This window comes from Mastigoproctus giganteus, chromosome 2, assembly GCF_048544385.1.
Source record: "Mastigoproctus giganteus isolate SK-2022 chromosome 2, ASM4854438v1, whole genome shotgun sequence".
Taxonomy (NCBI): Eukaryota; Metazoa; Arthropoda; class Arachnida; order Uropygi; family Thelyphonidae; genus Mastigoproctus; species Mastigoproctus giganteus.
Window position 1 is genome coordinate 246954104 of NC_143576.1, and position 144179 is coordinate 247098282.

At 36.8% G+C, this 144179-nt stretch overlaps 1 protein-coding gene across 1 annotated transcript; it reads right to left on the reverse strand.

Annotated features, from left to right (window-relative positions):
* Positions 1–20446: 20446 nt before the first annotated feature.
* On the reverse strand, positions 20447–104723 carry LOC150090349 (calcium-independent phospholipase A2-gamma-like). Its single transcript, XM_090389825.1, has 9 exons — positions 104622–104723; positions 75787–76327; positions 73104–73235; positions 59833–59987; positions 39751–40017; positions 34803–34860; positions 30190–30381; positions 26224–26419; positions 20447–20734 (listed from the first exon to the last, which is right to left on the reverse strand). The coding sequence occupies exons 1-9, from the start codon at positions 104720–104722 to the stop codon at positions 20484–20486; spliced, it is 1893 nt and encodes a 630-aa protein (XP_090245951.1). The 5' UTR covers position 104723; the 3' UTR covers positions 20447–20483.
* Between the last annotated feature and the right edge of the window lie 39456 nt (positions 104724–144179).

Here is a 144179-nt window from a genome sequence, read left to right on the forward strand (position 1 = left end):
TTGCAGATCGTCTGCACTGCTCAGAGAACTTCATATCTGCCTGCACAACCACCCCCAAGTCCCTTTCATTCTCTACCACTGTCAGTGTAGTACCACAGAGTTGATACGTTGCTCTGGGGTTGCTGTTTCCCATTTGTAGTACTTTACATTTGTCAATGTTAAACTTCATTTGCCGCCTCTCAGCCCATCTGCTCAACCTTTCCAGATCCTGTTGCAGCAGCATAGTGTCAGTAGTGTCCTTGACAACCCTGCCAACCTTTGTATCGTCTGCAAACGTGGACATTAAGCTTGATATACCATCATCAATATCATTTATAAATACAGAAAACAATAATGGACTCAACACAGAGCCCTGAGGGACTCCACTAATAACATTAGTCCACGATGAGCAGTGTCCATTGATTACCACTCTCTGTCTTCTCCCCCTCAACCACCCCTTTATCCATAGCAGCAATTTGCCTCCAATGTCACACTGCTCCAATTTGTGTAGCAGTCATCCATGTGCAACAGTATCAAAAGCCTTTCTAAGATCCAAGTATATTATATCAAAGCTATTCCCTGCATCAAGTTCTTTTGAGACTGCATCATAATATCCAATCAAATTGGTCAGGCAAGACTTCCCATTAAGAAAACCATGCTGTGTCCGAGCTATAACTGAAGTCTTGTCTAAATGATCCTGCAGTGCTTCTTTAACCAGTGCCTCCATTAATTTTCCTGGAACAGAAGTTAAGCTCACAGGTTTATAATTACTTGTATCAGCCTTCGATCCTCCTTTGTGAATTGGGGTCACATTTGCACATTTCCAGTCTATGGGTACCTCCCCTGAGTCAAAGGGAGCTCTCATAATTATGGCTAAGGGTTTGCTTACTTCCTTTGCTGCCTCCTTTAATATAACTGGATAGATCCCATCCACCCCGGGTGCCTTTCTTGTGTTTATCTTCAACAGTTTCTCCTCCACTTTACTCCCAGTTATTTCAAGATTCTGTAGCTTACTGCTAGAGTTGAATACACCTCTGGCATTCCCCTCGCTGAATAACTCCTCATGTGTGAATGTCGATGCAAAATATTCATTTAGTTTGTTAGCTACCTGAGCAGGGTCATCAACAGTTGACCAATCAATATCAAGTGGACCAATCTGATTCATCCCCTTCCTTCTAGAGTTTACATAAGTAAAGAACTCTTTGCTGTTTTACTTTGCATCCCTTGCCAAGGATTTCTCGTAATCTGCCTTCGCCTGCCTAACCTCCTTTGTAACTTGGTTGCATATCAACTTGTATCTATCATAGGCTTCTGTGTCATGTGTTAATTTGTAATTAATTTGTGTGTTAATTTGTTAATTTGTATGTTGTCGTGTTGCTAATTTGTGATCGACCTTCCTCACTACTTGCATCATTTCCTCTTTATATAATTCTTTATAGTAGTCTTCTGCTATATGAATTATGCCTTCTCTGATGTTTCTAAGTACACCTGCAGTATTCTTCAGTTTCAGTATTATTTGTCTTTCTCTACAGGTGCGTTGCGCCCGGGTGCCAATTGAAATTTTCCGCACCCCTATAAAACGTTCTTCATATATGGATGTAAGTTTCAGGTTCCCAGGCGCCCCATTTGCAGTGCACCCCTGCACCCTCGGGAAGGCCCCCCTTTTTCTGTATTCTTGCTCATGACTGCTGATTTTTTAAGTCCTTTGTTTCCCTTAATGCTTGTTTTACTTTTCTTGTGTTAAATTTTCTTATGTTCTGTCTTTCTAATGGCTTTGCATAACTAAGTATACTCAATCTTGTCGTTGTCAGTGTTTATCTTGCTCTTCATTCGGTTCATCTTGACAAGTGTTTCTTGACTAATATTTTCTGCTTTGAATTTCTTTTTACCTGTAGGTTTCCAGGACTTTATCACTTTCAGAAAATTGTATTCCTTGTCGATATCTTTGTCCTGAAAGGTCTTCAGAAGCTCAAATTTGTTCTTAAGTTGCAATACATACTGCTGCTCCTCATCTTCTGTTATCTCAAAAATTTTTGTATTATTTATTCAAGTCAGTTTTTTTTTTTTCTTTTCTAATATCTATATCAAGTGTGCGTATTACCATTCTGTGATCACTTCCAACATTTAACTTGTTCGGGACGGTAACGTCATTCACGACATATCTTCTGTTCGTGAGGATGAAGGCGATTTCATCAGTTGTTAATCCATTTGGGCTTTTCCATGTCCACTTTCTGTTCACCTTTTACTTGAATAAAGTGTTCATTACTTACATCCCTCGTGATTCTGCAAATTCTGTCTTTCACCAATTCCAAAATTGGTCAACCCCCAAGAGACAACCCCCAAGGCAGAATGCGCTGGTCCCGAAGGAACTAGTAGTTGTTGGTGACTCTATTGTCAGGGAAACGGGGAACATGCTTTGTAAAAAAGATAGGTGGAACAAGACCAGGGTATGTCTGCCAGGGGCAAAAGTTGATGACGTTGTAGAGCGAATATCATCCGTTAAGGGGACAAAAGGTGATATAGTTGTACACGTTGGCACTAATAATATTAAGAGTAGGAGACCGGCAGAATTACTTAACAAGTACAGGTCACTGTTGAACAAAAGCCGAGAATTAGGGTTGAATTTGAAAGTGTCTGCAATTCTGCCCAGACACGATAGGAGGGAGTACATGATGAGAGCCTTGTCGATCAATTCGGCCCTGGAAAGATTGTGCAAGGCTCAAGGGGTAGAATTTTTTTCTGCCTGGACTGTACTTGTTAACAGGAGAGATTGCTTCTACAGGGATGGGATACACTTAAATAGAAAGGGTGCAAGAATATTTGCTGATGCTATCGAGGCAGTGTTAGGTGGGTCGGAAAACTGCTAGCTTGGGGGGAGACAAAGACCAATAGATTGACAGTAGCCACTGGCAGAGGTGAAAGAGATTTTTGCACTGCTTCTATTAGAATGAGCAGAAGCCTGAAAAACAAGATGCATGGTATTTCAGAGACTGCTGGGAGCCATTGCGGTACAAGTAAACACATGGGTTGTGTTAGGGAGCTAAGAATAGAAACAGGTGCAGGTATACTTGCGTGTACACCAATGCTAGGAGTTTAGTAAATAAATTTGATGAATTTGAGGTATTGCTCAAAACATCAAAAGCAGATATTGTTGGGATATCAGAGACGTGGTGGCACACAGATATAAGGGATGCAGAACTGCAATTTGGGAAGTACAACGTCTACAGAACGGATAGACAGGATAGGAAGGGGGGAGGGGTTATGCTATTAGTTAAGAAACACATAAAAACCAAGGAAGTGAAGCCAGTCGACATCGCTGGACAGTGCAGTGTTGAGTCAGTTTGGTGTGACATAAGCATTGGGAGATCAAAATTGAGAGTAGGAGTGTGCTATAGGCCTAATGATTCTGATGAGTATAATAAGGAACTGTACAGGGAAATAGGGTGGGCCAGTAAATCAGAGAGTCTTATAATGGGAGATTTTAAATTCCCAGATATTGACTGGAATTTGGGGGCTGGTTACTCACACACTAGCAGGGCTTTTGGGGATTTATTGGATGATTGTTTTCTACACCAGCATGTTCGGGAGGCAACTAGAGGGAGTAATACTCTTGATTTGATTATCAGCAGTGATTCTTCATGCATTAAGAATCTGCAGATAAATGAACCACTAGGTGGCAGTGATCACAGTGTGCTGAAGTGGGATTTACTGAAAGAGGTAACTACCATTAGGGGTAAAGGGAAGGGTTATTGCTTCCGTAAAGGCGACTACGATGGACTGAGACAGTATTTAAATTCTATACAGTGGGACCAACTGATGATGTTACCAACAGCAAATTCAAAATGGGAAGCATTCAAAGAACTTATCTTGGAAGCTACTAGGCTTTACATACCAACTAAGAAATATTGTTCAAGATTTAGGCCAAAATGGATGTCAGATGAACTAATGAGGCATATGGCAGAGAAGAAAAATGCATGGGATACTTACAAATTAACACATGACACAGAAGCCTATGATAGATACAAGTTGATATGCAACCAAGTTACAAAGGAGGTTAGGCAGGCGAAGGCAGATTACGAGAAATCCTTGGCAAGGGATGCAAAGAAAAACAGCAAAGAGTTCTTTACTTATGTAAACTCTAGAAGGAAGGGGATGAATCAGATTGGTCCACTTGATATTGATGGGTCAACTGTTGATGATCCTGCTCAGGTAGCTAACAAACTAAATGAATATTTTGCATCGACATTCACACATGAGGAGTTATTCAGCAAGGGGAATGCCAGAGATGTATTCAACTCTAGCAGTAAGCTACAGAATCTTGAAATAACTGGGAGTAAAGTGGAGGAGAAACTGTTGAAGATAAACACAAGAAAGGCACCCGGGGTGGATGGGATCTATCCAGTTATATTAAAGGAGGCAGCAAAGGAAGTAAGCAAACCCTTAGCCATAATTATGAGAGCTTCCTTGGACTCAGGGGAGGTACCCATAGACTGGAAATGTGCAAATGTGACCCCAATTCACAAAGGAGGATCAAAGGCTGACACAAGTAATTATAGACCTGTGAGCTTAACTTCTGTTCCGGGAAAATTAATGGAGGCACTGGTTAAAGAAGCACTGCAGGATCATTTAGACAAGACTTCAGTTATAGCTCAGACACAGCATGGTTTTGTTAAGGGGAAGTCTTGCCTGACCAACTTGATTGGATACTATGATGCAGTCACAAAAGAACTGGATGCAGGGAATAACTTTGATATTATATACTTGGATCTTAGAAAGGCTTTTGATACTGTTGCACATGGAAGACTGCTACACAAATTGGAGCAGTGTGACATTGGAGGCAAATTGCTGCTATGGATAAAGGGGTGGTTGAGGGGGAGAAGACAGAGAGTAGTAATCAATGGACACTGCTCAACGTGGACTAATGTTATTAGTGGAGTCCCTCAGGGCTCAGTGTTGGGTCCATTATTGTTTTCTGTATTTATAAATGATATTGATGATGGTATATCAAGCTTAATGTCCAAGTTTGCAGATGATACAAAGGTTGGCAGGGTTGTCAAGGACACTACTGACACTATGCTGCTGCAACAGGATCTGGAAAGGTTGAGCAGATGGGCTGAGAGGTGGCAAATGAAGTTTAACATTGACAAATGTAAAGTTCTACACATGGGAAACAGCAACCCCAGAGCAACGTATCAACTCTGTGGTACTACACTGACAGTGGTAGAGAATGAAAGGGACTTGGGGGTGATTGTACAGGCAGATATGAAGTTCTCTGAGCAGTGCAGACGGGCTGCAAGAGTAGCTCATGGAGTATTGTCAATGATATACAGGAATGTTTCCAGCAGGGATAAGGAGGTGATTATTCCCTTGTATAAGGCAATGGTCAGGCCACACCTAGAGTACTGTATACAGGTGTGGAGGCCTCATTTCAAGAAGGACGTAGAGCTGCTGGAACGAGTACAGAGAAGGGCAACAAGATTAGTGAATGGAACAAAGGGGTGCTCTTACGAAGAAAGGCTTAAGTTTTGCAAATTACAGTGTCTGGAGACTAGGCACCAGCGAGGTGATCTGATAGAGGTGTATAAAGCCTTGAATGGTTTAAGCATGCTCAATGCTGATGGGATTCTTCCTCTAGCTCAGAAAAATCACCTGAGAGGGCATAAATTCAAATTGAGGAAAGACAGATGTAGGATAGACGTGTGGAAATTTGCCTTTAGCCAGCGGGTGGTTGGTTGGTGGAACAGACTGCCATCCCTTGTGGTGGAGATTGATAGCCTAAATAAGTTTAAGTCTCAGCTGGACAGGTATTTTGAACGAACAGAGGGGTGAAGTGGAAGTGGGTTTTTTTTTTTTTTTTGGCTGATGCTGCATACGCCTGCTTTCTTGCATCAAATGCCTCTACTAATGCTAATGCTAACGCTAAATGCAATATGTTACAGGATGAGAATTTCTGACAACCTTTGCTGCTGTTGAATGGAAAACCATCTACATTTTCAAGACTTAAAAACAATATTCAGGGCACACAGAAGTAGACCGATTAGCACTTTTACCTTCTAAAAACAGACCAAATGAAAATTGCAGGATAGGATGAGCTACAATTGTCACAAGAATAACCAAGAAAATGGGCACAAAAATGAAAGTTCTAAAACTTTCATTTTTGTGAACTTAAGTGTAACATTTATTTAGCATGCATAGTGGGAACAGAGGAGTGTGGTGATGCAATAAAATTGCATCACCACACTCCTCTGTTCCCACTATGCTTGCCTTGAATCCTTGAATGGTTTGAGCATGCTCAATGTTGATGGGATTTTTCCTCTAGCTCAGAATAATCACCTGAGAGGGCATAAATTCAAATTGAGGAAAGACAGATGTAGGATAGACGTGCGGAAATTTGCCTTTAGCCAGCGGGTGGTTGGTTGGTGGAACAGACTCCCATCCCTTGTAGTGGAGGTTGATAGCCTAAATAAGTTTAAGGCTCAGCTGGACAGGTATTTTGAACGAACAGAGGGGTGAAGTGGTTGTGGGTTTTTTTTTTTTTTTTTTGGCTGATGCTGCATAAGCTTGCTTTCTTGCATCAAATGCCTCTACTAACGCTAATGCTAATGCTAAAATTTCCTATAGTTTCCTTTTCTGTGCTATTTGACTCTTTCCAACCTTAACATTGAAGTCCCCCATAATAATGGGCTAGTGAGTTTTCTGTTCTAGAATTCTATCAATTTCAGTGTACATTTCTTCAACCTCTTTATCATCATGGCTCGATGTTGGTGTTTATATCATTATAATCTTTAGTTTGTACCTCTTAGAAATCCTGATTAATAGTCGTGAGACTCTTGGTGATGTACTTTTTAAATCCAAAACGTTGTTTTTTATATCTTTATGGACCAGAAAGCCAACTCCACCTTCACTATTTCCATTGGTGCACAGCAGATTTCCACTTGATAAACTTATGTGATTCATTTCTTCTTGTTTCAACCAAGCCGATGATATTCCAATTCACATTTTCCCTAATTCCTTTTACAGTTCTAATATCCTATCTTCACCGATGGGCGATCTTACGTTGTAACAGGCCAAGTTCGGTTTCTGTGCATGGCAGTCTGGTCGTACCCAAAGATTCTTAGCACCCTCTCGTTGCCGTAAGAGGGGAAATGAAAGCCGGTGGGGACTGAGGGCCATTTCAGTGGCATAGCTACCATGTAGGCAAGCAGCCTGCCTTTGGCTGTCTCCTCTTTTTGCAATTTTCATTTATTAAGTAGGGGCCCGAACATGTTCTTTGCCTCTGGGCCCGGAAAAGGGCAGCTATGCTACTGGGCCATTTGTGTCGTCATGTACTTGAAAATTTCGTCTTTTCCTCTTCACGCTGACCAGGCGTCTTGAAGAAAACCACGCTACACGTTCGTTGCCATCAATGTGACGTAACACGGCTTGCCATTGAGGTGTGCGTGAGTAGATTTTAGGGAGGCAAGCCAACCGGACTTCTAAACTTTCTAAAATAGAAAGATATTGATTCCATCACTGTTTTAGACCGAGTGTCTGATGACACACAGAATGCATGTTCCCCTCTGTCTCTAAAGTACATAGACATACTGTTTCTGCTGCATGCCTCTTCTACAGATACTTCCATGGGCACTTCTTCTGAATTGGCTTCTATAATTCCCACCCTCTCTTTCAAAACAGTCAAAAAACATGCCGCCACCAGCCAATATCCATTTACTGTACTGTCCAACTTCAAACTCACAGAACCAACTTTTCATCTTCGTTTATTCATTCAACTGAAGTTTTGTCGAACAACCTTCCTTCATACGTATTTCCTGAAAATTACAGTCTACAAAAGCTCAAGTTTAAAGTCTACAAAAGTTAACAAGTATCTTCTTTTGTATTCTCAACCTCCAACCCAAGTTCGGTACTAAGTACTATAGGTTCTAATACCTCTCGAGTTTGGGGTTTACATAAAAAAACCCAAAAAAAAAAAAAAAAAAAAACCAACAAAATGCTTTTTCATGAATATTTCATTGTAAACAGTGTCGCTGAAGACGAATACTTGATATAATAAGCATTACGACATGCAAATTCTGAGTGTCCAATAAGAATCGATCTATCACCTTACAGAGTCAGACATTGTGCAAATTATTCATGACTATAAAAACATGAAATTCCCGTTTTTTGGCTTGCTCAGTTGGATAGCCACATCAATACTCAGGATGGCAAGTCATTGTCGTTTATATGATAGTTTGAGAATAGGGGCCGTCCTGAAGATTTTAAGCCAAGCAATCACAGCTGCAGTTGGCATATTGGCTTAATGTGTCATGTACTATCATCTCGGCACTATGGAAGCAGTTTCAGGAGACAGGAACCATTACAAGAAGAGCTGGACAAGGTCGCCAGAGTGCTAAGTCAAGCAGAAAAGACCGAAATCCTGCTCTAACAGCAAAGCAGAATCTTGTGTTCTATCATCAACTATCTCTTGAGGTGGCTACGGCCACAGTTGAAAAAATTTATAGTGGGACTGTGTTAAGAAGGCTCAATTGAAGTGGTCTCTACACAAGGAAACCAGTGATTTGTATCCCATTAACCTCAAGCCACCGCAGAGCTTGTCAAAATTGGTGCCACAAACATATGACTTGTTGCACTGACAAATGGCATACAGTTCTGCTCTGCGATGTCCTTTATCCCACAAATTTTATACCTTATTTCATCTGAAGACGAGAAATGCAGTACCATTCCCCCCCCATCAGAGAAAGGGACCTTTACGGTGGAAGTGTTCTCGTGTGGGGTGGAATCATGATGAACTGTTGCACCCCTCTTGTTTTCAATAGAGGCACTAACTGTGCAGAGGTACAAGAAGAGATCCTTGAACCCTATGTGCAACTTTTTGTGGATATGGTTGGCCCAGATTTTCATTTGATGTACGACAATGCCACTGCATGTAGAGCTCAAGTGGCGGAGGAATATCTTGAAACTGAAGGTATCCAATGACTGCTATGGCTATCACCAAATCGAACATGTGTGGGACATTCAAAGATGTCCCACACGTTCGATGATCAACTGACAGCGGTTCACCGCTGTCAGGGGATCATGGCAGTGGGAAACCACTGGTGGCGACTGACCCTAACACTGTCACAGAATCATAAAGCATACTGATGTCATGTGACCTTTTTGGTAATTCTTATACAACCCCTACAAATGTACCAAAATTTATTGCTCTCTTCATTTTATCATTATTTTATGATATACCACCATATCAATTTTTGTCCTGTTTCATCGCACACTGCAAGAGTTGCACATTTTCTTAATTTTGTCCAGCAGTGTATATTGTGACAGATGCATCCCGGTTGAACAGGACCAGGATATGTCCACCATGGGCAAACAATGTTTTAGAGCAGATATCATCTTTCAAGGGCACAAAAGGTGATATCATTGTACATGTTTGCACTAATGACATTAAAAGTAGGAGACCTATGGACTTGCTTAAAAAGTATAGGTCAATGTTGAAAAAAAGTCGCGAGATAGAGTTAAATTTACAAGTGTTTCCACTTCTGCACAGACATGATAGGAGTGAGTATATGATCAGAGCCTTTTCAATCAATTCAGCCCTGGAAAGATTGTGCAAGGTTCATGGGTAGAATTTTTCACAGCGTGGTCTGTGCTTGTTAACAGGAGAGATTACTTCTACAGGGATGGGACACACTTAAATAGAAAGGGCACAAGAATATTTACTGATGCTGTCGAAGCAATGTTATATGGGTCGGGGGAACTGCTAGTTTTGAAGGGATTCATAGACTAATATATAAACAATATTAGCAGGCAGAGGTGGAAGTAATTCTTGCACTGCTTCTATTAGCCTGAAAAGCAAAGTGCCAGGGATTTCAAGGACTACTGGGAGTAATCATTATAATTATTATTAGCCATATGGTGCAAGCCAGAGGCTTATGCTGCACCAGCCAAAAAAAAAAAAGACTGGCACCAGTGAGCTCACACCAGCATGATTCTTGCATGCTACTCTTTAAAGGTAGCTGACTCTTGCTATGGAATTTTCACATCACCATGCATGTCATCCTCCCTCTTCAGAGATGCCTTGCCATCTGGCATGCAGTATTGAAACTTTCACAATATTGGCAGTAATGTTTAAAGTTTCACTGACACCATTACATTTTGTATTCAGCATTACGGGTGGGGAAAGAAAAAAAAGAGATATTAGTTTTGGAGCAGTCCCTGTACATGAGTATGCAACAATCCGAAATGTTCCAAACGTAATGTGAGTAGCCACATGCAGTGAAAAGACAAAATCACAAGTTTGCAAAAATTCAAAAATAAGTGCAAAAGTATTAATAAGAGAAAGCTTCCCAATTTCAAATTCATTTCAGGAAAAAAAAGTCTTGATAAGTTTTGATAACTAGCTTTTATTATGATAATTCAGTGTCACAAGAACAAAACAGGCAATAGACTATATATATATACATCAGTAAAACATAATTTACATATTTACACACACAATTGTGTAGTTGATATACACATTAAGAACTTTTTTTTTTAGCAAAAGTTATTTGTAATTTCATATTTCATACCAAGTAACTTGAACTTATGGGCCTAACAAAAAACAGAAAATAAATGTATTGACAAAATACAATGTTGATCCAAATGAACCAAAATATCACAAGTTTGAATAATTTCTAAAGTGGAATATCAGAAATGCACACAATATTCTGACCTTCAGGGTAACTCAAAGGTGTTCCTGGTTAGGACAGCATGTCATGTGGCAGTTTATTCTTCTACCATTCAAAAGAGGCACTCAGCAACACATTTGAATAATTGAAAAATGGATAAATTACCTAGAGGCAGGCCTAGCAATCTGTTCTGTAATATGTATCACTGTATGTACATCATATCTTTTATATTTGTAATTAAACATTATTATAATACATTGAAAAATGTAAATGGACTGAATTAGCATTTTTTTTTTTTTTTTTTTTTTTTTTTTTTTTAATCTTACAAAGCAACCTAAAAACCAGACAATGGAGGGGCTCTATTTCACTAATATTAAACATCATTCTTAATGAACCTTGAAAGAATAATATACATACTGGTATTACACATAGTAGTATAATTCACAGAAACAATATGAAAAAAAAAATGATCTTGTTTTAGTACTGAAAACATCTCATAATATACAAATTATACAAAATATTTACAAAATAGATATCAGTATCTGCCATTATTATAAAGATACTTCAAATATTGCAACCTATTTTTAATCTATACTTACTATATCTAAATTTCAGTGATAATTCAGAAAAAGTATGAATGATATTTATCATTTTATGAAGCAAACAGTAGCTTATTATTTGCAACACAGAAAATATTTTAAATGCAAATTACATATTCCTTTTTCTTGTGTTCATTGCACAAAAATTGTGCCAATTATAACACGCTTATTATGGAATGGAAACCACAAGTGGAACCATCAGCATACAAAATTGGTGTAAAAAGCATGAATATAAAAGAGAATATGCACAATTATGTACAATAAATATTGTTTATTTGAATTACAGTTGTATTCTTGGAGTCTCCAAACTGTACTCTGCTATTATATACACAAATAATTTCATTTTTAACTGTATAGAAAAACACTTTTTTATATTTATTGTGAAGATAAAGAAGCACAATTATAATATATATTTTAAGAGCCAACAAAAAATGCATCTCCTCTTGCTCAATAATCCTTCGATATTTTAGAACAGTATATAAATATGAATCCATCAATGTTAATGTGGACAAATCCAAAATATTTTTCACTAATAATAAGGCTTATTAGTATTAAAAAAATCCAACCAAAATGCACTTTAGTCTCAAACAACAGGCATATTTACCTACCTGTTAACCAACAATAAATTATAAAAAATCACAATTTTTTTAAAAAATGAATCTTAAATAGGAAAATTAAAGAAAAAAATGTATCGTGTTAATGAAGTTCAGAAAAATAATTATAAAATTTTATATTTGAAGTGATACATTAAAAATTTGAAAACAAAAATACTTCAACTACCAAAATCCTTTTTTCAATATACAAGTTTTTAAAGCAAAACATTACTTGGTATGAAAATTATTTACACATTTCATTAATTAAGAAATTGCTTTGAAAACCCCTTAAAGAGGCATAATCCAATATCTAAATCACTTATCCATTCTGAGAATTATAATAGCTGTTCAACAAATTTTTTTCACTTATTTACATGCAGAATAAAAGAAACAATTAAATTTTATCACTTTATTTTTTCTCTACTCAAATTGTAAACTTTCATTTTTTGTTTTTTTTTAACTTAAGTTTTTTTTACCTGCAATCAGAATTCAAATAATATTTGTGTTTTTCACCAAACTATTAACATATAGATCACAAAATGTAGTAAGTAATGACCAATAATCAAGATTAATATTTATTACAAGCATTACAAGAAATTCAACTGCTATTGTCAAGGATCTGTGTAAAAAAAAAAGGGGGGGGGGAAATCAATTCAACCATCATTATCATAACAAACTGTTGTTGGGTCCAGTGTAAAATCCATTTTGGTGTCTTGGACTCATGACTTGTCATTACACTGCCAAAGAAGACTACGTTATGTTCATCTGGAGATAGTCTCAAAGAAAGGCATCTTTTTCAACTTTTTTCCAGGAAAGGTTACAGTGAATTTCCAAGAATGTGATTATAGGAAACACAAATAGCCATATATTGTCAGGAAAACTATTTGTGTAAATCTACCAGATCTCATTTAAGGAATGTTTTAAATGAGTGAGACACCTGAAGTGCAAGGAATGGTGCATTCTACACTTCTGTCTACATTTTTTTCATCAGTTTTGACAATAAGAATGTCAAGAGCATTCAGGAACCCCTTTTAGCTGGAAGTCCTGGTTCACTTCACTGGTTTGCTACATTTCTGTCAATCATATACATGCCTACAAAACTGTATGAAAACTGTGCCTTATCTATTTACTGCATATATACAAAACTTTGCACTATATCTTATATGTAGTAAATGAATCTAGAGTAGAAAATTTCTTCTTCAGATAGAGACTTTGTAAATGATTGTTTGATAAAAAAAAAATGATACTGAAAAAACTTGAATCTTTATGTTGGTTTTAGTAATGGAATTACTGAAAACAATAAAGGGCTTTAATGATGGATTTCTTGATTATTACATTATGTCTCAAACATCATTTGTATATTTTTTCATCCTATATTTAATAATCCATTCCATTTGTGGAATTTTTATACAGTAACTCATGAAAAACGGTTTTAAATCAGTAAATTGAAAGTAAATTAGAAAGTTAACCTTTTCCTTCTTCGGCAGCCAGAATAAGTATAATGGCTATAGCAAAATTGGTTTTGTTATTACAAGTTATATTTAAGAGTTTTATAAATGCTTTTACAGTAAAATTAACATGAGATGCAACTAAATAATACCACACAACCTTTTTCTGGTAATATTACTTTATAAGGCACTTTGGGATTTATAATATTTAAAAAAAAAAAAAAAAAACTGTGATGCATTAATTTCATTATTTCTGAGAATGCATAAATTTTTATTCTGCTTAAAATGTTAAAAATAAAAGTTGTGCTTTTAATTAATCCCTTTTTTTTTTTATCTTTTGCTCAGTAATTTCTTCAATAAGAACTAAACTTATTGAAAAAGATTTCATACTTAACCTGGAAAAGGAAAACAAGTACTGCATTTTTATAATGGCTATCAGAGGAAGTTTATAGTATTTTTATATACAAACAAGATGAAAACAAAGCACTCAAAACCTATGTTGGTATAACACCAATATATGGTATAATACCAATATAATATATGATGTTTATTTCCAAATTGGAAATATGTACATAATGTTTGACCAAATGTTACGTACATAATGGGGTCAAACGTTTTGTTGTATTTTCTTACCACTTCTTCAGTGACAACTGTCTTTGCAATATCAACTAGAAGTTGTGACCAAAGTGATCTTTTGTGACGGTGATATTGCAAAGAAGTTCTTATGACCGAAGCAATCTTTTGTGACAATTGCAAAGACAGCTGTCATTGAAGGAGTGGTAAGAAAATACCATGAAACATTTGACACCATTATGTACATATTTCCAATTCAAAAATAAATATAATAATACCAATACAGGTTTTGGTGCTTTATTATCTTCAAACAACACAGTTTACCTATGCATCATGCTGCTCAAGGGATACCCAAGATGAAAATATTGAGAAAAAAATACAGTTTATTAATTTATTCTGCTATGATTACAATACAACAATTAAAATTTAATAAATTATCTGTTCATAAAAAGAATATGAGAACAGTGAAATATTCACTTCAATACCCTGTTATAAAATGAAGGCTATCTAATAATATTCTCCTGCACAATGCAACATAACTAATTCTACAGAGAACATTGCCTGCATTTATATTCTTGGGAGTGAAATATTTTCATTCAAACTTAAGAGAGCAGGAAAATAGCAGAAGCATCTGTTACAATTAACTATCAACTTATCATATAAATTACAGTTAAAAGAGATTACTGCTGAAATTAGATACAGCAACGAAACAAGCCATGGACTATTTAAAACTAATTTCTTCTATTAATATTCTCTTTCTTAAATGAATATTTTCAGCTTTGTAACTTTGCAAAGGGATTAATAAAATGAAGAGGCACTGTTGCAGTCACTGCGTTAGATGATAGTAAAATTTTTAAGTTTAATTTCACAAGCCTACCTTAAGTTCAAAATGGAACAGAGCAGCTTAGCTTACACATCTCTGCATTGCAAAAAAGAGTCTAAGCATATATATAACACTGGAAACATTATATTTACTCAAATTGATACGGTATGGTATTAACTACTAGGTAACAATACAATGGCCAATACACTCATATTGTACACCTACTTGTTTAACAGTGTCATGAATATAAATAAACATCAATATCTACCTATTGCCATTTCCATAAGACTAAGAAAATAATCAACTATGCAACTTGCAATAAATAAAGGTTTATTTGGATTTTATATTAAAAGTGAAAATAAATAGCCAAATTTACTAAATTTTCCTCTGCCTAAAACAAGAAACCAAGAAATAATTTTTCAAAATTAGCAAACAAGTATCTCTAAAAATTTTCCAATATTCTAATGCATAGAAAGATATGCTTTTTGTGATTCCATCATATGCACATACAAAGCTTCACTATAATATATGCTAGTTATAAATAATCATGGTTATATATGATTCTAGAACTAGGGGCCATAATTTCGTGTATGGGGGGGGAGTTGTTTAGACTGGATTGCAGAAAGTTTTATTTTAGCCAGCGAGTTATAAATTACTGGAATAAGTTACCTACATGGGTGGTAGAGGCTGACAATCTGGGGCAATTCAAAGATCAGCTGGATAATTACCTAAAGGAGGAGGGAAATGCATAGGTTGTCCATTTCCTTTTCTCTTATTAATTTTTATTATTATTATTTTTTTAAAAATTTTCTTATTATTATTATTGATTTGTTTTTATTCTTATTATTTTTTTGGCTGGTGCAGCATAAGCTTGTTATTTGGTTTTTAGGAGCATTAGCAACTAAGGCCATATTTCTCCGGGAATATGCGGTGGTCATTCCCTGACCTTTCCGCATCCTCTGTATTTGGTGGTGACGGGCTCGAACTCTGGTCTAATCAAGAAGTGTGTGCTACGCACTGCTGCTCCTTCCCACCTGGCTACGGAGGCGCTGCAGCATAAGCTATAGGCTTCCTTGCACCATGTGGCCATTACTAACTAATATCCTTTAAGTACACTAATTTATATGATGTTTAACAGTGTCAAACAGGAGAAGTCCAATTCCAAAACACAATCTTTTGCAAAACAAGTGTTCTTAACAATATTTTGTTAACAGAAAAGTTAAATATACCATGGAATTTTAAATCAAAGCAAAATAAAACTTCAAAGACCATGTAATGGTGCTTCTCAAACTTTTAAGAGATGTACTTGCCAAAAATAATTTGACACCTGACCCAGAATTTTCATTATTTGTTGCAGCACAATATGTACACTCCACACCTCGCCTATCTCCTCTGTTTGAAGCACTGCTAGTGATCATAAAGGTAAATGCTACACTAGCAGATATTGGATTCAATTATATTTACTTGAAGCCAAATGAAGAAATTCATTTCCCCCCCCCCCCATTTATGTCACATCAACACTGCAACTGGATGGCTCACAAATGAACTTCATACCACTGCAATACACATCACTTGTGGAGATTTTAATCTGATCACACATACGTGCATAGACTTCAAGGGCTATTAGTGAATGAAGTACAACCCATCAGCTTTAAAATCATTAATAAGAGCCTAACAGGAGGCCAGAATGGCAGGATCTCATCATCACATCAATGAAATGCAAGTTTCATGCCACCTCGACACTGCATTCATATCAGATCATGACCTGATTAGCTTCATTGTACCAATCCCCTCCAAATTTCAGAGTACATAACATTAAAATAAAAACAAATACTGCCTCACCTAAATTCCCGAACACAGAGAAATGCCTTATAGCAGCTCAGAACATTCCTTGGTCTGTACTTTAACAATGCCAACCTGATCTTGGGATGCCATTCCATCATGACTGAGCATGGTTTCTCATTATAAAAAAATAATGGTATTTCTAGCTAATCAACCCCATAAAAAAAGGTTTTTCTAACGGAATAATGCAATTTTTTTTAGAAAATTCTTAACTAATTTATGGACATTTTTAACTGTATTAATAAAAAGAACAAAGTAAGGAGAAATAATAAATGCAGAGTCTATGCAGCATAATATCATAAAATTTAAGAGATGGTAAATTTTTAATTAAAAAAATTGGCTATTTATGATTGTTTTAGGCAGAGAAAATACCAGAATTATTATCATAGTTCTTGGTTGTAGACATCTTTATCCACCTAGAGACATACAGTCAAATAAACTGACTCAAAAGTCAAAATATTTACAGTGTATTCAAAATGGTACGACAACATGCTTTATACTCATTCAAGAGAAATAACCATAGAATTTAACAAATAAATAAATACATTTTAAAAATCAAATTTACTGATTTGTCACTAAAATGATTGCTAACTGCTTAACAAAACTATACAGTTTGCAGTAGTAAACTAAAAAAGGGTCATAAAATCCAGGAATCAGACATATTCAGAAGCAGTACCATTTTAACAAAAACTAATAAGTAAGCATTGCCTAGCTAATGCTATTCATCTTAAATGAGAACTGTCACCTCTCATATAAGAGGTGTCCAGTGGAAATATGCTGTGCAGCATGATCTAGCTGAATTATTGAGGGCAAACTGAAGGATGGAACAAATATGGTAAGAGAAATTAGCCAAAATTTAAAGAATGACTGATCGCCACTGATTGAAAAATTTTTACTGAATTGATAACCTGATTTCTGAATCAGGTTATCAACTATATACTCAGTAAAATATCAGATGCAAACTATATACTCAGTAAAATATCAGAGAGAGAGAGAGAGAGAATGAGACAAGTTCTCATGAAAAGTTTATAGTTGGAGATGTAAAATGTCACAAGAGCTTTGAGGAACTGGTAGACAGAACTAGGAAGAGCTGTCCAGTTCTATCTACACAATACAGAATTAGAATAATTAGGCAATTATTCTAAGTCTGTGCCTCTAGGGGAGTTTTCCAAGGACTCCAATAACCCACTTGAATAAGTAAGGAGAGCTGTCAGCAGACCCTTAACCATGTGATAACATCAAGTTGATGGCCTGTGCATAATAGTTAGCAGGTAAGTATCTATCCATTAAAACTTGTCACAGAATAACATAAAGTGGGAGCTGCTGGAGACAGTCTTCAGGATTAGGAGAGGGAGGAAAAGTTATGTTCATACACTGTTATAAAAGTTAGCCTCAAATGAGGAAGTTTCAATGGTCACATGATCATTGATACTGTGAAAATCTTTTGTAATTAACTTTCACATAGTTACATAAACTTGATAGACTGTTGAAGACATTTTCAAACAGGGTCAGTACTGCATATCAAAAGTTATAATTTTAATAGAACTGCAGTTGTTTAGTGATGGTAGCAAATTCAAGAAGTGAAAATTTATTGATGTAATGCCAGACTTGGAAGAGCAGTGCAAAGAAGGCAAATGACTTATAATCACTTGTAAGAAAGCATCGTGTGAGTGAGAGAGAGGGATTCCAGGTCCCTGAGGAAATAAATATCTATATAATGAAATAAGGGATCAGTGATTCTATGATTACAGAAGGTTGGTAGGGAAGAAAGTGGGGAACATGCAAATATGAAGTCTGGAATTAAAAAAATATTGAAATTGAGGTTACTAGATTGTTAAGCTGGTCATCCATTTATCCTCATATGAGTTTGATAAAAGACTTTTGTCACTCTAAAGGAGATAAGTTGATAATGTATAATTGGCTAGAAGGCAGCTTGTCAAATGTAAGATTTGCTACTGTCTGAGCCAGATAAATAATATTAGTGCAAATATGTGTGAATCATGCATAATGTAATTCTGTACAAAGAGCAATCAGAAAGTAATAGCCATCAGCTAACCATATGCAAACTAGCAGAAATTGAATAAAACTAAACAGTTTGAGAAAGCAGAAGTCCTTACACACCTGCAGAAAGCATTTTGAAATCCTACCATCAATGTAAATACATTTAACATTATTAATTGATTAAAAATAACCATTATTGTAAACTCTACTGACCTGTTGGTTGTGCTGGAGTATAAACAAGAACTTGTTTTCTGCTGTGTGATTAGATAACATCCATCATATCAAATATTACAGAAAAGATTAACCAGCATATCGTGATCAAACGTTTTTGTTCACAAGGAAAATCTGCTGACATCCATTTCAACTACGAGAGGTGTGTAGTGCAAATTCGCCGCCATCAAGAGCTGTGCAACTTTAGATGAATAATTTCAATTAAGCTGTAATGATGAAGGATGTTTCTGGTAGGCCAAGGATAATGACTGATTTGGAGAGCATGCAATATGTGGAAATACCTGTTGGGTCAAACAGAATTTAATGTTGAGGGCATTTCCGAAGCCCCAGTATTTTACATGGTTTGAAATCTTGTATGATACTATCTGAATGCCAAAAGTGTCTGTCAAGTAGTTGCACAAGCACATGAACGTCAATCAAATGGAAATGTGGCATTCTACCAGTGCAAGCAGGCTGACACAATTAGACAAAGGTGAGCAGTTCCTGAAGACAAATGTCACAGAAGAAAGCTCGTGTCACCTGTTTTAACCTAAAACAAAAGCACATTCAAAACAGCAGAAGCATTCTAAGGGTCGAAAGCAGAAAAATAAATTCAAACCAAATTAATTCAGACTGCAGACTTACACCAAAAAAAAATCCAGATGCAATGTTCTGGAATAGTTGGATTATTTTTGCATGTCCTTTCTCCGAAGGTACTACAGTTACTGGAAGCACCTATGTGAATGTCCAGCAAATGCATCTCCTCCCTGCAATTGCCCAAAAGTCTGCATTGTTCAATACTGTGGACATAGATGTGGAGAAGGTATTTGAAGATAGGTCATACAAAAGACAAATACTTGTGGAAACATATGCTACAACAAAGCTGTAATGCATGATCAACGTGCGATTGCAATATTCTTGTGTATGTAACTCCACCACCGGGACTGAAACATAAAAATTCATGACTTTCCAACTCTTGGGCTCATCAATCCTAGCAATAGGCTTCTGCATTTTAATATTATTATTTTTTAATGAAAACTCCAAACATGAAAGGTATTAGAACCTACAGTATTTAGTATCATGGATAGGTTGAAGGTATATTGTATTTAGAGTTATATAGTGGACTCTGAGCATGTAGTTGACATATTGTATATGATCTTTTATAATAATGATTGTTTAATAATTTCCAGCAATTATATCTTGACTTTTGTACTGTTTTTAATGGTGTACAGGCCCACATTGATGTACACCCTCTAAGCATTTAGCTGTGTAACAGTTAACCAACAAGCCTTGATTAAAGAATTAAATAAATAAATAAAAAGGGACAGTTTGTTGAAAGGTAACTGTATTTGTCTTCTGTTGTACTTTGTAGTTCCAATAAAACCCAACACTCTTCCCTGCTTTCTGACTGCACTTCATATATATTAAATAAATCATTTTAGAATAAGTATAGTATGATGTGTCACACTCAGTTGCTGATACCAATTAATCCTGTAAATTATTGTCTTTTCCTTGGATTGTGATCTTCTGATACTATCTCATGTTAGCTTTCTTAAAAAAAAAGTATAAATATGAACATGAGGACTTACTTACATATTATAAAAATGAAGGGGATAGGGAGGCTGGATTAAATTATGATTTCCTCCTTGTCACTGATTATGAATAACTAAAATGGAATTATTTTACCTTCACATACCAGAGATGCAAAGAACATAAAAAAACTTGATTTTTACATAAATACAAAACTAATGGCATCACCAATTCATTTTTGAGTAGAGATTCACCCAATCAAAAGTTTTTTTAATATAATTCCTTGGTTTTGTAAGAGCTGAAGCAGCATGATTCAACTTGTTTTCATTTCTTCTCATGTACATTTGTGCATCTACTTTCAGTTGTTGAAGTTTCTCAGGACGATTCTCATCCAAACTTAAAAATTCTGTTAAATAAGGATTGAGACGAAAATATGCACTTCGTGGTAGAAGGTCATGCAAGATTGTATGAACAGCTGGAAAAAAGAAAAATAATGTTCAGAAATAATCCATGCATTTATAAAATGATTCTAAAAATAATAATAATTACAAGAAATTTGAAAGTAAAAGTTTATTATCATAATGTTATCTTGAATGGCTTAAGCTGACATTGATATACACTCCCCCAGCCCAAGCTGTTCAAGGTTTAACCAACCAACAATGGTTAAACTGATAATTAAAGTTACTTGTTTATGATAGCACAGCCACATAATTTGAAAATAAATAAGCCTGTGACTTACTAAATTTATTAAAGCTCATCTGATGCAATTCTGCATAATATCAAGGAATGAGGAAACTTAAGATGTTTTCAACCTTTAATCAAAGAATTTTAAAGTACACATGAAATTATGCAGTGAGATCTACAGCACATGCTGATGTATTGTAGATCTCACACATCGGGATGGTCAGAATGTTGATAGAGTGGATGGTGACAATGGCTTGCATATAAAAATACTGCAGGTTCACATACTGTTATGGATATGGACATTTGTAAACTTTTTTGGGTAAGCTGTGACTGTGTGTAGAGATTATGTCAGTAATGTCTATGATTTTATCAAATTATTTAATTACATTAAACACACAGATTTCGTGTCAATGGAAGGTAAAGTATTTCTATAGCTGCCCGTCTTTCTGCAATGTCACAGTTAGCAGATTTCAGGAAAACTAGAATTAAATACTAAAAAGAAGACTTCTATTTGAAGGTAGAAAATTTAGTGCCTTTTTCCCTAAATATATATATTTTTTTAAACTTAACCTTCTCTTACTCAATATCAAGAAAATATTACAGTGCAGCAAATTATTAGTATTAGTAATGGCTACATAGTGCAAGGAAGCCTATGGCTTATGCTGGGCCAGCCAAAAAAAAAAAAATAAAATAAATAAATAAAAATAATAATAATAAAATAAAATAAAATAAAAAGAATAAACACAAATTAAAAATAATAAAAATTAATAAGAGAAAAGGAAATGGACAACCTACGCATTTCCCTCCTCCCTTAGGTAATTATCCAGCTGAGCTTTGAATTTTCCCAGACTGTCAGCCTCTACCACCCGTGTAGGTAACTTATTCTAGTAATTTATAACTTGCTGGCTAAAATAAAACTTCTGCAATCCAGTCTAAACAACTCTCCCGTAACTTGAAATTATGGCCCCTAGTTCTAGAATCATTTATAATCATTTTGCTTATGCCTCTCAGAGCCTTAAACACCTCAATCAAGTCTCCTCTAAGGTGCCTAGTTTGCAAGCTCTGCAACCCACATATTCAAAGTCATTTCTCATATGGATGCCCTTTTGCTGATCTCACCAGGTGAGTTACCTGTCTTTGGACCCTTTCAAGAAGAACAATGTCTTTCTTTAGGTGCGGTCTCCATACTTGAACACAGTATTCCAAGTGTGGTCTAACAGTAATAATTAAAATAAAATTTAACAATAATGGGATTATGATGTCCTCATCTCTACTAGCGATTGTTTGATAAATCATCGATAGGACACCATGGGCCCTCCTTGTAACCAGTTTACAATGCTTGGAGAACTTCGTATCTAACCGTATTGTAATACCCAAGTCCCTTTCCTCCACTACCAGCTTTAGTTCAACTCTGCCAAGTGTATAAGTTATTTTGGGGTTACTGTTCCTCAGGTGTAATATCTTACACTTTGCTGGATTAAAGCATGGCTGAAATTTTTCTGACCATCTCTGAAGTCTATCTAGGTCATTCTGAAGAAGCTCTGCTTGGCAGCAATCATTAACTACTCTACCAATTTTTACATCATCTGCAAATTTAGACATCACACCCTCTATCACTTCATTGATGTCATTTATGAAATCAAAAACAACAGTGGTCCTAATACTGATCCTTGGGGAACCCCACTTCTTACATCAACCCAATCTGAGGAATAACTATTTATCACAACCCTCTGCCTCCTGCCCTGAAGCCACCCTGCTATCCATTTAAGGATTTTTCTTGTGAGAACTGCTCATGTGAGACTAAGTCAAATGCTTTGCTGAAATCCAAATAAAGAACGTTGAAATTATTCCCTAAGTCCAGCTCTTGAGTGACCCTGTCAAAATAGCTTACCAGATTAGTTAAACATGATTTTGCCTTTACAAAATCATGCTGAGTATCCTTCAGAATTCCATTTTTATCTAAGTGATCCTGAATTCCACCCTTGATCATAGTCTCCATGATCTACTGAAGTTAGACTAATCGGCTGATAATTTCCCACTTCACTCTTAGAACCGCCCTTATGTATTGGAGATACATTGGCACTTTTACAATCCAATGGAATCACTCCTGAGTCGAATGATGCTCTCATAATTAGCCTCAATGGTTCAATGCACTCGCCACCTCCCTTAAGATTGTAGGGTAAATGCTATCAATCCCAGGAGCCTTACTGGCCAGTTGGCTCAAACGTTTTTTCATTAAATAAATGTGTGAAATTTCAACATCATTAATTACATTTTTTCAACTTCACTCCCAGAATTTCTCATTGACACGAAGGGTTTTTCTTCTGTAAATATTAATGCAAAGTAACTGTTGAGTTCATCTGCAACTTCAGCTGGGGTATCTAATACTATCCCACATCCATTACATAAGGGTCCGATCTGGTTTGCTCTTCTCTTCTTTGCATTTATATATATGAAGAATTCCTTATCCCCCCTCTTTGCCAGCGATTTCTCATAATCTGCCTTTGCCGGCCTAACCTTTTCAGTGGCATTATTACAGATCAATTTGTAGCTGTTATAGGCTTCAGTACTTTTTATTGCTCCGTAACTTTTCCATGCCTTCTTTTTCTGCTCAAGTAATTTGGCAACTTCATCATTCATCCAACTTGGAATCCTCCTCATGGAGTATTTTTTTAATGGTATATGAGCATTCAAGGCTTCTGTGATTAATGTTTTAAAGGTATACCATAATTCAATTGTATTCGCTCTCTGTGAGATATCTACCCAGCTAATAGAGGCCATGTAGCACCTTAAGGCATTGTAATTCCCTTTCCTGAAATTATAATCCATTCCTTTAACTACTGCTACCTCTGTCTTCATCGTCCACCATAGAACTCCATGATCACTTTCTGCTACTGGTTTCTGTACTGTCAGCTCTATTACGACATCTGGTTCATGTGTGATGATGAGGTCTAGAGTATTCTTTTCCCTAGTACTTTCCGTGACATGTTGATAGAAATAACAATCATCTAGTTGATTTAAAAATTTTGTCTGCCATGTGACGTTTCCTTTGCATTTGCTCCAATCAATTAGAGGCAAATTGAAATCACCCATAATAGACATTCAAGCTTACTTGTCCATTCCATTTGCATGTAGAGGCGCTGATCATAATCTTTATACTTTTGCTTCCAGCTATTTCACACCATACAGATTCTATACTAGCATGCGAAACGTCCGAATCTGGGAAAGCTTCCATCGCGCTCAGGCTACTTTTGATAAGATGCATGACCCTACCACCCCTTCTATCTTCCCTGTCCTTCCTAAATACCTTATACATACCATACTGAAACTCATCATCCCTTATCTCTGGGTGGCACCACATTTCTGTAAGCCCTATTATGTCAGTGTTACTTGTCCTAACCAGCAGTTCGAATTCACTCATTTTATTGACGGCACTTCTGATATTACCGTATAAACAATTAAAACTTAGTGTTCTTGTATAGTTAACTATCCTGACACACCCCTCAAAGTTATTTAAGCTCACTTCCCTGGAATTTGCTACCCATTCATTTGAAACACTTTTGCCCTCAGAACATCTTGCTACTATGTTCTGTTGCAGTAACAAACAAATACTCTTGACATATGTTCAAGAGTTAATTTGACCAATACTATCAGATAAACTCATATCTATATTACCCTTGTCCCCCCCCCCCACAAACTAGCAGTTTCCCTGAACCTTTAAGGTATCCTCAATAATACTGGCAATAACTTTTGCACCACCTTTGTTTAAATGTATCCCGTCTCTACAAAACAGATTCCTTCTACCTACAAGTGCGGGCCAAGCTGATAGAAATTTCTCCCCAAAAGCCTTGCCGAGTCCTTCAAGGCTTGAGTTAATCCACAAGGCTTTCAGCATATAATCCTTCCTATCCTTGTGCCTGGGCAGAATTGAAGACACATAGACATTGTGACCTAACTCGCAACATTTCTTCAGCATGGTCCTATATTTGTCTAACAAATCATCAGATTGTGTATGCTTAATATCATTAGTCCCCACATGAATAATAATATTCTCTTTTCACTCCTTAAAATCTGACAGTCTGTTGGTGACATCATTAATAGTTACTCCCGGCAGACATACCCTGGTTCTAGTCCACCTATTCTTATTACAAAAAAATATTTCCCTGACAATGGAGTCTTCTAATAGAACTAAGTCCCTTTTGAACCAGAGTAATTTGCACTTGGGTATTCTGTTTTGGAGCCCAAATCGGGAGTGCATCACTTGGTAGGTTGCTAGAGTCTTGAGTCCCTGGCGAGCTCCCAGTTACATTATTCTCGAGGGCAAGTACCCATTTTTTTCAGTGACTCAAATTGTTCCTAAAGCACCAAATTGTAACTTAAGATCGGTGCACTCCTTACAATGGTGACAAAGAAAAGAATTTCTAAGTGAGCTAGGATTATCCACTAGGCCAACTTTGGAATACATGCCACAGGTTCTGCAAAGGATAAAATCATGACTCACCAGAAATCACCATCAGCTATTTCTGTATGAGTCATGGTACTCTCTGACGAAGTGTTCAAGGCAGATCTTGTAATAACCATTATGAAATTTACTAATTATTAAAAAAACAAACTTTCAAAGAATTATATTTATAATATAAAAAAAATAAATCAAACTATTAAAAAATCTTTGAAATTCTGCAAATTCTGCTTTACTTCACTAATCCTACTTTTATCCCCTCTTATCTATGCTCCTTTAATGTCACTATTAAGAGCTGTAACAGGCACGTCTGCTCACCACGAATGCCAACAGTAGAATGTAAAATTATATCTAAATCCATGTTTAATGTAACCACATATTTAAAAAAAATAAAATCAGCATAAACCTACCTTTTCTATAAATGCGGAAAATATTGGTCAACATGTGCTCTCTGGTTAATATCATTAAAATAATTTCACAAATAGATTATTATGTCACAAGCTATTCAGAGATATAAAGATTTCTTTATATTATCTATAGATTTCAAGATTACTATATATTTAGCAATATTTTGTAATTTTTCCAAATGAAAAGATAAATACTTTGCATGCATTCATAATATATTAATTATTCAATTGTTTTCAAAGAAAAAGTTGCTCAAGTATGAAAAATAGAATAACTTTGGTTGTTGTTATATAGGCATTAAATTAAGCATTCATAAATTAAGCAATTTATGAATTTTTTTAATTGATACAATTCCTTTTAATGGAAGTAAACAAATATATGTAACTGAGTAATTCAAACATTACAGACTGACTTACATTCGGTATCAGTGGCACTATCAAGTATCTTTAAAACTTTAGTCTTTAGACTTGTTGATGTGAGGGCTGCATGCACTTGTGGAACATATCTACCATTGCCTACAGATATAACACACTGCACATGTTCACCTGGCCACAAAAGTTTTGCTTCATGAATTGCTAAAGCTGTTGGGTTGTTAAGCAAAAGACCTCCATCCTAAAGTAACAAAAATCATATCTAAATTAGAAATTCAGTAAAAGTGTGTTATAACAAGAATTAGTAACACACCTTGCCAAAGTGCTTGCTTTAACTGAGTGCTTCATTTTTAATAAAACTACTTTAAAGGGTAGAAACTTGTTACTTAAAAGAAATCACTCATGCTAAATATGCTTAAGCTTAGTGTCACTTGTTTAGACCAGAAGGTCAGCAACCTACAACAATGATGCCAACAGTTCCTTAAAAGTAAACCAATACATTTCACTAAAGTACAGTTCAAGTATAGGATAAACAAGCAGAAAAGCATGCACCATATTTTCCAAATATAATAAGCTACACCCCTGAAATTATGGTCTTGAAATTAAAAAAATATTTTATGCGCTAACATAATTTTTGACAAAAATAATATGAACACATTTAAATATAATCCTGTTCTCACTTCAAGGTTGCAGAGTAATGAAACCTATAAATTTTGAATACTAATATAGTATAAAGAATACTCAAATGTAAAAATAAGTAAATAAAAATAATCAAAATAATTAAAAAATAAATTAGCATGTAGACAAAAAAACTATAAATGTCATGTTCTCATGACCACTGACTGAGAACATTGAAATATGAATCCCTCACAACATATGTCATTAATATTTTTACATTACGCATTAACTGTTGTTCGAAATTCTGCACACAACAATCACAACAACTCACATTAAAAAAGTTTCACAATGCTCCATATAGCAATATACATTACTTAAGACACATTAATTTGAATTTTTGGATCAATGAGTGGCTCTAATAATGTCAAAAAATTAGCTATGTTGCATTTCCATTTGGGACTCCACTAGTTGGCAAGACTGAAATTTTGAACAGAGTTTGCATTTTATCATTTAATCTAAGCCCAAGCATCATCTCTTAGTAATAACAATAAACTATGTACCTTTACTGAACCTAGACAATCCAATGAAGTTTACTTTTTTGTTAATTGATTATAAGCTACACCTTGCTTTTAAAAAGCAATTTTAGAAAAAAAACAAGTGTATTCAAGCAAATGAATATATGGTATATAGAACATTGATAAAAAAAAAATTTAATTTTACATGAAAATTAGTATTCTGAATTATGAAAAATTAGCAAGGCAACTGATATCTGCAAGTTACTGCCACCATTACTATTCACTAATGAAAACAAAGACATAACAGATCTGAAAGACTGTTTTTAGAGCAAAAGAATTAAATGCCTGAATAGAATTAAATGATTCCAATCGATCATACAGAGAATTTGCATAAATAAATGCTGATACCTAATAATATTTAATTTCTAAATACACTTATTTTGATCTATCTCAAAGAACACTAGTCATAGCTATAGTAGTACATAAATTGTAAGCTTCATTTCTGCAACTCATTTGCAAGATGAAAAATCTTGTTTTTTGAGAAGAGCAAAGTGACTTTTGCAAAAGGTAAAAATTTTCAAATCACTAAATCAGGATAAATGGCAGCACGTTAGGAAGCATGCTATAATGCCAACTTTATATGACATAAGAGCAAGATATCAAACAAGCAAATTAAAGGCCTTGTTAAGTAAGAGTATTTATTTATAAAAAATCCGATTCCAGTGAAGGAGCATAATATGCAAAGTAATCTGTCTTTTGAAAGGAGAAAAGAATGTACTGAGGAACAGTGCCAGATCAAGGTATTTCCATGCCCCGGGAAGAAAGATTTTTTGGCACACCTTATAAAGGATATACAGGTGGCCCCCGCTTAACGCTGATAATTCGTTCCGGAAAAACAGAGCGCTAAGTGAATCCACGCTAAGCGAGCGCCACATTCCCATAAGGTAACATATGTATTTGTAAGTTGCGGTCGATGCCATAGGCTATTTCCTAATCAATAATAAACGGTAGTGAAAAGATGCACAAATGTCGGTCGAAATATTTAATATTCAAATATTTGTACATATAAAATATTCTGCATTACATACATATATAATTATGTGGTAACTACTTACGTATCAAAATTAAACTTAAAATTCCAATTAAAATCATGAATTTAATGGATCTAAATTGATTTTAATTGATTTAATTTAATTGATGAATTTAATCATGAAAGATGTCGATTTTGGGTTGGCCCTCTTCTAAATAAACAAAGGGTTTTAATTTTAAATCCCCCGCAGCGTTACCACCTAACAATAAAGTCACCCGATCCTTCGCCACTTTGAAACCTGGCATGTTTTTTTTTTTCTTCTTTCACTATGAAACTTCTTTTAGACATTCGTTTCCACAAAAGTCCTGCTTCATCTATGTTATAAACTTGTTGAGAAGTATAACACACAATACCCCTCTTCAATAATTTTAACAAGTTCTTTTTTGAAAGTTTCGGTTCCTTGATCTGCACTTGCGGCTTCTCCATAGATTTTAAATCTATTCAACCAGCCCTTACCAGTTTTAAATGGTTCCATATTTTTTTTTTTTAGGTGAGTTTTCTTCAGATCATCATATTGGCTGATCTTTCTCTTCTATAATATTTAACTTAACTGAATTCTGCACTGGATATTATCTTCAATAAAATTAGTTATGTCTTTCCATTTCAATCCTAATAGTCGGCCTAGCCCTAGTTGCTTGCAGTGGAACAGCTATCTTTCCCGCTGCTAAAATTAATTCTTTATTTTTTTATAATTGTTCTTATAGTTAAACTTGCAAGTCCTAAATTATGGCACACAACCGCTTATCGTTGACTGGAATCGATTCGCTTCAAAACGTCTAATTTAATTTTCAAATTCAGTATTTTTCTTACATTTATAGTCTTCGTACTGCGTCCAGACGTTGTTGCTTTTTCATTCTTATCGGCCATTATTAACTCTTCGAAAATGTAACTGCATTGGTTGCATTAATTACGATACAATGTTCGAGTAAACTGTCCGTTACGCACGATGTCTAATACTGTATTGAGTGATGATTAGTCTTTGGATAAATGCATATAACGCAAATATTACAAGCAATATACTTGATGATTTTTTAAAATGTTGATCTCGGAACTACGTAACAAGTCACTGTACTGCATTAAATTAGCGTGCGAGAAAATTTCTCAAGTCGGCGTGGGAAACGTTTTAATGCTGTGCTGTTTTGCTATTCATTTTCAAGCTATCAACTCCATCAAATGAAACGATTTCATTAAATATGCAAAAATGCAATCTGTAAAAGAGCGTTATAGTGATCTGTGAGAGCGTTATAGTCAGATACGGGTTATAATATAAGAACAGTGTTATAGCGAATCAGCGTAAAGCGAACAGCGTTATAACGGGGGTCTGCTGTATATATATTTTTGCCTCATTGTTCTTCTGTTTTTGGCACCCTTTAAAGAATGGCACCCCGGGCATTCTTTGAAGATTAAGGTACGGGCTAGCCCTGCTAGCCCGTACCTTAATCTGCCACTGCTGAGGAAGAAATCAAATTGATATTTCACTTGTCTACTACGGATTCAGTCCCAGTTGTAAAAGGGGTGAAAAAAAGTTGGATAATACTAGCTCTCATATTCTAATTTTCCCCATACCACATAAACTGGGACTATGTCAGCTAAACTGGAACACAAGTTTTACAACCAGTGTAACACTAGTTCTACTATACTATGAATGATCATCCTAAGTATGCATTATACCTAAGCATCTCCTTGTAGACCCCCAAAACTAAGAATGTTAACAGACAGCAGTCATAACTCTTGAAACAGTCTTACCAAAAATGCAAATAAATTTAATTAAAAATATATCAGACTTACCTGATGAACAATATCGTTTAAACAAAACTCTTCAAAATAGCCAGGAGCTGCTCCAGAAGCACGGATAGCTTGCCATATCATATAAGAACTGCTGCCAAGGAAATGAGACTGTACACGGAATGGAAAATTATAATTTCGAAAAACAAATGCTCGCAAAACTGGCAGATTCATGGCTGCTGAAACAGTTGCAAGCTGTAAGAAGAAAAGACAAAATAAATAAATAAATAATTTACTCATTATTTCTCAATATGAAATTAAATTTGATATTCCATTTAAGTTCACTGCTCAAACTGATTTAAGCTTGGTTCTTTGTGAAACTTTGCTTTGATTTAATATTTATTTTTTTGCCAATACAGGCATACCTCGGTTAACGTTACCTCTGATAACGAAGCTTCGATATAACGAAGTCGGCAATTTCAAGCCCCATTTAACATAAAAAAAAATATATTCCAGTTCAATCACCTGAAATCTAAACAAACTGAAGAAATTACGGAAACTTTTGGGGCTTCTCGTGGTTGGTTCGAGAAATTTAAAAAACGGGCCAGGATTCATAGTGTAAAATTAACAGGAGAAGCTGCAAATAAGTTTCCAGAAAAACTAAAGGAAATCATTGAACGTCAAAATTTTCCAAATTTGGTGTTCAATGTTGACGAAAGCGGTTTGTTCTGGAAACGACTACCAACAAAAAGCTTCATTTCTATTGAAGAAAAATCAGCTGCTGGGTTCAAAGCAGCCAAAGACCATTTAACGTTACTCTTTGGATCAAATGCCTCTGGCGATTATAAATTAAAATTGTTATTAGTTTACCATTCAGAAAATCCGAGGGCGTTAAAAGGTAACATAAAAATGAATTTACCTGTAATATGGAAAGCAAATAGAAAAGCGTGGGTTACCAAGGAGTTATTTACTGATTGGTTTGTTAACCACTTTTTTCCTGAAGTAAAACGGTATTGTCAAAAAAAAAAACAACTTTGAAGAAAAAGCTCTTTTGTTGTTAGACAATGCTCCGGGACATCCTACTGATCTTAACACGTTGGACACATGCATTCCTGTCAAAGTTGTGTTTCTTCCAGCAAACACAACTTCCCTGATTCAACCATTGGATCAGGGAGTAATAGCATCATTTAAAGCTTATTATCTGCGTCGAACATTAAGCAGTTTAACTGATCTAGAGGATAAAGAGGAAATGACAGTTAAAACTTTTTGGAAAAACTACACCATTAAAAACGCAATTGAAAACATTGATAGTTCTTGGAAAGAAATCACTAAGAAATGCTTAAATGGAGTTTGGCGCAAAATATGGCCAGAAGTTGTACTAGAAGAAGAAAATAACATCCAAGAAATTAGAAATGAAGTTATCCAGATGGCTCAATCAATAGGTTTCAAAAATGTCGATGAAGAGGATGTTAGAAATTTATTGAATGCAGAAGATGATAGTTTTTCAGTGGAAGATTTAGAAAACCTTGTTAGCAACGAAGACAAAGATAACGAAGACGAGGTTAAAGAAGTTCCTGCCGAAAAAGTGTTAACAACCAAAGATTTAAAAAGGTGCTTAAATGACATTGAAAACGTTTTAAATTTTTTTAGTGAAAATGATCCTGATTTAGGAAGAAGTGTTATTGTTAAGCGATCAGTGTTAAATGCAATAACTCCATATAGGCAATTGTTAAATGAAAGAGAAAAAGAGCATAAACAACAACTTTAGACTCGTATTTTAAAATGTGATTTCACTTTGTATGTAAGTTGACTGTTTATTTAATAAAACTTTTCTTTGTTCAAAAAAAAAAAAGCTTTTCATTTTCTTTACGTAGGAACGTATCCCTATTCTGGCCATAGTATTTTTACCTCTGAAAACGAAGTTTCGCTTAACGAAGTAATTTCGTGGAACGCATCCTATTCGTTATTCGAGGTATGCCTGTATTGCCAGTTTTACTATTTTTTTTTTGTCAGTTTTACTATATATGTAATATATTACCTGGAATGAATTACTACAAATAGATTAACTTTTTTTATACACATCTATACTAAAATATTTAGTACAGTACTAAATCTAAATGAAATGACCATTTAAAAATATGAGATATCACTAGGACAGTTGTTTCAAAGCTACTGACTTCTCAGCAGCCATTGGGTGCTCTATTAGCAAACACATGAACTGTGAATAAAGTATTTGTCTCAGTGAACAGCCAAGTACTGTATGGAAGTAAAACTCCCATTTAAATATATAACAGCTATTATTTGTTTTTAATTCTTGGAACTGTACTACATAGGCCAAATGCAGCCCAGTTCTAGAATTAAAGGGACACATAACAGTTGTGTTTAAATGGAAGTTTTATTTCCATACACCACTTGGCTGTTCACCTAGTCAAAATACTTTACTTGTAGTCCATCCTATGTTTGCTAACAGAGGCCACTGATGCAAGTAGTTTTGAAACAACTGTATTTGGTGGTGTCTTAGATTTTTAAACATATAACAAGACTTAACTATTCGGCTGATACTATACAATTTAACAAGATATTAGCACCTTAGGCAGAACTGTGTACAACAGCATTTGTCTCTAAGTTGAACATAAGCTCAAGCTTTAGTGGCACATAGTGTTCAATTTCAGTGGGAACAGAATGTTTCATACATTATCAAAAATTGAATGCAATAAATCTTATAAATTTTATTGATTTTAACCTCCAGGTTGAAATATCCCCATCCAATTCTGTAGTACTGGAATTAAAAAAACTACCTATTTCTCCAATGCACAACTTGTAAATTGTGAATTCAGCAAATTTCCTTACCCTATACTAAAACTGACAAAATATATATTTGAACAGTTTCAGAAGATAAAATGAAAAAAATAAAAATAACTTGTTTCAAAACTTTAAAATGTATTAAAACTTATTTATTTTAGTTACTGCTTGCACTGGTTCTTCCAAACCTGTTTCACCAATGAATAAAATATATTCAAACATTGAGCTAGTTTTCTACTCCAACTTGGCATAGACTATACATTAATCATCTACACAATAAACTGCAACAATCGGAGGTGCAGGAATTTTATATAAAGACAGATAAGGAATAATTTACTCATTTCCAGAATGCAACTGCCCAAACTGATAAGAGATCAGGATGCACAACACCAGAATTAAAAATTCTGGTTTTTTATAAACTGGTTCTGAAATATAAACCAAAATAAGTCAGGCATTCAAGAGAAAACTCAGTTGAGGGCTGCAGTGAACTAAGGCACCAACTTTGAAAAAGGAAGGAATATTCCTTCCAAAATGTCCTGTCACATTTCTGTAAAATTTTCAGCACAGAATAACATGGTATTATCAATGTTCATTATTTAAATATTATTTCCGATTAAGGACCAATTTAGTTAAGAAGATAAAATTTCCCATTTTTCCTTCTGAAGTTTTTTTTTTTTTCCAGTGCATTTTTCCATAAGTAAAATGCACTGGCTATAAGTAATCGAGTATAAGAACTCACACAAACAGAGTGTCTGTAAAATAGCAGTCTCAGGACCTGGCAAATGGCAGTTTTTAGTTTTTTTTTTTGGGCAAAAAAATCTAAGCAAGCATGAACTTTCAATTTAAATGACAAAATCTGAGCATACAGATAAACAGAAATCATGTCAAAATAGTCAATCAACTGCCAGTGCAGTAGGCTATTAACACATTCTCTATTCACTTCAGCTTATATCCTTATTAAGTTCATAGATTTTATTGTAGCATTAAATGTAGTACGAAAATAGAGTAGCAAAAATTTTATTTTCTCACAAAAATATTATTTTCCTCTAAGTGCTGATATTATGAGTTGAAGACCTGCTTGGGATTGGGCTGCCAAGAAGTCACAATGTTTATTTATTTAGAAATAAAAATTTTCGTATCTAAATATAATGCTGTATTGGGTTTAGAAATAAATTAGTTAATTGTGACTTGTTTCTCCACTATACATTTAATTCATGAATGAGCATATTTCATGTCTCACAGTCAGCAGACTTTCTACTGTAAATCAAGCATAAAATGCCACTTCAAAAATCTCTCATATAAAATTTGCTTACTTACAGCAGTCAAAAGTCGGATGGACACTAAACATAGAATACACCCATTTGTACACCGCACGAGGAGAAGAAAGTGTTACTGAATTAAAAAATTTCAGGCATTCTACTTGTATCAAAACTATGGTAATATCCAATACAACAGATCAGTCTGATTGTTAACCATAAAATAAAGTGTTCTGATAATTTCTATTCCAAAACAAATCCAATTTAAAATGCTTAACAAAAGAATACATGCAAATACATGCAGAACAAAAGAATGAAAAGAATATATGATGCACTACATTTTTCATTTACTTCACTAACTACAATTTTTCAACATCTAATATTCAAGTTAATCACTGAGAAAGTCCGATCATTTATTTTAGGAGATATTATAAACACAAGGCACAGCAAACATTAATTAAAGTGAAAATAACATACTTAGTACTGATAAAATAATACATGAAGGCAAAACTTGCATAGCATCAGCCGAGAAAAAAAAAAAAATCTTCATTGTTGTATGACTAGTTATTTGTTTTAATCCTTCTTTAAATTTACATAAAACTCATATACGTAACTTACCTTAGGTCCGTTGAGAGTCCTTGCTGTTTCAATCATAATCATATCATTAAAAGCTCTCCTGAAAAATTACAGGATATTCCGTAATTAAAAAAAAAATACAATAGATGAATTACACAGAAAATATCAGGTAATGATATATCATAAATATACAATAACAAAACTACTAAAATTTTTTCCAATCTAAAACAGCTATATCTATGAATCAGGTCTCCTTTAGGCTTTAAAAACAATAAAACACACTTTAAACAGAATAATGGCATGCATACTGCTGAATGACATAATTATAATAAATTTCTGTTAATGCTCTGAGAGAGCCATATAGCAAGAGAAGTTTTTCAAATAGGCTTTCAAAGAAGGCAGAAGCCTTTGAAAGCTTCAGTTATTTTAGCGCTTTTAATCTAGTATATTTTATTGCATTTTAATTCAGTATTTTATTATCATTTTATTTGTACATTCACTGTAAATTATATTTGTTTTATTCTATCCTAATTCAGTATTTTATTATCAGTAACATTTTGTATAATCGTATTTTGTTTGATCTACTGTAAATTTAAACAAACTTTTTAAGATTTTGGTTTTCGTTTTTACTTCAATGGTTGGTGAGAAACACTAAAAATTATAGTAGCAAGAGAAGTGTTGACAACTTCACCAATATATCAAAAGAAGTGTTGACAACTTCACCAATATGTATATTACTATTCAGTAATATACACAATGTGTATATTACTGAATTAAAAAATTTCAGACATTCTATCTATATCAAAACTATGGTAATATTCAATACAGATCATGTCAACCATAAAATAGAAAGTGTTATTACCCCAGGTCCATGACCAGCCTCCCGAAAATTAATTAGAAATATTAAAAATTCAGTTTAATATATGAATAATATTATACATATAAATTTTAAGCATGGATCATTTCATGAAAAAAACTCGTTCTTACTTCAGCAAAATGTTTGCTTGCATTTACACTTCGCTACACTGTGTACCATATTAAAGATTTTTGAAAGCACCTAGAAGCAATACTTCATGCTTGCTGAGATGATTTTCTCTCTTCTCGAAAAGCATATAATCTTAAAAAATATTTTTGTCTAGTTTAGTCCTTAGCAATTTTTGCTGTCCTAAGCGTGACTTCTAGTCAAAGAAAGGATGTCATGTGCTGTTTACAAAAATTTACTTTGTAATTAATGTAATGCACTTGATGAAGGGTAACCATATGCCCCTCCAGAAGTATCTTTGTAATTAGTAGTCCACTGATATACTCTTTTATTGTATCTCTAGCTAAGGGGAGAAACTGGGGTGTCTACGGTAATTAATCTGCAACTGAATACTGAATAAATCGAAGCAAACATACAGCCAATTTCTAGCTAATTTTCTCCCTTGGAAATATGGTAGTAGGATGTACCATAGATAAGAGCAGTGCTTTTTTTTTGTAAAAAAATAGGTGCCGGTACTCATTCTTTGCTATCAGGAAAAATTGAAAATTAAAAGGATATGAAAAGTACTCTAAAATTTTTTTTTTCCTGATATTGTTACTTTCGTAGTAATGTTTTTGGAATGAGAACAACAAATTTAGTATATTAACACAGTTTATTAAGTATAAATTAATTATTCAAGTATATATAGAAAAATAAGTAAAACGTGAATAAAATAAGTAAATAAATCGGTCAACTACTGAGTGCTGGGCACTCAGGATGACACGAATGGTCGTTAGTGTAGTATCTCAAATAGAGAGCTTTATGGTAATTGAAAAAAAGTTTCTAGTACCCCAGTTTGGCCTAAAACTTAGGAAATAACGAAAACATTGTCTATTTGAGTCTTTCCAGTTGTTGTTGTGAATGTCAAGGGTGGGAGAAGTGACTCCGACTTCTTCCTGGAGAAGCAATTAAAGTCTCGGGGGAAGAAGCGACTGGCAGGTGAGGGCTGTGCAAGACTCCACGCAGGCGCCTCTCCACCACCACCACCTCAACACTGGCTCTCTGAGTATCTCCTTGCCGGGACAACTCCAGCTTTGAAAATACTTCTGGTCGCAAAATTTATAAATGACCTTTATAGAAATATTAACTAACTATTTAGCAACCTTTCTGTCACCAAAAGGAGAGTTACTTAGTACAAAAAAGTGTGCTATCAAAGTGCAATAAAAAATTGGTTTTTTAATTTTAACACAAAAATAAATGATAGATTTCAATCGGAATAGTTTTCCCTTGATAAGCATCGAATAACGCATAGCTAATGTGATTTTCAAATTTTTAGCTCCATTAGCGACGGAAATAGAGAGGGGGACATGAAAATTACTCACATTTTCCTGCCGCCATTTTTAATTTTAAAAATATTTTAAAATTATATTTTAAACATACTTAAACCCCCCTCCATTTCTCAAACCCATGTAAAATTTCTAGTCAATAGGTTGAGTGGTTCCAGAGATACAATGCTGTGACAGATGAACGGACAGGCAGACAACCGAGTGACATTTTATATCACTCGGTTGTCTGCCTGTCCATTCATCATATGGCCCCTAAAAATAATAAGTAAAAATAATTTTATAATAAAGTTTTTGTAGACTATTCCAAATTTTTATTAAGTTTTCATCCAACACCCTATGCCGACTTCTTTTCTTCCTCTTTGTGTGTGTCGGTTGCTGAATGACATTTCTGAAGCAGCCACGAATTAACATATTTTGCTGGATCGAAGCTGGTCACCGGTCGGCATACAATTTTAAGAAACAGTAGTGAAGAAACTGTTTTTGTCATCCACGAAGCTCTGGTTGGGCTGACAATCAGATTCATTTGTGAAAATCCTCGTTCACATTCACTTGATGAAATTGGTATCATACTCAGAGCGTCCATCAAATTCTTCAATTCTTCCGAAACCATCTTTTCAATTAGGTACTCCCGAAATCCACGAATTTCATTTAACTGTAACCTAATTGACAATTTCATCATCGGTATCGTCACTAGTTCTTAAATTTGAATTTTTTTTTTTTTGAAACTGTCCAAAATGTCAGTGTCATTCGGATATTCAGGTACTATAACCATGTAAACAGAGATGGGGAAAATTTATGGAAAAATGTGGATAACGCACTTCTGCGAAACAACAGACGATTATTTGTCGGGCTAAAAGAAAATCACTTTTCTAATTCTCGAACAAGGTGCTTGCAGTTCGTTCACGAATGTGTCCAACCTACAGCCCGCTGCCTGGAAAGCAAACTAAAACAGCATTTTAAATTTTGTTAATTATCAAAAAAAAAAACAGCTCATTAAATGTTTTTTTCAGTAAATGTAATTGTACTTAATAAAATTTTCGAATATTTTCAATTTTACTTTTACATGCAACAAGATATGGAAAATGTAACACACTAAAGAAATCCAACTATGAATTTTTTTGAATATGGCCCCGTTACGGGAAATGTTTGAACACCACTGCAGTAGAAGGTGGACCAGAGCCCATTGGGAATACACCTTGATCTGCTCACTGCAGACCAGCGCGACTTCTCTGTATGTGGGACGGGTGGTCGGATAGTTTTTACCAGGTACCACTAAGTTGTAGAATGGTAATCCCTTCAGCTCTTTTAATTCGCGCAGCAGCACTAATTGCCTAAATTGCCTGAAGGCCAGAAATGCAAACAGGGCGTACTGAGTTAATTCTCTCCTAATTCATTCACTATATGAAAATTGTCTCACTCAACGGAAACTATTTTAAATGTAACTTCCAAGGGGAATTCAAAATAATTAAACAGAGGTCCAACTGAGTAATTTAGAATTATAAAAATGGTTATACAGTTTTATATAGAAAATATCTTAACAACAGACAGTGAAAAATGTAAATTTAGTTAAATAATTTTAAGCTTATTTGAATAGTAGATAAACATTTGAAAAAAATTTACGGAATATTACAAATTTCAAAGTGCACTGCATCCAAACGTCACACGTCACCGTTAATAAAGGTGCCAGTACGCCACACCGTTACGTACTGTCACAAAAAAGCACTGGATAAGAGTATATATAGTATTCACTTTTTCCAGCTTCCAATATGAAATTGCTAGTTCTTTGAACATACATTCCTTTTTTCATAATTCATTTTGGGAGACATGATCATACGAGTTATATATCCGAAACTGCAGTATGAAAAGGTGTGTTATATCGAGGTTGCACCATACCTGTATGTGTTATGTTTTTCAAATACTGTTCTTCCATATTTATCAATGTAAACTAATGGTTGAAAGCTATCATAGGCAGCAGTGGTTCTGCTTATGTTCAGCAGAAAGAATATTATTAAAAATTTATAGAGAGCTTGCACTCATTATTTTTAATCATTTTACTCAAGGTTTCCAAAATGAAATTATTACATTCTTCTTAATTGTATTTGATGGGAGCGAATTCCAGTGTATATATATATACAACATTATTAAACTGATTTTCACATTGGACATGGAAAACAGTATATGGTACCTTAGTTTTGTAATGTTTATAGTATTACTGAACAGGAAAAAAAAAAAAGATTAACCAAATTCAAAAATATACCCATGCTACAGGCATTGGATCAAAGTGATTCCTTCATGATCATACATGCAACAAAAATTTTTATATGAAAATTTATATAGTAATTAAATGAATTGATATAATCCAGCTGAAAAGAGAATATCTGGTAAATTCTTTTAATATAAATAATTTTCTATATGATAATATTTCTAAATAATAATTTTCTTCAATGGAATATTTGTGTAAATGAGAATCGTACCAATGCGATTGGGGAAGTTGGCTGTTAGGGTATCACATAAAACTGAATCCCCTTTGTAGGCAGTTTCATTGAAATCATTAGTTTATAGACTCACATGAAGTTCAGAATTACTAAAATAAACTTAGGTATTTATTGTCATAACTACAAACAAACTGGTATTATTAGAATCTTTCAAAGTGATTTTAAAAAAATTAAGTCTGACAACTTACTTTAGTATATTGACCCACATATTAGTGTCATAGTAAGCATGATTCCAAAATAAACGACCTGTTCCCCACCAAGCACTCTGCTGAAAAACCTCCCAGCTAAGTTGTTTGTATAAAGCTTCACATTCATCTAGAGTTTTACGAAGTCCCCCAAGAAGCAGGACTAAGATTGCACCAGTACTTACACCACACATATAGTCAAATAATTCATGCATTTGTTTGCCAGTTTTTTGCTCAAGGTGGCGAAGAGTTTCAATTGCCATGATTCCCCTACAAAAAAAAATAATAAATACATACATATATTACTTGCTTTTTTAAACTTAAATATATAAAAAATATGCAAGCTATTTTACTATAGCTTGCATCTATACTATCATTTACAACTATATAATATAGTTGTAATGGGAGTATACAACTATATAATATAGTTGTATACTCCCATTACAGTGCTTTTGAAGGGACTGGTCCCAAAAGAGCACTATAAGTGGGCCTCTGCTTTGGAGACTATTTCTCATTTTTGATCAATATTTTGGCTGATAATGTTGATTTTTTAGCTTTGTTTGTAGTGTTTATAAAGCAATGGTTTATTGAAAACCAGCATGCTTAATGTACTATGCTTGCTTTTTTAGCATCTAAAATCTTTTTTTTTTTTTGCTTTAAAAGAAGGGATTTTTAGAAAGATTTTATTAAATTAAACTAAACATATCTTGAATATTACTGTATAAATGTGATAAATAGTATTAAAATAATATTAATGCTGTTATTAATAAAATTTATCTTTCCTTGGTGATCATCATCATCAGCCATTTTCAATCCACTGCAGGATGAAGGCCTCTCCAGCAACTTTCCAGTTCCTTGTGTTTTGAGGAACTGGAATGTATCTCCTTGGTGATACATATTTATTACTGTATCACCAAGAAAAGAATGCATAATGTTTCATAGGATTGCCCATAGGACCAGAAGAAAATGGCACTAAAGCCAGATAGCACTATAAGTGGGAAGGTTATAATGGGAGTTTACTTTATACAATTTTTTTTTATGTTTAACTAACTTCACATCTTTAGCCTTACTAACACCAAATTGGTCTGAAATATTTTCTGTTAATAAAGCAATGGTTCTTATTAAGATTTCAATTCAACAAATCTTACTATTAACATCTATACTATCAAAAATCATTTTTGCTTTCTTGCATCATTTGGCACTATTAATACTAATAAACTTTATTTAATTTTCATGTTACATAATTATAATACTTAATCATGGAAAGGCGAAGGTAAAATGCTGTAGAGTACAGTGCAATTTTTTTTTTTTTCAGATTTTCACTTCAGGGTAGCAGGGGAAGGGCTCTATGGCTCTGATGACTTATAATGGGAGTTTACTTTATACAATTTTTTTTTATGTTTAACTAACTTCACATCTTTAGCCTTACTAACACCAAATTGGTCTGAAATATTTTCTGTTAATAAAGCAATGGTTCTTATTAAGATTTCAATTCAACAAATCTTACTATTAACATCTATACTATCAAAAATCATTTTTGCTTTCTTGCATCATTTGGCACTATTAATACTAATAAACTTTATTTAATTTTCATGTTACATAATTATAATACTTAATCATGGAAAGGCGAAGGTAAAATGCTGTAGAGTACAGTGCAATTTTTTTTTTTTTCAGATTTTCACTTCAGGGTAGCAGGGGAAGGGCTCTATGGCTCTGATGACTTCCACCAGTATAGAATAAAATTTCTGTTACTGGTAATACAAGGTGGAAGTAATTATGGCTTTAGTGAATGAAAACAAAAATTTTTTAGCACAGGGGATAAAACTGCTGATTATGTGTTATTCAGAATGGGAAAAAAAAAAGAATGTTAATATTAACAACAAAGTTTCATTTCAACTGTGCAATAAATAAAACAGACAGATTGTTTGCATTGGCAACAAGTTAGAAAAAATATTCTGGTTGAGAAACAAAAGATAAGATTTATTCATATGAATAATCATTGAGTTACAGAATTTTTTTGTAATAAATTTAAATTTTATTCTGAAAACTTCCTTTAAATTAATAATACAGAAATTCCAAATTAGCTTAACAATTTAACAAGCATATAACTTTATTTCATTTGAATTTAATAAACCATACCAAGTACTGAATGAAATCTGTAGTCACACAACATTTATTAGTTTTATTAGCAAACAATAGTTATGAGTTTTGATAGTAGACTGCGTGCCCAACATAAAAAACAAAAAGGTGACTTTCAGGGAACCAAGATCAGCATTTTTCTCTTTTGGCAATCAAATACTGAAATGCAAGTTCAACAATGTTTTTCCACATAATGTGGAAGATCGTCACCCATCATCATCATCAGCCATTTTCAATCCACTGCAGGATGAAGGCCTCTCCAGCAACTTTGCAGTTACTTCTGTTTTGAGCACTGGCCATCCATTTACTACCCACAAACTCGTGAATTTCATCTATCCATCTCTGCCTTTGTCTTCCAGGTTTTCTTCTAGCTCCTCTTGGATACCATTCTGTTATTTTCTTAGTCCATCTGTCATCATGTTTTCGAGCTATGTGTCCTGCCAAAGACCATTTTAGTTCTTTAGTTTTGATAAGAATGTCCTTTACTTGAGTTTGCTGCCTAATCCATGTGTTTCTCTTCTTATCTAACAGTCTGATTCCCAATATGATTCGTTCCATTCTTCGCTGTGTAGTTCTCAGCTTCTCTTCCATTCTTTTGGTGAGTGCCCAAGTTTCACTTCCATAAGTCATGGTGGGGAGTATACATTGGTTCATTATTTTACGTTTCAGACAAACTGGGATATTGCTCTTCAGTATGTGACTATATTTCCTGAATGCTATCCATCCAAAATTTATTCTTCTCTTGACTTCCAGCCATTTATCATTATTACAGCTAATAACTTGTCCCAGATAAGTATATGACTCCACATTTTCAATTACTGCTCCTTCAATCATTATTTCCCTTTCTGTGGCATACTTGTTCATCATTACTTTTGTTTTAGCCATATTCATCTTTAGTCCAAAATCCTTACTAGCTGTGCATAACTGATTAAGATTTTCCTCTAATTCTTGGGGATCGTGGCTTATGACCACAATGTCATCTGCAAATCGTAAATGGTTTAGGTACTCTCCGTTCACATTGACTCCTTTCTGCGACCAGTCTAATCTTCTGAAAGCTTCCTCAAGGGCAGCAGTAAACAGCTTCGGAGATATTGTGTCTCCTTGTCGAACTCCTTTCTCGATTTTAAATTTCCTACTGTCTTTGTGTAGTCTAATAAAGGAGGTAGCACTCTCATATATTTTCTTCAAAATCATAATATATGGGGTATCAATGCCTTGTCTTTCCAGGGCCCGAAACATTGCCTTATGCTGTATGGAGTCAAATACCTTTTCATAATCCACAAATGCCAGGCATAATGGTGTTTTATATTCATTTGCTTTCTCCATTAGCTGTGATATTACGTGAAGGTGATCCATAGTTGAGAATCCTGTCCTAAAGCCAGCTTGCTCTTTCAGTTGATCCTCGTCAAGTATTCTTTCTAATCTGTTAGTAATGACCCTTGTGAACAACTTGTAGATGTGGGATAACAAGCTAATTGGTCTATAATTTCCAATTTCTGATTTATCTCCTTTCTTATGCAGCAAAACTATGATTGCATTATTCCACTGCTTGCGTCACACCTTTTCTAATGCACTTTGTGAAGAACCTTGCCAGTTTTTGTGTTATGTCTCTTCCTCCCAATTTTAACAACTCTACAGTAACTTCATCTTCCCCCGGGGCTTTCTGATTCTTCATTTTCTTCAATGCATGTTCTACCTCATCAGGAAGAATATCGGGTATTTCGTATGTGTTGCTACTTTGCAATCCATCTTCCTCACTGCTGGCATCATTCCCCTGCTCCTTGTATAATTCTCTATAGTAGTCTTCTGCTATTTGAATTATGCCTTCTCTGCTGTTTATAAGTACACCATCGCTGTTCTTCAGTTTCAGTATCATTTGTCTTTCTGTATTACTGCTCATGGCTGCTGATTTAAATCCTTTGTTTTCCCTTAATGCTTGTTCTACTTTTCTTGTGTTAAATCTTCTTATGTCCTCTCTGAGTCTCTTTCTAATGGCTTTACATAACTCAGTATACTCAATTTTCTCTCTGTCAGTGTTTTTCTTGCTTTTCATTTGTCGTCTTTGGTTCATTATGACAAGTGTTTCTTGACTAATTTTTTCTTCTTTGGATTTCTTTTTCCCTATAGGTTTCTTGGGCTTTATCACTTTCAAAAAGTTGTAATATTCCTCGTCGATATCTTGGTCCTGAGCAGTCTGCAGAAGCTCAGACTTGTTCAAAGACCTTTGTATTATTTACTCGAGTCAGTTTTTTCCTTTTCTTTCCTACATCTATATCAAGTGTACATCTTACCATTCTGTGATCACTTCCAACATTTACCTTATTCAGGACGGTAACATCATTCACAATATATCTTCTGTTAGTGAGGAAGAAGTCGATTTCATTAGTAGTTAATCCATTTGGACTCTTCCGTGTCCACTTTCTGTTCACCCTTTTCTTGAAAAAAGTGTTCATTACTGATAGCCTTGAGATTCTGCAAATTCCACAAGTCTTTCACCTCTTTCATTTCTTTCACCAATTCCAAAATTTCCTATAGTTCCCCTTTCTGCGCTGTTTTGTCTTTTTCCAACCTTAGCATTGAAGTCTCCCATAATAATAGTGTAGTGGGTTTTCTGCTCATCTAGAAGACTCTCAATTTCGGTGTACATTTCTTCAACCTCTTCATCATCATGGCTTGATGTTGGTGCATAAATCATCATAATCTTTGGCTTGTACCTCTTAGAAATCTTGAGTATTAGTCTTGACACCCTTGGTGATGTACTTTTGAATTCCAAATTGTTGTTTTTAAAATCTTTATGGACCAGAAACCCAACTCCACCTTCACTCCTTTCACTGTTTCCATTGGTGTACAGCAGATTTCCACTTGATAAACTTATAAGTGATTCATTTCTTCTTCTTGTTTCAGCCAACCCAATGATATTCCAATTCACATTTTCTAATTCCTTTTCCAGCTCTAATATCCTGTCTTCACCGATGAGTGATCTTACGTTATAACAGGCCAAGTTCAGTTTCCGTGCATGGCAGCCTGGTCGTACCCAGAGATTCTTAGCACCCTCTGCTTCCACTCTGATCCTCTCGCTGCCATAAGAGGGAGAGTGAAAGCTGCTGGGGACTGAGGGCCATTTGTTTTGTCGTGCTGTCATATGCTGGAGGGTTTGGTCTTTTCCTCTTCACGCTGACCAGGCGTCTTGAAGAGAACCACTCTACACGTTCGTTGCCACCTAAGTGACGTAACAGGGCTTACCATCGAGAAGGTGTGCATGAGTGGATTTTAGAGAGGCAGGCCAACCGGACTTCTCCTAAACCTTCTGTAATAGAGAGATTGGATCCATCAGTGTTTTAGGCTGAGTGTCTGATAACACACAGGATACCTGTTCCCCTCTAAGCCCCCAGTGAATATTACTAGTGGCAAAATGGTATCTGGAAGCAAGCTTATATGGCATTGACTATATATATATATATTAGATCAAGTTCCCAATAGATTTTGGTTTTCAAGTGGTGGTGATATATATATAATATTGATAAAAATAAGATGTAATGATATATCTGAAAGTGTTAGCAAACAAGAAAAAGTATTAAAAAATTAAAAATATTAAACTGGGTTATGGATCCAGGGTACCACTAGTAATAGCAGAAAAAACCAGCAACCATAATGAAATATACAAGTATATATTATTATCAGTATTAGGTGGAGGTGCTGAACTGTCAGGTGTAATTACCATGGAAAAATTGAGAACACAGGCATGGTAAAAACAGAATGCCTGAAATAAAATAAAATTAAACTTTAACATAAAAATAAATGATAGTACCTAAAGCCGTGGGTCCTAGGACTTTAACTACTTCGTTAATGGGGTTGGCAGTGAAAATCATAGGAGCCACCGCAATAAGCCGGGTCTCTGTTTCTGTTATGATGTATACGTTGAAAAGAATGTGTACATATACATCATAGCCGACCCGACAGAGACCAAGAGGAAGGATTAAAATTAAAGAATATATAAAATAAAAAGAAATTATATAATATCAGAAATTATATAATATAGTTTACCCATAAATTTGAACTACGTATGTAGTGAGTGTAAAGGCATCGTTTTAATTGTATAGTAAACCCTCGATTTAATGGACTAATAATGGAGAAGGGGTGTCCGTTAATGCCAAAAGTCCGTTTAATTGAATGTAACCTGGGGGGGCATTTTTTATTGTTCTTATTGTAAAAAAAAAGTTTTAATACAATATACAGTACTGTACAATATAAAATTATGTTGCAATTTGGCCTTTGATTTACGGATATCAGAAACAGTTTGTTTTTTTTACGCCGTAAATTTCACAAACCCGTGCTACTGAGATGCCTTGTTCTAATTTCTCAATTAGCTGTAATTTCTGTGCCACATTTAAGTTCACACACACTTTCTTTTAACTCCTCTATCACTTGATGCCATTTTAAATTGTAAGAATTGCAAAATTATTTAATAAATAAAGTCACAATTCAGAAATCACAGAAACACTCTGTATACAACCTGACCGCACGATAGCTTGAGGCAGACTGAGACCGAAACAAAGCGAGTCGGTAGACCTGCAGTTTAGTGTCCCGAATCACGTTCAGCTCGCAAGTCACTGCCTGTTCTTATCTGTTATCTGTAATCTGGGAAAACAGCTATTTGAAAACATTTTCAGAAAGAATAAAAATGAATTGCCTGAATTTGATTATAAAAATAAAAGTAGATAATTATCAAAACAATTAATGGAAATAGGTAATTATTATTAATTTTTAATTAATAATAACACTGAAGTTTTTGTATAACCTAAAAAAAAATAATATGGTCGAGATTAATACGTACATTACTGTATTATTATTTTCCGGTCCGTTATGTCGGGGTCCATTAAATCGAGGGTTTACTGTATCTCATATTGTGGGTGCCTTCACAACGAGATAGCTGGTATTGCACTACTTCAAATAAATAACACTTCTCTAGAAGAGAAGACTACAGTTATTTATTTTCAGTGGATACCACCACCCAGACGCACGTTTTGAAGCTGTTTGGCTTCGTCATCAGTGGGCCGGCAGGTACCCAGGTATACAACAAGCCATCTCAGTTGCGAAGTTATATCTACATTATGAGAGATGCCAAAAGGGTGTGGTGCCTTCGTCATCAGTGGGCGGGCAGGTACCTGGGTACCTGCCCGCCCACATGCGTCTGGGTGGTGGTACCGCTGAAAATAAATAACAGTAGTCTTCTCTACTAGAGAAGCGTTATTTATTTGAAGTAATTCAATAGTAGCTATCTTGTCGCGAAGGCAACCACATTATGAGATACAATTAAAACGATGCCTTCTACGCTACAATCGTAGCTAAAATCTATGGGTTAACTATGGTGTATTTACACCGATATTATATATATATATATATATACAGTAAACCCCCGCTATTCGCGGGGGTTACGTTCCTGAGAAATGCCGCGAATGCCGAAAACGCGAATACTGAGTTATGGCTCCCATAGTAATAAAGGGGTTCCGTTCCAAAGTATATAAGAAAAACTAGTCTAAAATTTTGTCTATGTATTTATTATATGTACCTTCATAATATGACTATGTACATAGACAGTACACAGTGAAATGCAAGCATATGGCATCGAAATGAAAATAAGAAACAATTTAATATTAAATGTAATATTTATTAGAAATTTCAAACAAATCTTTCAAACCAGCGTCTTTGCTAGCTAAAAAATCTATCCCGCCAGTGCTATCACCAGTTTCGCTAAAGCGTTGATAATGAGTTTTGCGTTTTCACGAATGATGAGTGAATTTAACGGAATTTTATTTTGAGTTCGGTCTTCTATCCACAGATTTAAAGCTTTTTCCATTTTTTCTAATTTAACATCACGAGTTACAGAGCAAATTTTTGAAGCAATTAGCGCGTTTTCACGGACACTACGGCGGATTTTTTCTTCCGATTTTTTGATTGATCGTACCGTTGACTCATTGATTTTATAATGTTTTGCCACTGAGGAGACACTTTCACCATTAGAAATTTTGTCTAATAACTTAATTTTATTCGCTAATGTCATCACCTTCTTTGATATTTTCACATTTCTCTTGTTATTCGTAGTCATATTTTTGTAGGGGTTAGAAAGAACTTGTCCACAATCAAGTCACTTTCTTCCGTTAACACACTCGAAAAAGTCTGTTTTACACTGCAAAACGGTAGATTTATCACTTTTGTAAGCATATCAATTTATAAATTTATTCAATTTATAAGCGTATAAATTAAAAGCAAACGACGAAACCTTCCATAACAAGCGCATAACACATATTGAACAAGGATTAGCAAGAAACATCCACGCTCGCGATTTTGTCACCCCTCTCCCCCCCACCCACTGAGCGCTGTTTTGACCGGGAAAGATAATTTTAGCCACGCCCATGTTTTTTTATGGCGGAAAATATTCACGGCGCTTTAAAAATCACATTTTTTAGGTTTCATTTTATATTAAATCGGCGATCGCGAATACGCGAAACCGCGAATACAGATACCGCGAATAGCGGGGGTTTACTGTATATATATATATATATATATATATATATATATATAACCATAGATATAAATTATAATAGGAATTAAAAATAAAAATAATGCCAGCAGTATGGCAAGATAAGAGTGAAAATAAAAAATATAAACATAACGATAAACCAACAGGGAGGGAAGAGAGGAGTAACAAGAGTAAAAATATTGCAGCAAAACTCTAAAATAATTTAGAACATCTAAAAGTAAGGATAATAAAATAATAATTAATTAAATTTCGAAAGCCAATTAGATAGAAATTTAACGGTGCCCCCTCTGAAGGGCACCAGGTCCAAATTTATATGAAATATCGCTAACAGAGATGTAAACCACTACAATAAGATAAACCAAAAATAGACTGACCATTACGCCCCATCTCAACAGAGGACCACAAGGCCAACAATGGTCAGGGAATCGCTGCATTTCAATCACTAGACAAATCGCCGCAAAGGCGAGTCGATCGAAAGATCAGTCCACCACTCGATCCACAGATCGAACTGCCAATGCAGAGGACTTGAATAGGGGTGGTCCTGATGCAGCGAAAATTAAAAAATAGAATAGATACGAGCACTCCAATGCAAAGCCACACTGCTGACAAAAGTAATCTTAACCAGATTATATAGACGAGTAATGAACTATGGATAGTAGCACAGATGCAGCGTTAGCAATTCACCCACTACTGTCATGTGATATAATTATACATATATTTGAATAACGTTTAAAATATCGGGAAACTGAATCTTTCATAATAAAAATAAAATAAAAAGGTACAGCAAACATCAGAGGCAGCAAAAAGCATATTCCTCTACATGATGCTTGAAATATAACCATAGATATAAATTATAATAGGAATTAAAAATAACGACAGCAGTAAGGCAAAATAAGAGAGAAAATAAAAAATTAATCATAACGATAAAGCAACAGGGAGGGAAGAGAGGGGTAACAAGAGTAAAAATATTGCAGCAGAAACTAAAATAATTTAGAACATCTAAAAGTAAGGATAATAAAATAGTAATTAATTAAATTTCGAAAGCCAATTAGATAAAAATTTAATGGCGCCCCCTCTGACAGGCACCAGGTCCAAATTTATGTGAAATATCACTAACAGAGATATAAACCACTACAATAAGATAAAACAAAAATAAACCAAAAACAGACTGACCATTATGCCCCATCTCAACAGAGGACCACAAGGCCAATAATGGTCAGGGAATTACTGCATTTCGATCACTAGACAAATCGCCGCAAAGGCGAGTCGATCGAAAGATCAGTCTACCACCCATGGTTCATTACTCGTCTATATAATCTGGTTAAGATAACTTTTGTCAGTAGTGTGGCTTTGTATTGGAGTGCTCATATCTGTTCTATTTTTTAATTTTCGCTGTATCAGGACCACCGCTATTCAAGTCCTCTGCATTGGCGGTTCGATCTGTGATCGGGTGGTGGACTGATCTTTCAATCGACTCGCCTTTGCGGCAATTTGTCTAGTGATCGAAATGCAGCGATTCCCTGACCATTATTGGCCTTGTGGTCCTCTGTTGAGATGGGGCGTAATGGTCAGTCTATTTTTGGTTTATTTTTGTTTTATCTTATTGTAGTGGTTTACATCTCTGTTAGTGATATTTCACATAAATTTGGACCTGATGCCCGTCAGAGGGGGTGCCATTAAATTTCTATCTAAATTGGTTTTTGAAATTTACTTAATTATTATTTTATTATCCTTACTTTTAGATGTTCTAAATTATTTTAGAGTTTCTGCTGCAATATTTTTACTCTTGTTACCCCTCTCTTCCCTCCCTGTTGGTTTATCGTTATGTTTAATTTTTTATTTTCACTCATATCTTGCCTTACTGCTGGCATTATTTTTATTTTTAATTCCTGTTATAATTTATATCTATGGTTATTTTCAAGCATCATGTAGAGGAAATATGCTTTTTGCTGCCTCTGATGTTTGCTGTACCTTTTTATTTTATTTTTATTATGAAAGATTCAGTTCCCGGATATTTTAAACGTTATTCAAATATATGTATAATTATATATATATATATATATATATATATATATATATAAACACTTCATTGGCCCATGCCCTCTAATAATTTGCCCAATACTCCTTTAGATTAATTCAAACTACCCACTTCCACATGACTAGGTGGAGGCTTATTCCAACAATTAGTTATTCTCTGGTTGAATGCAAATTTCTGCTTACCTAACCTGATACTTTTCCATATTGCTTCATTTTCTCTATTGTCTTCTGTGTGTCACCTGAGAGAGAGTAAAAAATATAGGGCCTCCTGAGAGAAAGTAAGGATGGCAAAATTCAGCTTATTTAACCCATTTAAAAGCCATAAACATTTCAATCAGTTCTTCTCACAGATGGCTTATTTTTCTTAATAAGAGTACCCTTTCATGTCTCTGACTAATCTCGCTGCTCTTCACAGATCTGTAAAGAAGAGTAACTTTCCCTATGCTTCCAACCCTGCACACCCTCTCTCAAGAATCTTGCCTGAAACCTCAACATGTTCCAGCTTTTACAGTTACCTCTCACATGGGAGAGAGAATCAAATGTTTTGCTAAAATCCAAATAAACCATGTTGAAATTATTTCCTAGATCCAGCTCATTAGTGTCAAAACAGCTAACCATGTTGGTTAAACATGATTTTCCCCTTACAAAACCATGATGTGTTTCTTTCAGAACTTCATTTGTATCCAAATCACACTGTGCTATACTATTAATAATTTCCTCTATGATTTATACCCACTGCAAAAGCCAGACTGATTGGACTGTAGTTATCTACTTGAGTCTTAGAACCACCTTTATGTAAAGATATTACATTGGCACTTTCCAGCCTGAAAGAATCACTCTCGAGTCCAATGATGCCTTGCTCACCATAAAACTCAAGTTTTTCTAATAATTTCTCTCATTTCAGTATCACTATTTTCATACTGCCTAATTTCACTTGCAGTTTCTACTCACTATGAAGGGTCTTTTGTCTATAAATATCAATGTGAAGTAAGTGTTCAATTCATCTGCAACATCAGCTTGGTTATCTAAGACTTCCCCCACCTCATTATGCAAAGGACAGATCTGATTAGTTATTTTCTTCTTTGTATTCACATATGTGAAAAACTCCTTGTCCTTTGCTGTCTTAGCTAGTATGTTAGCCACCCCACCATGGAATATTGTTCCCAGATCTGGGACAGTGCCCCATAACCTCTCTTAGGTTTCTAAGACTCCACTCAAAAGAGGGAAGTTAGGTTAATTAATGACCCATCTCTTATAAAGTCTCTCCACTCTCTGTCTCATGGACAATCTGTTTCTGATGTATGCCTTTTCTATAGATACTTCCATGGGCACTGTTCTTCTGAATTGGCTGATATAATTCTCTCTCTCCCTCTCTCTCTCTCTCTCTCTCTCTCTCTCTCTCTCTCTCTCTCTCTCTCCAAACCAGTCAGCATTCTCTTACAGTCAAACTTCAAACTCACAGAACCAACTTTTCTTCTTCCTCATTTATTCCTTCAACTTTTGTTTTCTGGAACATCCTCCCTTCACACATATTTCCTGAATATTACAATCTACAGAAATTTAAGTGTAATGTCAACAAGTATTATCTTTCATCTTCTCAATCTTCAACCAATGCACGGTATAAGTACCATAGATTCTAATATCTTTCACGTTTGGGGTTCCAATTAAAAAAAATAATCAAGAAAATGGAATTTTAAAAAAATATTTGACTGAAGTATTCAATAAGTACTTTGATGAAATGAAAAAAAAATCGGTTAAAGTTCTCAAAACTGGTTAATTATTTATGAAAGCAGAAATGTATTTGGGTGGCTGACTGTGAATTACCTTTGTGACATTAAAATGACAGGAGAGACTGCTTCTATAGGGATGGGATACACTTAAATAGAAAGGGCGCAAGAATATTTGCTGATGCTATCAAGGCACTGTTAGGTGGGTCGGAAAACTGCTAGCTTGGGGGGATTCACAGACTAAAAGTTTAAAAGTAGCCGCAGGCAGAGGTGAAGGTGATTCCTGCACAACTTCTATTAGAATAAGTAGTGACCTGAAGTGAGGGGTGCTGGGGGTTTCAGGGATGGATGGCAGTCATCGTGAAAAAGGTGGGTATATGGGATGTGTTAGGGTAATTAATAATAAGGATAGGTACATGTATACTTGCATGTGGGATCCGGAAAAGTTTCCCCCCACATTTCGCCCCCAGTAGATAATGAATAGGCTATAGAAATGTAAATAATACACCTAATTTTTTATTAATTCTAATTTATTTTGTTTTAATAGAATGAATCAATCAAGGGTAATCAATCAATCAAAAGTAAAGGTAATCAAATCAAAGATAATCAATCATAGAATAAATGCACATCATTATTGTTTAAAACTCGAAGTTGTATGCAATGCCTCTAAGGTAATCAATCACATTACGATTTTGAAAATCTTGGACTATTCTTTTGATTCTAGCAGAAATTGCAGCATACTTCTTGTTCCATCAGAAAACCACTCCTGGCTACGCGTCAATAACTGAAGATTGTTACTAGTGGAAAAAATAAGCATGCGACCCGGGAGCAGTTTGTCTTGAGAATCATACATTAAAAACTGTTTAATAGTTTGATAATTGAGAGCTTAATAGTGCTCGATAATTCCTATATTCTATTATATTATAAATCAACAGGGATTACCTTTATTTTAGATATAGGAAGCTTCTTTTTCCAACTCTCCTAGTCCAACTCGCTAATAATTCTTGAGGATGGCGATATCAATTTTGCAAAACAGGTGGGACATCTTCCCCACTGTCAGAACCGTAGTGTTCAGACCGTGCGGTCTCAACAATGAGCACTCAAGACTTCTGTCTTCAAACACCATACCTCTGGCAGCAAGGAAACCATTACGTGGATTGGCATAAAATTAGATTTTTGAAGGTCTAAACTGTTTAATAAATATGGACCAATTATTTCTTTTGGTCCTGTAGCTGGACTTTAGAGGTAAATTTAGGGGTCTATTCATTATCTACTGGGGGCAAAATGTGCGAGGCGAAATGCGGGGGGCCAAATTTTCCGGGGGAGGCCACTTTTCCGTAAACCCTTGCATGTATACCAATGCTAGGAGTATAGTAAATAAATTTGATGAATTTGAAGTGTTGGTCAAGACATCAAAGGTGGATACTGTTGGGATAGCAGAGATGTGGTGTTACACAGATCCTAATGACTTGAATGAGTACAATGAACAATTGTACAGAGAAATAGAGTGGGCTAGTAAATCAGAATGTCTTATAATGGAGGATTTTAACTTCCCAGATATTGACTGGAACTCGTGGGTTGGTTACTCACACACTAGTAAGACTTTTGTGGATTTATTGGATGATTGTTTTCTGCAGCAAAATGTTCAAGAGGCAACCAGAGAGGGTAATATTCTTGATCTGGTTATCAGCAGTGATCATTCGTGTATTATGAATTTGCAGATAAAGGAACCACTAGGTGGCAGTGATCACAGTGTATTGATGTGGGATTTACTTAAAGATATAATTACCATCGGTGGTAAAGGAAAGGGTTTTTGCTTCCGTAAAGGTGAGTACAGTGGTCTCAGACAGTTTTTAAATTCTGTACAGCGGAATCAACTGACGATGTTACCAACAGTAAATTCTAAATGGGAAACATTCAAGGAATTAATTGTGGATGCTACTAAAAGTTTTATACCTATTAAGAAATATTGTTCAAGGTTTAGGCCTAAATGGTTATCAAATGAACTAATGAGACTCGTGACAGAGAAGAAAAATGCAAGGGATGAATATAAATTATCAAGCGATTCAGAAGCCTATGGCAGATATAAGCTAGTCTGTAATCAGGTCACAAAGGAAGTTAGGCAGGCGAAGGCAGATTACGAGAAATCTTTGGCAAAAGATGCTAAGAAAAACAGCAAGGATTTCTTTACTCATATAAACTCTAAAAGGAAAGGAATGAATCTGATTGGTCCACTTGATATCGATGGTTCGACTGTGATGATCCTGCTCAGATAGCAAACAAACTGAATGAGTATTTTCAACTAGCATTAGCATTAGTAGAGGCATTTGATGCAAGAAAGCAAGCTTATGCAGCATCAGCCAAAAAAAAAAAAAAAAACCCACTTCCACTTCACCCCTCTGTTCGTTCAAAATACCTGTCCAGCTGAGCCTTAAACTTATTTAGGCTATCAACTTCCACGACAAGGGATGGAAGTCTTCCACCAACCAACCACTCGCTGGCTAAAGGCAAATTTCCGCACGTCTATCCTACATCTGTCTTTCCTCAATTTGAATTTATGCCCCCTCAGGTGATTATTCTGAGCGAGAGGAAGAATCCCATCAGCATTGAGCATGCTCAAACCATTCAATGCTTTATACACCTCAATCAGATCACCTCGCTGGTGCCTAGTCTCCAGACACTGTAATTTGCAAAACTTAAGCCTTTCTTCGTAAGAGCACCCCTTTGTTCCATTCACTAATCTTGTTGCCCTTCTCTGTACTCGTTCCAGCAGCTCTACATCCTTCTTGAAATGAGGCCTCCAGACCTGTATACAGTATTCTAGGTGTGGTCTGACCATTGCCTTATACAAGGGAATAATCACCTCCTTATCCCTGCTAGAAAAATTCCTATATATCATCGACAATACACCATGAGCTACTCTTGCAGCCCGTCTGCACTGCTCAGAGAACTTCATATCTGCCTGCACAACCACCCCCAGGTCCCTTTCATTCTCTACCACTGTCAGTGTAGTACCGCAGAGTTGATACGTTGCTCTGGGGTTGCTGTTTCCCATGTGTAGTACTTTACATTTGTCAATGTTAAACTTCATTTGCCACCTCTCAGCCCATCTGCTCAACCTTTCCAGATCCTGTTGCAGCAGCATAGTGTCAGTAGTGTCCTTGACAACCCTGCCTACCTTTGTATCGTCTGCAAACTTCGACATTAAGCTTGATATACCATCATCAATATCATTTATAAATACCGAAAACAACAATGGACCCAACACTGAGCCCTGAGGGACTCCGCTAATAACATTAGTCCACGACGAGCAGTGTCCATTGATTACCACTCTCTGTCTTCTCCCCCTCAGCCACCCCTTTATCCACAGCAGCAATTTGCCTCCAATGTCACACTGCTCCAATTTGTGCAGCAGTCTTCCATGTGCAACAGTATCAAAAGCCTTTCTAAGATCCAAGTATATATCAAAGTTATTCCCTGCATCCAGTTCCTTTGTGACTGCATCATAGTATCCAATCAAATTGGTCGGGCAAGACTTCCCCTTAACAAAACCATGCTGTGTCCAAGCTATAACTGAAGTCTTGTCTAAATGAACCTGCTGTGCTTCTTTAACTAGTGCCTCCATTAATTTTCCTGGAACAGAAGTTAAACTCACAGGTCTATAATTGCTTGTGTCAGCCTTTGATCCTCCTTTGTGAATTGGGGTCACATTTGCACATTTCCAGTCTATGGGTACCTCCCCTGAGTCCAAGGAAGCTCTCATAATTATGGCTAAGGGTTTGCTTACTTCCTCTGCTGCCTCCTTTAATATAACTGGATAGATCCCATCCACCCCGGGTGCTTTTCTTGTGTTTATCTTCAACAATTTCTCCTCCACTTTACTCTCAGTTATTACAAGATTCTCTAGCTTACTGCTAGAGTTGAATACACCTCTGGCTTTCCCCTCGCTAAATAACTCCTCATGTGTGAATGTCGATGCAAAATATTCATTTAGTTGTTAGCTACCTGAGCAGGATCATCAACAGTTGACCCATCGATATCAAATGGACCAATCTGATTCATCCCCTTCCATCTAGAGTTTACATAAGTAAAGAACTCTTTGCTGTTTTTCTTTGCATCCCTTGCCAAAGATTTCTCGTAATCTGCCTTCGCCTGCCTAACCTCCTTTGTAACTTGGTTACAGATCAACTTGTATCTATCATAGGCTTCTGTGTCATGTGTTAATTTGTATGTATCCCATGCATGTTTCTTCTCTGCCATATGCCTCATCAGTTCATCTGACATCCATTTAGGCCTAAACCTTGAACAATATTTCTTAGTTGGTATGTAAAGCCTAGTAGCTTCCAAGATAAGTTCTTTGAATGCTTCCCATTTTGCATTTGCTGTTGGTAACATCATCAGTTGGTCCCACTGTATAGAATTTAAATACCGTCTCAGTCCATCGTAGTCACCTTTACGAAAGCAATACCCCTTCCCTTTACCCCTAATGGTAGTTACCTCTTTGAGTAAATCCCACTTCAGCACACTGTGATCACTGCCACCTAGTGGTTCATTTATCTGCAGATTCTTAATGCATGAAGAATCACTGCTGATAATCAAATCAAGAGTATTCCTCCCTCTAGTTGCCTCCCAAACATGCTGATGTAGAAACTACATTCACACACGAGGAGTTATATTAAGGTTTGAAAATGGCAGAAAGTTACCAAATTGTAGCAGGGTGCTTAATGATTTTGTAATAACTGAGAGCAAAGTGGAGGAGAAATTGTTGAAGTTAAACATAAGAAAGGCACCTGGGGTGGATGGGATCTATCCAGTTATATTAAAGGAGGTGGCAAAGCAACTAAGCAAACCCTTAGCCATATTTATGAGAGCATCCTTGGACTCAGGGGAGCTTCCCACGGACTGGAGATGTGCAAATGTATCCCCAATTCACAAAGGGGGATCGAAGGGTGACACGAGTAATTACAGACCAGTTAGTTTAACTTCTGTTCTGGGTAAAATAATGGAGCCACTGGTTAAAGATGCATTGCAGGATCATCTAGACAAGACTGCAGCAATAATTCAGACATAGCATGGGTTTGTTAAGGGAAAGTCTTGTCTGACAAATTTGATAGGATATTATGATGTGGTTACAAACGAACTGGATGGAAAAAATATTTTTGATATCATATATTTGGATTTCAGGAAAGCTTTTGATACTGTTGCACATGGAAGACTACTGTACAAATTGGAGCAGAATGGTATTAAGGGTAAGTTGCTACAATGGATAAAAGGATGGTTGAGTGGAAGAAGACAGAGGGTGGTAATCAATGGGTGCTGCTCTTCGTGGACTAATGTTATTAGTGGAGTCCCACAGGGTTCGGTGTTAGGTCCTTTGTTGTTTTGTATATTTATCAATGATATTGATGAAGGTATATCAGGCTTAGTGTCAAAGTTTGCAGATGATACAAAGGTTGGCAGGGTTGTTAATGACAGTAATGGCAGTGTGCAATTGAACAGGATCTAGATAATTTGGGCAGTGGGCTAAGAAGTGGCAACTGAAGTTTAACCTTGACAAATGCAAAGTACTGCAGATGGGTAGAAGTAACCCCAGAGAAACGTACCAACTGTATGGTGCTACACTTAAGGTGGTAGAAAATGAAAAAGACCTGGGAGTAATTGTGCAGTCAGATATGAAGTTTTCTGAGCAATGCAGACAGGCTGCCAGGGCAGGTCATGGGGTTTTGTTAATGATATATAGGAATTTTTTTTTGCTAGCAGGGAAAAGGTGATTGTCGCTCTGTATAAGGCAATGGTCAGGCCATGCCTTCAGTACTGTGTACAGGTCTGGAGGCCTCATTTTAAGAAGGATGTTGATTTGCTTGAGCGTGTACAGAGAAGGGCAACAAGATTGGTGAGGGGGAATGAAGGGATCCTCTTACCAAGAGAGGCTCAAGTTCTGCAAATTGCAGTGGCTGGAGACTAGGCACAGTGATCGGATTGAGGTATATAAGGCCTTGAATGGGTTGAGCACGCTGAATTCTGATGGGATCCTTCCACTTGTTCAGATTATGAACCTAAGGGGGCATAAATTCAAATTAAGAAAAGACAGATGTAGAATAGATGTGCGTAAATTTGCGTTTTTCCAGCGGGTGGTTAATTGCTGGAACAAACTTCCATCTGTCGTTGTGGAAGTTGATAGGTTAAATAAATTTAAGGAGGAACTGGACAGGCATTTGGAGGGAATGGTGTGATTTTTTTTTTCTTTTTTTTCTGGCTGATGCTGCGTAAGCTCATACACTTGCTTTCTTGCATCACATGCCACTACTACTACTACTAGAGCAGCATACAAGAAATTGTGTTTTTTTACTTTATTCGAAATTTCTTTTGTGAAAGTTGTCACAGTTTTAGAGCAATTAACAATGGAAAAAATTGGCAAACAATGGTCAGCTGTTCTATGCAGAGCAAGAGATAGTGCTGAGGACACAAAAGCAATGGTTTTAGGAAATCAGGGTGCTGAAAGCGTATCATGCCTCTGCATTTTATAATAATCTGCACTTAATTCATCTTGCTGAGTGACAAAGTCATCTAATGCCAAGCTATGACTTCAACTAGGAAATCTATTGTTAAGCCATTTTTAAGCACTTGTCTAAACGTTACAATAGATATTTAGCTACATGTTACATTTCTGGAGTCAAACCTTTGATGGCAGTATGTTTCTTGGGATAGTTTTCACAAATGTTTAAAAACATAACTATTTATATATTTTATGGTGTAAACAAGTTCTGAGAGATTTGAAGGCATGCAATGTTAAAAAAAAAATAAAGCAGACCTCCAAGAAGTTCTTCAACCATTTGGTCAAATCGAACTCTACAATTTACTATTGTACCGTAGAACTTGTTCTTTACTAGATGAGGGGGCATGAAGAACATAAGTTGTCCCTGTGAAAACTTTTATTTTTAATTAGATTTCTTTTAACTTTGATTTTTTAAGATGAATATTTTGCTTTTATTTACAAAGTGATTTCAGTATTTTAAATAAAAGCCTTGTTTCAGTTTTTAATGTAAAATATAATGTGTTTTATTTATAATGCAGGCATCACTCCTTTTTTCACCAAGACCGACATAAATTTCAAAGTTTAGAAACTAGTATTGTTCTTCTTGAAATACAGTAAATTAGTGCATTCTTTGGAGCTCTCAATTAAGTCATATATTTGACGATTTGATTTAATGATTTAGATCTCATGCGGATATTGCATGCATTATTTCATTGACATTTTCAACAAGTTCATGTAAGTCTCCTAACCTGAAGGAACATAGTCTTAACTGTGATCTTTATCACAAGGCTATATTAATTTACTACAATCAAAACACTAGATCATTTCAGCATGGCTGAGTTAACCAGACCAAAACTGAAATTGCAAGATTAAAAACTGATACTTTTTCCCAAAATTATTGAAATGGCTTGCATGAGATGAAACAATTTTAAAAAATAAAGGTGAAACAATAAAGATGTGGGTCAACAAACTCTAAATGTTCAATATTAAATTTTATAAAAAAATTCATGAAACTCTCAGCAAACTATATCACATTGGAGAAACAAATTATGAGAGAAAAGTTATTTTCCTAATCTTTAAATTTATATTAAATAATAATAATTTACCTGGTTCCTCCACCATCAATGCTCAGAATACATATGCCTTGTCCAAGTGGAGGATCAATATGGCCTAAGAGTGCAAGTGCCTCTCTTGAATAAAGTCGAACATCTTCATTCAATGATCTTTCTCTTAACTTTAAGGATATTCTAATAGCACTTTCCTGTTAAATTAAATTCATATTGTTTGAGTAAACCTTTTTTCATTCAACATATAGATTATAGATGGCCAAAATATTAAGTGCATACTTCTGATAAATATTTTATATTTTCAAATACAGCACAAAGGTACAGACAACTCTCGGTTTATGAACGAGTTCCGTTCCAAGACGTTGTTCATTATGTGTATCTTGCATTCCTGAGCTTTTACGATATGTATCGTATATGTTAGCAGCCATTTTAAAGCATTAAAACCACGTACTAAATATTGAATGGTCTATACAATACGTTTTATTATAATGTATATATGCGTTATGGTTTATCGTATACGATATGTAACGTAAAATAAAAGAAAAGAACAAAAAAACAAGATGTCGTACTTGTTAATTTTAATTAAAAACAAAGAGTTACAAAAGAAAAATAAAGAAAATGAGTACTAATATAATATATGTACTGTACATACATTGTATTCAACTATTACTCGTCAATATCTTCATCAGAGTTCAATATTTTCCACATACACTGGTGTTCAAAGAAAGCGCATCACCCCTTAAAATTGTAATTGTCATCCAAATAATGTAAGTATATGGCAATATTTCTCGCAGATTGCATCAGATAAGATTGACATGCATAGGTGACGACATAATATTGCATCAGCTGTTACTTTCAGCAATATAAGAACGCTCTGCAAGAGTTGCAGCCATTCCTTGCTTGTGTCAGGATGGCAAGTTATGTGCAGTTGACGCCACGAAGAAAGAGTGCTATTGTTGCTTTACGTGAGAAAGGATGCTCTTCCTCACGTAAAGCAACAATTAACGTTCTGCTGAGAGGAAAAAAGGAACTGGATGCAAATAAGTCTCTACGCCAAAACAGGATCGCATTTTGAAGCACATGCCTTAAAAACCATAAAGCTTCTTCGTCGGAGCTGAAAAGAGAATGGTAAGAACATACAGGAGTGGTCGCAGGTGCAGTAACAGTCAAAAGATGCCTCTTCAAAAATGGACTTGTAGCCCGTCGTCCTAAGAAGCTGCTGCTCCTGACACAAAAAATGAAAAAGGCCCAATTAATTTGGTGTAAGGAGCATGTTAAATGGACCCCAAGCAGTGGAAGTCAGTTATTTTCTCAGATGAGAAGAAATTCAACCTGCATGGCTCTGATGGGAGAAAACAATTTGCCATAAACATGGTGAAGAATACCATTCAGATTGTATGGTGCCTACAGTCAAATTCCCTGCCAGCCAAATGATATGGGGATGCATTTCATATCACGGAGTAGGTCACCTGCAGTTTATAAAAGGTTACGTAAATGCCAATGGATACCTGGCTATATTGGAAGGCAAATTGTTGCCAACCATTAGAGACCATTTCAACCTGCCAAGTAACTGCATCTTTCAGGATGACTCTACTCCTTGTCATCGGGCGAAAAGTGTAAGTAGGCACTTCTGTAGTTACTTTAGCTTCATTTCTGCATTAAAGGTTTGATAGTAATGTGTTTACATTTGTTACAGATGAAAAAATGGTTGGACGAATGGTCCATTACAACTGTTAGCTGGCAAGGAAACAGCCAGAACCTGAATCGTTGTTATTCGGTTTTTTAGGAGCATTAACAACTAAGGCCATATTGCTCTGGGGATATGCGGTGGTCATTACCTGACCTTTCCACATCCTCTGTATTTGGTGGTCACGGGCTCGAACCCCGGTCTAATCAAGAAGCTTGTGCTACGCACTGCTGCTCCTGCCCACCTGGCTACGGAGGCGCCAGAACTTGAATCCTATAGAGAACTGTTGTCATTGTGTAGAATCTGCAGTTAGTATTAGCATGGGCACATGATGCAAGAAAGCAAGCTTATATAGAATCAGCCAAAAAAAAAAAAAAAAAAAAAAAACACACACACCGTTCTCATTTCACCCATCCACTCACTCCAAATGTTTGTCTAGTTCTGCCTTGAATCTGTTTAAGCTATCAACTTCTACAACAACAGATGAAAGTTTGTTTCAGCAATCAACCACCCGCTGGCTAAAGGCAAACTTACACACATCTATCCTACAACTGTCTTTCCCATCAGCACTGAGCATGCTCAAACCATTCAAGGCTTCATACACCTCAATCAGATCACCTCACAAGTGCTTAGTCTCCAGACGCTGTAATTTTCAAAACTGAAGCCTTTCTTCGTAAGAGCAACCATTTGTTCCATTCACTAACCTTGTTGCCCTTCTCTGTACTCGTTCCGGAGACTATGATGTCGTTGGATGTTGTATCATTATTCACATGTATCCCCATAGCGCATGGGGTAGAATGTGTCAAGTTGGCCTTACAGAAGGATGATATCTTAAGTGCTAGATCTGACCTAAATATGGAAGATATATGCTGTGGTGTTGAATTATGTCTTTCAAGTACTACCTTGGTATTTCAAGGAGTGATGTATAAGCAGGTTCACGGCACATCTATGGGTTTTCCAATCAGCGTTATTGTCGCAAACTTAGCTATGGAAGAATTAGAGAATAGGATTTTTGCGAGGTTGGAGTTCCCTATGCGTAAGTGGAAACGACATGTGGATGACACGTTCACTATAGTAAAAAAGGGGAGAGAGGAAGATGTGGTTAGTTTTCTCAATGGTTTCTCTCATTTCATACAATTTACCTCAGAGGTAGAAGTAGTCGGCACCCTACCATTTCTGGATATAATGGTGTACAGGGAAGGCCCCCAGGCTTAGAACCAAGGTCTATAGGAAATCTATGTGTAGGGGCCAGTACACACACTATAAGTCGGCTCAGACTGCCCAACGTAAAAATAGTGTGGCTAGGGCACTTATGGGTAGGGTGAGGACACATTGTAGTACCTCTGAGGAGGGAGAGAAAGAAATTAGGCAAGTTATGATGGATCTTATGAAATGTGGTTACCCCCAGAGGGTCATTGATAAATATAATAGAGAAGTGGAGCATAATCAGGTAGTTTCGCCTGCACCGCTTACCACAGTTTATATTCCTTACTATCCGGGCTTGTCAGATCGCATTGCGAGGATGCTTCGTGACTTTCAGACACGCTGTGTGCAGCTCCCGGGTCGGAGATTGCACACAGTGCTGTCACAGGTCAAAGACCCCATTACTAGGGACTCTAGTAGTGGGGTCGTATATGAGATCAAATGCCCGGATTGTGGGGAATGGTACATGCGGGAGACAGGGCGATGACTTAAGGACCGTCTGGGGAAACATACGAGAGCTATACAGACCGCAGAACTCAATAAGTCCACCATTGCCGGGCACTATTGGGAAAAACAACATCAGGTATCCCCTGAGAATGCTGTCATCCTTGACCCGGTGCATAGATTCTGGGAGCGCAAATGGCTGGAGAGTTTGTGGATTGGGTCATCTGGTAACAATAGTATGAATAGAGTTCGGCTCCACCCCCTTTTGGAGGCTGTGGTCCTGGCCAGAGACAAACGTTTTAATTTGCCACGCTCCCAGACCATTTCCGGTTCCAGCACACGTGAAGGGAGTGTTGAACATGCGCCTGGTCAGACACGTGTGCCGCCCCGTGAGCCTGTTATTTAAGGTTGTGTCGCTTGAACTTCATTATTGTTGAGAAAGGAGGCGGATGCTCCCGAAAGCTTCAATGGCGTTTTATCACTTTTAAATTTATAATTTTTAATGTATTTTAAATTCATCAATTCATTTTTATTTGTTTTAAAGTAAATCAGTTTTTGGTAAATTATTTTACAGTTTTTATTGTATTATTTCATATATTATTCAGTATTATTTTATCATTAAATCAGTTTATTTAAACAGTTGGTGTACAGTCAGTCCTCGTATAGCACGATAGTTGTGTTCCTAGAAATCCTCATGCAATGCAAAATTGTGCAATATAAATAATAGACCCTATGGGAAAAACAGGGTTAGGTGCCGATCACCCAAGATTGAACACACATTTGTAACCAAAACATTACCAAACACAATAAATAATCGTAATAAAATATTTACGTATTTTACACTTTGAGTTATTCCTGCAACGAAAGTTGTTTTTATTTTCTCTGCATTCTTTCTAATTCTCAGCGTTGCCTCATTTAGGCCAGTAGCACGTGCAATATCACATGGTCTTAATTTCGCTCAAAGTGTTTCAAAATTTCATATTTTTTCTCTATCAACAGAGGTGGACTGGCCATAAACCTTACCGGGGAAACCCCAGTGGGCCGGCGTGACTTTGGCCATAAACGCTAGTATGAGGCTGCTACAAATTTTCCCGGGTAAGAATTTTTGACCCAGTCTGCCTCTGTTTATCGATATTGCTTTTCTTTTTCTCTATGAATCTGTAGTGTCTTTACCAATGCTTCCTTTTAAGAATTTTACTCCTTTTTAGGGAATAAAGCAAAATTACAAAATGAGGAGGCACGCTTGATACACATAAACAAAGCTGCGTGCATGTAGCAACTGAATAAAAAACACCGTAAAGGGAGAGACACTAACACCTCACTAGCTCACATTTTACTAAAGCACATTTCTAGGGGTTACTACCATAAAACAATAAAAACTATTTCCAGCTGCGTTTCTGCTAGTGGAATCTGTTATAAACTGGTAGTAAACTCGATCTAATTGCATTTGCGATAATACCGATAGCTGGAATTGTGTGGGTTTTTACGTTATTATGGCGAAAAGCGTTTCCCCTTCACTGATATAAAAAACATAAATACATTTTCAGAATCTTCTCTTCATTCCTATCGTGTTGTGTTCAGTTGGGGTGATTCCGCATTCGACTGCCATTTCTTGTAAACACAAAGGCAAATCGTGCATAAGCGAATTCGGTTCGTGTTATATACAATATCGTTCCCCTATTTATAAATCGTGTATGATCGAATTTGTGTAATGTAAACACGTGTTATATGAGGACTGACTGTATTTGTCTAAACTTGTGGTACGTATAGCCCCAACCTTAGAGGCCTTTTTGCAGATACAATGTTCTCTATCACATGCCAGATAAAAGTCAATCCAAATGTATGCAGTTCAGACCTTCAGACAGTCCATTCACACTTCTCGTGTACTGTTATACAAGACTTAGCATTAGGATTAGTAGTGGAAAATGATGCAAGCTTATACAGCATCAGCCAAAAAAAAATCTTCCCATTTCACCTACCCATTCGTTCCAAAAGTTTGTTCAGTTCTTCCTTGAATTTATTTAAGCTATCAATTTCCATGACAAATGGAAATTTATTCCAGCAATTAACCATTCGCTGGCTAAAGGCAAATATTTGTACATCTATTCTGCAACTGTCTTTCCTCAATTTGAATTTATACCCCCTCAAGTGTGTAATCTAAACAAGAGGAAGAATCCCATCAGCATTGAATTTGCTTAACCATTCAAAGCCTTATACACCTCAATAAGATCACCTTGCAATTGCCAAGTCTCCAGATGCTGAAATCTGCAGAACTTAAGCCTTTCTTGGTAAGATCACCTCTTTGTTCCCCTTCTCTGTACTCCTTCCAGCCAGGGCCACTGTCACTCTGAGCCTCCAGTAAGCAAAATCAAATTTGCTGCCCCAAGATATTTCGATTAAAAAATAAATTTAGGCATAAATAATTATTATTAATTTATTGAAAAAGAAAATAATTACAGCATATCTCACATATAATATAATGAAACAACAAACAAAAATAACAATTTCATTCAGAAATTCTGGAAATAATCTTTAAATTATAATCACAGTAATCGTACCCTATTACAACAATAAAATAAAAGTAAAATTATAATGTTATACAAATTTGTTTCCTTGCTTTAAGAGACTTGAATTTATTAATTATTTCATTTTTGTTTTTGTTCCAAATGATCATTTTCTATTGAAATTATCGCCAAATTAGAGAGGCGTTGTTGAGACACTGTCATCATAAATAATTTTTGATTAATTTTAATTTTGAAAAACTGCATTCAACTGAGGCAACTGAAACTGGTAAAGTTATAAAAACTGGCATTAGTATTCTTCTTCTTTGTCCTCATCTTCTTCCCACGTTCATATGAGGTCGGCATTCCCTTCCTTAATTCTCTTCCTCCATTCCTTTCTAACCAGGGCTTCCTCTCTCCTCCATCCTCTGCCACCTTGTCCTTCCATCTCAGCTTAGGTCTCCCACTCTTCCTCTTCCCTATCACCTCCAGCTTTTCACACCTCTTCTCTACATACTCCTCACTTCTTCGTTCCACATGACCAAGCCACCTCAACCTAGCTTCCTGTATTTTTTTACTCAGAGGCCCCAGCTTAACCGTACCTCTAATGTAGTCATTTCTTAACTTGTCCTTCCTCGTCACACCATACATCCATCTTAGCATCCTCATCTCCGCTACTTCCATCTTCTTCTCCTGGGCCCTTGTAATTGCCCATGTCTCAGCACTGTACATCAATGCGGGTCTAACCACAGTTTTATACACTCTTCCTTTCATTCTACAGTTAACTTTCTTATCACACAGCACCCCACTCATCTTTCTCCAGTTCAGCCATCCACATTGCACTCTGTGCTGTATTTCTGCACTCAATCCTCCATCCCTCTCAACGTTCGATCCCAGATACTTAAATTTCAAAACAGATGGTAGCTTTTCCTCCTGCAGTTTTATAGAACTCTCAACTTCTCCATTCAATACCATATATTCTGTCTTTGTTCTATTTATTCTCATGCCTCTATCTTCCAACGCTTTCCTCCATTCCTCCAATTTCTTCTCTGCCTTTCCTTGGGATGATTCGCACAGTACAAAATCATCCGCGAACAGCATACTCCATGGTGCTCTATTCTTCACTTCTCTCACCAACACATCCATTACCAGATCAAACAGATATGGGCTGAGAGCTGATCCCTGGTGCAGTCCAACTTCTACAGAGAACCCCTCAGTCATACCTACACTGCTCGTAACCTGAGTCACCGCTCCCTCGTACATATCCTTCACAAGCCTTACGTACTTTTCCGATGTACCCTTCTCCCTCATACATCTCCATACCTCTTGTCTGGGCACTCTATCATATGCTTTTTCCAGGTCTATAAACACCATGTGCAACTCTACTTGCATCTCCCTGTATCTTTCCATCACCTGCCTTAAAGCAAAGACTGCATCTGTTGCTCCTCTTCCCGGCATGAAACCAAACTGTTCCTCTCCTATTTCCGTCTCCTGCCTTAACCTTCCTTCCACAATTTTTTCCCAGATCTTCATCAAATGAGACATTAATTTTATTCCCCTGTAGTTCCCACATTCCTGCACATCACCCTTTCCTTTAAAGATTGGCACAAGTATACTTTCCCTCCACTCATCAGGTATCCTCTCCTGCTGCCACAGTTTTTCCATCAAGTCCCATAGGATATCGATCCCTTCTTCTTCCAGACTACCCCATACCTCTACTGGTATCTGATCAGCACCTACTGCTTTCCCTCTCCATTTTTTTGAGTGCGCTTTCCACTTCTTTCCTGCTTATGCCTTCCACTACTCTCACATTCATCTCTCCATCCTCGCATAGTGCTCTTGGGTTTTCCTCATTTAATAGCTTCTTAAAATAGTCTTTCCACCTTTCCTTAACCTTCTCTGGGTCCTGTATAACCACTCCCCTCTCATCTTTTATCTGTTTCATTGATGAGAAGTCCTTCGATGCCTTATCTCTCGCTTTGGCTATTCTCATCAGTTGCCTATCTCCCTCTTTCCTTTCCAGTTCCCCATAGGCCTCGTCCACTGCCCTCGCCTTTGCTATTGCCACAGCCCTTTTTGCCTCCTTATTTGCTATTGTATATGCTTCTTTATCTTCCTGGCTACCTCTAACATCCCATCTTTTCTTCATCTCCTTTTGTTTTATCACCGATTGCACTTCCTCATTCCACCACCAAGCCTCCTTTCCCTCCGGCGTCCCCTTTCCTGATGTTTTCCCCAACAACTCTTCACCAACTTTTCTTAAGAAACAACTATTTGTTTTCCACCACTCTTGCACATCTTCCGGTAACTTTATTCCTTTTAGCACCTTTTCCCTGAACTCCTTCCTCAAACCCCCCCTTTCAATCTCCACCACTTTATCCTTTTCTCCCTCTGTCCTGAATATTTCCTACTTCTGTCCACTGCAACCTCCCAATCGGCCACAAGCAATCTATGTTGTGCAGACACACTTTCTCTGTTTATCACCTTGCTGTTCCTCATTTCCTTTAGATGCCCCCTACGGCACATGATATAGTCAATCTGGCTTTTCCTTTCCCCACTCCTGTATGTTATCAGCTGGCTTTCTTTCTTTTCGAAGTAGGTGTTAACTATTGCCTTAAAAACTGGCATTAGCATTAGTAGTGGCATATGATGCAAGATAGCAAGCTTATACAGCATCAGCCTGTGCTCCTGAACCTACTCCTATTCTTTGCCGACTTTTTTCACTTTCTTATTCCAAAGGTGTTTTTCCTTCTGCTTGGAGATTTGCTCATATCCAGCCAGTTCCTAAAAAGGGTGACAAATCCCTCCCATCCAATTATTGTCCCATTGCAATTACTTCTACTCTTTCTAAAGTAAGGGAGAAATCAATTAACCGCCAACTCTTACTGGTGATATTCTGGCTTATGTTACCCATTTATGGACTAATTCAATGGAAAGGTTTGGTGAAACAAGTAGTTGCTTTTGACATCTCAAAGGCTTTCGATCACGTTTGGCATAAAGGTCTTCTAAACAAGCTTCCATCTTATGGTTTGCCAACTGTTTTTAGTAATTGGTTATCCAGTTTTCTCTCTGATCGCTCACTGAGGGTGATGATAGATGGCTCTCTGTCTTCTAACTTCTCCACTAATGCTGGTGTCCTCCAAGGTTCAGTTCTTTCCCCCTCTTGTATATTAATGACCTTCTTCCACTGACTGGAAATCCTATCCATAGTTTTGACGATGATAGCACATTGCATTCTACTTTCCATTTTGAGAAACCTTGCCCTACTTAATCAGCTTCAACTTCTTGAAAATCTGCTACCAATTCCTTAAATGCCGAACTTCAGGTTATTCTCCAGTGGGGCAAAGACAACTTAGTTGATTTCAACCCTTCTAAAACTCAGTCTTGTCTTATATCTCGCAAAAAGGATTCTTCTGTTCCTATGCTTATCTTTAGTGACACTCCGATTTCTAGGCAAAATGATATATCTCTTTTGGGGATTACCCTGACTTCTAATCTCTCTTGGCACAAGCACATTACAAATATTGCTTCTTCTGCATCTAAAAAACTTGGTTTTCTCTTTCACTCTCGGCGTTACTTTTCTTCCAAACAGCTGCTCACTCTGTATAAATTGCAAATCCGCCCTGCCATGGAATATTATTCCCACATCTGGGATGGTGCCCCCAAAACCTCTCTCAGGCTCCTTGATTCCATTCAGAAGAGGGCAGTTAGGTTAATTAATGATTCATCTCTCCACTCACTGTCTCATAGATGTACTGTTTCTGCTGCATGCCACTTCTACAGATACTTCCATGAGCACTGTTCTTCCGAATTGGCTTCTATAATTCCCGCTCTCTCTTTCAAAACAGTCCCGAACACATGTCGCCACCAGCCAATTTACTGTCCAACTTCAAACTCACAGAATCAACTTTTCATATTCCTTGTTTATTCATTCAACTGCCATTTTCTGGAACAACCTTCCTTTATACGTATTTCCTGAAAATTACAGTCTACAGAAGTTCAAGTCCAATGTCAACAAATATCTTTCGTCTTCTCAACCTCCAACCCAAGCATGGTACTAAGTACTATAGGTTCTAATACCTCTTGTGTTTGGGATTTACATTAAAAAAAAAAAAAATAGACTCATTACGATCAATGTCACTTAATTTAATATGTAAATCTTTTCAATGATTTAATAAATCATCATCTGACCATTTTTTTAATTCAGAAATATTATAAATATTTCTACATGCTCTTTCTTATTTCTAAACCTTTCAGTTAACAAGAAAATTTTTGTGTCCATAATTTGAAAGAGTAAATTAATTTTGATATTTTTTTGCGGATCCTGAATAGCTTCCTTTCTACTTTCATAATCGAAATGACATCTTTTCAATCTTTTCCTTACAGTGCTTGCTTCTGTAAACGAAGCATCAATACCAATGGAAGTAGCCATATTATTAGCCGAATTAAGAATTTTTTGGAATGCTTCCTCTGTTCTATTTTTTTTTAAATATTTTGTGATTTCCCATTGGTAGGGAGTGTAAAGCAAGGATGTTCCATGTTTCCCATGCTATTTGATTCATACGCAGAAGCACTGATGAAAGAGTTCAAAGAAGAACAGAAAGGAGGTATAAAAGTAGGAGGAGAGAAGATAAAGACAATATTATTTGCAGATGACTAGATATTGATTGCAAATAATGAAGAATTACAGAGCCCCTTGGACATCTTGAACAGCACAATAAAGGACTACAATATTAAGATTAACAGCAATAAAACCTAGTAATGTTAATGTCAGAGTGGCCAGGAAGAAGAATCAATATAACATTAGGTGGAATAATATTGGAACAGGTCGACAGATACTTGGGAAGCATAATGACAGAAATTGGGAAAAGCCTGGAAGAAATAAAATCAAGAATTTCAATGGGAAAAGAGGCATTTAGTAAGAGAAAAGAACTATTGAAAATATATTTCAAGGAGGAATTAAGAGAGAAAATGGTGAAAACATTAATATGGACTGTTGTACTATATGACTCCGACACGTGGACACTGAGAAAGAAGAGATGATGATGGCTATAAACTTTCAAGATGTGGGTGTGGAACAGAACAGAAAGGGTGAAATGGGTGGACAGAGTGAGTAATGAGATTTTGAGGAAAGTAAAAGAGAGAACGTTAGTAAAAAAATTAAGAAGAGACAAAATAACTTTATAGAACATGTATTGAGAAGAGAAAGCATGTAGAGGAAAGGGATTGAGGGGTAGAAGTGTGGGAAGAGAACTACTGGGAGAAGGAAAATCGGAATGATGGATTGGATGATAACAGGAAATTATGCAGGAATTAAAGGGATAGCACAAGATAGAGAATCAAGGTGTTAATGAAACCCTGAACCTGCCCGAGGGCAGAGAACTTGAAGAAAAAGATTTTGTATCTGAAAAATATAATTTTATCCTAGGGGCTCACATCTGGTGAGCATAGGTTTGGCACACCCAGAGTCCTGAGCTGGATATCATCATTCTTCCCTTTCTAGTGATTTCCTTCTACTTTTGACTCTCTCTCAGGGTAACTTAGAAAATTTTTTGGCTAGTGCAGCCTCAGGCTTCCTTGCACCATATGGTTAAACAACAATAATAATAATAAATATGAAACACAGATGCAGATAAGCAAATTAACATATCTGCAATTTCATGTACTGTATTTATTTCAAATGAATTATTTGCCTGCCTTGTTGAATACTGGTAAGCAGTGGCAGATCCAGAAAAAAATGACAGGAGGAGCACCATTTTGTGCCTTGTTTGTACACAAAGCATAAAACAATGCACGGAACAAAACAAAAATGACACTCAAACATTATGTGACTGGCAGACACAGGCACACAGCTAAAGTCTGAATTACTTTGAAGTAAATATTATGCACAACCAAGCTGCATGACACCTCAAACTAGAATGGCGATCACATCAGCATCAGAGTTATCAATTGTAGTCAGTTGAAAATAGCCGAGCCACAATGCAGAAATAGATAAATACTATATTAATAATGAAAGAGCAAACTTTTTTTTGTAGCTAAAGAGAATTTAAATGATTGGTGTATATTCTCTGAAAAACAACAGTAGGACACGTGCCCTACCCTGTATTCACCATTGCTGGTAAACGATGGAAGTTGTGCTGGTCATCTGATTAGTTTTAACCAATCAGGTTACCAGTGCGAGTTCTGGGTATGTGGGACAGGTGGTTGCATAGGTTTTAAGAGTAACACTAAGTTGAAGAATGGTAATCTCTTTGGCTCTTAATTTGTGATTAGCAGCACTAATTGACTCAATTGCTTTAAGGCCAGAGGTGCAAACAATGCGTTCCCAGTAAAGTCTCACGTAATCCGTTGGTTATATGGAAGTAGTCTTCATTTTACTGAAACTATTTTAAATGCAATTACCATGGGGAATTTAAAAAAAATCACTATATAGAAAAAAATTCTATAAAGAAGTTCGTTAAACAGAGGTCCGACTTATACATGTAAAAAATATTTTTGGTGCCCGCCTGAACTGCCGTCCGTAAGCAACGCTTACCTCACCTACCCACTTGCGGCAGCCCTGGTTCCAGCAGATCTACATCCTTCATAAAATGAAGCCTCCAGACCTGTATGCAGTACTCAAGATGTGACCTGCCTATTGCCTTATACAAAGGGTTAATCACTTCCTTATCCCTGCTAGCAAAGTTCCTGTATATCATTAACAAGAGAACAAGACCCCATGAGCTGCTCTGGCAGCCTGTCTGCACTGCTCTGAAAACTTCATATCTGACCACAATTACCACCAAATCTCTTTAATTCTCCACTACTTTGAGTGTAGTTCCACAGAGTTGGTATGGTACTTTGCATTTGTCAATGTTAAACTTCAGTTGCCACTTCTCAGCCCACCTGCCAAACTTTTCTAAATCCTATTGCAGCAGCAAGAGGATCTAGAAAAGGGTTTTTAATGACATTACTGTCATTAACAACCCTGCCAACCTTTGTATCACCTGCAAAATTGGACATTAAGCCTGATATACGTTCATCAATATCAAATCAATAGTGACTTGTGAATGGGATGTCACTTGTGAAGAGATATATACATACAGAGAGAAAAGAAACTTAAAAAAAAAAAAAAAAAGAGTAATATGGGAGGAGAGTAATAAATATTATACAGTTATAATTAAATTAAATGACAACAATTATAGAATGTAAACCTATAGAGTTTCATTAATTGTTCTATAGCTATAATCTTGGTAATTAATTGATAATGAGATAAACTATATTTATTTTAAATTCAATTAATCACACAAAAAGGAAAAAAAAATTCATTTAATTTAAAAGAAGAATAGAATGTGCCTGAAATGTAATGAACTGCATACATTAACTAACTTGTTCTTTTTATCTTTGCTATGTACTGATCCATAAATAGCCAATGACGAGAACTTAACTAATATAATTTTATTCATTATAGTCAAGGAAAAAAATCCCATATTTACCATTGTATTTTTCTCTTCTGGATGCTGAATGAGATGTGTGCAAATATCCTTTAGTCTGGTTAGCTGGGATGCAGTACTAGTAGCAGCTATCAGTGACTTTACCAAAAATCTACTACGAGCCTCCAAATCTGCCTGTATTTGAGTTAAATATACAGTCAGAGTTCTTTATTCAATATGCATATTAAAGATACTCAAACTGCAACATTAAAAAAATATGATAAAAGAAGTAGTCAATAGAAAAACTTATGGAATTAAAATTGAGAATATATATATATTTAACAGAATTTTTAAAAAAGGAGAGCTGCTTTCAAATCAAATGTTTTCATCTATAAGTCAGAAAGTCGCTTCACTCCCTTCTGCCTCGTGTCACACAACCTAAATTATACATTTTCATATTTTAATTTTTTTAGTAGGGAGGAAACCCCCATGCCCCAATCTTCAGCATTTTTGATTCATTTTTCGTTAATACAAAGAGATTTTTGGCTGCCTTCAAATGTCCATGTGAAAAACATGGTGATGTTAAGTCAACACCAACCTTAGATAATGTTTGACCTTGACTTTCGTTTACTGTCATACTAAAAGCCAATTTCACAGGAAACTATGTTCATTGAAGAATAAAGTTATATTCCCCTTCATTTGAATACATATGAATCCACGGAATATATGCTTTCGATCCAGCTCTGTCACCTGTGTCGTGTTCACAAATCAAACATTTCTTCCTTATTTCCACTACATGCAGTCTTGTGATATAAAGTAGTCTTTCGTTTTTTGTATCTTTCCTTTCTTAATTGTGACACCTTTAACTTATTATTTTCATATTTTTCAATAATCACTTTGTTTTATTCAATATCAGGATTTTTAAGTGCTGCTTCATACTCAAGATCTTTTCTTTTCTTCTCAGCCTTTCTGATACAATCTTTCTCTTTTCTATTACTGCCATCATTAACAACATTGCTAATAGCTGAAGAAACTTTTGAGGTGCATTCACATATATGCTAAATGAATGCCTATTTGAAAAAATTGAATCGTTACCTTGAGACATGTAGAATTCTAAAAATGAAAAGCGCTATAAATATTTTTATATATAGAAAAATTTTAAGACTGGAAAAAATTAAGAGCTCATAAAAGTGTCTTTGAGACAGGCCTGTCAATCACTTTGTTGTAGTATGATGCAATAGCAGTTAGCCCCACCTTGTGGAAAGCAAAAAGGGTGCATTTGAAAAAACAAAATATTTTTTTATGTAGAATCTAGTCATTTGAGGGAATTGGAAAGAGTATGAAAAGCACATTGAAAAGAACTGAAAAATAAAGTTGAATAAAAATTATACATTTCCAAGGCAAGAGTAACTTCACACATATTAAATTATTTTGCATAAATATTAAAATTATTTATGCAATTATTAAAACATATTAAACTAAATATTAAAACAGCTTAAAAGCTACAATGTACACCAGCGCTGTTTTGTAGTATAAGAAAGTGGTGAGTGCAACTATTATTATAGGTAAAGTTTTTAAATTTAAAACTAAACTATATTTATAAAGCTGCTACAATTACACAATTTGCACTTGTCTCATACATTCAAAGACACAGAAAAACATGACATGTATAAGAAAGTATTCGATAACTACTGGACTGCAAACATTCTTGCAACTCAACTGAAGTACATAGCTCTGATGTTACTTACTCACACATGCACATGAAAATACCACCGAACGCAAGTCTCCATGTTCAGTTCACTAGCTGACTGACTACAATGCAAGACTGAAAAATTACATTACTGCATACACAACATTGTACTTGTGGTACAACATGGTGCATGCAGTGTTAGTATTAGCCATCTACGACAGGAAGTCACAGACTTCTGTTGCACTAGCCAAAAAATAAATCAAATAAAAATAAAAAATATAAAATTTGTAAAAAGAAAATAGAGCTTTTATGACTTTCCACAAGCTATCAGCCTCAATTACCCACAGAGGTAACTTATTCAGTTAGACTATAAAATATTTAAGGGCAAAGGCCTCCTGCTACGAGGTAGAATGACTAACATGTAGGTTAGTGCAAAAGCATCATTTTAACATAGCCATCTACCAAAGTAGTTAAATTAATTAATTAAATTGGCATCGTTTTTTTATTTGGTTATATCTCATATTGTGAATGCTTTCACAACAAGTTGCCATGGTATTGTACTACCTCGAATAAATAACACTTCACCAGTGGAGAAGACTGGTATCAGCTGAGAATAAATAACAGTAGTCTTCTCCACTGGTGAAGTGTTATTTATTCGAGGTAGTACAATACCATGGCAACTCGTTGTGAAGGCATTCACAATATGAGATATAACCAAAACGATGCCAATTTAATTAATTAATTTAACTACTTAGGTAGATGGCTACGTTAAAATGATGCTTTTGCACTAACTTATTCAGTAATGTAATTTTGCATGCAGTGTTATTAAGGGTAAATAATATTGCTTTATATCAGATTATAGTAGAGCACCAAGTAATTAAAATACCTTATTATTACATACCAACTTCATTTAATTATAAAAAAAAATGGCAACTGTTTAAATCTTTTTTTGGCAGCTAATAGCTGCAACCCAGCTATTAGCTGCCAATGATGGACTCAAGTATCTCAAATATCATATTTTTCCTTCACTTTTTCAGAAAAAAAAAGTTACTATACCTGTTTAACTGGGGCTTTCTTTTTTTCTGCCTTTTTTGGAACTTCTTTCTGTTTGCTAATTTTATATTCTTTTGCTGAAGTCTCCAATTTTGGCAGCTTGGCTGTCCACCACTCAGCTGCAGCTTTCTCCAATTCAGTAATATCTTCCTGAATAGGTTCCTGTGGAAGAGTAGCCGAGGATGCAGATGTTGATTTTGACAAGTCCACTTTATCAAAGTGTTTTGAAGTAGAGGAATCATGGCTAGAATCTGAATTCAGGCCCTTGACTAGATAAAATACATTTTTAATGTTTGATAATTTCAATTTCTTTGGGGTTTCATTACCAGAGGGAAGTGTGAATTCTGAAGATGGTAAATGTGAAGAAATCCTTGGTGTGATTCGTAAACTCTTCAACAAATGAGAAAGTGCATTATAGCCTGCATTACGAAAATGATTTAAAGAAGAAGCTATTTTTATTAAGTTAGAAGAGTTGGAAAGTGATTTCGGTGATGCTGATGATGACAGAAAATGTGTTTTCAGAATCAACGAACTCCATAATTTTCTAAAAAAATTTAAAATACCAATTTTAGTATAATTATCTAAATAATAAAAAAGAAGTAATAATAAAACTGAATTACTTCATAAGTTTTTTTTTTTTACACAGACTATTTATAAAATTTTCATTTTACTTTTATTTGAATCTTTATCGAACTGAAATAATTACATAAAACAAATAAAAATATTTTTTGTGAAAGGAATTACATTGGATGAATACTTGAATTTTAAAAAAATTAAACCCTTAACTCCATGTTATTATGAAATTTAAAATGTTTATTCATTCCATAAAGTAGAAATTATACAAGAGACAAACCTATTTTCTACCAAAATGCATGCTTATATACAAAATATTTCATTCTTATTGAGTGAGAATGAAATATTTAGGGTAATTCAAAAGTAGCTTCAGAACTTTAAAAGCATACAACTTAATGTATTCTGAAGTCAGAAACATACCAAACTCTGAATGAAGGCAAGGTCTTGAAATTTTTATTGGTGACCAGTAGATGTGTTTTACCAATACATAGCATATACTATGTAAACAACACAATGGTGATTTTAAATGAAACAGAACAAGTAAAATTCATTTTTTCTCTGAATAATCCAAAGTTCACAATGCTAACTCAAGAAAACTGCTCTTTGCTACATGCGACAACAAATTGAAAGGCCACATGTAAGTGATGAAATTGTCATTGGCTTACCATGTGGAAAATTTTCAGAAAATGATCAAGCCTAAATACATACAAACAGCAAATGTCACAAGGAAGGAAGTTGTTCCAAAAAATAAAAGTAGATAGGATAAATGAGAAAGTGGAAAATTTAGCTGAGAGTTGAATTGTAAATGGATGTTAACTAGCTGATGTTGGACTTTCAATGAAACATTCTTTATTACTTATATGCATATTTTGTGCAGCTGAGCAACACAGAAGGGTTTACCAACTTGGTTCCTGAGGTTTCTTGTGGATATTCTTCCAGTGATAGCTAAGGGAGTCCAAAACACAACAATGGAACTGATATTGAGGTTCCACTTTTGTGTAAAGTGCATTAAATTTTTGCAAGTCCAACTGCTCTGCAACAGTCAAGTCCTCAGCTTGCACCTTCACATTGGTGGGATAGTCAGTTACTAACACTAAGTATATTCTCCATATACAATGTCTAAAAATACTAAGAATGTCTGGTATACAGGAGGTGACTATACAGAATTATACCAAAGTAACAGGAGTTGAAGTTTGGCATCCACATGACACAGGGGAATGACAGAGCCTCTGTGACACTAGGTAATACTGGGTAGTAGATGACATAACCAGTGGTGAGCTATAGTGAACTCGTGAGAGTTCATTGTTATTTTTTTTGAAAATTTGCGAGACCACTGTTGAGACGATCATTTATTTTACAAATGAAATCCTGGATGCAATTATTGAGATCCGGAGGCAAAACTATGCTGGGGTGAGTGGGGCCCAATCCCCAGCACTTTAATGGCACAATCAATCAGTTATGTATTTTAAAATTGCTTCATTTTTGATTTAATTAAAGTCTGACCTCTGTCTAACCAACTTCTTTATAGCAAATTGTTTTGAATTCCCCTTGGTAATTAGATTTAAAATAGTTTCCATTGAACAAAGAAAATTTCCATATGACGAACAGATTATGAGACAACATTGTATGCATTGTTCTCACCTCTGGCCTTTAGGTGATTAGAAAGTGCGAATTAAGTGAAAGGGATTACTATTTCACAATGTTAGTGGTGTCAGTAAAACCTATGCAGTCACATACTGAGAAGTTGCGCTTGTCAATATGCTATCCATGGCCAGTCAGAGGATTAAGAAGATTCCCGACATGGATAATAGCCTTTGGTCAACCTGCATTGTGGTTCCCCTTTATCTGGCAAACAGGTATATGTTTTTCAGAGAAGTGAGTGATCCACACATTCCAGTAAATTTCTCTGTCTATGTTCACAGTAGCTGAATATCCGAGTGATTCTGACATTTTACATAGTATTCAAACAACTAGTGACAGTAGCAACGTAGAGGAGGGGGATCGAGGCAACCAGGATATTATATAAACTTTACGAAGGCGAAATATTAGCATTAGCATTAGTAGAGGCATTTGATGCAAGAAAGCAAGCTTATGTAGCATTAGCCTAAGAAAAAAAAAAAACCCTTCCACTTCACCCCTCCGTTCGTTCGAAATATCTGTCCAGCTGAGCCTTAAATTTATTTAGGCTATCAACTTCCATGACAAGGGTTGGAAGTCTGTTCACCAACCAACCACCCGCTGGCTAAAGGCAAATTTCCTCACATCTATCCTACATCTGTCTTTCCTCAATTTGAATTTATGCCCTCTCAGGTGATTATTCTGAGCAAGAGGAAGAATCCCATCAGCATTGAGCATGCTCAAACCATTCAAGGCTTTATACACCTCTATCAGATCACCTCGCTGGTGCCTAGTCTCCAGACACTGTAATTTGCAAAACTTAAGCCTTTCTTCGTAAGAGCACCCCTTTGTTCCATTCACCAATCTTGTTGCCCTTCTCTGTACTCGTTCCAGCATCTCTACATCCTTCTTGAAATGAGGCCTCCAGACCTGTATACAGTACTCTAGGTGTGGCCTGACCATTGCCTTATACAAGGGAATAATCACCTCATTATCCCTGCTAGAAAAATTCCTATATATCATCGACAATACACCATGAGCTACTCTTGCAGCCCGTCTGCACTGCTCAGAAAACTTCATATCTGCCTGCACAACCACCCCCAAGTCCCTTTCATTCTCTACCACTGTCAGTGTAGTACCACAGAGTTGATACGTTGCTCTGGGGTTGCTGTTTCCCATATGTAGTACTTTACATTTGTCAATGTTAAACTTCATTTGCCACCTCTCAGCCAATCTGCTCAACCTTTCCAGATACTGTTGCAGTAGCATAGTGTCAGTAGTGTCCTTGACAACCCTGCCAACCTTCGTATTGTCTGCAAACTTCGACATTAAGCTTGATATACCATCATCAATATCATTTATAAATACAGAAAACAATAATGGACCCAATACTGAACCCTGAGGGACTCCACTAATAACATTAGTCCACAATGACCAGTGTCCATTGATTACCACTTTCTGTCTTCTCCCCCTCAACCACCCCTTTATCCATAGCAGCAATTTGCCTCCAATGCCACACTGTTCCAATTTCTGCAGCAGTCTTCCATGTGCAACAGTATCAAAAGCCTTTCTAAGATCCAAGAATATAATATCAAAGTTACATCCAGTTCTTTTGTGACTGCATCATAGTATCCAATCAAATTGGTCAGGCAAGACTTCCCCTTAACAAAACCATGCTGTGTCTGAGCTATAACTGAAGTCTTGTCTAGATGATACTGCAGTGCTTCTTTAACCAGTGCCTCCATTAATTTTCCGGGAACAGAAGTTAAACTAACAGGTCTATAATTACTTGTGTCTCCCTTTGATCCTCCTCTGTGAATTGGGGTCACATTTGCACATCTCCAGTCCATGGGTACTTCCCCTGAGTCCAAGGAAGCTCTCATAATTATGGCTAAGGGTTTGCTTACTTCCTTTGCTGCCTCCTTTAATATAACTGGATAGATTCCATCCACCCCAGGTGCCTTTCTTATGTTTATCTTCAACAATTTCTCCTCCACTTTACTCTCAATTATTACAAGATTCTCTAGCTTACTGCCAGAGTTGAATACACCTCTGGCATTCCCCTCGCTGAATAACTCCTCATGTGTGAATGTCGATGCAAAATATTCATTTAGTTTGTTAGTTACCTGAGCAGGATCATCAACAGTTGACCCATCGATATCAAGTGGACCAATCTGATTTATCCCCTTCCTTCTAGAGTTTACATAAGTAAAGAACTCTTTGCTGTTTTTCTTTGCATCCCTTGACAAAGATTTCTCGTAATCTGCCTTCGCCTGCCTAACCTCCTTTGTAACTTGGTTACAGATCAACTTGTATCTATCATAGGCTTCTGGGTCACGTGTTAATTTGTATGTATTCCATGCATTTTTCTTCTCTGCCATATGTCTCATTAGTTCATCTGACATCCATTTAGGCCTAAACCTTGAACAATATTTCTTAGTTGGTATGTAAAGCCTAGTAGCTTCCAAGATAAGTTCTTTGAATGCTTCCCATTTTGAATTTGCTGTTGGTAACATCATCAGTTGGTCCCACTCTATAGAATTTAAATACTGTCTCAGTCCATCGTAGTCGCCTTTACGAAAGCAATAACCCTTCCCTTTACCCCTAATGGTAATTACCTCTTTGAGTAAATCCCACTTCAGCACACTGTGATCACTGCCACCTAGTGGTTCATTTACCTGCAGATTCTTAATGCATGAAGAATCACTACTGATAATCAAATCAAGAGTATTACTCTCTCTAGTTGCCTCCCAACCATGCTGATGTAGAAAACAATCATCCAATAAATCCACAAAAGCCTTGCTAGTGTGTGAGTGACCAGCCCCCAAATTCCAGTCAATATCTGGGAAATTAAAATCCTCCATTATAAGACTCTCTGATTTACTGGCCCACTCTATTTCCCTGTACAATTTCTTATTATACTCAGAGTCATTAGGCCTATAGCACACTCCTACTCTCAATTTTGATCTCCCAATGCTTATGTCACACCAAACTGACTCAACAGTGCACTGTCCAGCAACGTCGACTGGCTTCACTTCCTTGGATTTTATGTATTTCTTAACTAATAGCATAACCCCTACTCCCTTCCTATCCTGTCAATCCCTTCTGTAGACATTGTACTCCCCAAATTCCAGTTCTGCATTCCTTATATCTGTGTGACACCACGTCTCTGAAATCCCCACAATATCTGCCTTTGATATTTTCAGCAATACCTCACATTCATCAATTTTATTTACTAAAGTCCTAGCATTGGTGTACATGCAAGTATACATGCACCTGTTCTTTTTCTTAGCTACCCTAACACAACCCATGTGTTTACTTGTACCCCAATGATTCCCAGCAGTCTCTGAAATATCCTGCATCTTATTCCGATAGAAGCAGTGCTGTTGTTGTTGTTGGTGTAGAGGTTTTTCAGCACAAGGGCAACTGTGGCCAAAATGTGCCTATTCAAATATTTGGAAAGGTACCGGAGTTTGCCTTATTTGTTATTAGATACATTCATAAAGTTTAGTTTGTTTGAGATAAGCAAAAAGCTCATCCAGATTGGCATTGTTTCCCAATAGGTGGGTTAGTGATAAAGGTTCTTGCATTTGTGTCAGAGAAAGGAAGGTAGTATTTCTGATATGGGAATAATACGAACAGTCTAACAGAATATGTCGAACTGTAAGTTGTGATGAACAATGCATGCATACAGGAGGGTCATCGCCCATGAGCAGGAACAAGTGGGTCAGGTGTGTGTGCCCTATGCGCAATCTTGCCAGTATTACTTCTTCATGCCTGTTTTTCCTCAAGCTCGAGCTCCATATTTGTGGTTCTTGTTTAATTTCCAATAATTTATTGTTTGTCTGTGTTTTCCAAATGTTTAACCATTGTTCCCTACAGATACTTTGGATATGTTTTAATAAATCTATATAGGGTACTTGGTAAGATGGAGGTGCGTTGCTCTTTGGGTGCTTAGCTGCCTGGTCTGCTGCTTCGTTACCTGTGATTCCAGCATGCCCTGGAATCCAACAGAAACTTACGGTATGATTCAGATTCCTCAAATGATTTAGACGAGACCGGATTTCTTTTATTATGGGATGTGGAGTTGAGAAATTGTTACTTATTGCGGAAAGCGCACTCATGGAGTCTGTATAAATTAAACTATTAGTGTTGAGACAAATATTGATATTGTATATAGCTAGGTGGATTGCATAAAGTTCTGCAGTATAACTGGTACATTCAGCCGGGAGAGATACAGATACTGTAAATGTGGGAAAGACTGCTGCAGCACCTACGGCATCATCTGATTTTGAGCCATCAGTATATATTAAGCAGCTCTGCGCATTGCTAGCGGCATGTCCTTCGTGCAATTGCTTGATGTAACAGCTTTCCATGGACTTTTTTCCCCATTGTTGGAAATAGGTATCACAGTAAGGTGGGTTTGAGGACCAAGACGGATCAGATATTTTGGTTTCTTTGAGCGTGTTTTCAAAATGAACATTCCAGCAATGCATCAAATCTTGTAGTCTAATACCAGTTGGTCTATTTTCAGTAGGTTTATTGTTATAGAAAGTTACCCTTTCAGGATTGAAAAGCAGCGGTTGATTCGGATGATCTGGAAGGCTTTTAATCCTGGCTGCATAGGTGAGGAGTAACATTTTCCTTCTGAGATGGAGTGGCGGTTCGTATGCCTCTATATAGAGACTTTGGACCGGAGATGTTCGAAAAGCTCCAAGAGCAGTACGAAGAGCACTGTGCTGTATTGTATTCAGTCTTGTAAGTACAGTTTTCCTAGCTGAGTCGTATACTATTGAACCATAATCTAGACGAGACCTGATGAGCGAACGATACAAATGCAGGAGAGTGCATCTATCTGCACCCCATGCCATGGCAGAGATGGCTCTGAGTATATTGAGTTTTTTCAAGCAGAGAGTTCTGAGATAAGTTATGTGCACGGCAAAATTGAGTTTAGTATCTAATATTAAACCTAAAAAGCGGATATTGCTGGCAAGAGGGATTGGTTGGTTTTTTATTTTAAGTTCAGGCTCTGGATGTAATCTGTGCTTTTTACAGAAATGAACTGCAATTGTCTTTTGTTTTGACAGGCGATAACCATTTTCTACAGTCCATGTCTCTAACTTATTTATGGTAAGTTGTAACTGTCTCTCTATGCTGTTAATGGTTGGTGAATGGCATGATATAGCAAGATCGTCGGCATACATATATATTTCTACGGTTTTGGGGATATTCTGTGTCATGGTATTTAGTCTAATTGCGAAGAGGGTAGGACTAAGTATGGACCCTTGAGGCACCCCTTCTTCTTGAATAAAATATTGTGAAAGTACATTCTGGTGACGAACTTGAAATGTTCTGCATTTGAGAAAGTTCTGGATGAATTGAGGTATGTGTCCTCTCAACCCTAGGGTATACAGCTCTCGAAGAATGCCATATCTCCATGTGGTATCGAATGCCTTTTCAATATCTAGACTCACCATTACCAGATGTTCATTTTTAACATATGCATTCCGAATGTTAGTTTCGGCTCTTACCATGAGGTCCAAACAGGATCTGTTTTGTCTGAAACCATATTGGTTGATATTTAGTAGCATTTTGCTTTCTAATATCCATTTTAATCTCCTATCTATCATTTTTTCTAGTGTTTTACTCAAACAGCTGATTAGGGAAATTGGTCAGTAGTTTTGTGGAAGCGATTGATCCTTTCCTGGTTTTGGAAAGGCAAGAATTACAGAATGATGCCACGAGGAAGGATAAACACATTCAAGAAATACCCGGTTGTAGAATACTAGTAATAATCTTAAAGCTGTATTATTTAGGTGTTTAAGCATTATATAGTAGATTCCGTCCGGTCCTGCTGAGCTGTTTGCTGATCTGTTCAGAGCTTCTTGGAGTTCAGCTAGGATGAATGGTTGATTATAAGGAAGGGATTGGTTGGTGTTGAAATTTAATTTATATTTTTCTGCAGAGGTTTTGATTTTCAGGAAAGGATTGTCGTATGCAGAAGCTGATGATATTTGACTGAAGGTCTCTCCAAGGAAATCGCCTATTTCCTTTGGAGAGGACAGTTCTCGTCCATTCTTAATCAAGATTGGGGCAGAAAAGGGAATGTACTTATTATTTAATTGTTGGATTTTCTTCCATATTAGCCGACTGCTGGTGTCCTTCGTGATGGTACTGGCAAATGTTATCCACGCTTCTTTTTTGGCTTGCTTCCTGATTTGTCGTGCCCTTGCCTTTTGTTTTTTATATAAAATGAGGTTGGCTGTTGTAGGAAATCTACGAAATAGGTTCCAAGCTTTATTTCTTTCTCGTTTTGCACTGTTACAGGCCTCATTCCACCAGTGTTTTGCCTGTCTTTTTTGGTTTGCAGAGGACTGAGGAATTGCCTCAGAAGCTGCTGCCAAAATTTGTGCGGTGATGTGCTCTGCGACTTTATCTATTGGTTGGGTTTTAATAATTTGATCATCAAAATTAATACAGAATGAATATTTTGTCCAGTTCGCTTTTGTGAATTTCCATTTTACTCTGTAATCTGGAGAGTGGGATTGTTTTGTTTGAATTTTACATATAATTGGAAAATGATCGCTGTTGTGTGGATCATATAAGGTTGACCACTCCATACTGGGGAACAGTATGGGAGAACAGATTGACAGATCAATTGCTGAAGTGGAGCCTGTGGGTAGATGGACATAAGTGTGATGGCCAGTATTTAGCAAGGTTAATTGCTGTTGATTCAGTAATGCCTCTATCATATGTCCTCTTTTATCCATGCTTGAAGATCCCCACAACGGGTGATGCCCATTGAAATCTCCAAAAAGGCAGAAAGGTTTTGGCAATTGTGCTATAAGATCTTCTAGTTCTTTAAGCATGAAAATTCTGTTTGGTGGGAGGTATATTGAAACAAGTGTTAGTGTTATTCCAAGTGCAATACGCACAGCAACAGCTTCTAAGTCAGTCTGTAGAGAGATATGTCGAACTGGGATTTTAGAGTTGACTAGTATTGCTACTCCTCCATGTGCGGATTTTGCAGTATTCCTGTCTTTTCTGTACATTGTGAAGTTTCTAATTGAGAGAGTTACCTGTGGTGTTAAATTTGTTTCTTGCAGACAAACACTCATTGGATTGTACTTATTAATCAGGTCATATATATCATCAATATTGGCTCGTATGCCTCTGCAATTCCATTGAAGTATGTGCTGCATTACTTGCTTTTAATAGTTGTGTTTTGATCTGTCTGTTTTTTTGAAGCAGTTTGTTTGTAACGATCTGATTTATTTCTGTCTTTTTTGGGGAAAACCGGTCTCTCTGTATCCATGTGTTCTTCTGCATGAAGTTCTAATATGGTTTCTTCTTGGTCAGTTTTGTTGTCAACATCCATATGTATAGGGAATTGTTTCTTGGTCTGAGCATGATCTGTAGGTACTGTTTTTTCTGCTTTTTTTGTAGTTTCAGGCACATTAGGAGGAACTGAAATTTGTGTATTAATTGCTTGTTCCAGTTGCTTGTGTGTGGCAGGTTGTGGCTTAGCATTAAGCACGGACCTGGCCCAATCTGCAAAAGAAATGTTTGGAGGAACTGCAATGTCAGTTTGAGTAGCAATAGAATGGTTGTTTTGGGTTGCTTGTGCATACGTGCGTTTTGGCATAAACTGCATGATGTGCTTTTTGGCTTCCTGATACGTTACTTTGTTTTCTGTTTTGTATTTTTGTATTTCTTTCCCCACTTTCCACATTTCACAATTTTTTGAATATGCCGGATGATTACCTTTGCAATTGGGACAAGTGAATGAGGTTACGGTACAATCAGCTTGGGTGTGTTCTGTTGAACCACAGTTTGGGCAAATCATACTGCCACGGCAAGCTACCTGGGAGTGTCCATATTTCTGGCATTTGTAACACCTGATGGGATTCGGTATATATGGACGTATACGACAATTCAGATACCCTGCTTTAACCATTGTTGGTAAGTTTGGGGTACTAAAGGTCAGTATAATGTTCCTTGTTGGCTTTAATTCTCCATCTTTCCGGATTAATATTCTTTTTGCATGTATTACTCTTTGATCTGTCAATTCTTGTACAATTTCATCCTCTGAGATGTTAATCAGATCCCACTCTGCTATAACTCCTTTTGATGTATTCAGAGTAGCATGGGGCGTTATTTTTACGGGAATTCCACCAAAAGTAGTCACTTTCAATAATAATTCCGAGTGTTTTGGCTTCATTGTCTCTACCAGCAGATCTCCAGACTGTAATCGCTTTACCATCTTCGGTGGTCCTGCAGCATTTTCCAAGCATTTCTGGATTAGAAATGGGGATAATTTGCTAACGGGAGAATCTGATACAGAATGAATAAGGAGAAAGGCTGGGTGATCTTGTTGACATAGATCTGTTTTTTGTCTCTTATTTTGATAAGTGTCATGATCGGGTTGGTTTTGATCAGTAGGTGATCTCAACTGATCAAGTGAGGGAAAGGTTTCTTTGTCCATTTTATACTCCTTTTGGCCCTGAGGGTTGGCTTTCCCACTCAGGTTACCGGCCCCGCCACGGGGAGGCAGGAGTAATGCCACGAGTGGCCAAGCGGTTGTTAGGTTAGTTGGGTTAGTAACTCTAATAAATTTAAAAGGAAAGTTGTCTTTTCTTTCCTGACTTAACTTACAACTAGTAAGATGAAGTCTACAGTGCTTTTTTTTAAGAACTTAAGAGAAACTAACGTGGAACTTAAAAGAAGAGTGATTCCTTTAAAGGAGAATGCTTTAAATCGCTTTATAGAGCTCAGAGAATCGCTTGGCCACGGAAAACGCTTGGCATCCGGGGCCTAGAAGCAGTGCAAGAATCACTTTCACCTCTGCCAGTGGCTACTGTTAATCTATTAGTCCTTGTATCCCCCCAATCTAGCAGTTTTCCGACCCACCTAACACTGCCTCGATAGCATCAGCAAACATTCTTGCACCCTTTCTATTTAAGTGTATCCCATTCCTGTAGAAGCAGTCTCTCCTGTTAACAAGTACAGACCAGGCTGAAAAAAATTCTACCCCTTGAGCCTTGCACAATCTTTCCAGGGCCGAATTGATTGACAGGACTCTCATCATATATTCCCTCCTATCGTGTCTGGGCAGAATTGCAGACGCTTTCAAATTCAACCCTAATTCACGGCTTTTTTTCAACAGTGACCTGTACTTGTTAAGTAATTCTGCCGGTCTCCTACTCTTAATATCATTAGTGCCAACGTGTACAACTATATCACCTTTTGTGTCCTTAAAAGATGATATCCGCTCTACAACGTCATCAACCTTTGCCCCTGGCAGACATAATCTGATCCGATTTCGAAACTTCGTCGAGGCTTTCACTGTGCAGAAAATGTTCTAAAATATAATGGCATACAGGCAATAATTAAAAAACAAAAAACCGTATGCATTATATCACCAATCTCCAAAAAACAAGTGCGAATTAAGGATCATTGCTAAAGATGTTTGTTAGTTTGTTATTTGGTTTTTAGGAGCATTAGCAACTAAGGCCATATTGCTCCGGGATATGCGGTGGTCATTCCTTGACCTTTCCGCATACTCCGTATTTGGTGGTGACGGGCTCGAACCCCGGTCTAATCAAGAAGCATGTGCTACGCACTGCTGCTCCTTCCCACCTGGCTACGGAGGCGCCCTCATTGCTAAAGAACTTGATGTGGAAACTATAAAGATCGTTCACGTGTTCGGGCTATGATGGGCAGTTTATAGCTTGCAGACGGCAATTGCAGGTTAGAGGAATATTTTTTTTTTTATGTAAACCATAAACACGGGAGGTGTTAGAACCTATAGTACTTAGTACCGTGCTTGGGTTGGAGGTTGAGAAGACGAAAGAAGATATTTGTTGACATTGGACTTGAACTTCTGTAGACTGCAATTTTCAGGAAATACGTATGAAGGAAGGTTGTTCCAGAAAACGGCAGTTGAATGAATAAACGAGGAAAATGAAAAGTTGGTTCTGTGAGTTTGAAGTTGGACAGTAAATGGATGTTGGCTGGTGGCGGCACGTGTTCGGACTGTTTTGAAAGAGAGAGCAGGAATTATAGAAGCTAATTCAGAAGAACAGTGCCCATGGAAGTATCTGTAGAAGAGGCATGCAGCATAAACAGTACGTCTATGAGACAGCGAGTGCAGAGACTGTTAGAGATGAGTCATTAATTAACCTAACTGCCCTCTTCTGAATGGAATCAAGAAGCCTGAGAGAGGTTTTGAGGGCACCATTCCAGATGTGGGAACAATATTCCATGGCAGGGCAGATTTGCGATTTATACAGAGTGCGCAGCTATGTGGAAGAAAAGTAACGCCGAGAGCGAAAGAGAAAACCAAGTTTTTTAGATGCAGAAGAAGCAATATTTGTAATGTGCTTGTGCCAAGAGAGATTAGAAGTCAGGGTAATCCCCAAAAGAGATATATCATTTTGCCTAGAAATCGGAGTGTCACTAAAGATAAGCACAGGAGCAGAAGAATCCTTTTTGCGAGATATAAGACAAGACTGAGTTTTAGAAGGGTTGAAATCAACTAAGTTGTCTTTGCCTCACTGGAGAATTACCTGAAGATCGGCATTTAAGGAATTGGTAGCAGATTTTCGAGAAGTTGAAGCTGATTGAGCAGGATAAGGTTTCTCAAAATGGAAAGTGGAATGCAATGTGCTATCATCGGCAAAACTATGGATAGGATTTCCAGTCAATGGAAGAAGGTCATTAATATACAAGAGGAAAAGAGTGGGGGAAAGAACTAAACCTAGGGGGACACCGGCATTAGTGGAAAAGTTAGAAGACAGAGAGCCATCTACCATCACCCTCAGTGAGCGATCTGAGAGAAAACTGGATAACCAATTACTAAAAACAGTTGGCAAACCATAAGATGAAAGCTTGTTTAGACCTTTATGCCAAACATGATCGAAAGCCTTTGAAATGTCAAAAGCAACTACTTGTTTCACCGAACCTTTCCATTGAATTAGTCCATAAATGGGTAACATAAGCCAGAATATCACCAGTAAGAGTTGGCGGTTAATTGATTTCTCCCTTACTTTAGAGGGAGTAATACTCTTGATTTGATTATCAGTGGTGATTCTTCATGCATTAAGAATCTGCAGGTAAATGAACCACTAGGTGGCAGTGATCACAGTGTGCTGAAGTGGGATTTACTCAAAGAGGTAATTACCATTAGGGGTAAAGGGAAGGGTTATTGCTTTCGTAAAGGCGACTACGATGGACTGAGACAGTATTTAAATTCTATAGAGTGGGACCAACTGATGATGTTACCAACAGCAAATTCAAAATGGGAAGCATTAAAAGAACTTATCTTGGAAGCTACTAGGCTTTACATACCAACTAAGAAATATTGTTCAAGGTTTAGGCCTAAGTGGATGTCAGATGAACTAATGAGACATATGGCAGAGAAGAAAAATGCATGGGATACATACAAATTAACACGTGACACAGAAGCCTATGATAGATACAAGTTGATCTGTAACCAAGTTACAAAGGAGGTTAGGCAGGCGAAGGCAGATTACGAGAAATCTTTGGCAAGGGATGCAAAGAAAAACAGCAAAGAGTTCTTTACTTATGTAAACTCTAGAAGGAAGGGGATGAATCAGATTGGTCCATTTGATATCGATGGGTTAACTGTTGATGATCCTGCTCAGGTAGCTAACAAACAAAATGAATATTTTGCATCGACATTCACACATGAGGAGTTATTCAGCGAGGGGAATGCCAGAGGTGTATTCAACTCTGGCAGTAAGCTAGAGAATCTTGTAATAACTGAGAGTAAAGTGGAGGAGAAATTGTTGAAGATAAATACAAGAAAGGCACCTGGGGTGGATGGGATCTATCCAGTTATATTAAAGGAGGCAGCAAAGGAAGTAAGCAAACCCTTAGCCATAATTATGAGAGCTTCCTCGGACTCAGGGGAAGTACCCATGGACTGGAGATGTGCAAATGTGACCCCAATTCACAAAGGAAGATCAAAGGGAGACACAAGTAATTATAGACCTATTAGTTTAACTTCTGTTCCCGGAAAATTAATGGAGGCACTGGTTAAAGAAGCACTGCAGTATCATCTAGACAAGACTTCAGTTATAGCTCAGACACAGCATGGTTTTGTTAAGGGGAAGTCTTGCCTGACCAATTTGATTGGATACTATGATGCAGTCACAAAAGAACTGGATGCAGGGAATAACTTTGATATTATATACTTGGATCTTAGAAAGGCTTTTGATACTGTTGCACATGGAAGACTGCTGCACAAATTGGAGCAGTGTGGCATTGGAGGCAAATTGCTGCTATGGATAAAGGGGTGGTTGAGGGGGAGAAGACAGAGAGTGGTAATCAATGGACACTGGTCATCATGGACTAATGTTATTAGTGGAGTCCCTCCGGGTTCAGTATTGGATTCATTATTGTTTTCTGTATTTATAAATGATATTGATGATGGTATATCAAGCTTAATGTCCAAGTTTGCAGACGATACGAAGGTTGGCAGGGTTGTCAAGGACACTACTGACACTATGCTACTGCAACAGGATCTGGAAAGGTTGAGCAGATGGGCTGAGAGGTGGCAAATGAAGTTTAACATTGACAAATGTAAAGTACTACATATGGGAAACAGTAACCCCAGAGCAACGTATCAACTCTGTGGTACTACACTGACAGTGGTAGAGAATGAAAGGGACCTGGGGGTGATTGTGCAGGCAGATATGAAGTTTTCTGAGCAGTGCAGATGGGCTGCAAGAGTAGCTCATGGTGTATTGTCGATGATATATAGGAATTTTTCTAGCAGGGATAAGGAGGTGATTATTCCCTTGTATAAGGCAATGGTCAGGCCACACCTAGAGTACTGTATACAGGTCTGGAGGCCTCATTGCAAGAAGGATGTAGAGATGCTGGAACGAGTACAGAGAAGGGCAACAAGATTGGTGAATGGAACAAAGGGGTGCTCTTATGAAGAAAGGCTTAAGTTTTGCAAATTACAGTGTCTGGGGACTAGGCACCAGCGAGGTGATCTGATAGAGGTGTATAAAGCCTTGAATGGTTTGAGCATGCTCAATGCTGATGGGATTCTTCCTCTCGCTCAGAATAATCACCTGAGAGGGCATAAATTCAAATTAAGGAAAGGCAGATGTAGGATAGACGTGAGCAAATTTGCCTTTAGCCAGCGGGTGGTTGGTTGGTGGAACAGACTTCCATCCTTTGTTGTGGAAGTTGATAGCTTAAATAAATTTAAGGCTGAGCTGGACAGATACTTGGAACGAACGGAGGGGTGAAATGGGAGCATGTTTTTTTTTTTTTTTTTTTTTGGCTGATGCTGCATAAGTTTGCTTTCTTGCATCATATGCCTCTACTAATGCTAACAAGATGTAAAGGGTGAACGGAAATGTCTCACTGCACAAGACTTGCTAGCTTTCCATAGTATCAAGCATAACTATTCTTTTAGATCAGTGGATTGCACATCTACCATTATACAAAACTTATTCTCAAAAAGATTTCACATGTGAAAGAACAAAATGTGAAAGTATAGTTGTGAACATACAGGCTCCTTTTGCATTTTTTAAAGTGATAAATGAGGAAAAATATGTATCTGTTATGGTAGATTCATCAATTCACTCAAGCCTGAAATTTTGGTGAGGTATTTTATACCTATGAAAGGAATACAAGTGAAATTGTTGGAATTCCAAAATCTTGTAGGAGAAAATGTCTGAGACATTAGTGGATCACATTCTGTCCATATCGGAGAAATATATTTAACCAACAAGATAATAGCATTTTGTGATGACAACGGCAACACCAACTTTCGTAGCACTGCGAGAAAAGGTAAGAATATCTTTCATAAGTTAAGCAAGAATGTGAAAATTAACATCTTGGGAGTAAGGCTGTGCTGCACATATCATGCATAATGCTTTGCAAACAAGTGCAGATATGTTGCCAATTGATGTGGAATCAATTATTAACAAAGTGTTTCAACATTTTCATGTTTTCTCTATTAGAGTTAAGGAACTAAAATCCTTCTGCAATTTTGTTGAAGTGAAATACAGTAGAATGCCGGTTATCTGGAATAATTTGAGAAAGGCTGATCTTTCTTCTTTTTTTTTATTAAAAAAAAAAGTACAGTAAGCTCCAGTTATAGTGATCACATTTGAAAATTTAATTTTGATTATAATAAGAAAAAGATCGAGTTTACTACCTATTTTATAACACATTGTACAAACAAAAAGCCCAATAAACCGAAAACTGCAAATTGTTTTTAATGTTTTATGGTTGTGACCTCTAGGATTCTTTGACCTTCAGAAATGTGCTTTAGAAAAATATCACAGAGACTAGTGGATTTTCTAGGAAACCATGAGTGAATTTCAGATTAATTTAGCTCCAGATTTGGTAAGAATAATATCGGCCGGAAGCTGTGCGATTTATTATTTTTCTCAATTTTTTACGGAAAATGTGAATGAAAAGAAAAGCATAGTTTTAACATTGCAACAAACAATGGAAATTATTTATAGAATTAAAAAAGGTGAAAATTTTGCAAATCTCTCCAAAGAGTTTAATGTGCAGACTTCAACAATTTACGACATCAAGCAAAATTCCCCTGCTATAACAGAATTTAGCATTAGCATAGGTACATGATGCAAGAAAGCAAGCTTTTATAGCATCAGCCAAAAAAAAAAAAAAGTTTGTCTAGTTCTGCCTTTAATTTATTTAAGCTATCAACTTCTACAACGACACATGGAAGTTTGTTCCAACAATCAACCACACGCTGGCTAAAGGCAAACTTCCGCACATCTATCCTACAACTGTCTTTCCTCAATTTGAATTTATTAAGGCAAGCACAGGTTGGCCAAAAAACTTTAAACCGAGACACGGTATATGTGAACTATATATTCAAGGCGAGAAACTTTCTGAAGACGAATCAGCAGCGGTGTTCTTTGAAAATTAAGTTTGCTTCTATTACAGCAAATTATGAGAAAGAAAACATTCATAATATTGATGATATGGGCTTATTATGGAAAGTATTACCGAGAAAACGCTAGCCACTAAAAGAGCTAGCCTGCACCAAGTTTTAAGATGAGAAAAGAATGAGTTACAGTTACTGTGTGTGCAAATGCATACTGGGATGCACAGATTGTCTGTGCTCATTATCGGTAAGTCAAAAAACCAAGAGCATTTAAAAATCTTTCTAATTTTCCAGTTTTATATAAAAATCATAAAAATGCCTGGATGGATGTTTCTGTTTTCCGAGATTGGTTTATAATTTTGATTTAATTTAATCATAAAGTAAGATTAAATTTATTTATTAAATATTAAATTTAATATTATAGAAAATATTATATAATATCAGATTTAATTTAATATTAAATATATTCAATTTTACTGGAAAAATTATCTGGAAAATTTGGCTATCAGGAAGAGGTCTGCCATCGATTATTCCGGATAACTGATGCTCTACTGTACAAGAAACTTTTAGGAAGTGTGGAGATGCGATGGCTTTCCTTGCTACCTGCAGTGGAAACAATGATCGAAACATTTGATGGTTTCAAGCCATATTTTCTATCACAAGATAAAAGCCTTGGGTTACTCTTGAGGGATTTTTTTTAATAATCCATGGTTCCTTCTCTGGTTCAAGTTCATTCACAGCCAATTTAAAATTTGTAATAACACTATCAAAAAGATTGAACGAAAGGACATTTGTGGCACAAGAACTGATTGCCCTGACAGAACAAATGCTCAATAGAAAGGAGTAACATTTAGCATTAGTTAAGGCATATGATGAAAGAAAGCAAGCTTATACAGCATCAAACAAAAAAAAAAAAAAACACTTCCCATTTCACCCATCTGGTTACTCCAAATGTTTATCTAGTTCAGCCTAAAATTTATTTAATCTATCAACTTCCACAATGACAGATGGAAGTCTGTTCCAGCAATCAACTACCCGTTGGCTAAAGGCAAACTTCCGCACATCTATTCTATAACTGTCTTTCCTCATTTTGAATCTATGCCCCCTCAGGTTCTTAGTCTGAGCAAGTGGAAGTATCCCATCAGCATTGAACTAGGCACCTCGCAGGTGCCTAGTCTCCAGATGCTGAAACTTGCAGACTTAAGCCTTTCTTCTAAGTGCACCCTTTTGTTCCTCTCACCAATCTTGTTTCCCTTCTCTGTACTCATTCTAGCAACTCTACATCCTTCCTAAAATGAGGCCTCCCGACCTGTATACAAAGGGATAATTACCTCCTTGTATCTGCTAGCAAAACTCCTATATATCATTGACAAAACTCCATGACCTGCTCTGGCAGCCAGTCTGCACTGCTCAGAGAACTTCATATCTGACTGCACAATTACCCCCAGGTATTTTTCATTCTCCACCTCCCTGAGTGTAGTACCACAGAGCTGGTACATTTCTCTTGGGTTACTGCTACCCATATGGAGTACTTTGCATTTGTTAATGTTAAACTTCAGTTGCCACTTCTCAGCCCATCTGCCTAACTTTTCTAGATCCTGTTGTAGTAGCATACTGTCTTTAGTGTCATTACAAACCCTGCCAACCTTTGTATCATCTGGAAACTTGGACATTAAGCCTGATATACCTTCATCGATATCATTGATAAATACACAAAACAACAATGGGCCAAGCACCGAACCCTGGGGAACTCCGCTAATAACATCAGTCCACATAGAGCAGTGTCCATTTATTACCACTCTCTGCCGTCTCCAATTCAACCATCCCTTTATCCATTGCAGTAACTTGCCCTTAATGCCATACCACTCCAATTTGTACAGCAGTCTTCCATCTGCAGCAGTATCAAAATCTTTCTGAAATCCAAGTATGTGATATCAAAATTATTTTTAGCATACAGTTCCTTTGTGACACATCATAGTACCCAATCAAATTGGTCAGACAAGACTTCCCCTTAATAAACTCATGCTGTGTCTGAAATACTGCTACTGTCTTGTCTAGGTGATCCTGTTTCATCAGTGACTCCATTATTTTCCCCAGAACAGAAGTTAAACTAACAGGTCTATAATTATTTGTGTCACCATGAATTGGGGATATATTTGCACATCTCCAGTCAATGGGGGCCTCCCCTGACTCTAAGGATGCTCTCATAATTATGGCTAAGTGTTTGCTTACTTCCCTTGCTGCCTCCTTCATTATAACTGAATAGTTCCATCTGTCCCTGGTGCCTTTTTTATGTTTAACTTCAACAATTTCTCCTCCACTTTGCTCTCAGTTATCACAAAATCATTTAGCTCCCTGTTACAGTTTGATAAACTTCTGGCATTCCAGTCCTTGAATAACTTCTCATGGGCGAATGTAAATGCAAAATACTCATTCAGTTTATCAGCTACTTGAGCAGGATCATCAATAGTCAAACCATCTATGTTAAGTGGACCAATCTGATTCATCCCCTTCCAAGGTCAAGTTCTTCACTTCACTATATAAGTAAAGAACTCTTTGCATCCTTTGCCAAAGATTTCTCATAATCTGCCTTTGCCTGCTTAACATAACCTAACCTCCTTTGTGACTTGATTACAGACTAGCTTATATCTGTCGTAGGCTTCTGTGTTGCCTGATAATTTATATGCATCCCATGAATTTTTCTTCTCTGGCACGAGCCTCATTAATTCATCCGACATCAATTTAGGCCTGAACATTGAACAGCATTTGTTAGTTGGTATGAAAAGCCTAGTAGCCTCCAAGATTAAATCCCTGAAGGCTTCCCATTTAGAATTCACCATCAGTAATATCATCAGTTCATTCCACTCTATAGAATTTAAAACTGTCTGAGACCTCTGTAGTCACCTTTACGATAACAAAAACCCTTCCCCTTACCCTTGATCGTAGTTACATTTTTAAGCAAATCCCACATCAGTACACTGTGATCACTGTCACCTAGTAGTTCCTTTATCTGTAAATTCCTAATGCATGGGTCATCACTGCTGATAAAAAGATCAAGGGTATTACTTGCTCTGGTTGCCCCTCAAACATGTTGCTGTAGAAAACAATCCTCCAATAAATCCACAAAAGTCTTGCTAGCATGCAAGTAACCAATCCACAAGTTCCAGTCAATATCTGGAAAGTTAAAATCCCCCATTACAAGACATTTTGATTTACTGGCCCATTCTATTTCTCTGCACACCTGTTCATTGTACTCATCATCATCATCATTAGGCCTATAATATACTCCTACTCTCATTTTCCCATTTCCACTGTTTATGTCACACCAAACAGACTCATCATTGCACTGTCCACCTGTGTGACCTGGATGCACTTCCTTAGATTTTGTGCATTTCTTAACTAACAGCATAACCCCTCCTCCCTTCCTATCCTGTATATACTACCTGTACACATTGTACTCCCCAAATTCCAATTCTGCACAGCTTATATCTGTGTGACACCATGTCTCTGATATCCCAACAATATCTGCCTTTGATGTCTTGATCAACATTTCAAATTCATCAATTTTATTTACTATACTTCTAGCATTAGTGTACATGCAAGTATACATGCACTTGTTCTTACTCTTAGGGGAGGTACCCATGGACTGGAGATGTGAAAATGTGACCCCAATTAACAAAGGAGGATCAAAGGGCAACACAAGTAGTAGTAGTGGCATGTGATGCAAGAAAGCAAGTGTATGAGCTTATGCAGTATCAGCCAAAAAAAAAAAAAAATCACACAATTCCCTCCAAATGCCTGTCCAGTTCCTCCTTAAATTTATTTAACCTATCAACTTCCACAACGACAGATGGAAATTTGTTCCAGCAATTAACCACCCGTTGGCTAAAGGCAAATTTATGAATTTATGCCCCCTTAGGTTCGTAATCTGAACAAGTGGATCCCATCAGAATTCAGCATGCTCAACTCAATCAAGGCCTTATACACCTCAAGCAGATCTCCGCGCAGGTGCCTACTCTCCAGCCACTGCAATTTGTAGAACTTAAGCTTCTCTTGGTAAGAGGATCCCTTCATTCCCCTCACCAATCTTGTTGCCCTTCTCTGTACACGCTCAAGCAAATTTACATCCTTCCTAAAATGAGGCCCCAGACCTGTATGCAGTACTCTATAAGTAATTATAGACCGGTTAGTTTAACTTCTGTTCCAGGAAAATTAATGGGGGCACTGGTTAAAGAAGCAATGAAGGATAATCTAGACAAGACTTCAGTTGCAGCTCAGACATAAGTTGTAGCTCAGACATAGCATGGTTTTGTTAAGGGAAAGTCTTGCCTGCCCAATTTGATTGAATACTATGATGTGGTCACAAAGGAACTAGATGCAGGGAATAACTTTGATATCATATATTTGGATCTTAGAAAGGCTTTTGATACTGTTGCACATGGAAGACTGCTGCAGATATTGGTGCAGTGTGGCATTGGAGGCAAATTGCTGCTATGGATAAAGGGATGGTTGAGTGGGAGAAGACAGAGAGTGGTAATCAATAGACACTGCTCATCGTAGACTAATGTTATTAGTGGAGTCCCTCAGGGTTCAGTATTGGGTCCATTGTTGTTTTCTGTATTTATAAATGATATTGATGATGGTATATCAAGCTTAATGTCCAAGTTTGCAGACAATACGAAGGTTGGCAGGGTTGTTAAGGACACTAATGACAGTACACTGCTGCAACAGGATCTAGAAAAGTTGAGCAGATGGGCTGAGAGGTGGCAAATGAAGTTTAACACTGACAAATGTAAAATACTACATATGGGAAGCAGCATCCCCGGAGTGACGTATCAACTCTGTGGTACTACACTGACAGTGGTAGAGAACGAAAAGGACCTGGGGTAATTGTGCAGGCAGATATGAAGTTTTCTGAGCAGTGCAGACGGTCTGCAAGAGTAGCTCATAGTGTCTTGTCAATGATATACAGTAATTTTTCTAGCAGGGATAAGGAGGTGATTATTCCCTTATATAAGGCAATGGTCAGGCCACACCTTGAGTATTGTATACAGGTCTGGAGGCCTCATTTTAAGAAGGATGTAGAACTGTTGGACGAGTACAGAGAAGGGCAACAAGATTGGTGAATGGAACAAAGGGGTGCTCTTACGAAGAAAGGCTTAAGTTTTGCAAATTACAGTGTCTGGAGACTAGGCACCTGCGAGGTGATCTGATTGAGGTGTATAAAGCCTTGAATGGTTTGAGCATTCTCAATGCTGATGGAATTCTTCCTCTTGCTCAGAATAATCATTTGAGAGGGCATAAATTCAAATTGAGGAAAGACAGATGTAGGATAGATGTGTGCGGAAGTTTGCCTTTAGCCAGCGGGTGGTTGGTTGGTAGAACAGACTTATATCCTTTGTTGTGGAAGTTGATAGCCTAAATAAATTTAAGGCTGAGCTGGACAGGTACTTGAAACGAATGGAGGGGTGAAATGGGAGCGTGTTTTTTTTTTTTTTTTTTTTGGCTGATGATGCATGAGCTTGCTTTCTTGCATCATATGCCTCTACTAATGCTTAGTTATCCTAACATAGCCCATGTTTTTATTTGTTCCACGATGACTCCCAGTAGCTCTTGAAATCCCCAGCAACTTGCTCTCTAGGCTGCTGCTCATTACAATAGAAGCAGTGCAAGAATCACTTTCACTTCTGCCTGGAACTACCATTAATCTTTTAGTCTGTGAATCCTCCCAAACTAGCAGTTTTCCGACCCACCCAACACTGCCTCGATAGCATCAGCAAATATTTTTGCACCCTTTCTATTTAAGTGTATTCCATCCCTGTAGAAGCAGTCTCTCCTGTTAGCAAGCATAGACCACACTGAAAAAAATTCTACCCCGTGAGCCTTGCACAATCTCTCCAGGGACGAATTGATAGACAAGGCTCTCATCATATACTCCCTCCTATCGTGTCTGAGCAGAATTTTTTTTCATCTGCTGTCTTGGACCTTCAAAACAAAGTGATAGAGGATGGTGTTATCGAAGATGTTGAATTTACTGAAACTGTCAACAATTTCTATGATACTTTCCTAGAATATGTGGAAAACTGGGCCAAGCCTTTTGCAGAGCTGTGACTTTAAATGGGTTTTGTTAAATATCCCTCTATCTTGGTGTGTTGTTCAACAGTATGTCCAAAACATATCCAAAATTGACACCAAAATACTAAAAGTAATAGTAGTAGTAGTAGTGGCATGCGATGCAAGAAAGCAAGTCTATGAGCTTATGCAGCATCAGCCAAAAAAAAAAATTTCACACAACCATTCCCTCTAAATGTTTGTCCAGTTCCTCCTTAAATTGAATAGATGAAGTGAATCATGTGAAGAATATATGCGGATCTAAGATTGATCACTGGAAGAAATGTGGTATGACAACTAGTGAGAGGTGGACTAGTTTTGGGAACATAATACACATTGTTTGTTTTGTGTTAGGAATACCAGGCACAAATGCATCATTAGAGAGGGTGTTTTCTTTAATGAAAGGAACCGGTTGTCCATTGAAACTGTACAGTCAATATCAATAACAAACACATTTTAATGACATTGCTTGTATGGACTTTTACAATTTCATAAAGGAACAGCCAAACCTTTTAAAAGAAATTCAATCATCTAAAAAATATGACAAAGATATTAATAGAGTATCTCCTGGACCATCTGCTCAATAACTATTTGGGTAATTTGACAATGTTAATGTGAGACTAAGACAGCAATAAATATGTAAGTAACCTATGCTAATTTTAATCAAGCTAAACAGTTATGGCTAGTTGGCATGAAATGAGTACAAGATCGTTTTAACTAGTATGACAGTCGAATCTTGTCAATTCGCCACGAGTGTCCTGTGTTTTTATTTTATAAATCTGGTCATCCTAATTTAGGTAGACAAAAATAATTGGCAGAAAGAGGCCATAGAGCACTTAGAAGACTGGTAAACAGATCTTCATCAAATAATGTCAACTCATCATCATCATCCATTTTCAATCCACTGCAGGATGAAGGCCTCTCCAGCAACTTTCCAGTTCTGTTTTGAGCACTGGCCATCCATTTACTACCCACAAACTCTTGAATTTCATCTATCCATCTCCGCCTTTGTCTTCCAGGTTTTCTTCTAGCTCCTCTTGGATACCATTCTGTTATTTTCTTAGTCCATCTGTCATCATGTCTTCGAGCTACGTGTCCTGCCCAAGACCATTTTAGTTCTTTAGTTTTGATAAGAATGTCCTTTACTTGAGTTTGCTGCCTAATCCATGTGTTTCTCTTCTTATCTAACAGTCTGATTCCCAATATGATTCGTTCCATTCTTCGCTGTGTAGTTCTCAGCTTCTCTTCCATTCTTTTGGTGAGTGCCCAAGTTTCACTTCCATAAGTCATGGTGGGGAGTATACATTGGTTCATTATTTTACGTTTCAGACAAACTGGGATATTGCTCTTCAGTATGTGACTATATTTCCTGAATGCTATCCATCCAAAATTTATTCTTCTCTTGACTTCCAGCCATTTATCATTATTACAGCTAATAACTTGTCCCAGATAAGTATATGACTCCACCTTTTCAATTACTGCTCCTTCAATCATTATTTCCCTTTCTGTGGCATACTTGTTCATCATTACTTTTGTTTTAGCCATATTCATCTTTAGTCCAAAATCCTTACTAGCTGTGCATAACTGATTAAGATTTTCCTCTAATTCTTGGGGATCGTGGCTTATGACCACAATGTCATCTGCAAATCGTAAATGGTTTAGGTACTCTCCGTTCACATTGACTCCTTTCTGCGACCAGTCTAATCTTCTGAAAGCTTCCTCAAGGGCAGCAGTAAACAGCTTCGGAGATATTGTGTCTCCTTGTCGAACTCCTTTCTCAATTTTAAATTTCCTACTGTCTTTGTCTAGTCTAATAAAGGAGGTAGCACTCTCATATATTTTCTTCAAAATCATAATATATGGGCTATCAATGCCTTGTCTTTCCAGTGCCCGAAACATTGCCTTATGCTGTATGGAGTCAAATGCCTTTTCATAATCCACAAATGTCAGGCATAATGGTGTTTTATATTCATTTGCTTTCTCCATTAGCTGTGATATTACGTGAAGGTGATCCATAATTGAGAATCCTGTCCTAAAGCCAGCTTGCTCTTTCGGTTGATTCTCATCAAGTATTCTTTCTAATCTGTTAGTAATGACCCTTGTGAACAACTTGTAGATGTGGGATAACAAGCTAATTGGTCTATAATTTCCAATTTCTGATTTATCTCCTTTCTTATGCAGCAAAACTATGATTGCATTATTCCACTGCTTGGGCGTCACACCTTTTCTAATGCACTTTGTGAAGAGCCTTGCCAGTTTTTGTGTTATGTCTCTTCCTCCCAATTTTAACAACTCTACAGTAACTTCATCTTCCCCCAGGGCTTTCTGATTCTTCAATGCATGTTCTACCTCATCAGGAAGAATATCGGGTATTTCGTATGTGTTGCTACTTTGCAATCCATCTTCCCCACTGCTGGCATCATTCCCCTGCTCCTTGTATAATTCTCTATAGTAGTCTTCTGCTATTTGAATTATGCCTTCTCTGCTGTTTATAAGTACACCATCGCTGTTCTTCAGTTTCAGTATCATTTGTCTTTCTGTATTACTGCTCATGGCTGCTGATTTAAATCCTTTGTTTTCCCTTAATGCTTGTTCTACTTTTCTTGTGTTAAATCTTCTTATGTCCTCTCTGAGTCTCTTTCTAATGGCTTTACATAACTCAGTATACTCAATTTTCTCTCTGTCAGTGTTTTTCTTGCTTTTCATTTGTCGTCTTCGGTTCATCATGACAAGTGTTTCTTGACTAATTTTTTCTTCTTTGGATTTCTTTTTCCCTATAGGTTTCTTGGGCTTTATCACTTTCAAAAAGTTGTAATATTCCTCGTCGATATCTTGGTCCTGAGCAGTCTGCAGAAGCTCAAACTTGTTCTTAAGTTCCAGTACATACTGCTTTTTCTCCTCTTCTGTTATCTCAAAGACCTTTGTATTATTTACTCGAGTCAGTTTTTTCCTTTCCTTTCCTTTCCTACATCTATATCAAGTGCACATCTTACCATTCTGTGATCACTTCCAACATTTACCTTATTCAGGACGGTAACATCATTCACAATATATCTTCTGTTACTGAGGATGAAGTTGATTTCATTAGTAGTTAATCCATTCGGACTTTCCATGTCCACTTTCTGTTCACCCTTTTCTTGAAAAAAGTGTTCATTACTGATAGTCCTTGAGATTCTGCAAATTCCACAAGTCTTTCACCTCTTTCATTTCTTTCACCAATTCCAAAATTTCCTATAGTTCCCCTTTCTGCGCTGTTTTGTCTTTTTCCAACCTTGGCATTGAAGTCTCCCATAATAATAGTGTAGTGGGTTTTCTGCTCATCTAGAAGACTCAATTTCGGTGTACATTTCTTCAACCTCTTCATCATCATGGCTCGATGTTGGTGCATAAATCATTATAATCTTTAGCTTGTACCTCTTAGAAATCTTGAGTATTAGTCTTGTCAACTATGACTATTGTCAACTAGGAATTCAAAAAGGCCACAGGAACTGATATTAGTACAAGGATGATACACAGGAATTAAACCACATTGGATTTCATGAAAATTACACATTGGATGGCATAGCATTGATCTGCATGCTGTTCAACTGAACATAACTGGCCACTGGAATGCTGTGTATGGAGCAAATAATTGTGATACACAGTTTCCTGATCTGATGAACATGTCTGGGTATGGCACATGCCCAGAAAATGTTACTTACTAGAGTGTATTGCCCCAAACTGCAAAGTTTGGCAGAGACACTATCACCATCTGGAATTGTTTGATGGTTTGGGCTTGAATCACTGGTTATCAAAAAGCATCCTCCACATAATGGTGCCATAGTGTAGGGAAGATAAAATTGTCCAGAATATCAATTTATCATATGACATTAATTGTTCCAGGACATTCTACTCCTCCTATGCCGTGTTTCAACACAGCAACATATACTGCATTCTGTAGTGATATGGTTTTGCAAAAGCTTCAGTTGCCTGCCCAAAGACTCCAAAATTAATTTCACAGAACATCTTTGGGATGATCTGGAATTTGGCTCCCGACTAAACCAACATATTCATGAACTCATTACAGTGTGTTGAAAGAAGAATGGACCAAAATACTACCTTTATGTTATCAAAAATTAGTCTGAATTCTACCAATAAGGATACATGCATACTTCGTGTCCAAGATGAGCTGACAAATTACTAAATATTGTAAAAAAAAAAAAAAGGTTCTTTGATTACGTTTTCTGACTACTTTTGGCAAAATACAGTACAAGTATCTCAGAGGATATGGCTATTTTTGCAGAAAAGGGGGTTGTATAGTCAACTGACATTTGACGTCAGTGAAGCAATTGTGTGCAACTTTTCTTATTTTGAAAGGGGTAGTAATTAATTTTTTATTATACTTTACAGTGTGTACTGTACATTTTTTATTGTACTTTTCCATGTAGTGCAGTTACATTTCATTGAAAAGAAAGGGTACAACTGTGCATTACCTATGTACACGTTTTGTTTTGTTTTTTATAACTACAACATCACCACCATAAATTAGGAAAATTCCAAGATCTGGCAAAGATTTGCTAGATTTGGGAGGTTTGACTGTACCTATCTAATTTTTTTTGGCCTACCAGATCACAGTCTAACAATTGCATCATCCAGAACTAGGACAAATTATTTGTATCCAAAACAAGTAATTCATAACTAAGCAAATGAACTTGCCCCATAAATATTGTGGTTCACTAGTCCTTTTCAACATTGCATCTGTTGTATTTGCCTCAGTCACAATATTCTTGCTCTGACACTACTGCCATCTGCAGATATCCGTCTTTTTGCACCACTGATTTTTTGTAAGGCTCAAATTGCTGGTGATAGCATGCACCAACAAATTATCATCATTACCACTTTGAAACTCAATAAATTTCTTACTATGATTCATGCTGTTTGCTATCACTGGTGTATACACTACACTTTTTATGTTTCTCACCTGTAAATAAACACAAAGCTTTTAATTATTTTTATTGTATTGTATTAAGTATCAATAAAACAGCCCTTTTCATTTCTGTGTCCAATTGCAAAACTACCCAACAAGTAATAATGTACACATAGCTGATAATGACCGTATGCTTGCTCGTATCTGCATGACCCCATTGTTAACTGCGAGCCGATGTGTATGATTGCGGTATATAAAGCGTATACCGCAATATGATTGCTGAACAGAGTTCAGCTTGCTATCCGTTAGTGGAGACAGTATAGTACGACAAACACATACCCAAAAGAAATTTAGATACAGTACGACACTAGGTAATTAAAAAAAAAAAAAAAAAGACTGTTTTTTAAAATCTTTTAACGGTTAACTTGTATTCGTTAATCTATATAATCTCCTTTGTTGCTAGAATTTTTTTTTTTACAGCTATGTAATTTGCCGTAAGTTTAAAGGGAATAGCTAAATTTTCGAAAACGGATAAAATTGATGCAATCAGTCAAGTTATTCATGTAAGTTTATTTACTACAATAAAAGTCATCGTCATTTGAAAATTAATCTGTCTCAATCCAGCACAGTGGTATTTTATTTATTTATATTTCAAAGCAAAATGGCTTAACGAGAAAAAGAAATATTGTACATACAAAACCATTAACAAAATACAGTACTAACCTCTTACAGCGTGTTAAGCCTAATCGAGTACGAATTTCGGAATTTTGGGCTGGAATACCAAAAGAGAATTTTTTAGGCAACGCACAATGCACACAACGCATTCTTAGTTTTAAACAAAATTATCTAATAGTTCCAAAAATGTCATAACATCCTTTTGGTATACAAATCAGTGAGTTTTTGTTGGCGCAACATGGTTAAACATTTGCTAATATGTACGATGTTGCTATTTTCGAATCCGTCAGCTGTTTCCATCGTACGAGTTGTCACGTGACATTTTCACAACTGAGTCAGCTATGACGTCAAGGATTCTAACTGGTCCAAAGAAACATTTTTGTCAGGTGTCGCATGCGAATTTTACGATATCTGATGGTTCTTTAAAAAATTATGCAATACTGTATATACTGTACTGTTGCCAAACAGAATCATATTCCAAAAAGGACAATACAAAAATATTATCAACTAATACAAGTAAAATCATTACGGCACCATGTTATTTACGTCGATCAGAGGCGTAAATAATAAATAAATACATCACACTGCTCTACTCCAAATTAGAATTAAACAAAATAATTTCAAGTTAATATTATATCGTTATCTCCTTTATTTTTGTTTATTGTTATTCTTTGCCACACATTATAGAAGCACAGTGACAAACAACAAAACTGATTACTATAGATCTATAAACGTTTTGCGAAACTTTAGTAACATGAGGCTTGACAAGAGGTCAAGCGTAGTGCAATAGTACAAGCGTTTAAGGTTCCTTAGTTCGAGCTCACATAACCGCTAAATAAGATTAAATTAATATCCTTTTAAAATTGACTTACAAACTCCTTCCTATGTGGTAGTGCCCGAATTATATACCCTAAGCCAGTAGCTAGATACAAAATAAATTAAGGGGAGGCTGTCTAGTGCCGGATTAAGGTACGGGCCATGCCCGGGTCGCCATTCTCTAAGGCAGTGTTTCTCAACCTTTTTGTTGTTGTGGCACACTTTTAAAGGCGCTAAAATTATATATATATATACTTCAGTGTCTATATATACTTATATATATCCAATATTTTAAATTAAATAAAATAAAACATTATTTACATTAAAATAACATTAATTAACATTAAAATAAAAATAAAACTTTATTTAATATAATTCAATGATAATATACTTATATATATAGACACTGCCTATATATAGGTGCCTATATATCAGTGCCTATATATATATATAGGCACTGAAATTGTGAAAAACACGGCAATGTAACCTTTCTAGTCGCTTTTTCATTTCTTATTTTAATTTCTTACCAACTATCTGTTCCATTTTCGTCTCTTACCTGGTTATCCTACCATATATCACTACACGCCTTATCCATTTCGTAGAATTCACTTCTGGTGTATATCGTAGATTCAATATGATTAAACAAAACCGTCTTTACACTTTCTTCATAATATATGCAGGGTGTACCAAAAAGGTGTAACCAATTTTAAATGTTTGTAACAAATGTAATTTTAATGATAGAAACACTAAACCTGCGCTAAATGTGAGAAAAACAGTTGAAGTTTTTACTGACATTCAACATGTGCACCACTTGTCACACGAACAATATCTAATCGGTAATAAAGTTCATCCCATGTTTTTTCAAGGCTGTCACGCTTAATCATGGTAATTGCATTTGTAATCCTGCGCTTTAAGTCTGCGATGTCTGCAATAGGGGTCTTGTAGACTGTGTCTTTGATGACTCCCCATAAGAAGAAATCACAAGGGATTAAACCGGATGAACGTGGTGGCCACGCAATGGGACCATCACGCCCAATCCAACGCCAGGAAACTTGTCATCAAGAGACCTCCTCACACTCAAAGCCATGTGGCGGCGCTCCATCCTGTTGGAAAATAACCCTATGTGGCAGTTCATCCAATTGAGGATACACATAAAGCTCAAACATGTCCTGGTAATTATCCGCTCTGACAGTCTCTTCTTTAAAGAAAAAGGGTCCAATAACACGATCAACCATGATGCAACACCACGCATTCACCTTTGGGCTATCTCGCTGGTACACCTGTGCGCAGTGTGGGTTTTCAGTCCCCCAAATTCTGACATTTTGCTTATTCATCTTTCCCGAAACATGAAATGTGCACTTGTCCGTGAAAAAAATCCGTGTCATTACACGTTCATCTTGTTCCATTTTTCCCAACATGTTTCTATTGCTCATTTAAAATTGGTTACACCTTTTTGTTCGTGTGACAAGTGGTGCACATGTTGTATGTCAGTAAAAACTTTAACTGTTTTTCTCATATTTAGCGCAGGTTTTGTGTTTCTATCATTAAAATTACATTTGTTACACACATTTAAAAGTGGTTACACCTTTTTGGGACACCCTGTATATATGTATACACATTATGGCTGTAGGGTACGTTTTGCTAATGCAGTGTCCCTGATCCATAATCAACACTATCTTCATTTTCGCACTCTCCAAACTCTATGATTACTTAGCTTCTTAATATTATTCTTTTATAGATATATATATATATACAGTATATATTCACAACTGGAAGTTGTGATTTTGGGTGCACTTAATAATATACTTATTATTTGTTTTATATGTTTTTAATGTTCTTTTTTGAACATGCATGAATTGCAGGAAATTTAAAAGAAAAGAAATTATTTAAAAGACATACATGAAATTTAAAAGAAAATATGTAAAAAAGTAACATATTTAAATATAAAAACAAACAAATATACAATTATAACATTTTAATCAGTGAGACGGTTGGGTTTGATTGGAGCACACAGTTTTTTAATATGAGGATGGATAGGCTTACTCTCAGCTCCTCTTCTACCAACATTAGTCTCTCTCTCTCTCTCTCTCTCTCTCTCTCTCTCTCTTATTTAATCTCGTTTAAAGCGGAAAACCCTGTTTCGTACGCGTAGGAAGTGGAAAATGGCAATAAAATTCTAATTACCTTTTTCCGAAATTTGGGGATATTCATTTTGAATTTTGGTAATATACTGGTGTGCAAAACTTAAGGACCAACACTATTTCTAAAGGTTACAACCACAAAATCAAACGTAACAGCCTGTGGCGATTTGCATAACTGTGGCCGTTCAGTAGAAAGCTGGTGCACATGCAAAAATTTGAATTGTGATGACAGGGCTCACATAAACAGAAAAAAGCAGCAGTTCAGCAGTTATGTGCAAATTACCGAATGGTGAGCACGATTGTTACAGTTGTTCGATTGGTTTCATGGAGAACGAAATGGCCAGTTGACAACATCTGGATGACTTTATCAGGGGTCGAATAATTGGTAAGCTCGAAAAAGATCGAAGTGCGAGGAGTGTGGCTGCAGAGTTCGATATCGCTCATAGCATCATTTCACATGGATGGTCGGCCTTCAGAATGACAGGTACAGCTGTTCGAAGGACCAGTGGTGGTTGTCCACGAAAAACAACGCCCAATTATGACCGCTATATACTCCTAGAGGCCAAGAGGGACCGACACCAGACAGCGGAATCCATTGCAAACTAGCTGCACAGGACGTAGGATATCCCGGTTTACTGTGACCAGGCGACTCCACAAAGGTGGACTGTTTGCCCGACTGCCGGTACGCTGTGTCCCTTTAACACCTGCCTATCGGAGACACTGTTTACAGTGGTGCATCGGACACAAGGACTGGACAGCAGCACAATGGAGTAAAGTACTCTTTATTGATTAGAGTAGATTCAGTCTCAGCAGCGATTCTGGACGTCAGCTAATCTGGCAAGAGGTTGGCACACGGTATCACCCAGCAAACATCACTGAAATGGATCGATATGGCGGTCGAGGTGTTCTCGTCTGGGAGGCGTTATCTTGGATGGACGTACACAACTCCAGATACTGGAAGGCGGTACTGTAACCAGTGCACGCTACTGCACTAAGGTAATCCTTCCCCATGTGTGTCTGTTTCGAGGTGCCATTGGCCCCGAGTTCGTGTTTATGGATGATAAAGCCACGCCCTATCGCACTGCAACTGTTGATATGCTTTTGGAAAGTGAGGACATTGTTCGTATGGATTGGCCTGCCCGTTCCATCGATCTAAATCCCATAGAACACATATGGGACGCTCTAGGGAGATGCCTAGTGGCACGCCCACACCCACCAGAAAATGTTCACCAGCTGAATATGGCGCTGACAGAGGAATGGACGATGTTACCGCAAAATCTTATCAACAACATTGTTCTAAGTATGTACAGGCGGTGCAAAATCTGCATCGCCATTAGGGGGTGGCCATATCTCCTACTGAGAACCACCTCTTCCCTTTGTTCCATCTTTGGCAGTGATGCATCTGTATCATGACAGCCAATGCTATGTTGCCATTTTTGAATAAAGTCCCTCTGTACCGTTTTGTTTCGTTTGTTGTGTTAGTGTTCTTTCCTTCGTCATTTCTGTACCCAGGGCCGGCTCGAGGGTATATGTCGCCCCTAGGCCAGTTGGTTTTCAGCACCTAGTCATTTTTTTATTTAAAATTTTTAAACTTTATAAATTTTACAAAAGGAGCATCTCGTAATAGAACATATTTTAAAAAAAACTTACATAAAATTAAATTTACTAACTTTTATTTACAAGAGGTATATAACAACAATAAATTATTCGAAAACTATACAAAAAATTTCTTGAATAAAATATTTAAAATTATACTTATAAAATATGTGTATAATATTAATAAATGTAATAATTTTGCAAAAACAAAGCAAAAAAAATCTTCTTAAATAAAGTATATAAGCTGTCTATAAAGTATAAGAATAATTATTGAAAATCGTAGCAAAAAACATTTTTTTAACTAAATTAAAACTTCTCTGGCTTTTACTGTAGCGAAATTTATTATCAATTCTTCCATATCAAGTTCTTTTAAAATATCTCGTTCAATCGATAATATTTCTAAACCGTCTAATCTTTCCTGACTCATAGTTGTTCTCAAATGAGTTTCAATAAATTTCAGTTTCGAAAAACTCCTTTCCGTGCTAGCCACAGAGACAGGCAACGTTAGGAAAATGCGGATAGCAATGAATAGGTTTGGTAAGGAAGATGTTAATTGCTGATCACAAATGAATTGGAAAATTTTCGAGGGTGACATTTCTTCATTCGAATATGAACAGTGAAGTTATCTAATTTCGGTTAATTAATTTTTCTAGTTTATTGAATTCCCCAGACTAGTTCACAGCTGTAGCGTGATAAAACGGGGTTTTGTGCGAAAAGTAAAATAGGGTCCCAGAAATAAAATTTTTGATCAAAACGAAGCCCCATGAAATATGGCGCCTGGTACGAAAAATCAATTAGGCAAACCAAAAACAAAAAATGCTAACAACGACGCTCCTTGCAATACGGCTTTTGGGGAGCAAAGTGCAAAGTGTTTTAAGTGTCTAACGGCACCAGGGGTTTCCCCCCATCTCCGCGTTGCTTTCATTGTGAGTGTACCAGTTCACTGGGAAGGCCAGAGATTTAAAAGTGTGTGGATCATGGGAGTGTGTTATGTTATGTACCGTTGTTCTTCTGGCCATTTAGCCGCTGGACCCCAGCTGAGGCCCAACGTTGCCCGCACTTCGCCCCGTGGAGGCGGACCAGGTAACCACTAGTTTACATTTGCACTCTGGCAGGTCCTGCCACCTAGTTTCCTGGGATTTCAGTGGCTAGGACCTTAAAAAAAAAAAAAAAAAAAAAAAATTGCATGGGAATATTGCGCTAGAATTGGAAAAGCCAAAATGGTGGGCGAACAGCGTAATTTATACACGGTTATTTTTGGCGTGTGGGGCATTCGCTTGCATACAGATAGAGTTGGGTAGGGAGAATGAAGACTGGGGGATAAAGACAGAAGAATGGGGTCAATAGGGAAGACGACCCCAGGTGGAATCAGTGGGGCATGCCCATACCCCACCAGAGGGAAGAGTGGGGTTGGCAAGGAGGGGAGGAGACAGGAAAGCCGTCACCTCCCCCCGCCGGGGTAAGGGAGAAGAAAGGGCCGAACAAGGGAGCCGGCTCAGATCACTAACATGGCGTGTATGTAGCAAAGCTGTGGATTCGTCAGGTCCGTGACAGTGTACAGTCCATTAGTTGGTCAGTGTTGGGATAGGATCCCATCCACTGCTGTTCCAATAATCAGGATGTCAGTGTGGGATGGTGTCACTAAGGGGTATAGATCTCATCCAGTAAAGTCCTAGTCATTGTTGTCCGTTTCAGTTGTCAGAGTTCCAGTGTCGAGTTTAGGGAAGTTGTGGTAATGCTCGTAGTCTGCCGAACAGTTCGTGCGCAAATTTCGAGAGGGCTCTATAGTACTCCTCCTCCCACAGTACAAGGTGTTCCCGATCCTTCGGGTTGAAACATATTTTTGTTATAAAGTGACATCTTATATCATCAAAGAGAGCACTGCTCGTACCACCAACGCTTCGACTCTCTGGTCCTCTTTAATCTACTACTTCTTTTTACGATGTTGGCGCCACAAAGCCATTGCGCGTCTAGGCCGGTGCCTCTTGTGCCTAAGCCTAGAGCCGGCCCTGTCTGTACCTCACGAGGTTCCTTTGGTATGCTTTTCCCCACACTGGGTGGAAAAGGGCTGAGTTCGAATCCCGTCGATGACGCGAGGAACTTTAATGGGCTTTTTTCACTCCGTGGCTGAGTTAGTCGGTCTCAGGCGTAGATAGTAAGGTTTTTTTTCCCAGAAAACTGGGGTTTTTCGTTCAGCAAACAGATAAATCGACCATAGAACACACGCAATTAACAGACATAAGACACAGCACGGCAGGCGCCTCCGTAGCCAGGTGGGAAGGAGCAGCAGTGCGTAGCACACGCTTCTTGATTAGACCGGGGTTCGAGCCCGTCACCACCAAATACAGAGTATGCGGAAAGGTCAGGGAATGACCACCGCACCGGAGCAATATGGCCTTAGTTGCTAATGCTCCTAAAACCAAAAAACAACAACAACACAGCACGGCAGATAAATTTAATTATTATTGGAGTGGCCTAATAGTTTTTTTTTTTTTTTTTTTTTTTTTGATATGCTTTTCCCATATCTAGGCCACTCCTATGAGAAGCGATAGGTGAAAATTTGACTGGTCCTTAAGTTTTGCACACCAGTGTATTAAAAATTTGCTAATATTAGCGTTATTGATGCGAATTTCCCGCGACTAGTCACTACGGATCTCAGCCAATTCTCTTGCAGATTAAGTTCTAATGTCGGAAGGTTTCTTGTTTTTGGTATCAAGGGATGGAAAGTAATGGACAATTTTTGTCTTTAACAGCTCTAATGTTTCTCTTATTTCATTAATTATTTTAGCATAATTCGTTTTGAACGTCAAGGGAAACATTTCTAAATTTTTTTTCATTTAACTATTTTTTTTTCATATACTCAACTTTTCTTTAAAGGCGAACAACTTGTCAGTAGAAGTGAGTAAATTTATCTCTGGGCCTTGCATACTGATATTTAATTTATTAAGCTGCGCGAATAAATCTTCTAGAAAAGCTAATTTACCGCACCAAATTTTTTCACTTAAATAATCACAAAATTTTGATTACTCCAGTGAAAAAAATAAGCATGACCTCACGCAATAATAAGCACATTTCCTTTTGATGGCCACCGAACCTCAGTATGCATTATTAAAGAAAAATGATCAGACACCAGTTCCTCGCATAATTTTCCGAAAATACATATTTTTCGTGGTCTACTGTTGATATAATTGACCATTTTAACCGCTTGATCAAGCACAAGTTTTAAATCGGGTACAACTGTCTTTGCTACTAGAACTTGTCTGTGTGTAAAACAGTGTGTTGTAATAATATTTGAATTGTATCGTTTTACTAAGTTTACAAATCCTTTTAATGCTCCTGTCATCTGGGGAGCACCGTCGGTAAAAATGCCAACACACGACTTCCATAATATATCACACTTTTGTAAATAATTATTCATTACTTCGAAAATATCTGGGCCATTGTTCTTTCAGTGAATTCTTTACAACAACAACAACAAAAAATTAATAATTGTGTCGTTTTCGATAAACTTGACAAATGCTCTTAATTGGACTTTCTGATATCTGTAGAATTATCTATTATAAATATCATCATCTGTCATCGCTCCGCTGTTCCACGGGTCGACGTATGAAGCCTCGCCACAATGCCCTGTCCGTGTACTTCTCTTTGTCGTTGATTTCACTCCAGTTTCCTCCTCTCTTAATGACATCGGTCTTTATCATGCCTTGCATCTCATTCTTTGTATCCTCCTTAGTCTTTTGTCCCTTAATTGTAAATCAAACATTCTTCTTAACAAACGCCTCTCGTTCATCCTCTTGATATGTCCAAATCATTTCAAACGGGACCTTTCGACCCTATTCTGGAGTTTTAAACCTGAATTCTCTCCCTAATCACATCATTCCTGATTTTGTCGCGTTTTGTCTTTCTGGCTATGCTCCTGACAAATCTCATTTCTGCCCCCTAAATTCTGCTTTCATCCTTTTTCCTCATAGTCCAAGTTTCAAATGCATACGTCAGAATTGGTACGTAATAGGCCTGATATATAGCCTTCTTGCACTTCAGTGGTGTGTTCCTTTCCAGATCAGATCTCTTATCTGCCTATAGAAATTCCAGCCCGCTTGTATCCTTATATTTATTTCTTCGTCTATCACTCCAGTCTTTGTAATGGTGCATTCTAGATACTTGAAGTTGTTAACCAATTTTAGCTCTTTCCCTTCCATTGTAATGTATCCGTCAAGCTCGCCGCTCCTCTTTAGAACCATTACTTCACTCTTCTCCTGACTGAAAACCAGTCCAAATTCATTGGCCATACTAGCCAATATATCAACTTGCCGTTGCATTTGTTCCCTGCTCTCTCCCCATATGCAGAGGTCATCCGCGAAGAGCATGACTTTCATCTGGTCCTGTCCAAGTTGTTCCACAACTCTACATTGCACATCATTCATGACAGCTATGAATAGTAGCAGTGACAGGACGCCTCCTTGCCTCAAACCTGATGTTATTTCGAAGCTCTCCGTCAACCCCATCATTGTTCTTACTTTGCTCATTGTATTGGTGCACTATTCTCAATTCTCTCCACAAGATGTTACGCTATCTCAAAGTTCCTCAAAACCTTCCACACTTTCTCTCTCTTTATGGCATCAAACGCTTTCTTTATATCCAAAAATACCATCCATAATTATTTATTGTGTTCATAGCACTTTTCCATCAGTTGCCTGATGCAGAAAATTAGATCCATCGTCGATCTGCCAGGCCTAAAGCCATACTGTTCCTCGGCCATCCTATTTTCAATCGTTCCTCTTATCTTCCGCTCTAACATTCTCTCATACAGCTCACTCGTATGTGATGTCAGTGTGATGCCTCTATAATTGGAACACTTTTTCCTGCTCCTCTTCTTGAACAACGGGATGATCAAACATTCTTTCCAGTCCTTTGGCACATGTCTCTCATCCCAGATCTTAAGGAACAGATATGTTGAACAACTTGTTCTTCAATATCATCGGCCATTTCTTTTATACGCCTGCTAATTGTGCTCTCGAAAGTGGTACTGTCATTATTTTTCCCCCAACTTCATCTATCAAATTACTTTTCACGATTACCCAACACTGCCCGTCACCACCAAATACGGAGGATGCGGAAAGGTCAGGGACTGACCACCGCATATTCCCGGAGCAATATGGCCTTAGTTGCTAACGCTCCTAAAAAACCAAACAACAACAACCCAACACTGGTAAAATCAGAATTTCTGCAATCAGGTGAGATTTTTTTTTTTTTTTTTTTTTTTTTTTTGCCACCAGTTCAGCTACTAAACAGGTGGTTTCTTGAGCTTTATCGGATATTTTAGTCATACTATAAAATTCTGTACCTTGTTTTCTAGTAGAGGCCTGCAGTCTTAAAATACTCCATAGTTTTGGACGATAAATTCTCGTGTTTCGTAGAAAAATGACGCTGCACCAACCAAACCATTATAATTAGGCCACCCGAATAATTAAATTCATCTGCCATGTGTGTCTTATGTCTCTTTATTGCGTGTGTTCTATGGTCGATTTGTTTGTTTGTTTGCTGGACGAGAAACCCCAGTTTCTGGGGAAAAAACCTTGCTATCTACGCCTGAGACCGACTAACTCAGCCATGGAGTGAAAAAAGCCCTCTAAAGTTCCTCGCGCCATCGATGGGATTCGAACCCGGGCCTTTTCCACCCGGTGTGAGGAGGACGGTGACGATACCACTATGCTACCGTGCAGACTTACTCAGCACCATTGATTCATTGGACAATTTTATACCACATACCACACAATAACTGTAGAGGACAATCTTGGGTACCAGCATGTGAAAATCCCATCGCCAAATAGTCATCATGTCCAGTCCCTTGGAAAACTTCCTATCCGGGTTATACTGTATATGTTCTCGGGAGACTTTCTATGTGTTTCAAACATGACATAAACTGTCCTGGTTTTAACATATTTGAAATTTCTGGATGAATACGCCATCGTCGTTTTCTCATTCTACTCGCAATCAACACACTAAATAAATACGCAATACATCCAACATGAACAACATCCGTCTTGCAACTGAGAACAGAAAGAGTGAGTCGCTGGTGGTAGGTGTCCAATGAAACTTTAGAAGCGTCCCGTCTAGTTTCAAACGATCTGACGTTAGGAGCGCTACTTGTAGTTTGCTGTTTTGGAGGCGTTCACGACGCCAGTTTACGCGTGCGCGTCAAGCGCTCGTCTAGTATAGGCCTAAGGGCGCCAAAAACAGAATAACAATGAGGCAAAAATAAAGAAATCTTTATTGCAGTATTAATAATAATGAGTATATATATATCCTTAGCAAAGGGCGCCAAAAAATCTTTCTGTCTGGAGCGCGGAAATACCTTGGTCCGACGCTGAGGCTGCCTTGACTCAGAGTTTCAGGCGAGGGTAACATGGTTTTTTCTCCAGGAAACTCAGGTTTTTCGTCCAGCAAACAGAAAATCGACTACAGAACATACAATTTACAGGCAGTATACAAGGAGCAATATGGCTTTAGTTGCTGATGCTGCTAAAATCGTATAGTGAATTTTTTTAAAACATAATTTATTTAATCAAAAACCATTAGTTAAATATAATCATGATTATTGCCAATGTCTTAGTTGATAAAACACTGGCATAATAAATAAATAAAATTTCTGCTTTATACTCTGGAATGGCCACATAAGGTCAGAGGAATTTACAAAATAGAGATTATCCAAGAACATCACACCGTATTTAGGTCACATAGAGTTGAACCACTCTCACTCAACTTCTATACTCTCGTGTTTGGCTGCTCGGCTCCGGTGACACTGCAGTCATAAGGTACAATAATGCAAAATACAAAAAAATTTATATTTCAAAACAGTCAAAGTACTTGTTTCACTAATTACAAATTTCTTTAAAAGAATGCCCCTATTGGCAGCTTTTGTACTTTCTAAAATGCAAGTAGAATTAAACTGTCCATTTGTTGGTGGAAAGCGAGCAGTTTTTGTTTGGAGAACGTGGATTCGTATTGCAACCAAATTTTCTCGAAGGCGCAATAAATTATAATGTACAGGCACATAGAAATTCTAGAAATGTTGATAAAGAGAACAAAGAACGGTAAGCGACTAGACTAATACGTTAACGGACAAGACAATCCCGCACAACAGCCAGGACAATCCTACACAACAGACAGGACATAACCCTTGTCGACAAGAAGGAAAAGGCTACCTATCTGATTGACATAGCGGTGCTCAACACTGGCAACCTCCAGAAAAACGTGAGGAAAATATCAGAAAGTGCACGAACCTAAGACAGGAGATCAAAGAGGTAGGGCATAAGCACCAATTAACGACCATTCCGATCATTGTGTCAACCACCGGTATGGTGCCAAAGACCCTACATAACAGCCTAGCAGCAATAGGTCTCCCAGAGAACACCTACAAGGAACTCCAGAAAGTCGCAATCCTGAACACCTGTAGGATAGTCAGAGAGTTCCTCGACCAACAGTAACACCAGACATAACGACCACCCTGTATACTTGGTAGCAATACCCGTCACGGGGTGGAATCCCTCAATTAGGGAGAAATAATATAAGAGCAACAACATAATATTAATAAAATATAATATGTTAAATATTATACTCAGTGAAACAAAACATCCTATTTGTGAGTATAAAAAGTTCACAAAATTAAGCTGAAATTTTCAGCATAATGAGAATAATTTTTGTGATTTAAAAATAATATTTATATAAAAAATTTTGAGAACAGCCAAACTAATGATATTTTTTCTTACCCTTTAAATAGAATGACTTTGCAGTTTATGAATGTCGAAAGAAGAATCCTCTTTTGACTTGTACCGAATCTTCTCGACGCAAATTTAAATGGCGAGGATCAGGTGGGATTGCCGACAGCATTCGATCATAGTGCTCACCTTGAATGTAAAGAACTGGTTTGGTAAAACAGTAGAAGATAATTCCTATGAGCATTAAAAAGAGACCAATGGAGACCATGGTGATGCCTGCGATAAATGTACCAGGGAAGGCCATTTGTCTAAGAATGATGCTGTAAAAAAAATGAAAGCAGTAATAAAAATATCTGGATTATTTAACCTGTTCTGTATTAAAAATTACAGCCTGCAGTGACTCTTAATCGCAAACTGTAATCATGCAAAAAATTGCTATGGCCGAATTTTCATTCCTATTATATAATTGCTATTATGTAAAGTACACTGCTCAACAAAATTAACAGAACAAAATGGATTTCAATGAATATTTCAATATTTCATAAATATTTCATGAATATTTCACTGAAGCCGAATATTTGATATAATTCTGAGTATCCAATAGAAATCGATCTACCACTATACAGAGCAGCACATTATGCAAATTGTTCATGCCTATAAAAACACGGGTTACGTCCATATCACTTCATTCCCATTTTTTGGCTTGTTCAGTGGGACAGCTACAGGATTCTCGAGAACTCAGTCTGGCAAGTCATCGTCGTTTAGATGATTCTTTGAGATGGCGAGCCGTTGGACGACTTGAGGCCGGGCAGTCGCAGGTGGAGGTGACACGTTGGTTTAATGTGTCACACAGTGTCGTCTCGGCACTATGGAAGCAGTTTGTCTGAGCGTGTAGCACAGTGGTATCGTAACCGTCCTCCCCACACCAGGTGGAAAAAATGGGCCTTTTTCACTCCGCGTCTGAGTTAGACCGACTAACCCCCCTCCCCCCAGAAACTGGGGTTTTTCGTCCAGCAAAAAAGACAAATCGACCATAAAACACACGCAATTAACAGGCATGAGGCACACAGCATATGAATTTAAATATTCGGGTGGCCTAATATAATAGTTTGGATTTTTTTTTTATGGAAGCAATTTCAGGATACAGGAACCATTACCAGAAGAGCTGGCCAAGGTCGCCCGAGGGCTACGTTAACCAGAACAGGTGGATATCTGGCTCTAACAGCACAAAGGGAACCCTACGGTGTCTTGTCATCAACTGCCTCTTGAGGTTGTTGCTGCCACAGGTGAAAACATTTCCACCCAGACTGTGTTAAAAAGGCTCAATTTCAGTGGACTCTACAAGAAAGCCAGTGGTTTGTGTCCCATTAAACCCAAACTACCGCAGAAAAACTGGTGCCACGAACATGTGGATTGTAGCCCTGACAAATTGGGTACAGTTCTGTTCTCTGATGAGTCCCGTTTTAGCCTACAAACAGATTCTAGACTTTATTTCGTCTGTAGACAACGAGGAATGCAATACTATTCCTCCAACATCAGTGAAAGCGGCACTTACAGTGGAGGCGGTATTCTCGTGTACGACGAATTAATGATCATCGGTCGCACCCCTCTTCATATTTTTGATAGGGGTATCGTAACTGCGCAGAGGTACCGAGAATAGATCCTCGAACCCTATGTGTGGCTTTTTTAAGGATTGGTTTAGTGTACTTTTTTTTACTCCGTGGCTGAGTTAGTCGGTCTCAGGAGTAGATAGCAAGGTTCCCTCTCCGAAACTGGTGTTTTTTGTCCAGAAAACAGAAAAATCGACCAGAAAACACACGGAATTTAGAGAAAAAAATAAATATATGGGTAGATGTAATCATTTAACAGGGAATCCTAATATCATAATTTTCTTAAGGGATTGGGTCTACAAGGGTAGGTAGCACAGTGGTATTGTCACCGTCCTACCCGCACTAGGTGGGAAAGGCTCGGGTACGAACCCTATCGATGACGAGAGGAACTTTAATGGGCTTTTTTCACTCCGTGGCTGAGTTAGTCAGTCTCAGGCGTTGATATCAAGGTTTTTTCCCCCGGAAACTGGGATTTTTTTTGTCCAGCAAAACAGGCAAATCGACCAGAAAACACACGCAAAAATTTTACAGACAAAATATAGAACTCAAGTGCACATAGAGCTCAAGTGGTGGAGTATCTTGAAACTGAATATCTTGAAAGTGGAATATCTTGAAACTGAAGATATCCAACGACTGCCGTGGCCAGTACGATCAGCAGACTTAAATCGGATCAATCTGGCTTGCAATGCAAGGCCCTTGGGCGTCGAATTACATGCCGACGGCCAACGCCTCGGTTACTTGTGAGATAGGGTCTGTAGGTGGAAGAATGGGATTTTTTGCCAGAGAATCTTATGGACATCATTATATCGAGCATGCTTCGTCACTGTCAGGCCTGTTTGGCCATCGGGGAGATCAAACAGCATACTGATGTCATGTGACCATATTTTCGATATCCTGTAACAACTTTTGTAATCTGTCCTTTTGGTAATTCTTATACAACCCCTATAAATGTTCTTTATACTTCTCCGAATTTTCTCGCTGTCTCTTCATTTCATCGTTAATCTATGATTCACGATCATACCAAATTTTGTTCCGCTTCATTGCAAGCTGCACGAGTAACACCACGTTTTCTAAGTGTTCTGTTAATTTTGTCAAGCAGTGCATGTGGGAAGCTGGCACCCAAATAGCATCTTATCGGCGAGGCGCCTAGCCTCATACCGATAAGATGGGAAGAGGCACCAAAACGGCCGTCTGTGGAGGTAATACCGCTAACTAAAAGTAATATTATATTTCTCCAAAACAGCAATGGTTGTAAATCGGAAGACCCTGGATGCAATCCAAAGAACTGTGTTGCTCACTATCACTGGAGCCTGTAGCACCACAAGCACTAACGCCCTGCAGGTTCTGGCAGGGGTCCTATCCCTAGACTTGGAAATTGCAAACAGTGGAATCAAATACCATATAGTGAAGAGACTCCCCTGCACCTTCCTAGATTACACAGTTAACAACAGCACGCCATGCAAAAAGGAAAAGAATAGGCTTCAGAACCACCTCACACGGATCTGACAACGCCGTTGGACTGAAACCACTAAATGCTGCATCACCGGACCTGTGGAAAATATTCCCGCAAACGCCCACTTGGTTCAAACCAGGACATCACACATCATATGTATTGACAGGCCATGGCGCCTTCAAAGAAAAACTGGCCCACATGGGATTGGAAGAAGATCCAAGATGCGTGTGTGGTGAAGCGGAGAGTTGGACACACGTCGTGTATAATTGCCCAAACTATGAAGACCTGCGATGTAGGTTAATGACTACAATAAAGTACTTCCCAAAAAATATGGAATCACACTTGCAGGACTCGAGTGAACAACATGGAGCACTAACAAACTTTGCTCAGCAGCTCTTCACCAGGCGAAGAACACTCATCGCCTTACACAGAGTGACATAAAGATGGTGACACAGAACAACGCAACAAAATGCCTACGTTCTCACCAACCCTCCCAAGGTGAAAACAGACAAGACAACAACCAGAAAACTGGACTAGACAAAACGAGAAAACCGCAATGATTAAATGGAAACGACAAACGGTCTCTTTCCCCGTGCACCACTGAGTGCTCCGGTGGTGTGGTGACCCTGAAAGGACTACCTAAATACAAGGACTGGAATGGACATCCTCTGAACCTTGGAAGGTTGCCCTGAAAGCCGAGGAAGGCCATCTGATAAATGGGGCTGGACATCTGTTTCAGCCTGCTTTTCCCCCCTTTCCCATGCGAAGGGGGCAACGCTTTCGCTGTCTACTCCCCCTTCTGCCACCCCACTTTTCCTTCTTGTGCGGCATGGGCATGCCCACTGAAAAACGAGGGACTGCCTTCCCTATCAGTCCCTTTCTTCTACTTCTATCCCCCAGTCTCCTGCCTTCCCTCCCAAAACTTTTCCTATACAGCGTATTACCCCACAGATCCAAATCTAATATACCAAAATTACTGCCCGAACTATTAGACCTCTAGAGAAACTTATTCAGCGAAAATCTCACACTATGTTTAAACAAATCGTATGTTTAAACAAACGGCGAATAATTTTTTTTTTAGGTCCTAGACACTGAAATCTCAAGAAAGTAAATGGCAGGACCTGCCAGAATACAATTAGTCTTATTGGTACACCCGGCCGGCGTTCCCGTCGCTGGGTATGGTAACGTCGGGCCCCGGCGACTGACAGGCCGGATGAACAATGGGCACAACATACTACATTCTACATGACCCACACACTGTCAAACCTCTGGCATTGACAGGGCACTGTCACTCGATACAGAGAACGTACGCGGAGATGGGAGAAATCCCAGGAGCCGTTAGACGCTCAACATACCCAATACCCTGTATTGGGTATGTTGAAATATAATTATATTTCTCCTTGTTTAGAGAAATGTTATTTACCACTAGTGCTTGAGAGATCGATGCCCTACTGTTTTTTTAAAATATCGGGGCTATATAATCGGAAAGAAAATTACACCATAGCAATACTATATTAAATACAGCCAAGTCTAGAGCTTTATGCTTCCTTAGCTGACACTTTGAGAATGCAGAGAATTCAGAATTGTCCTTGAATGCGAGCTTAATATGGTCCAGTACCTAACTTACCACGAATCCATGTACTGTACATGACTTTTAAGATGACTAGTTATTGAAGTTTGAAATGGTCCTTGCATAACGCATCAACCCATCTACTGCATTTTGTAAATCTGATTTACTTCTAGCGTGAAAGTAATTGTTTTTATACCTATTTCTGACATGTGGATAGCCGGTTGGCTTATTTTCCTAATTCCTATAGACGTCTGGATACCTTTGACAACATGAAGTATACGTGTAATGCCACATGCAATTCGATGAGCTTAAAAACTCAATTCGTTTTTTTTTTTCCATATATAATGAAGTTTATATAGTTGCCTTCCAACGAATATTACCTTTTTGATTATATTATAAATATTATCGGGAAAAGTTACATACGTTGTGCTATGGACACACAAATCCAATGAAAAAGTTTCTTACTTTTTTTTTCCCGCTTTATAATGCTAATATTTTTTTAAATTGATGTTCACACTAGTTTATTCAGTGGCGTAGCATCAATATCTTAGGCTCTGTTGCATCGTTTCTAATTGGCCCACGAAGACTTTTCATTTTGGGCTTATTAAGACAGCACCCTGGTGCATCTGTCCCTCCTGCAGTATTAGTATTAGTAATGGCCGCATGGTGCAAGAAAACCTATGGCTTATGCTGCACCAGCCAAAAAAATAAAATAAAATAAAATAATAAAACAATGATAAAAAAATAATTAATAAAAGAAAAGGAAATTAAACCTATCGTCCTATGCATTTCCCTCACCCGAAGCTATCCAGATGACCCTTGAATTTCCCCAAACCGTCAGCCTCTACCACCCATGTAAGCAACTTATTCCAGTAATTTATAACTCGCTGGCTAAAATAAAACTTTCTGCAGTCCAATCTAAACATCTCCCCCCGTAACTTGAATTTATGTCCCCTAGTTCTAGCATCATTTATAATCTTGAAAATTTTGTCCTCATTCATTTTACTGATCCTTCTCAGAGCCTTAAACACCTCAATCAAATCTCATCTAAGGTGTCTAGTTTCCAAACTCTGCAACCCACATATTCGAAGTCTTTCTTCATAAGGACGCCCTTTTGCCGATCTTACCAGCGAGTTACCCGTCTTTGCACCCTTTCAAGAAGCTCGATGTCTTTTTTTAGGTGCGGTCTCCGTACTTGAACCCAGTATTCCAAGTGTGGTCTAACAAAAGCCTTATATAATTGGACTACCACGTCCCTATCTCTACTTGCAAAAGTTCGATAGATCATCGATAGGATACCATGGGCCTTCCTTGAAACCTGTTTACAATGCTCAGATAATTTCATGTCTTACCGTATCGTAACACCCAAGTCCCTTTCCTCCAGTACTGGGTTTAGTGGAACTCCACCAAGTGAATAAGTTATTTTGGGATTACTTTTTCCCAGGTGTAATCCCTTACACTTTGTTGGATTAAAGCAAAGCTACCATTTTTCTGACCATTCCTGAAGTCTATCTAGGTCTCTCTGAAGAAGCTCAGCTTGACAGTGATCATTAACTACTCTACCAATTTTAACATCATCTGCAAATTTAGACATCACGCCCTCTATCCCTTCATCGATGCCGTTTATGAAAATTAAAAACAACAGTGGTCCTAATACTGATCCTTGAGGAACCCCACTTCTTACATCAACCCAATCTGAGGAATAGCCATTTATCACAACCCTCTGCCTCCTACCCTAAAGCCATCCTGCTATCCATCTAAGGATTTTACCAGTGATTCCAACCTGTTCCAGCTTAGAAAGCACCCGCTCATGTGGGATTGAGTCAAAAGCTTTGCTGAAATCTAAATAAACAATGTCGAAATTATTTCCTAAATCCAGCTCGTGAGTGACCCTTTCAAAATAGCGAACCAGATTTGTTAAACATGATTTTCCCTTTACAAAACCATGCTGAGTATCCTTGAGAATTTCAATTCTATCCAAATGATCATGAATTCCACCCTTGATCATTGCCTCCATGATTTTCCCTACCACTGAAGTCAGACTGACAGGTCGATAATTTCTCACTTCACTCTTAGAGCCACCCTTATGTATGGGAGATAAATTGGCACTTTTCGAATCCAACGGAATCTCCCCAGAATCTAGTGATGCTTGCATAATTAGCCTCAATGGTTCAATGCACTCACTTTCCGCCTACCTTAAGATTATAGGGTATTCCATCAATTCCACAAGCCTTACTGGCCTGTAGGCTCGAAAGTTTTTTCATTAAATAATCTTGCGAAATTTCAATATCATTAATTACATATTTTTCAACTTCGCTCCCACAATTTCCCATTGCCACAAAAGGCTTTTCATTTGTAAATATCGATGCAAAATTACTGTTGAGTTCATCTGCAACGGCAGCTGGTGAATTTAATACTATCCCCTTTCCCTTACGTAAAGGTCCGATCTGGTTTGTCCTGCTCTTCTTGGTATTTACATATGTGAAGAATTCCTTATCCCCCTCTTTGCTCTGTTTGCTAGTGATTTCTCATAAACTGCCCTTGCCTGTCGAACCTTTTCTGTGGCTCTATTACAGATCATCTTGTAGCTGTTATAGGCTTCAGAACTTTTTATTGCTCTGTAGCCTTTCCATGCCACCTTTTTCTGCTCAAGTAATGTGGAAACTTCACTATTCATCCAACTTGGAACCCTCCTCGTGGAGTATTTTTTTAATGGTAAATACGCATTCAAGGCATCTGTGATTAATGTTTTAAAAACATACCACAGTTCAAATGTATTCATTCTCTGTGCGATATCTACCCAGTTAATAGAGGCCATGTAGTACCTTAAGGCATCGTAATTTCCTTTTCTGAAATTAAAAACCATTCTTTTGCCTCTTACTACTGCTACCTCTCTCATCATCATCCACCGTAGAACTCCGTGATCACTTCCTGCTACTGGTTCCTCTACTGTCAGCCCTGTTATGTCATCTGATTCATGGTTGATGATGAGGTCTCGGATATTCTTTTCTCTAGTACTTTCCCTGACATGTTGATACAAATAACAGTCATCTAGTTGATTAAAAAATTTTATTCCCCATGTCGAGTTTCCTTCCCATTTACTCCAATCAATTAGAGGCAAATTGAAATCACCCATAATAAGGCATTGACGCTTACTTGCCCATTCCATTTGCATGTAGAGGCTTTTGTCATAATCTTCACAATCACCTGGTCTGTAGATTACTCCTACTCCCATTATACCTTTGTTTCCAACTATCTCACACCATACAGATTCTATACTAGCATGTGAAACATCTGAATCCGGGAAAGCTATCGTCGCACTCAGGCTCCTGATAAGAAGCATTACCCCACCACCCCTTCTATCTACCCTATACTTCCTAAATACATTATACAAGCCGTACTGGAACTCATCATCCCCAATTTCCGGGTGGCAACACGTCTCCGTAAGCCCTATTATGTCCGAGTTACTTGTTTTAACCAGCAATTCGAATGGGCTCATTTTATTGACGACACTTCTAACATTACTATATAAACAATTAAGACTTACTGTTCTTGTATATTTAACAACCCTAACACAACCCTGTTACAGGAAAACCTATAACAAAATAATTAAACAATATACTAAATAAATCAAATATTTAAAAGCAATAATCAACAGCAATCCAATCCACTTAACTGAGTATGTCCTACAAGTAATTTTGAACCATAATCAGTTTTTAAATATTTTTAAATTAAAAAATATTAAAAATTAAAAAAAGTTTATATTTTTAAACATAAACTTTGTAACTTTTTAATAATATGTTTGAATTAAGTAAAATTTTTCAAACATAGATTTTGCTTTCTGGTGACAATTTCTGTTACTACCTATATTCTGTATTGTTCTATAATTTTCTATATTGTTTTTTCACCGATATTTCCCAAAAGCGCAGTGGTATACAAAATAAATTTCAACTTTCATTTAGTGACAAGTTTTCCACTTCGTGTTTCTTATTAGGCAACCAACAACGTCACTTTGAGGTAGAATTTCGCCAGGGGAAATGGTGCTGTATGGAAAAGATCTGAGTTCGATTCTCATCGTCAATTATGTGAGGAATTTTTACTGGCCCTTTTCCCATCTTGGCTGAGTTAGTCGGTCTCAGGCAAGGGTAATATGGTTTTTTCTGCAGGTCACTTTGGTTTTTCGTACAGCAAACAGAAAATCGTTCTCAGAACACACGCAACTTACAGACATATTGTGCCATATATGTATATTATGTCTATAAATTGCATATATTCTGTGGTCGATTTTTGCTGTTTGCTGGAAAAAAGAAACATGCAACCCTAGCCTGAGATAGTCTAACTCTGCCACGTTGAGTAAAATAGAAAAAAAAAAAAAAATTCCTTGCGCCATTGAAAGAATTCGAAGCAAGCCTTTTCCACCACGCCTGGGTACTTATATGCACCGTGCTACCGCAAGGGCTGCTCAAGGTATGTGATCTAAACTAAAATGTATGTCAAAAGAATTGATGATCTTAATTAGTACAGTATTCGTATTAGTAATGACTATATGGTGCAAGGAAGCCTAAGGCTTATGCATCACCAGCCAAAAAAAAGTAAAGTAACATATAAAATAAATAATTAATAAAAGAAAAGGAAATAAACAACCTATGCATTTCCTTCCTCCCTTATGTAACAATCCAGCTGACCTTTGAATGTCCCCAAAATGTCAGGCTCAACCACCCATGTAGATAACTTATTCCAGTAATCTGTAACTCGCTGGCTAAAATAAAACTTCCTGCTATCCAGTCCAAACTTCTTCCCTACCCCGTAACTTGAATTTATGGACCCTAGTTATAGAATCATTTATAATCGTGAAAATTTCGTCCTCATTCATTTTACTTTTGCCACTCAGAGCCTTAAATACCTCAATCAAGTCTCGTCTAAGGTGTTTAGTTTCCAAGCTCTGCAACCCACGTATTCGAAGTCTTTCCTCATATGGATGCCTTTTTGTTGATCTCACCAAGCGATATTTCTGTCTTTGGACCCTTTCAAGAAATTCGATGTCTTTTTTTAGGTGCGGTCACCTAATAGGTAAAAATAGTAATAGAGGCTTGTGATGCAAGAAAGCAAGCAAGTAAGCGTATGAGCTTATGTAGAATCAGCCAAAAAAAAAAAAAAAAAAAATCACACAACCATTCCATCTAAATGTTTGTCCAATTCCTCCTTGAATTTATTTAAGCTATCAACTTCCACAACGACAGAAGGAAGTTTGTTCCAGCAATTAACCAGCCGCTGGCTAAAGGCAAATTTCCGCACGTCTATTCTACAACTGTCTTTCCTCAACTTCAATTTATGCCCCCTTAGGTTCGTAATCTGAGCAAGTTGAAGAATCCCATCAGAATTGAGCCTGCTCAACCCATACAAGGCCTTATTCACCTAAATCAGATCACCTCGAAGGTGCCTAGTCTCCATCCGCTGCAATTTGCAGAACTTAAGCCTCTTTTGGTAAATAAAAAATCAAATTATTATTTTAGGGTTGTCCGTAATTAAATACATTAACCAGTACTTGTGTCTGTAAATTGCGTATGTTCTATGGTTGAGTTGCCTGTTTTTCTGGACGAAACAACCCCAGTTATTGGGGAGAAAAACCTTGCTATCTACGCCTGAGACCAACTAACTCAGCCACGGAGTGAAAAAAGCCCATTAAAGTTCCTCGCGTCATCGACGGGATTCGAACCCAGGCCTTTTCCACCCGGTGTGGGGAGGACGGTGACGATACCACTGTGCTACCCGCGCAGACTCCCTCTTTTGGTAAGAGACTCCCTTCATTCCCTTCACCAATCTTGTTGCTCTTCTCTATACACGCTCAAGCAAATCGACATCCTTCCTAAAATGAGGCCGCCAGACCTGTACGCAGTACTCAAGGCGTGGCCTGACCATTGCCTTATACAAAGGGATAATCACCTCCTTTTCCTTGCTATCAAAATTCCTGTATATCATTGACAAAACCCCATGACCTGCTCTTGCAGCCTGTATGTATTGCTCAGAAAACTTTATATCTGACTGCACAATTACTCCCAAGTCTTTTTCATTTTCTACCACCCTAAATGTAGTACCACACAGTTGGTACGGTCCTCTGGGGTTACTTCTACCCATATGCAGTACTTTGCATTTGTCAATGTTAAACTTCAATTGCCACTTCTCAGCCCATCTGCCCAAATTTTCTAGATCCTGTTGCAGTAGCACACTGTCATTACTATCATTAATAACCCTGCCAACCTTTGTATCATCTGCAAACTTCGACATTAAGCTTGATATACCTTCATCAATACCATTGATAAATATACAAAACAACGTTGGGCCCAACACCGAACCCTGTGGAACTCCACTAATAACATTAGTCCACGAAGAGCAGCGTCCATTGATTACCACCCTCTCTCTTCTCCTACTAAACCACCCTTTTATCCATTGTAGCAACTTACCCTTAATACCATTCTGCTCCAAATTGTACAGTAGTCATCCATGCGCAACAGTGTCAAAAGCTTTTCTGAAATCCAAGTATATGATATCAAAATTATTTTTTGCATCCAGTTCCCTTGTAACCACATCACAGTATCCAATCAGATTTGTCAGACAAAACTTTCCCTTAACAAGCCCATGCTGTGTCTGATCTGTAGTGTTGTCTAAATGATCCTGCGATTCCATTATTTTACTTGGAACATAAATTAAACTAACTGGTTTGTAATTACTTGTGTCACCCTTCGATCCTCCTTTGTGAATTGGGGATACATTTGCACATCTCGAGTCCGTGGGGACCTCCGCTGAATCCAAGGATGCTCTCATGATTATCGCTAAGGGTTTGCTTAGTTCCTTTGCTGCCCCCTTTAATATAACTGGATAGATCCCATCCACCCCAGGTGCCTTTCTTATGTTTAACTTCAACAATTTCTCCTCCACCTTGCTTTCGGTTATTACAAAATCATTAAGCACCCTGCTACAATTTGATAACCTTCTGGCATTTTCCTTCATTAATAACTCCTTAATTTCTCTTCCTTAATGGCAGAGAAGAATCACGTGGATGATTATAAACTATCTGCAGACCCTGAATCCCACAGTAAATATAAATAATTTTGTGATAAAGTTACTCTGGAGGTAGGCATGATATTTCAGATTATGGGAAGCAAAGGACTGGTTTCTGTATAAGTTGCGTAAATAATTGCATCCACTAACAGGGTCGGATTTACATATAAACTAAAGGAGTTACAGCTTATGGCCTCACGTTACAAGGGGTCTCGCTCCATCTTAAAAAAAAATTCTTTTTTAATATTGTCACAGTGATCTGTAAACATCACACAACATTATGATATATTTTTTTATGGTTTTGACTTTTTTTTATGATTTTGCTTGCCGACAACGGTAAACCGAACAACGAGAACGCCGTTTACTGATTTTCATCTGATATCTATTTTTATTTCTACAAAAAACAAAGAATATGTGCGAAGAATAATTTTTGTGATATACGAGTAATTTATAAATCATAATTTTAAATAATATTTTTTACTTTTGTTATTTATTTAACATAAGTATAAAATGAATATGCACAAATGCAACGTGTCTTTTTATAATACATATTACATGCCTATCGAAGTCTGTTTAATTGAACAGCTTATTTATTTTATTATTACAGTATTTGGTGGAGGGAGAAGGGCCTTATACATGTTATAGCTTAGGGTTACAGCAAGTTTGAATCCGGCCCTGCATTCACATTCACATGGGAAAATATTTTTAACTTTGAAGATACCAGTGGCCTAGTTAATAGAGGCCAAAATATTTAAATATGGCTTCAGTGTGAGGCCAGTGACAACAGTTCCACTTTCCACGTCTTTCCTTTGATTTCGCGTAAAATAAACTTACATTAAACTTATATTGTAAGAGGCCTTGCTTATCTTTGTTTACAAAAGTTCTACAACTGGAAATGTATAAACTTTTCTTATATTTACAAAGATGGTTCAAGTAAACAGCTGTAAGAACCCAATTCTTACACTTATCCTAGGGAATGTTATGTTATAAATATTATAACATAAAAAGAAAATATATTAAATAATATTATTTACATAGGATGATTTTCAGCTTAGATTGCGATCGCTCTGTACCGTACAGTTAAGTAAGGGAGGATTAGCGTAACAAAGGGGGATAGCTGGACAGGGCACAAAAGTACAATGGGACCACCGTAACGGCAGTTCAAGTCGCTATAAACAGAAAGTGGGCAGCTCTTTGGAAGAAAAGAACAAGGGAACCGACTCCCCCTTGTGGAGAGGAAAAATTTTAAAGATTAAGAGGGCGGATGCGGCATACACCATGTGGAAATGACTAGCTGCTGGATAAAACAAACCGACTCCTTGAGCACTTACTGATTTCAAGGAGCGGTAGAGAAAAAACAGAGTGAACTTATATGGGGTAAGTGCATCGGAATGGTCACAAGGAAATATCTAGAAATTTCTAGACGTCCGGAAGTTCATGGAAGCTTCTAGAAATTTCGAGAAGTCAGATATTTCCCCAGGAAAGGGAAGGGCCAAGAAAACGACGGAAGTGGGAGAGAGCGAATGAGAATAAAGGGACGATGAAGAACGAACTACGATTGGATCAGAATAGAAGGGGTGGCTGAAGCAAAAAGGAGATAGAACAGGAGGAAAGAGACAGAGTTCCAGTTTTTGACAGTTTGGGCAGTTTTTGGAAGTTTTTGAGAGTTCCTGTGGGTGGGCCTGAGTGATGTGCTGCTGGAAAGAAATCCCGAGAAGTGCCGGGAGAATCGCTGGAGAGTAGCGGACAGAGAAATTAATTTAAGGGAGTTTTTTTGCAGTGAGAGAGTTTTAGAGTTTTCTGGAGTTGTAGGAAGTTTTGAAGAAGGTGGGAGTTCTTGTGAATCGCTGGAATGTGGTAGTGGGAATTGAAGCAGTTTGTCGCAAAGACAAATCATTAGGCAAGTTCTGGGAGAGGTCAGCCGCAACGTAGAAATAGGAAGGAGATGCCCAATGAAAGATGGAAACACATATGCTGGAGCTGAGTGATAAAGATCGAAAGGTCTCGGTATAGAAAGATAAGGAAGAGTTATACAGTCTGGCTTCTTGTTAAAGCAGTAAGGAGAGTCTTGATAATTTTATTATGCACCCCAGTATCGTCGAGCTGATCAGACGCCCAAAGCGGGCCACAGCAACCCATTTATGGAGAAAAGAGCGAGTTCCTGAACGAAGGAGAATTCCTGTAGATGAGCAGCAGTTCCTTAGCCAATGACTAATTCCAGTAGGAGTCTGATGCCCTATATTGATGATGATGGCCGCCCCTGAGCTGAGAAAAAGGTTGGGTAAAGAGTGATCCCCTAAGCTGTTATGTAAGTAAAGGAATTGTGGACTGGGTAAGAGAACTGAAATTACAGATAAATCCCCATAAAACTAACCACACAGTTTTTACCACAGACAGAAGCCGCAGAAAGAACTTTAACCCAGCTATCGCTATAGACGGCGTGCCCACTTCAAAAATGGATAACCCAAAATATCTGGGTATAACCCTCGACACAGAACTACGTTTCGCCAAACACATTGAAAATAGCTCCAACAGAGCACTGAAGAAGTTAAACATCCTAAAAAGCTTATGTGGTACGAACTGGGGAGCAAATCCGAAAACACTTAAAACAACTTATACCTCACTTATCAGGGCTAATTTGGAATATGCAGCACCAATATGGGCGCATGCTTCTGAGTCTGCACTTGGAAAACTGGACAGGATCCAAGCAAGAGCAGCCAAAATAATCATCGGGGCTGTTTCGTCTACAAACAACACCAAAGCAGAGCGGGAATGCGGCCTTCAGACACTAAATCAAAGAAGAAGATATCACACAATTAAATTCACTAATAAGGCTAACAGCAGAGACATTGATCATATCTCCCGTAGGACCTTTATAAATTGGAACTGCAGGTCAAGACTCAAAAGGTCATCTACCATGAAATACGATAAGGAAATCAGAGAAAGTCTTGATCTTGAACTCAAAAATATGACATACTTCAAGAGCCCACCTTACCATCTTGCATCCCCCAAAATACCACAATAAACTTGGATCTCGTGGAACATTGCACAAAAAAAGAAATCGAGACCATTGTCAAAGCTATAGGAATCGAACAATTGAGACTTATTCGAGGCGTGACTTAGTACAGATGTATACCGATGGATCCTCTGACGAGACGATCCTCAAGGGCGGAGCAGGCATACACACCACCCTGACAAATACTACAAAAATGCAACAAAGCATTGGTGCAGGCAGCATCGCCTCTAACTTTACATGTGAGCTAAGGGCAATCCTTGAGGCCCTAAATAGTTATATTTCACTAAGAGACATAGACAGAGCCAGAGGGCTTGTAATCTTCTGCGACTCAAGAGCGGCCCTGCTGGCAATAAAACATGGACGCACAGGACTCACACAGGACATTCACCGACATTTGGAGACAGTTCATCAATTGGGAAAGAGCTGCACACTACAGTGGATGCCTGCGCATGTGGGCATAGAAGGAAATGAGGCGGCCGATAAACTGGCAAAAGAGGCAAGAAACTTAAATCACAACACCTCAAAAACCATAACTCTAGATGATGCTAACGCCATCGCCAGACACAGACTCAGACAGAAACATATAGAAACTGATCACCAAATCTGCGAGATTAATGCAAATAGGAACATCACTAAGACCATTGCCAGACTGAGAACTCGACACATGGCAGGCATGAAAATTAGTGCGGATGGTACCAGAACTTATAAACTTTGCAGAAACTGTCCGAAAGAACAGCTTACTCCGGAACACATCTTCAGCTGTCCTGCAATTCAGGCGACTTTGCAAAGCATGGACGAATCCCCTTTTCAGGGAGAACTTTATAACGAAAAGATCGTGGACTTAGCTAAAGCAGTGATATCAGCGCATGGTTCAATTTGACTTCAAATGGACACGACACCAACCAACCAAGTACCAGATAATAGTTATAAGCTTGAATTGAAGGAAAGGACTCTAAGGAATGTTTTAGGTTAGTTGATAGTTGATTTGATATTGTTTAGCATAAAGGGAAGGAGAAAGTTCATAAGATATAGATATATGTACTTCGTCACAAAGATAAGTTAATAAGCAAGGAAGATTTAGATATATGTACTCGAGACTAGTATGTTTTAAGTTGAGACTATGTTCTATGCACATGTAATTATTTTGGAAGGGATAATTAAAGAAAGATTATAGCGGGGATTTATAAATCTAGGAAAATACACATATAGGTGTTATGCTCACTGCTGTAATCCCTGTTGGGAAGTTTAAATTGTTAGAAGACAAGAGAATGTTATGAGATGTAACCTAAAACAGAAGGAGAAAAGGCAGAAAGACACGAAGAGACATGATATATGAATTGTGATTATCTTTACATCTTAGCACACATATAATGCTAGTAATTAACATAATACCCAATTGATGATGTATGATATATTCTTTTAATGTATATACTGTGAATAAACAATATTGTATATGTTTATCAAGTGTAGTATGAGTCATTCTGAATACTCAGCCAGTCCAGAGGAAACATACACGAACTACTATTCCCCCAGAATCTGTGATCTTCTGTGCAGTATACAAGTCAGGTGTTAATGTGGGAGTGGGAAAATAAACGGGGAAATACAAAGTTAAGAGAGGTGGGTCTGAAAGTTTAACGAGATTTATTAATAACAGAAAATTATAACATATAATAATAAAAGCTACTATTCCTCCAATAAAAAAATTCATCATTCCACCCCCCACACAGCTACTGACCAATAAGTTTGACTTTTATATTACGGAAAATTATGGAGAGAGATGTGAAACATGACAGTACTGGAATTACTTGGACAGTACTTGAACTAGAGAATTGCTTGGACAGTACTGGAATTATAGAGAATTACTTGGACAGAATTGGAATTGTAAAGGAATCGCAGCATGGCTTCTTTAAGAGATCCTGCCTAGCTAATCTACTTGCTATGAAGTAAAGTTTACTAAAGAATTAGAGGTAAAGAATAACTTTGGCATAATTTACTTAGATTTGTAATATTTTTATAAAGTCCCATACAACCATCGTTATAAACTGGATCAATGTGACTTTAAGGGCAAGTTACTATTATGTATAAAGGGATGTTAATACTTAGTGATAGCATAAAAATGTACTTCAAGACAAAGATATGTTTAGTAGATGTGAGTATCAATGTTTAGTAGATGTGAGTACCAATGTTTTATGGGTATGTACACATTTATAATGCACTAGCTCCATTAATTAATTATGTTGTTTTCTTTTTATCTATTTGCAGTTGATTTCCCCTCTCATAATATTGATGTTACCCCCTGCCGCCATTAAGTGGTAAGAGAGAGAGAGAGAGCAGTAGAGTAGAAATGTTCACTGCTCTTCATGAACTAATGTCATGAGGGGGGGGGTCCCACAGGTTCTTGACTCCTTACAGTTTATAATATTCATTAATGATACTGATGTAGGCAATTCAAGTTTAATGAGTGGCGCACCATACTCAAGGGAGTAATTAAACAGTCTGATGTGCAGGTCTCTTTTAACAATGTAGAGAGGCTGCTAGGATAGTTCATAGGGGTTCTGGTGTTGATAAACAAGGACTTTGCATGAGAAAAGGGCGATCATTCCAATATATAAAGCAATGGTTAGGCCTTATCTCGAATATTACATACAGGATTGGAGACCCCATTTTAGAAAAAATGTGGACCTTTTGGAGGGTACAGACCAATAACGAAATTGGCTAAGGGCACTAAGTGGAATGCTTAATTGAGATGGAACGCTTGTAGAATGGATGTTCGAAAATGTCCTTTAGTCAAGGGGTGATTGTCTGTTGGAATAAACTCAACCTAATCTTGTGGAGTTCAGAAGTTTATCTAAATTTTAAGAGAGAGTGGATGAATGCTCGAAACAAATAGAGAAATTCAGCTAGGGAAGGTGATACATACTGACTGCGCTCAGTTTTTTTTTTTTTTTTTGGCTGATTTTACATAATCATGTTTCCTTGCATCATTTTGTCAATACTGTATGTACCCTTAAATTGAGTATATTTTTCGATGCCACTCTCTCTTTCTGCATTATGTTTTCAATATTTCAGAAAATTTGTGCCATTGGAAACTCAATCCTATAAAATACAATACCTTGAAATCATGTACTTTAGAAATTTGTTTGTTCGTTTTTGTGTGGCAATGACTCTGCTTTAGCCTTCCTTATTATATCTTTAGTTTTATTGCGTTCTTGTTTATATATTTCTTCAAGTGAGAATGAAGAAATATATATACAAGAACGCAATAAAATTAAAGATATAATAAGGAAGGCTAAAGCAGAGTCGTGGGATAGATTTATAAGCACAATAGAACATGATGTTCATGGAAGACAAAATTTGGCATATACTGTATATAATGATGAAACACTTGAATAGCACAGAGAAAGACACTTCAAGAATAATTATAATAAAGGAAGAACAATGGAAAAAACATTATGAAGAATTGAGGAAAGACCCAACATATCAAACAGAAGAGATACAGTTAGACCCAGTTAGTGACATAGATCCGATAACGAAGGAAGAATTGTAAAAGGCATTGAAAGCTACAAAAAATAGGAAAGCAGAAGGAATGGATGGTATAAATGCAGAACTGATCAAGTATGGTGGAAGTTTTTTAAAGGACAGGATACTAAATTCATTTAATAAAGGTTGGAAACAATATAAAATACCAGAAGAATGGGAGATAGCAAAAATTATTTCAATATTTAAAAAAGGAAACAGATGTGATACAAAGAATTATAGTAAGATTAACATACTAAATACAGTATATAAAAGATAGCAAAATAATAAATAAGAAAATTAAAATTATCTCTAATGAAATATTAATAGAAGAACAGGCAGGATTCAGAAAAGGAAGATCATGTACAGATAATATATTTATATTAAAACAAATAATAGAAAAACGAAAACAGTTTAATTTAGAAACGCATTTAGCATCCGACCTCTGTCCCCACTTCTGTCCAAACCAAATGGTTCTGTTGTCACTTCGGTCAAGGATAAAGCTGATCTGCTAGCATCTCATTTTTCTTCCAACTCATGTATTAATGATATTGGTAAAACACCTCCCACTATTCCCAAAACGCTCCATTCAATGCCTCCTGTGGTCTTCCGTCAAAAGGATGTCAGAAGGATTTTAACAAATCTTGATGCTAAGAAAGCTCCAGGTCCCGATGGTATTTCTCCACTTGTTCTCAAAACCTGTGCTCCTGAATTTACACCTATTCTTTGATGCCTTTTTTCGCTTTCTTATTCCAAAGGTGTTTTTCCTTCTGCTTGGAAATTTGCTCATATCCAGCCAGTTCCTAAAAAGGGTGACAAATCCCTCCCATCCAATTATCGTCCAATTGCAATTACTTCTACTCTTTCTAAAGTAATGGAGATATCAATTAAGCGCCAACTCTTAAACTTCATAGAAACCTTCCGTCTGATCAACGATCGCCAGTATGGATTCTATCAGTGTCGATCCACTGGTGATATTCTGGCTTATGTTACCCATTTGTGGACAAATTCAATGGAAAAGTTCGGTGAAACACAAGCAGTTGCTCTTGACATCTCAAAGTCTTTTGATCATGTCTGGCATAAAGGTCTTCTAAACAAGCTTCCATCTTATGGTTTGCCAACTGTTTTTTGAAATTGGTTATCCAGTTTTCTTTCTGATCGCTCACTGAGGGTGATTGTAGATAGCTCTCTGTCTTCTAACTTCTCCACTAATGCCGGTGTCTCCCAAGGTTCAGTTCTTTCTCCCACTCTTTTCCTCTTGTATATTAATGACCTTCTTCCATCCTATCCATAGTTTTGCCGATGATAGCACATTGCATCCCACTTTCCATTTTCAGAAACCTTGCCCCGCTCAATCAGCTTCAACTTCTCTAATATTTGCTGCCAATTCCTTAAATGCCGATCTCCAGGTAATTCTCCAGCGGGGTAAAGACAACTTAGTTGATTTCAATCCTTCTAAAACTCAGTCTTGTCTTATATCTCGCAAAAACGATTCTTCTGCTCCTATGCTTATCTTTGGTGCCACTCCGATTTCTAGGCAAAATGATATATCTCTTTTGGGGATTACCCTGACCTCTAATCTCTATTGGCACAAGTACATTACAAATATTGCTTCATCTGCATCTAAAAAACTTGGTTTTCTCTTTCGCTCTCGGCTTTACTTTTCTTCCAAACAGCTGCTCACTCTGTATAAATCGCAAATCCGCCCTGCCATGGAATATTGTTCCCACATCTGGGGTGGTGCCCCCAAAATCTCTCTCAGGCTTCTTGATTCCGTTCAGAAGAGGGCAGTTAGGTTAATTAATGACTCACCTCTAACAGAGTCTCTCCACTCGCTGTCTCATAGACGTACTGTTTCTGCTGCGTGCCTCTTCTACAGATACTTCTATGGGCACTGTTCTTCTAAATTGGCTTCTATAATTCCCGCTCTCTCTCTTTCAAAACAGTCCGAACACGTGCCGCCACCAGCCAATTTACTGTCCAACTTCAAACTCACAGAACCAACTTTTCATATTCCTCGTTTATTCATTCAACTGCCGTTTTGTGAAACAACCTTCCTTCATACGCATTTCCTGAAAATTACAGTCTACAGAAGTTCAAGTCCAATGTCAACAAATATCCTCTTTCATCTACTCAACCTCCAACCCAAGCACGGTTCTAAGTACTATAGCTTCTACAACCTCTCGTGTTTGGGGTTTACAAAAAAAAAAAAAAAAAGAAAAAAGCATTAATAGATTATGAAAAAGCATTTGATGGAGTAAACAGACGAAAACTATGGGACATATTGAGTAACAAAGGATACCCAAAGCATCTTATAAAAATAATACAAAGTTTATATCAAGGAACAAAAATAGTAATAAATTAACAGAAGAAAGTATAATAAATCAAGGAGTTAGACAAGGATGTAGCTTATCACCAACACTGTATAACATATATATCGAGGATATGAAATGTAAATGAAAGAAGAAATTAATACAGGTATATATTTAAATACAAAGAATATGATTAATACACTGTTATTTGCAGATGATCAATTAATTATTCCAGATAGTGAAGATAATTTACAAATAGCAGTATTTAAATTAAACCAAATAAAAGAAGAATATAAAGTTAAAATATCAACGATGAAAACTAGAATAATGGCTTTTAAAGGGAAAAATACGGTAGAACAAAAATAGTTATAGACAATAAAATATTAGAACAAGTAAAACATTTTAAATATCTAGGATGTGATATAACCTATGATATCGAAGAAAATATGAACCAGAAATTGGCGAAATTTCAAAATATATGTGGAACAATAAAAGAGCTCTGGCTAAGAAAACAAGGAAAGAAACACAATTGAAATTTTACAAAGTAATGGCAATACCAACACTTCTTTATGGTTCTGAAACATTGATACCGATGATAGCACATGAGACATTAATAGAATACAAGCTGCAGAAATGAAATTTTTAAGATATGTTAAAGGATGTGCAAAATTAGATAAAATACCAAACGTAAATATTAGAAAGGAATTAAAGATTTACTGAATTAATGGAAAAATTATAGAATATAGACAAAGATGGAAAGAACATGTAGAAAGAATGGAAGATAATAGATTCCCTAAATTAGCTTATACATATAGAGCAAAAGGAAAAAGAGACAGAGGAAGACCAAAGAAAAGATGGGCAGACCTCTTCGAGATCGGAACAGGCGGATCGCCTAATCCATGAAGGAAGATAAGATAAAATAATGACTTAGAGACGTCCTGAAAAAATTTTTCAAATATGGTTGAATACGTTTTATATCCAGCCAAGGCCATCTTGACAGTTCAGCATTTTCTCCACCAGTCATTTGATAATAATTTCTCCCACTAGTTTGCATTCCTATCACACTTTCAACCTACTACATTTGAATCACTGGACTATGGAGATTCCTCTTAAGAAGATGCTGTTACAATACGCTATCAGCTTTGGTTCTTCAAAGAGGATAAGAAAACATATTTTCTTATCCTCCGAGATTAGCTAATAAATAGTGATTGTGAATAAAACACAAGTGTTGAAAAATCCTGTGAACTTTGGAGATTAGCACTTATGGGGGAACAAACATATTCAGTAGCGAAACTACCATACCGCTAAGTCCGTCACAGTGAGACCAATAATTGGTTTTAATTGGTCGTTAGAGAGCACATGGGTCCGTTTGCGAATCTCCTGGGGGAAGGGGACACCAGAATTTGTAGTTTCGCTATTGAACATATTCCAAATAATTTTTATCGGGATACGTTTCTTTATATTTAGAATTTTAATTTCAGCTGCAGCATCACAATTTCCAGCGCCACACAAAAAGAAACAAAATTTTACTCTTCTCACCCCATAAGTGTATAACGAAATACAGTAAACACCCGTTACAACGAATACCGTTTTAATAAAATTTTCACTACAATGAAAATATTTTAAAGTCTTAGCTGAATTTCCTTATTATCAGTGTTGTGTAAGTCCCATCAAACGAAAGAATTTTTAAGAAAAATTTAGTACAACGAATTATTTTCAAATTCCATCTGTGAATTAAGGTTCACAAAGAACTTATTACTAATTCTATATATTAGAAAAGTGCAGCAGAACTTATTCAGACAAATAATGATTCTTGTGAAATAATTTTCAGCGATATTCATTAGAACGAAAATTCGGTACAACAAAATGATTCATATACTCCAGAATTTCAGTTTTTATTGTATTTAATTGGAAAGTGTTTCCTATACACATAATTCGTAAAGATTTATTTTGGGTTTTAGTTTATTTCCGCACCTTCTTTTTAATTCGGGACTGAACCCCAGAAAAACCAAAAAAAAAAAAAAAAGGTCTGGTTTTTTAAAAGTTGGCTGACGATTAAAAACGCAATGCATTAATGAAATAATAATTTATGCATCATTAATGTGCCACGTTAATCATTCATTCGCTTTTCCGATTTTTAAAGAAGGGATGAGGTGGGTATATCCTCTATTCCTTCTCCTTGATTGTTTCGTAACAATCTGAAAAAGGAAATACAGTAATCATAATTTCAAAAATATTCCATATTACATAATATAAATCCAAAAAATGACTAATTCATTAATGTATTTATTTAAATACAGATAAAATGAAAACAAAACAAAAATGACATTTACAAATTATACATTTATTCAAAGATTCACTCTTTAAGAGTACAAGTGCGTGCTGCTATTTTAACAAACCAAATGTAAAATTAGCCATGCAATAAATATAAGGTTCTATAGAGGCAAACGGTTTACTTCATAATATAAAACGTAAATTTTTGAACTGGGATGTTTATCTAAAATTAGTCATGTAATAAGGTTACACATTTCATTTCATAATATACACGCAAAACATGTAAATGTAATGCAAAACTACAAAATACTTTGAGGTATATAAGGCCTTGAATGGGTTGAGCACGCTGAATTCTGATGGGATCCTTCCACTTGTTCAGATTACGAACCTAAGGGGGCATAAATTCAAGAAAAGACAGATGTAGAATAGATGTGCGGAAATTTGCCTTTAGCCAGCGGGTGGTTAATTGCTGGAACAAACTTCCATCTGTCGTTCTGGAAGTTGATAGGTTGAATAAATTTAAGGAGGAACTGGACAGGAATTTGGAGGGAATGGTGTGATTTTTTTTTTTTTTTTTTTTTTTGGCTGATGCTGCATAAGCTCATACACTTGCTTTCTTGCATCAAATGCCACTGCTACTACTACTACTACTAAAGAAAGCCAACATTTTATTACACAATAAAAGGGATTTTTTTTTTCATTTACCGTTCACAGATGGATGTTCATTAATTTATCAGAGAATAATTAAACATCAGTGTAGGATTGATGTACCATCGTTCAGAACCTTGGGTGCCATAAGGTGTATGCCCAGTGGATACTCCATCACTCAGCAAATAAAGCATTTCTAAATAATTCTGTACAGTTCTGAATGATATTGAGCGAATGAATAGCTCTGAATGAAATTGTTTTTATAAGTTCATTCAAACCGTTCAGATAAGCAATTCAACGGTTGCTTGCGTGCTTCGTGCCACACGCGAAGTTAGTGGAATATAGATAACAGTTGCATTGTATATTTTAGCCGTTTTGCACGAATTTATTGCAGTATGAAATCTGGAAAGGCAAGAACTCTTTGAGAAACTAGAAACAAAATACATCCATAATCCCACCAGGCCAATATTACAAATATAACTTGACCACAAGGCCATAATATTTAAATATGCTTTCAGTGTGAGGCCAGTGACAACAGTTCCTGTTTCCCAGTCTTTTATTTGACTTCGCGTAAAATAAACCTACATTAAACTTATATTGTAAGAGGCTTTGCTTATCAAGGCCTCTTATAATTCAAAACTTTTATAAATAAATTTAGTCAGACATATTTTTAGAGAATGTAGAACCTCTTTAAACCTGCGGTTTAGTGCAGTCGCACTGCCATCAATTTAAACTTGGTGATGAGGCTGTCTTCCTACACTATAGCTTACATTTTAGATACATAATAATGATATAAGTAACTTTAAGAAACTTCACTCATCTGCAATAGTGATAAAATGTATTCATTCTAAAAAAAATCCCATAAGAATACTGTTATTTTCATATTGATGTTTTAAGCAATCTTATTATCCAGATCTTTTTGAAACGTTTTTTACTTATTTTATTTATTTACTTATTTGATAATGTTTTCATAAAAATTAATTCTTGCATATTTATTATAATACTTGACATGGATGTGCCTTATTTCTATTAAAATTTGTGTGGAAATCCTAACGGCTTTAATGTCATATTAAACTATATTTTTGAAATTTTGAAATGAATAAAAATATGAAATTCTTAACTCCGTTTATATTTATGTATAGTTGGAAATCAATATATTTTTTTCAAGTAATAATCTCACACATTTTTAATTTCTTATGTGAAAAGCATACATAGGCGTTATCTAATTGTATTAACTAGGAAAAATCAGAAATTAAAACAGTTCTTTCTGACCACGTAACTTTTAACGTTTTCCCTTGAATTAATAAATTTACCTTTATGTACAATTATTTACATCGGGTAAAATATTTCAATCTTTAGTTTTATATCTTAATATAATTAAATTTCATACATTTTATAATAAAAATACAATTTTATTATAATATATTTATGATATAATATAATATAATTTTATTATAAACATTCTAAGTATTTTCAATTTTATATATATTTAATATTTTAAACACTAGATGTCACTCGTGCGTGCATTAAATCTGATATTTCAAGCTTCAATTTATTTCACTAGGCCTAATTTTATTATGGTATGTTCTGTTCGTTTTCTACAATGGCTATAGCTTCGGTGATAGTCAGTAACATTTAATTAAACTAGAAAGGTAAACGTTTTATTTTAGCAAATTACAGAAATTACAGTGATTAAGTTTACAGTGCTATCCAACGTACAATACAAAACAAACCTACCTGAATAACAAAAATATCTGTGAATGTTAGTATTAAATCTGCACGTTAACAAAATAAAAATTCGCATAATAATACGAAGAGAAGAGTGGAATGGAGAGATAACAAGCTACAGTGTGATATGGATGCCGAGATCGTAGGACATACTGGATCGATGTGATTACTGAGGTGTGAAGCAAATCTGTGTCTAAGTACAGGTATTATGCATAGGTGTGCTTTCGGAAAGAGTCGATGGTAAAATTGTTTTGAACGGTGAATGATATTCTTATGTGAATATATTAACTAAGTCAGTGATATCTTAGTTAACTAAGTTAGTGATAACAGTTAACAGCCTGCCCCTTGTAGATCGTAACAACTTAAAACTTGTCTACTTCGGTAATAAAGAAACAAGGTTGCCTAAATTTTTAAGTTTTTTTTAAAAAAAAAGACAATATATATACATTGAGAGAGGTGTACATCGATCTACATTCGCACAAGTTGTTTCAAATTAAAAGACACCAGGGTTTATCGCTGATTTTTAGCTTTAGGCTATTTTTAGTTTGAAATTTGTTTGTCATATTTGGCCAGACATTTTTGAATTTGTTGTTGAAATTTGATTATTATAGTTTAGATTTAACGATTTCTAAATTAAAATTTTGCTATGCTGTTTCTTTTCTTTTTTTTTTTTCTTCAATGGGAAAGTCCTTCCTCATCCTCGATTTTCTCTAAAAATGTTATTGGTGCACTTCTGAAACCAACTTAAACTAATTTTGTTTGTAGAAAAAAATAAAAACAAAAATAACGGCAGTATTTAATGTTTACTTGTCAAGACGTGGATTTGACAGCTTGTTTCAACCCTCTGCACGCTACGACCCCTTGTGTTATTATTTATTTATTCCCTTTTCAAATAAAATGGTTTACACCATTTTATCTGAAGATTTTATTTCAAATAAAATGGTTTACACCATTATATTTGAAAAGTGGTGTTATCGATTTTCAAATAAAATGGTGTAATTTCAAATAAAATGGTGCATTTTATTTGAAAATCGATAACACCACTTTTCGAGGATGAAAATCCTCGAAAAGTGGTGTTATCGAAGACAAATAGCGTCAGCTTTAGTTACCAGGAAAAAAAATTAACAATTTAAATGTAGAGATACAAATACTTGTCAGAAAATTTGATTGTCATTGTCAACTCTGGACAATTACTCAAAAATTGAAAAAACTGACTAATCTTTGAACTCTTGAAGGTGTCCGACAAGCACAGGTTATAAATGGATTAAAATAAATACCACAAATATCTAATATCATATGCTGTCAAGAATAAAAAAATAATGATAAAATCATATTTATCAACATAAGCAACGGATACGGAAATAAATGGCCACCATAGCTGAGTGGTCAAACAAAAGGGTACAGTAATGTACGCAGTTGAGTTGACCGTAGTTTAAGCTCATGTGGCTGCTGCTTACGATTATGTCACGGTATTCTCTCTTTTTTGAACATCCTCTGTTGCGATGTGGTCGTCTATGAGTATAAACAGACAATTTATTTTTATGCATTAGTACCCGGGTTTCCAACCTGTGGTCGCGACCCTCAAGGGGGTCGCAAATGTTTTCTGGGGGGTCGCCGTGGTTATTTTTAGTTGCAATTATTTTTATAGGAAATTTCACCACGAAGGTTTTCAACACTTATTTATTTTAATATTGGCATATATATGGCTACACTGCAATATTCTACTATGGTTGTAACACTGATTTTTAAGGTCCACTGCAGCGGATACTTAAAAAATATTAAAAGCCCGCCATGTTCATACATATTAAACATTTTATATTATTTTTATTATTTGCTATGGCGGGCCTTGAATATTTTTTCAAATTTTCGCCGCGGCGATTCACTTCCTAAAAATAAAATATACAAATGCAGTGTTATGATTAGAATAGAATTCTATGTAACAAATAGTAAACTGAAAAAAATATTCACTATGATGCAAAAAATTCAATATCAAAATTCATAAGCCCCTGGCCTCCTGGCTGTGGCGGGCACATTATTGTATCTTTACTGTACAATAAAGATTTTCTCTCATTTTTAATCGGTGTCTCGATGTGTGAATAACAGACTGTCGAATACGGACCGTCGAATAAAGGTGAGTTGCTCTTTTAAC

Coding starts and splice junctions, on each gene's coding strand:
- LOC150090349 (XM_090389825.1), bottom strand. CDS start 104,722: ATGCGTTGTGTGCATTGTGCGTTGCCTAAAAAATTCTCTTTTGGTATT. Junction 76,328..104,621: donor GGCTTAACACGCTGTAAGAG/GTTAGTACTGTA, acceptor AAATTTTTTTAG/AAAATTATGGAGTTCGTTGA. Junction 34,861..39,750: donor ATGTGGGTCAATATACTAAA/GTAAGTTGTCAG, acceptor GTAATTTTTCAG/GAGAGCTTTTAATGATATGA.